Source organism: Eleutherodactylus coqui, chromosome 11 (genome assembly GCF_035609145.1).
Source record: "Eleutherodactylus coqui strain aEleCoq1 chromosome 11, aEleCoq1.hap1, whole genome shotgun sequence".
NCBI lineage: Eukaryota > Metazoa > Chordata > Amphibia > Anura > Eleutherodactylidae > Eleutherodactylus > Eleutherodactylus coqui.
The window spans coordinates 121,756,756-121,900,934 of NC_089847.1; the positions used below are offsets into that span (position 1 = coordinate 121,756,756).

Genomic DNA, 144,179 nt, shown 5'->3' on the forward strand with positions numbered 1-144,179 from the left:
ATATACATGTTAATTGATTGTTTTAATTATTACCTAATCCCATACCTGCTAACATTTGTGTAGCAGCACCAGGTACGTTCTCAGAAGTGATGTATTCCCACGCAGCCAACCAAAGGCATTTGAATGACAAGTAGTACATAGGACCCCCTTCATCATACCACAAAAAGCATATACATATGTGAAAACACTCTAAGAAAATACAGACCCCCTAAATAAATACAGACCCCAGATCGGACCCTCTATATACATACAGACCCAGACCAGACCCTTTAAACACATACACATCCAAGACTAGACCTACTAAATACATACACACCCCAGACCAGACCCACTAAATAGATACAAACCCCTGACCAGACCCACTAAATACATACAGACCCCAGACCAGATCTATAAAATACACACAGACCTCAGATGTGATGTATTCTCACGCTCCCAACCCAAGGCATTTCAGTGACAAGTAGTACATAGGACCCCCCTTATCATACCCCAAAAAGAATATACATATGTGAAAACACTCTAAGAAAATACAGACCCCCTAAATAAATATAGACCTCAGATCGGACCCTCTATATACATACAGACCCAACACCAGACCCACTAAATACATACAGACCCAACACCAGACCCACTAAATACATACAGACCCCAGACCAGACCCACTAAATACATACAGACCCCAGAACAGACCCACTAAATACATACAAACCCCAGACCAGACCCACTAAATACATATACACCCTAGACCAGACCCACAAAATACATACAGACCCACTAAATACATATATATATATATATATATAATCTTTATTTGTATAGCGCCAACTTATTCCGCAGCGCTTAAATACATACATAGACCAGACATACTAAATACATACAGACCAAAGACCAAACCCATTAAATACATACAGAGTCCAGACCAGGCCCACTAAATACATACAGAATCAGACCCAGTAAATACATACAGACCCCAGATCAGACCCACTTTAATACATACAGACCCAGACCAGACCCACTAAATACAAACAGACCCAAAACCAAACCCAATAAATACATACACACCCCAGATCAGACCTACTGAATACATACAGAACTAGACTCTCTAAATACATATAGACCCTCAGATCAGACCCATTAAATACATAAAGAGCCAAGACTAGACCCACTAAATACATACAGACCCCAGATCAGACCCACTTTAATACATACAGACCCAGACCAGACCCACTCAATAAATACAGACCTCAGATCGGACCCTCTAAATACATACAGACCGCAGATCAGAACTATTAAATACATACAGAGCCAGACCCACTAAATATATACAGACCCGAGACCAGACCCACTAAATACATACAGACCCCAGATCAGACCCATTTTAATACATACAGACCCAGACCAGACCCACTAAATAAATACAGACCTCAGATTGGATCCTCTAAATACATACAAACCCAGACCCACTAAATACAAACAGACCCCAAACCAAGTCCACTAAATACATACACACCCCAGATCAGACCTACTAAATACATACACAACTAGACCCTCTAAATACATACAGACCCCAAATCAGACCCATTAAATATATACAGACCCCCAGATCAGACCCAATTTAATACATACAGACCCAGACCAGACCCACTAAATAAATACAGACCTCAGATCGGACCCACTAAATAAATACAGACCTCAGATTGGACCTATTAAATACATACAGAACCAGACCCACTAAATACATACAGACCCCAGATCAGACCCATTAAATATATACAGACCCCAGATCAGACCCAATTTAATACATACAGACCCAGACCAGACCCACAAAATAAATACAGACCTCAGATCGGACCCACTAAATAAATACAGACCTCAGATTGGACCTATTAAATACATACAGAACCAGACCCACTACATACATACAGACCCCAGATCAGACCCATTAAATATATACAGACCCCAGATCAGACCCAATTTAATACATACAGACCCAGACTAGACCCACTAAATAAATACAGACCTCAGATCGGACCCTCTTAATACATACAGACCCCAGATCAGACCTATTAAATACTTACAGAACCAGACCCACTAAATACATACAGACCCCAGATCAGGCCCATTAAATACATACAGACCCAAGACTAGACCTAGTAAATACATACACACCCCAGACCGGACCAACTAAATACATACAGACCACAGATCAGACCCACGTTAATACATACAGCCGGGATACACTGAGGTCGGAGCAGAAGCCATAACTGCAGGCACAGCGGTCATTGAAATCAATGAGAGCTGCACCTGTAATTACGAGCACCGGCTCGAGAATTCCACTGAAAAATCTGCTGGAAAAGACACAAAGTCAAAATACACAGCTGATTTCAGAGGATACTATGCTTCCTCTCACCTCTGAAGTTACCAAACTCTCAGCGCCTCCTTCACCGCACACCTGACGGCCTCTAGTAAGTGCAGCACCGCTGGTTAGGCCAGCAGAGCAGCAATCACTAGAGGCTGCCAGGACCCCGGAAAATTGGAGGTAAATTAATATGTTTGGTAAGCCACGCCCACTAGTCTCACACCATGACCACACCCCCTTTTTGGTAGGGGTGCCTTGCTGTAAAAAAGTTTTCTGAAAACTAAATGGGGAAAATTGGCTTCTATCTCATTGGTTTTTTCCCCCCTCCTTTGGATCAACATTGGGGGGGTAATAGGCTGAACTGGATGGACATGTGTCTTTTTTCAGTCTTACTGACTATATTATGTCAATTCTGATCTTTGCTCATTTTTCTGCTTTGTACTCTGATTGTAAACCCAGTATTTATGTAGATATTGCTGGTTACACATACCATCCCGGAAGCATAATCAGATGCACATCGGCTCACAAATGAATGATGCTCACCATCTCTCGAGTATGTTCCACCAGTATAGGACCTCATGAAGCCCATACAGAGAAGTACTCTGCACACTGATCACTGCCACTCTGCCATCTTACAAATGATATAATACATGTCAGGCCGGGTGAAGTCGTACCTACCCAACCACTGGTCTTCGACTTCCACCAACGTAATCTAGCCAACTAGCATGAGGACGTTGTTCTATGAGGTGCTCTAAAGAGAGTGGCCAACACATGGGTATTGCTCAAGGCCGGCCCTCTGCCACCTGCCCTTGGTTTTGGGGAACTTTATTATTTGATATCGAGCATTAACAATTAGTGAAAGACCTTGTTGTCTTCTCCCTTCGTGATTCAATTCTCACCTGATTGTTGAATTGAGACAAAACAATCTGGTTCCAGCAAAGGTTATGGTTTCTAGACCTCATTTGAAAGAGTTGATAGTGGAGGAACTTTGGACAATCTCAGAAGTATCAGTCATGATATACTGTATGAGGAAGACCTGATTTACCCATAAACCCCATTACTCTTTCCTTACTACAGTATAAGGAAGCTCAATCACGGTTCTGGTCTTCTTTGCAGAAGTGGGAAGTATGATGGCCGGCCACCTTCCACAGATATGGGCAATCCTGGTAGAGCCTACTAAATTGTGCAATCACAATGTCCATCCCTACTACATCTAAACACAACAAAAACAAGGTGGGAAAATAATAGATATTAGGAATTTGAGGCTGAGAGTAGAATTCCCCTTTAGAGTTGGGTGCCAGATATTATAATCAAAGTCGTATCTACCATAGAGACAAAACATGTAGCTGTTTGCAGTTCCACCTAATCTCTGGGGCCTGAGAAGGTCTAGAGCAGAGGTCCCCAACTCCAGTCCTCAGGGACCACCAACAGGTCATGTTTTCAGGATTTCCTCCGTATTGCACAGGTGATGTAATTATTGTCGGTGCCTCAGACATTGCCACAGGTGTTCTTACTATAGGATATCCTGAAAACATGACCTGTTGGTGGTCCCTGAGGACTGGAGTTGGGGACCTCTGGTCTAGAGGAACCCCTGCCACATAAGAAGACACTAGATTGATAAGTGGCCATAGCTGGCCTTAGCTAAATGTGACCCATGTAATCACACAGAGCATCAACCACCAGCTTGTAGGCATGGCACCAGGCGGATGTAGGCTGGGGCAATCGACCCTCCTTAGGTCCATACAGAGGCGTAAATTGAAGCTCCTGGACCCCAATGCAAAACCTGTAACAGGGCCCCCAACTCTAATGCTTTATTCATAGTACTGGGCTCCCTATATGGAGAAGAGAGGCCTTATGGGCCCCCTAAGGCTCCTGGGCCCAGGTGCAACTGCATCCCCTATAGTTACGCCAGTGGGTCCATACAGCCAGACGATCTTCTTCCTCTGTGCTGTAGCATCTTGTGGAGCTCCATGAATCCTCATCCTCTTGGCCCTGGCCCCTCCCTTATCATGTTGTGAAGTGCTGCTGTCAGCCCATTGACGTCTCTGGAAAACATGCTTAGTTCTGCTACTGTATTTATGTCCTGAATTTGGTTCTGTGGCTATATTTATGTGCTGAGCATGATTCTGTGGCTGTATTTATCTACTGAGCTTAGTTCTGCTACTGTAATTATGTGCTGAGCATAGTTCTGTGACTGTAATTATGTTCTGAGCATGATTCTGTGGCTTTATTTATCTACTGAGCTTGATTCTGTGGCTGTAATTATGTGCTGAGCATAGTTCTGTGGCTGGATTTATTTTATGGGCGTGATTCTGTTGCTGTATTTATGTTATGAGCTTAGTTCTGGTGCTGTATATATGAACTAAGCTTGGTTGCTTCATTCTGTTGCTATATTTATGTCATGAGCATAATTTTGGTGCTGTAGTTATGTACGGAGCTTGGTTCTGTTGCTGTATTTATGTTATGAGCTTGGTTCTGGTGCTGTATTCATGTACTGAGCTTGGTTCTGTTGCTGTATTTATATTATGAGCTTGGTTCTAGTGCTGTATTTATGTATTGAGCTTGGTTCTGGTGCTACATTTATGTTACAAGCAAGCTTGGTTCTAGTGTTGTATTTATGTCATGAGTTTGGTTCTGGTACAGTATTTACTCACTGAGATGTGTTAGTGCAGGTATGCTGCTACCTTACTGCTTTCTACAGAATATAGGCCGACTGACGATGAAGTTTTCAGTTATGATGAGGAGTAGAGATGAGCGAGCATTGCCCTTAGCGAGTACCTGCCCAATCGGAAGAAAAGATTTGTCTGCTGGTGGGGGGGCGAGGAGCTGCAGGGGAGAGCGGGGGGGAACGGAGGGGAGATCACCCTTCCCCTCCCCCCCCCGCTCCCTCCTGCTTACTCCCGCAACTCACCACTCCCCGACGTTGGCAGCCGAATCTTTTCTTCCGAGCGGGCAGGTACTCGCTAAGGGCAATGCTCGCTCGAGCAATTGTCCTTAGCGAGTATGCTCGCTCATCTCTAATGAGGAGCACAAAAAATAAAATTGCACATGGCAGGTGGGGTGCCTCATTAGACATTTTGCATTGGGCATCATAAGCAACTCTTCTGTGGTGTGATGACTTTAGCTAGCATTTCGCTAATGCCCAAATGGAATTACCGGGGATGAAGTTTAACCCTTCATGCATCTTCAATCTAAGAACATTCCATTTCATTCTCCGCTTGTTCCGCTATTATCATTCTCCCGAAAAGGAGTTATAGGGTGTGTGGGAACAACTGGCCCTCAGTCAAGTTTTTTTTCTGTAACCGCCCAGAATATTGAGCATGAGCTCTCCTGAGTGTCCTTAAGATTACAGCTCCGGCACATATCAGATTTCATCTGGGAGCAAGCGGGCGTAGGAGGAACATTTATTTACAGAAGAGAAGGCAAATTCCAGCATTGGGACATGTCATTACATGTGCGGCCCCGTGTCCCCTATAGAGCAGCGTCACAAGGCCTAATTGTTTAGCCGTCAGGATGCGTTTATAAGAAATTTACGAAACATCTCAGACATTACATGGGAAGCGTCATAAGAGCCCCGGGGATTGCGCATTCATTAATGGGTTGTATGTATACATGAAGGAGTTTCTCCTAAACGTGGGCCCGCTGTTTATAGTGCATTTATGGGATCCTCTTCAGAACGAGACGCTTGTTGCATTTACTGTAAGCTTGCATTCTATTCACTCCGAAAATGGTAGTGCTCCTCCGGTTTTGGGACAAACTCTTGTGCTAGGACAGGGGAGGCCATTATTTTACCTGCTGTTGGTCTACTGTGCTGATGTCCCTCTGATTGTCACAGCGCCGGCTGCACCGTGACGTCCGGGTGGCGAGCGCTGTCCCGAGGTGGCATCACAATGTCATCCCCTGACTATATGATACACCGGGCAACACATTCCTAGTGTCATTCAGCTCCTGATACCAAGGGAGTAATATCTCCTTTGCTTCCGGTGCTGTCTATCAGTCCAGTCAACCTATCAAGACCCTGGTTATACTGTTTGGTAACTGGCCACGCTGTGACAGACCGCACGTTCAGCGAGAGTTATATTTTCAGATTAATTCATAAGTATAGTTAGTGTGTGTTATTTAGGATTTAAAGCATTTGTCACCAGGTTTATCTCATACTGGTTTCTCCCTTCCATTGTGGGGTTGCCCTTTTCAGGGTGGGTGCTCCGCTTGAGTAATTGGTCTGGTTCAGCCGGTTCGGGTTTGTTGTTCCATTAGTCCTTCATATATTGTTGTTTTGAGTCCGTAAAGGTCTATTGAATCAGCTATCACTTTATTTTTATCTCCGAGTCCAGAACTTTGCACATTTGATTATGCAAACTAGTCGTACAAGACCTGACAGTGCTCTACTGGTTTTGGGTCCTGTTTTCAGCCATCCATGATGGCTAAGGCAGTCTACAGACTACATAATGCCCACAGTGCATGTGTAGTGTTAGACCAATGCTCTATACCTGATCACTGATTTGCCAGCATTGATCACATGCCCGTATGAAGAGGGCTAAGTAGTATACCTACCATTACAACCACAGGGGTTGTCACCCAACTTTCCCACACTTGAAAAGGCAATTATACCTAGCTTTGCCCCACATCGAACCTTATTGTAGACTTAGAACTTCAGGCGTTTTGCAGGGTGACATCTCCTGTTAAACCAGTAATGGCCGCCTTATTGATTGTCACTAATCTTTCCCAGAAACATATATAATTAAAGAAGTTGCCTCATTAGATTGAATGCATGCTGCCAAATGATTTTTCTCTAATGTAGTCTCTCATGGATTGCTCACTAATGAGGGAGCCATTCTTAGAGAGTTCTGGCTCATAGAGGAGGGTCCTGAGTGGGGAGCCTCCCCCCTCTATGACATCCATAAGTTCTAACAGAGCATATGCACAGAGTCTTATCTTCATGAGACAATCCCTTTAAGAAATGGGATTCCTACTTACTAGAGAACTGTTGACTCTTAGGGCTTCTTAACACGAGTGAATGCGTATTTGCATGCACTTGAGCGTAGTGTTTTCGCATGATGAGCAAGTCTTTTTTGCGCAATCATTGGCGCATTTTACTGTACCCTTTGCGCCTGCAAGGCATGTTTACTTGCGAGTGGCAAGAAAGACACACAGACTGAAATGGCTAATTAGTCTTACTGCGTTCCAGATGCGTTTTTTCTCCTGCCCAATAACGCAGTGTTTTATACATGTCTTTGCGTATTGCATGCGCATTTGCCCCCTATCCCCTCCCCCTCCATTGCTATCTATGGGGACTAGAGATGAGCGAACCTACTCGTTTCGAGTAATTACTCGATCGAGCACCGCGATTTTCAAGTACTTCAGTACTCGGGTGAAAAGATTGGGGGGGCGCCGGGGGCGGGGGGAGGCGTGGCAGAGCGGGGGGTAGCAGCGGGGAACAGGGGGGAGCCCTCTCTCTCTCCCTCTCCCCCCCCCACTCCCCGCTGCAACCCCCCACTCACCCACGGCGCCCCCTGAATCTTTTCGCCCGAGTACGGAAGTACTCGAAAATCGCGGTACTCGGGCGAAAAAGGGGCGTGGCTGAGTAGGTTCGCTCATCTCTAATAGGGATCCATTGATTCACAAATATACAGCAAAGTAGAACATGTTCTGAAATGTGCAAACAAAATATGGAAATGTGAGCAAATCCATTGATGGGTTCTATTCTTTGCATGTTGCATGCGCAAATGTTGCGTGAGCAAATACTCCCCGTGTGAAGTCTGCCTTCAGAAATGTAATGGTAAATCTGCTTCTGGGGAGCCGGGTGGTAAAGTTTTATCAGTTTGTGTCGTGTTTGTATATAAGGTCAGTGACGCATCCGAAATGTATCACAAGCTTCTATCCACCTCAGTCTGGTTTAGATTTACTCGTGTTGGAAGGTGCTGCAAGGAGTGTCCCGTGAACAATGGGAGGCGCGTGGGAAACTTCTCAGCCTCTAACGCTTCACTGCCAGTCGGACTGCCACATCGTCTAATTACAGACACCTAAAGAGAAGCTTCCAAACAACATGCAAACTAGAAGTTAATTATGTATCAACTATATAGCAACTATACATTGACAAGTGCAACCAAGATTTATTAAAGGGGTTGTCTACAACTTCCTTCAGAAGTACGGCGCCACTCTGGTGCATAGGCGGTCTCTGGTATTGCAACTGAGCTCCATCCAGTTGAATACCAGACTGCCCAGAGGTAAGATGGGTGCTATTACTTTAATGGAGCTGTCTTCCAAAATGTGATTGTTCTCAGTTTCTTCCACCTAGAAGAGCCTTCTGGCTCTTCTCTCCGGCCCCGGCAGACGTCTTCTGGAGGCTGCGGATTGAAAAATCCCCACCCCCAGAAAGTGCTGGTCTCATTGGCTGAGCGCTTAGCCAATCACAGGCAACGCTCAGCTGTCATTCAATGGCATATGAGCGCTCAGCCAATGACACCACTGCTTTCTGGGGACGGGGATTTTTCAATCCCTGGCCTCCAGAAGAGACAGAAGACGTCGGCCAGGGCCGGACGGCTCTTCCAAGTGAGTATAATTTTTTTTTAAACTTTTTTTTACAGCTAGTGCTGATTTTCAGGGAAGGGCTTATATTTTAAGCCCTTTCCCGAAAATCATTGCTGCCAACCCACTGCTTTCAATGGGGCTGCAGCAGTGCTGACCCCATTAAAAAGCAATAAGATAGCATCACGGATCTCTGCCATAGCTGTCACACCTGTCACAGCTGTGGCAGAAGTCCGCGATGTATTCCCTATGTTTTCAATGGGGCCGGCACTGCTGCTGCCGGCCCCATTGAAAGCACTGAGCAATATCACAGATTTTTCTCTGCGCTGCAAGACTTAGAAGAAAAAAATCACAAATCAGCATGAAACCATTGAAAATTCGGTAGTCACCCAGCTCTTGCAGACTCCTGAATGGCAAAGTGTATATATAAGTAACCGCAGTCATGCGAGAGGCACAAACCTTCAGGCCATATGGATTACCGTAAGCCACTTTCAAAAGGTAAAAAGACGCCACTCGGTATAAGTGGTGCTGAGCTGACAATGGGTAGGTAGGAATCAATTGCTAATGGCTTCTATGATAAATTTTGTAGGCTTCAATGCTTGTGATATGCCACGTTTGCCCCCTGCAGCAATCCCTGGCAGCATATATTCTGCAAACAAACCTGACTGCAGGCGCCATGCATGCCTATGGCTTTTCAGCTGCAGACATGCTCAGGGGTGTAACAATGGGAGGTGCAGAGGGTGTGGTCACACCAGGAACCTGGAGCCTTAGGGGGCCCATAAGGTCCCTTATAGTAAGAGACCAGGACTATGAATAAAGCATTATAGTTGGGGGCCTATTGCAGACTTTGCATTCGGACCCGGCAGCTTCAACAAACTGCCAAACTGTTGTAACCTGAGGGTAGAAATACATTTTACTCCACCGTCAGTTCCAGTAGTGTTATGTGGGCACTGAATGGCTGTATTGTATAGCAACATTAGTCGTATGGCAGTATTCAGGTATTAAACATTTGGACAAAAACAGGGGTACGGCTATAGGGGGTACAGCTGTAGCAGTTGCTTTTGGACCCTGAGCCTGAAGAAGCCAAAGAAACCCTCTACCACATATGAATACCCCATTATTATAAATGACACATGGTATGCTAGGGGCCACGTCACTAACTTTGCCTTATGGTTCAAAGCCTTCAAATTACACCTTTGAGTGAGTATACGGCTTTAGCTGGAATTTCCCTTTAAGTGCCTGCAGATATCAAACCACCATCTCTGTGGCTCAATGAAACAGGGAAAACCTGCTCGGACGTCATACAAGCGGCCTTGTCCCAGCAGAGTGTCAGAAAATTATATAACGTGTATACTTCAGAAACTACCACAAATGAATGGATGGTCGGCGCACAAACTATTGTAACTACTGCACAACTTTCTACAAAGTTTACTCTTGCAGAACTACAAGGCCCCACCTGCTTCCTAAATTTTTTTGCCCTACAAAGCATGCACCATTTGTTATAGGACTACAATTCTCAGCATGCCCTAACACACTTTTGGCACTTCTACTACTCTGGCATACTGGGTGGGCCTCATGATACGGCAAACCTAGGCATGCGGCGGAGCCCACTGAGTCTAAAGGGGCTCACTCGAGGGTGGGATCGATTTAGTCCTTGTTCTTTAAAATCAATTGTATCCACATCTTTAAGACGGTATTGTAGGAAGCCAAGTGGTTCCTGTTTTGCCACTTGGCGCCCTCACTGTTACACAGATGGCACAATGTCATCATTGCATTGCCTGTGTTGATCTGCATGATCCTGGCCATGAGAGGCCAAAACAGAGGATAGAGGATGCCAAGGAAGTGTGATGGAGGTGAGTTAGTTTATGGTTTTATTTTTTTTCTAGGGCATAATGGGGCCTATAAATGACTCAGAATATACGATGGGGCCTATAAGTGACTTAGAGGGTACAATGGGACCTATAAGTGGCTTGGAGGGTACAGCAGGCCCTCTAAGTAACTCAGGGGTCAGAGTGGGGTCTAAAAATGACCCAGGAGCAGAGTGAGGCCTATAAATATCTAACGGGACAGAACGGGGACTATATATCACCAAGGTGGCACAGTGGGGCCTATAAATTACTAAGGGGACAAAATGGGGCCTATAAATTATGAAGGGGGCCCACTGTGGCTCTGTTACCCATGTAAATCTATAGCCCATCCTGGTGACCCAAGTCCCAACACGGCCTGCTCCTATAGGTTCTCCATCTGCAGTGGAGCAGCTAGAGAATGAGGGTGGCACCTACTGTCCCAGCCAGTCTGCCCTGGCCACAGGTCTTTACCCTGGGAAAATGAAAGTCTAGCTGCAATTGTAGTTGGTTGAATACTTCACGCCTCAGCATGCCTTGTAGGTCAAAGACATCTAGTAAAATGATCATGGTTCCTTTCAGCCTCGGTGGAACTACAGGTACCATTAAGCACGCACATTGCACCTTGTAGTTGTCCAGTGCCAGAGAACCAAAGTGGGCTGGCAATGTAACACATGACTGCAGAATCAGACTACACACGGTTTGGTTGTAGTCTGTAACCATGGAGATACATAGGTCTGCATAGGAGCTGTATACACAAAACGTTAGGAGATTTTAATTAACGATTTGCAAAATTATGATTTTTTTTTTTTAATTAAGACTCATTAGAGCAATAGAAAGTAAAACTGGTTGGTTGCAAAAATCGACATACCTTTTCGCTAAAAAATTGCATTAGAAAGGTGACCCGACTATAGAAATTCTTCTCTGCTGGTTATAGTTATTGCAGCCTGGTTCTCATGTGTCAGCATAAAGGTGTATTCACACAGGCAATGTAGGTCAGGGAAAATCTGACCATTTTACAGGCAATTTGCAATAATTTGGCGGTTTGCGATAATAACACAATTTAGGAATCGCATTTACATGCAATTTTCACACGCGCTTTTCATGAGTGTGAAAAAAATTGCATGTGGTTCCAATAGTAAATTACTTGAAAAATACATCGTATTGCATGCAAATCGCATGTTATGTGGTGCAATGTTTGTTTTTTTACACTCCCATAGAAAGTAATCGGTGATTCTTGTATCGCACAGAAATAGGGCATGCTGGGATTGCTTTGAGATAAAAATTGCTCATGTGAATTAAAACACTGAAATGAATGTGTCCCTTTTACATGCGATTTCTGTCCATATCGCAATCGGGTAGAAATTGCGCATGAAAATCGCCTGCATCCATACAGCTTAAGTCACAAGAGTCGACCCCATTACACTCAATGGGACACTTTATGGAAAAATTGTAATTGTCGCAACATTGGATGGTTGCTATGTGTAAACCCGTCCTATGTGATGAGACGGGCGCTTCTCTCCACTGCCTGACTGCAGTTATGAATGAAGCAAGGGTTAGCAGCTGTGGGTGTGCCAGTGCCTGAGTTCAATCCCAGACACTGGAGCAGACCAGTGACTAAGCTCTGGGCGGAACTGCATTCCAAAGTCTGTCACTGGGAAGGATGGGAGGGAGTGGTGTGCAGTGACATAAATTCTAACATAGCTCCTCATTCTTCTCATTCACACTCCCAGCCACAGGCAAAGACAAAGCCTCAAGATCCTGTGCCCAGGAACATCGCCAGTGGCTAAGGAGACCTCTTCACCCATCTCCATTCAGTTCCAAGTAGGACCTGTGCCCACATTGTCTACCAGCCTTCCTACCCACCAGACAATGAAAATGCAGGTCAACACAGACGTAATCATGGAAGGAGAACTGGAGAAAAGAAGTGACAATCTCCTCCAGTTCTGGAGAAAGAAGCAATGCGTCCTGACCAGGGATAGCCTCAACCTATTCAATGATAGCCAGAAGAAGACCAAGTGCAAAGAACTCAAGTTCCAGTCCATCAAGAAGTTGGATTCCGTTGAGCGGACGGGAAAATACATCTACTTCACCATTGTCACCACTGATAATAAGGAGATAGATTTCCGTTGCCCAGATGAAAGCTGTTGGAATGCCGCTATCACCATGGCTTTGATTGATTTCCAGAACAAGAAGGCCATCCAACATTTTAGATCGCGTCAAAATAGCGAGAGGAGGGTGGCCCCGTGTGTATGATCCAGAAACTGGATGCATGCTACAGCACCCCACCATACAGGTGAGAACAGGTCTATGTTACTCTTGCCAAGATCATACCTTCAAGAAGGCAGTCCAACATGCCGGCACATGTCCCTTCAACAAAAAGCCAAAGCATGGGCTTTCTGACTACCAGCTGGCATTGAGAAATATACAATATGGTGCTAGAATAGACAAACATTTATTTCAATCATTTGCTGAATCTTTCTGAGGATGTTCCTGTATTTTTGGCTTCCCATGTCTTTCTCAACATACCTGCTGGTTAAAAAGTACTTTTTTTAACATGTGAAACAAATTAGAGTAACCCTTTAAAGGTTAATGGAGGGATGCACAGATGTAGCAATCATTAACATGACTTGGCGCATCTCGATAACTCGATTTCCAGCATTGTAGTACATTGTAGTTAACTTATCAGAACACATAGAACGTCAAGTTAACGTTTGCTACATGTGTACATAGATAGATCGATATAGTAGGGGGTGTTCATTTTATAAAACTTTATTCGACTGTCCAAGGTGAGAATCCAAGCAATGAGCCAGCTGAAAAATGAGGAGTAATGAGGAAGGAACTTGTGCCATGTGGTTGTGGCAGCAAGCGATTCAGAACGCATTTGGAAGTGCTGTTTTACTGGTTTTTTGATACAGTTTGCAGCACTATACCCCGGCTCTTTAAAACCATATAAAAAAATCTAAAAAATAATTTAAAATATATAATAAAATATCTATAATATATAATTAATACACATAGGTTTCGTACTAAATTAGAGTAATATTAATATTGCAATACAAATTATCTACGTTTTAATCTAGTTTTAATTTATTTTTTTTACATTTATTTAATATTATTTTACAAATTCTCGTGATTTAGCTTACAATCAATTTCAATTAAAATCCTGACAATATTCTTTATGGTTTTCTTATATAAAATAATGTACAGAACAATTCAATGACAAATGATTCAAAATATAAATATAATTACAAACACATTAAATTAACGAAAAAATGTAAAAAAAAGTAACTTTTAACTTTTTTTTTTTTTTTTTTTAAGTCATGCAGCATTTTTTGATACATTTGTTTTTATAACATAAAACCCATTTGCTAAACATTTTCTAGGCACACTGGTACAAAATAATACACGTCAAATTAGAAGAAAATGTAAAAAATTGCATTTTTTTGTGTCCCTACATTCTGAGTCTAGATAGTCGTTAAGTATTATTCTCCTATTAGCGTTCCTAATTATAATTATGTCATTAGATTACTAATTAAATGGGCGAACCCTAGCATGGCTATTGAGTAATGATATGAGCTCCTGGTATAGGAGTATGTGGATCACTATGAGCCGTCTATAGGAGGTTATGTAAGTCTGACCACATAGTGATGTTATACTAACTTTTTGCCCCTTTGTCCCTTGCAGCGCCCATGAATTATGGACCAAATAAGAAAGCAGAGGCTAACGCGCCGGCTCTGAAGACAGGAAGTCACTTCCTCACAAGGACAAAGCAAGCTGAGCAAGATTTTTTTTTTGAGCCTTGCTGGAGCCTAACCAGAGGAGCCGACGATTGAGCAACTATGATGATGATGGAGGATTCTTCACTATTTGCTTAGTGTTATTTATTTATCCGCAGGAAAAGCCTTATGCAATGTCAGACCGGAATGGGCCGGATAATTTATTTGATACTCTCGTCTGTATATGTATCTATTTATTTCCACAGCTTTCCCTCTTAATATATATATATATATATATTGTTTCATTTCAAGGCCGGAAATTCGGAATGAATGTAATTTGAGTTGTTAACTTATTATATTAAAAATGATGTTTTTATATACAAAATGTGTTTGTTGGATATCTCGGATATTGTTTATAGACAAAGCGGGTCCAGAGCACAGGGGAACATGGGACCCTAACTTTATGTAGGGGTATACATATGGGGGCTCCATAGAAAGGATGAAACTGGGCTTTTAATATGGTGCCGGTTTTGCCACTCGGAAGAGAACGGCCATAGCATGGGCCCATATTATGGAACTACGACTTGGGGCTGTGATGGCAAGCTGGGGGTCATAGCTGCAAACACAGGAGAGCCACAGGTTGAAATCCATTGTGTTCAGAGTGACTGTAGTCAGATTCACTTCATAAAGAATTGGACACATTGACTATGGTGTTCGATCAATAGGAGTAAAATGTAGATCAGGAGGAGCTGAGCAGATTGATATATATCATGTATGGGGTAAAGATTCAGTATAACCTGTATTTTATTCATTTATATCCCTGCTGTTTCTATGCTTAAGAGTCCAGTGGGCGGAGCTATCAGTGAGTGACAGCTATGGAGAGTCATATAGGACCTGAGCAGACAAAGAGCGGGGATATAGATGTGTAAAATACAAGTTATACTTAATCTTTCCCTATAAAACTATATATCCATCTGCTCGGCTCCTCCTGCTGTATAATATGCTGCCCTTAGATTAGACATCATGGTTTATGAGACAGGTTCCCTTTAAATGGCAGTTTTGACAAGTATGTGCCCCCATTATCCCTACTTTGAGTCACACATCTGCAGTGTCGAGACCCTCAGGTACATTTACCTCTATATGTGTGATTAAGATCAGCAGCTCGTCTTATAACGCCGCTGCATGACTTAATCTGGACTCATACTTTCCCGGATCCACCCAAAGACTGACCTTTAATTTCTTCTTTGAAGTATAATTTCCTCTAGAACTTTGAGCTTTAATTGATACCTGTAAAAGTTTCCCAATCTCATCTCATCTCATGCCAATTTTAATACTCTTAAGTCGTCTTACGTGGCATAAGGGATTTCAGGTCCTACCAGGCGCCAGTATGACCGCAGTCCCCATGCCTGGTATATCTACTCCACTGCTCTACACCAGGCAATACTTGACTTGAAAACTAGCACCGGTGGGACCCTAAATTAGCCAATTTATCAAATATTCTGGATTATCAGATAGTTATTAAGAAAATATATAACTCACTTGTAACGGTTAAAGGGGCTTTCTGGGTATTTACAGTTGATGACCTGTCCTCGGAATGGGTCAACAATAGTTGATTGACTAGTAATCCGAAGACGAACCTCCACCAATCAGTTGATCCTCGGGCCCACGGTCTGTGTGCAACCAAGCGGGACCTCCAAATTGGAGTCAAAGCTGGAAGTATAATAGAAGGCTTTGATTCTATTGATTTGTGGCTCCGACCTTAATGTGGAAGTCTGGCTTGGCTGCACTGACAGTGGGCAGGAGGATCAGCTGATCGGGGGTGATCCTGAGCAGCGGACGCACGCCAATAAACTATTAATGACCTATCCTGAGGATAGGTCATCAATAATAAATGCCCTGAAAACCTCTTTAGGGTATGGATGACATAGTCTCAGGATGGGTCATGAGTAACAGATCAGTGGGGTCTGCCATTCCAGACCCCCCTGATCATTTGTCTACAGTGTCTGCAGCACTCGGTTGAGGGATAGCAACAGGTGATTAATGAGCAGAAGGTTCCAGAAAAGGGGGAAGGGGTATGACAAATGGCGTCCATGATACTATTGGGTCATGTGAGAGGGCGGCAGGCAGGTATATACTAGGCTTTACGAGAAAAGGCAGCAATCGGCAGCATGACGTCACCGTGCAAAGCTCATTATGGATGAAGGAGGGAAATTCCTTGATTGCATTCCTCACACCCCGAGGCGATAACGAATGCATTTACAGTGTATCATGTACCATGAAATAGATTGTAAATGCTGTATTATACCACTGTCATAAATGCGTGGGCGTAATTGCAGTTATATAATAGCCGTTTAACTGACTACAGTACATTTTACTGTTAGTTTATTTAAAGGGGAACACACACAGAGGAACAGTATGATAGCATTACCTCCCACCATGACCTGGGAAGACCTTCTTCTACTTTACCGCATGGAAGTCTGGTTCATATTTGCATTGAAAGCTCCATTTAGGATTTCCGTTGCAGATGCCATCATTTTGTGCCGGAAAGAATAGCACAATAGGAAACTAATGGAAACCAGATGGAGCGCATTATATGCCAGTAGTTTCCGCTGGGGAAAGTTCGTGATGGGATGGATTGGTGTGTCCATCATTTACGGTTTTCTGTTCCTATGATGGAAGATAAATTCAGATGTGCACCCAGTCGAACATCAGTTGGGACTCCTTACATTGGGGTTTATTTATCACGGTCAGAAGAACTTTTTAGCCATGCACGACTTTTTCAAAAAGTTGGCAAGGCGCTGCATTGGGGGGCGTGGCCAAGTGTGTTCTTCATTTTTACTATAATCTACACCAGAAACTGACGTACATTATATAAAAGCCTTGTCCAGCTCATAGCCGCAGGACGTTTTCATCTGGAGCACAGAGATGCAGTGAGAGCAAACCAAGTATCACTTAAAGTATCACTAAACTTTAAAAAACAAACTTCTGACATGTTATAGTGACATGTCAGAAGTTTGAATCAGTGGAGGTCTGCCTACTGAGACCCCCCACCAATTGCTAAAATGAATGGACAAAAGCCCTCATCTAAGCGCTGTACCTGTTCAGCTGTCATTGTGAGTGGTGTATAGGCTCCATAGACTTTCAATGGAGATCACACGCATATCCTAGCATGTTGCGCATGCATTTGCACACCCCCCATAGACAAATGCGCAGGAGAATAGAGCATACTGCGTTTTTTTGCGCAACCGAAATACGCAGGGGAATACATAGATGCGAATGAACCCATTGCAATCAATAGGTTCTTTTCTCTGTGTATTGCATGCACAAATGCGCCGATATGAAAGGCTGATCTAAGTAAATAACCCCCATTGTACCTGTACCGCTGTAACAAACTACTAGGAGAGGAGAGAGCTTGGTGCTGCTGATGTGTTTAGCTCATAGGGGACTGTCTACACTGGATACATTTGTAACCAACCCTCAGCTGTGAGAATTATTAAGTCAGAAGCGGTGCCATGTCTCCTTAAGGAGAGCACCCAAAAAGTGTGTGGAGACACCTAGAGGGTGAGTGGGTAGGGGAATGACATAGTCTACCCCCAAGGAGAGCACCCAAAGGGATGTGCGGACACCTAGAAGGTGAGTGAGGAGACTTATAAGGCCATGCAAGCTCCTCTGGGTAATTTATGCAAATAAGGAAGATGGAATTACTACCTCTGCAGCACCACCTATTGGATGGCAGCATTCCTTCATATCAAAGTCAGACTCTTTATACAGGTCTTTATAACAATGATGAGGGGCAAACACCCCGAAACAGCTGTCTGTATATGCTTTTCTGGCTGGGTTTCCTATTCCCAATCATTGTTATAAAGACCTGTATAAAGGGTCTGACATTGATGTGAAGGAATGCCGCCATCCAATAGGTGGCGCTGCAGAGGCAGTAATTCCATCTTCCTCTGGATGGAAACAGAAATGTTTCCGTTCACTGACAGCCATAGGAGATTGTGAAAATACTCTAGTGATGCATTAAAAACAAAGTATAGTTGCAAAACGTTTCATTATGTAGGGATTTGAAGGAGGTTATCCCTTCTGCACTATCCCTCCTGATATGCTGTATTAAGGCATATGGATGTCGTAGAAGGGGGTCTCCCACTTGTGACCACCCTTTGTCAGCCAGAGAACTACTATGGACACAAGGCGGCCACCTCTTCACTTGAATGGACACCATGTAATACTACATTTCCTCCGGGTAATGACTGTTAGGACAAGGAATGCTGATACTTGTAGTTCTACAAAAGCCAAAAAATTTAAGATTATTTCTCACCTTTGCAAACGTATTTCCGTATAGTTGGAGTATTGTTTATTGCGGTAAAACGGCTGATCAACAGTGAATATTCTGCGCTGCCTGATATAACCTAGGACTGGAGTAATCGGGAACTAATCAGGATGGTGCGTCACCTGCTGCAGTCCACCTGCGGCCTCACAGATGTGTTACAATACGATAAGGAAATAGAATAAAGCCCTGGATAATTATCTGTAACACTTTGGCCGTGTCTTATAAAGTAATTATGTGAACATGTGTTATGTAATCAGTGATTTTCAGGAACACCCATCGCCACGGCCTGAGGGCTCTTTCACATTGGCGCTGCAATTTTCGTCAGCGAGAATAGCGGCCGAAAATCGCAAGAATGAGAGGCAGCCGCTACCAAGTTGCGGCTGCATCTCCCGTTTTCTCGGCCATTGAAAAAAATCCGGGTGCGGCATATACAGGCTGCAGCCCAGAATATCGTTGGCTGGGGGGAGAGAGTTCGGCTCTGCTAATCTCCCTCCCCCTTCCGCTTGCTGGGAGGGAACTTAGCTTAGCTAGTCGTGCTAAATTCCTCCCCTTCACAGCCTATGGGAGCTGCGGCAAGGGGAGGGAATTTAGCAACGCGAACTGCTGCTAAACTCCCTCCCCCTTCCCTTTCCTAATGGCTCTCATAAGCTCCCATAGGAGTCTATGGGAACGGACGGCGTACTCCGGCAAAAGATAGGACAAGACTTAACTTTTCCAAGCGGCTGGCCAGAGTGCGCACCGTGTGCGCTATCTTTTCTGGCCATCCGATGAAACACACAGGAAAATTGACCAGCTGAGCAAATGTATTGGAATCCATTGCTTTAGATGTTCACTCATACTGAAGTCCTGCATCCGTTTTTAAGCTGCAGCGTGCCCCATTTATGGAGACTGAGTAGCATTTGCTGGTCATTGACATCAGAATAGGGACTTGTTGCAGTGTTCATCCGGTGCCTCCTGCTTCATGAATAGAATTCAATAGCTAAAAAACTGCAATAGTGACACGCAGTTGAGGCAGAGGATAGGAGAGAAGGAGTTGTGGATAATTTAGATTAAGATATTCACAGCAGCTTTACTCAAAATCTTATATATTCTAGTTTATATACTCGGCTTTGCCCGGGATTCCAATCCTACAGCATATTTCAGGAGGCTTTGTTTCTTGGCATGACAATAGCTACATGTTTGGTCTATTCATCCAGTAATAACATGTTGATCATAGCCCTTGTGAGGATCATATTGAAAACCACTGGCATAACTATAGAGGATGCAGGGGATGCGGTTGCACCCGGGCCCTGGAGCCTTAGGGGGCCCATAAGGCCTCTCTTCTCCATATAGGGAGCCCAGTACTATGATTAAAGCATTATAGTTGGCGGCCCTGTCACAGGTTTTGCATTGGGGCCCAGGAGCTTCAAGTTACGCCTCTGTGTTAAGGGGTTAAGAGAAGTTGGGGGGCCCCAAGGTAAACGTTTGCACCCGGGCCCATGAGCCTTTAGCTACACCCCTGTTGAAAACCTTCATAAAATGAATTGGAATGCTTTACCACCTTTGATGTCCTCGCTCTGTCTTTTCTTTTAGAATTTGGGGCTGATGCTGTTTCAGGGTCTTGGCAGCCCTTGATGTAGTGGCTCTTTCCTGCAATACTTGAATTCAGGCCTCTGGCTATATTAGGTATGGCAGACAAGTCTACTGCTCTGCCTTGTCTGTTATCTGAGTTTGTATTTATTTTGCTCCAGCATCTCTGGAGTTAACAGCCTCAGACTCCTGCACCCAGCTGCAGGCCGTTTGCCAACCACTCCGCTATATAGCTCCCTGAGATCTGGTATCCAGTGCTTCTGGGTTGTTGTTCTTCTATGATAGCTCGTGGCTGCTGCTCCTGCAATATCTGATCTTGTCTGCTGTATCTTTGAGCTACTTGTGCTTTATCCTCATCTTCTGTTTCTACTCACATCCTCGGTTCCTGTTTCTGCTTTGTACATCTTATTTCGGTTAGGGGCTGTCCTTATTGGGGCGATTACTCCACTCTGTTAGGCGGGGACTTCATTACCCAATTCCAGCTCAGGGCTAGCTCAATCCCAGACTCTGCCTTGTACCAAGCTACGTGCCGAGAAGTGAACATCCGGTCTGTGGGTCATCTGTCAGTCCTTCCCCGTGGTTCCTCTGCTCAGAGGGACGACACAGTGTTTCCACTTTCAAATACGTAACAGGCTGTTCCATGGTTTCTCACACTCTTGATGCACTGATTCTTCACCTCTCTTTTTGAATTCAAACCTCATGCTATTCCGAAGTCTCTGCAGCCCTTGATGTTGTGGCTCTTATCCCCTCTTTTTGAATTTGCGCCTCATGCTGTTCTGGGGTCTCTGCAGCCCTTGATGCTGTGGCTCTTATCCCCTCTTTTTGAATTTTGCCTCATGCTGTTCTTGGGTTTCTGCAACCCTTGATGTCTTGGCTCTTTCCGATTCATTCTTAAGTCATTGGTCACATTGTTCGCTTGTCTCACGCATGCAGTAAATTTCCTTTTTTGCGTTCTGCTGGACTTGTTTGAGTTTCTATTGATTCTGAGCCATTTCGAATCCCCCACACATCTAAATTGTTCACCACGCTGAATCACAAAGAATCTTATTTTACCATAGATACAATAGGCCTCATTTATTAAAACTGTGTAAAAAAAACCTAACAATATAGCAGCCAATCATCATTCCTTAAGCCACTCTCGTAAAATGAAAGATGTGCTGTGATTGGTTGCTGTGAGCAAAAACAGTTGAACCCCCCTATCCCTAGTATTTGAGGTTGGATCATGAAGAGTATGTGTACCAAGCTTGGTTGAGATCCATCAAGGTGTGTGGGAGCCTATGAAGAATAAAGAAACAAATTGTTATATATATATATATATATATATATATATATAATCTTAAGTCATTTCATATTCTGAGTGCTGATGGATGGATGCAGCTGCAGATCACGGGGGGCCCCCACTGCAGTGGTTCCCAGGGATTATCTGCTCTTGCTAGGAGGACTACAATATAAATGCTCGTTTTCTCTGCAGCACCCCCGCAGGACAAATGAAGTATTGCAAGAGTCATACACCATGTTAACCAAATGAGGGTTCCCCTCTGCGACTCACGATTCTTTCAGTTTTACAATGGATTGTCTATTCCAGAAGCCCCCTTTATTATATTGGGGCAATAAATATACTGCCTTATTACAACAAATCAGGGAGTGAAGGTTGCATTTTGGTGTGTGATTCACTTGTATTACATAGGTAACAAGTTGCATAATTTAGGTTGTCGGTCTTTTATACATGATTTATGGTGTCAGGTAAAGATACGGTTCCTTTTATTGCAGATGAGCAACTGCAGGTTTTACCAACTATAAAACCTATACGACCTCGTAAACTGTCCTCACTGTACAAAATGCCGATGAAGGTAAAGTCTCCTCATTTGGTCTCTTTACACGGGACAACGATCATCTCAACGGTCACACGAAGTAGTTGGTAAAACGTTCGGACGACTGTTGTTTGTGCGCTTTTACACAATGTAATTGTTTTTCATTTGTTGCTCAACTTCACGATTCTTGAACTAATTTTGGGAGCATTTACATGGGCCGAAATGTCGTTCATTGGCTGGTTAGGGGCGTGAGGTTCTTTGGTGGGTGTGTAATAAACGTCACCCCCTGCCCATTGCACGCTTACTGGTTGCTGGGCCCACTGAACGCATATAAATTCCTGCAAGCAGTCTTTGAGTGAACACTCAGGACTCGTTCACACAAGCGGATTTGTGCCGCGTTTAACATTTGAAAATTTTGCGTGCATGACACAAAGTGAATGGAACCCATTGATCTCAATGTGCGATCTCGTGAAAAAATATGCGCCATGACCTAACTTGGTGCGCATTTATGCCCATTAGGGTGCATTCACATGAACGTGTATCGGCTCGGTTTTCACGCGGAGCCGATATACGTTGTCTCTCTCTGCAGGGGGGGGGGGGGAGGATGGAAGAGTCAGAAGCAGGAACTGAGCTCCCGCCCTCTCTCTGCCTCCTCTCAGCCCCTCTGCACTATTTGCAATGAGAGGAGGCGGGACGGGGGTGGGGGCTAAGTTTTTTTAGAATTAGCCCCGCCCCCGTCCCGCCTCTCCCCATTGCAAATAGTGCAGAGGGGCGGAGAGGAGACAGAGAGGGGGCGGGAGCTCAGTTCCTGCTCCTGGCTCTTCCATCCTCCCCCCCCTGCACACGAGGACGACGTATATCGGCTCGGCGTGAAAACCGAGCCAATATACGTTCGTGTGAATCCGCCCTAAAAATCAGTATTCACTGCACATTTACGCACAAAATCAACATGATTTTGCACCTATTATTTTGTGTGCGCAAATACACGCCGATGCAGCAAAATACTCGGGCATAAGCGAATTTCGGTCACGCAAACACGTGGCATATTTGGCTCAAATGCGCTTACGTCCGTGTGAGCAAGCCCTTTCTGTTGCGGTCTCTCCTGCATTCAGCAAAGTATCTTTGAAGACCAAAACCACAGCAGCGAGGGTTCTTTTGAGGACCAGCAGGGACTGTTCAGTCAAGGATCACTCGCACGTATTTGTGTTTTCAGGAAGCAATGAGCGGTAAGTGGGAGGGCAAAATGTTCAGAAGAAGGTGGAGACAATGAGCGTTCGGTGGGAGGCGCACCCTGAACAAGCGCACACCTTCCTGCAAAGTTGTTGGCTAGTTGTTGAAAGCCAACAGTCACCTGTCTTTACCAGATGATAATTAATCAACCAGAGACTATTTTTAGGTGAGCTGCAACAAAGCGACCAGTGAATGTATTCCTGCCCAGCAGCAGTTGGTGGCCGCGCTCACACAGAAGAACTGTTGCTTACATTTGCTCTATTTGACGTTGGTTGTTCTGTGTAACGCCACTTTTTCTTTCCAGAATGTAATGGCAGAGATGTAACTGGGCGATCCTGCGCCCTAATGTAGAATCCACAAGTTGCCCACTAACAATGCGCCATCTATATTACAGGTCTCTTGTTATGTGGCAGAGGGGACTTTACAGCCCCCTCAGATTGGTACCAGTGACTGCTAGGCCTCATGTCCACAGCGGGTCGGATTCTGCGGGCGGGAGCCCGCAACGGAATCCCACCCTGCCCGCGGCAAGAAGACATTACTTACCCGTCCGGATCCTCTGCATGGCTGTGTGGGTCTTTCATCTTCTCCACTGCGGATGTGAGCGAACGTGCTAGTCGGTGTGTCACCAGACATGCGCACAGTTTTTTTTAAAAAAAATCTCCTGCTTTCCCACGGGATCCGCGGCCCATCTGCAGTGACAGTTTTGAGATTTCACTATGCAGAAGCTCTTAAGTAGCTACTTAGCTACTTAAGAGCTTATTAGTGTGTAAATGAAGGCTCCCGCTGTATAAAGAAGACAGCGGGAGTGCTGTCTTCTGTATACAGCTGCTGTGTTCTCGGAGCGCTCAGCTGGTATACAGCTCAGCGCTCTGAGCGGGGTATGCAGAAGACAGCTGGAGCGCTGTCTTCGGTACACAGCTCCTTGGTTCTCGGAGCTTTCAGCTGGTATCTTGCTGGGAAGTCCCAGCAGGATACCAGCTGAAAGAATACCATCAGTGCCACCCGCTGAGAAATTCAGCGTACGGCACTGGTAAGGCTCATCACTAGAGATGAGCGAACACCAAAATGTTCGGGTGCTCGTTATTCGGAACGAACTTCCCGCGATGCTCGAGGGTTCGTTTCGAACAACGAACCCCATTGAAGTCAATGGGCGACCAGAGCATTTTTGTATTTCGCCGATGCTCGCTAAGGTTTTCATGTGTGAAAATCTGGGCAATTCAAGAAAGTGATGGGAATGACACAGAAACGGATAGGGCAGGCGAGGGGCTACATGTTGGGCTGCATCTCAAGTTCACAGGTCCCACTATTAAGCCACAATACCGGCAAGAGTGGGCCCCCCCCCCTCCCAACAACTTTTACTTCTGAAAAGCCCTCATTAGCATGGCATACCTTTGCTAAGCACCACACTAGTTACAACAAAGCACAATCACTGCCTGGATGACACTCCGCTGCCACTTCTCCTGGGTTACATGCTGACCAACCGCCCCCCCTCCCCCCCACAGCGCACACCAAAGTGTCCCTGTGCAGCCTTCAGCTGCCCTCATGCCACACCACCCTCATGTCTATTTAGAAGTGCGTCTGCCATGAGGAGGAACCGCAGGCACACACTGCAGAGGTTGGCATGGCTAGGCAGCGACCCTCTTTAAAAGGGGCGGGGTGATAGCCCACAATGCTGTACAGAAGCAATGAGAAATAGAATCCTGTGCCACCGCCATCAGGAGCTGCACACCTGGGCATAGCAATGGGGAACCTATGTGCCACACACTATTCATTCTGTCAAGGTGTCTGCATGCCCCAGTTAGACCGGGCTTTTTAATTCATAGACACAGGCAGGTACAACTCCCTATTGTGAAGTCCCTGTGGACCGACAGCATGGGTGGGTGCCAGGAAGCCACCGGCGGTACATAGAAATATCCCATTGCATTGCCCAACACAGCTGAGGTAGTAATGTCGTGCGTAATACAGGTGGGCTTCGGCCCACACTGCATGCCCCAGTCAGACTGGGGTTCTTTAGAAGTGGACACATGTAGCTTAAACTCCCTGTGGACCCACTGCCTGGGTGGGTGCCAGGAAGCCACCGGCGGTACATAGAAATATCCCATTGCATTGCCCAACACAGCTGAGGTAGTAATGTCGTGCGTAATGCAGGTGGGCTTCGGCCCACACTGCATGCCCCAGTCAGACTGGGGTTCTTTACAAGTGTACAGATGTATTAAAAACTCCGTGTGCACCTACAGCATGGGTGGCTCCCTGGAACCCACCGGCGGTACACAAAAATATCCCATTGCATTGCCCAACACAGCTGAGGTAGTAATGTCATGCATAATGCAGGTGGGCTTCGGCCCACACTGCATGCCCCAGTCAGACTGGGGTTCTTTAGAAGTGGACACATGTAGGTTATACTCCCTGTGGACCCACTGCCTGGGTGGGTGCCAGGAAGCCACCGGCGGTACATAGAAATATCCCATTGCATTGCCCAACACAGCTGAGGTAGTAATGTTGTGTGTAATACAGGTGGGCTTCGGCCCACACTGCATGCCCCAGTCAGACTGGGGTTCTTTAGAAGTGGACACATGTAGGTTAAACTCCCTGTGGACCCACTGCCTGGGTGGGTGCCAGGAAGCCACCGGCGGTACATAGAAATATCCCATTGCATTGCCCAACACAGCTGAGGTAGTAATGTCGTGCGTAATACAGGTGGGCTTCGGCCCACACTGCATGCCCCAGTCAGACTGGGGTTCTTTACAAGTGTACAGATGTATTAAAAACTCCGTGTGCACCTACAGCATGGGTGGCTCCCTGGAACCCACCGGCGGTACACAAAAATATCCCATTGCATTGCCCAACACAGCTGAGGTAACGTCAGCTGGAATGCAGGTGGGCTAAAAATTAATTTGATTACACTGTAGGCGAGGGCCCACAAAAATTGCTGTATCAACAGTACTAATGTACATCCCAAAAATTGGCCATGGCCAGCCAAGAGGGCAGGTGAAACCCATTAATCGCTTTGGTTAATGTGGCTTAAGTGGTAACTAGGCCTGGAGGCAGCCCAGTGTAACGAAAAATTGGTTCAAGTTAAAGTTTCAACGCTTTTAAGCGCATTGAAACTTATAAAAATTGTTCAGAAAAATTATTTGAGTGAGCCTTGTGGCCCTAAGAAAAATTGCCCGTTCAGCGTGATTACGTGAGGTTTCAGGAGGAGGAGCAGCAGGAGGAGGAGGAGGAATATTAGACACAGATTGATGAAGCAGAAATGTCCCCGTTTTGGATGGTGAGAGAGAACGTAGCTTCCATCCGCGGGTGCAGCCTACGTATTGCTTACGTATCGCTGCTGTCCGCTGGTGGAGAACAGAAGTCTGGCGAAATCCAGCCTTTGTTCATCTTGATGAGTGTTAGCCTGTCGGCACTGTCGGTTGACAAGCGGCTACGCTTATCTGTGATGATTCCCCCAGCCGCACTAAACACCCTCTCCGACAAGACGCTAGCCGCAGGACAAGCAAGCACCTCCAGGGCATACAGCGCTAGTTCAGGCCACGTGTCCAGCTTCGACACCCAGTAGTTGTAGGGGGCAAAGGCGTCACCAAGGATGGTCGTGCGATCCGCTACGTACTCCCTCACCATCCTTTTACAGTGCTCCCGCCGACTCAGCCGTGACTGGGGAGCGGTGACACAGTCTTGGTGGGGAGCCATAAAGCTGGCCAGGCCCTTAAAGACTGTTGCACTGCCTGGGATGTACATGCTGCTCGATCTACGCACATCCCCTGCTACCTTGCCCTCGGTACTGCGCCTTCTGCCACTAGCGCTGTCGGCTGGGAATTTTACCATCAGCTTGTCCGCAAGGGTCCTGTGGTATAGCAACACTCTCGAACCCCTTTCCTCTTCGGGAATGAGAGTGGGCAGGTTCTCCTTATAGCGTGGGTCGAGCAGTGTGTACACCCAGTAATCCGTCGTGGCCAGAATGCGTGCAACGCGAGGGTCACGAGAAAGGCATCCTAACATGAAGTCAGCCATGTGTGCCAGGGTACCTGTACGCAACACATGGCTGTCTTCACTAGGAAGATCACTTTCAGGATCCTCCTCCTCCTCCTCCTCAGGCCATACACGCTGAAAGGATGACAGGCAATCAGCCGGTGTACCGTCAGCAGCGGCCCAAGCTGTCTCTTCCCCCTCCTCCTCATCCTCCTCATGCTCCTCCTCCTCCTCCTGTACGCGCTGAGAAATAGACAGGAGGGTGCCCTGACTATCCAGCGGCATACTGTCTTCCCCCGCCCCCGTTTCCGAGCGCAAAGCAGCTGCCTTTATGGTTTGCAGGGAATTTCTCAAGATGCATAGCAGAGGAATGGTGACGCTAATGATTGTAGCATCGCCGCTCACCACCTGGGTAGACTCCTCAAAATTACCAAGGACATGGCAGATGTCTGCCAACCAGGCCCACTCTTCTGAAAGGAATTGAGGAGGCTGACTCCCACTGCGCCGCCCATGTTGGAGTTGGTATTCGACTATAGCTCTACGTTGTTCATAGAGCCTGGCCAACATGTGGAGCGTAGAGTTCCACCATGTGGGCACGTCGCACAGCAGTCGGTGCACTGGCAGCTTAAAGTGATGTTGCAGGGTGCGCAGGGTGGCAGCGTCCGAGTGGGACTTGCGAAAATGTGCGCAGAGCCGGCGCGCCTTTACGAGCAGGTCTGACAAGCGTGGGTAGCTTTTCAGAAAGCGCTGAACCACCAAATTAAAGACGTGGGCCAGGCATGGCACGTGCGTGAGGCTGCCGAGCTGCAGAGCCGCCACCAGGTTACGGCCGTTGTCACACACGACCATGCCCGGTTGGAGGCTCAGCGGCGCAAGCCAGCGGTCAGTCTGCTGTGTCAGACCCTGCAGCAGTTCGTGGGCCGTGTGCCTCTTATCTCCTAAGCTGAGTAGTTTCAGCACGGCCTGCTGACGCTTGCCCACCGCTGTGCTGCCACACCGCGCGACACCGACTGCTGGCGACATGCTGCTGCTAACACATCTTGATTGCGAGACAGAGGAGCAGGAGGAGGAGGAGGAGGGTGCTTTAGTGGAGGAAGCATACACCTCCGCAGATACCACCACCGAGCTGGGGCCCGCAATTCTGGGGGTGGGTAGGACATGAGCGGTCCCAGGCTCTGACTCTGTCCCAGCCTCCACTAAATTCACCCAATGTGCCGTCAGGGAGATGTAGTGGCCCTGCCCGCCTGTGCTTGTCCACGTGTCCGTAGTTAAGTGGACCGTGGCAGTAACCGCGTTGGTGAGGGCGCGTACAATGTTGCGGGAGACGTGGTCGTGCAGGGCTGGGACGGCACATCGGGAAAAGTAGTGGCGACTGGGAACTGAGTAGCGCGGGGCCGCCGCCTCCATGATACTTTTGAAGGACTCCGTTTCCACAACCCTATACGGCAGCATCTCAAGGCTGATGAATTTTGCTATGCGGACGGTTAACGTTTGAGCGTGCGGGTGCGTGGCGGCGTACTTGCGCTTGCGCTCCAACAGTTGCGCAAGCGACGGCTGGACGGTGCGCTGAACTACACTGCTGGATGGGGCCGAGGACAGCGGAGGTGAGGGTGTGGGTGCAGGCCAGGAGACGGTAGTGCCTGTGTCCTGAGAGGGGGGTTGCATCTCAGTGGCAGGTTGGGGCACAGGGGGAGAGGCAGGGGTGCAAACCGGAGGCGCTGAACGGCCTTCGTCCCACCTTGCGGGGTGCTTGGCCATCATATGTCTGCGCATGGTGGTGGTGGTGAGGCTGTTGGTGTTGGCTCCCCGGCTGAGCTTTGCGTGACAAAGGTTGCACACCACTGTTCGTCGGTCGTCAGGCGTCTCTGTGAAAAACTGCCAGACCTTAGAGCACCTCGGCCTCTGCAGGGTGGCATGGCGCGAGGGGGCGCTTTGGGAAACACTTGGTGGATTATTCGGTCTGGCCCTGCCTCTACCCCTGGCCACCGCACTGCCTCTTGCAACCTGCCCTGCTGATGCCCTTGACTCCCCCTCTGAAGACCTGTCCTCCTGAGTAAGCGTTGCACACCAGGTGGGGTCAGTCACCTCATCGTCCTGCTGCTCTTCCTCCGAATCCTCTGTGCGCTGCTCCCTCGGACTTACTGCCCTTACTACTACCTCACTGCAAGACAACTGTGTCTGATCGTCATCGTCCTCCTCACCCACAGAAAGTTGTTGAGACAGTTGGCGGAAGTCCCCAGCCTCTTCCCCCGGACCCCGGGAACTTTCGAATGGTTGGGCATCAGTGACGATAAACTCCTCTGGTGGGAGAGGAACCGCTGCTGCCCAATCTAAGCAGGGGCCCGAGAACAGTTCCTGGGAGTGTTCCCGCTCCTGAGCAGGTGTTATTGTAGTGGAGTGAGGAGGCTGGGAGGAAGGAGGAGCAGCAGACAGAGGATTCGGATTGGCAGCAGTGGACGGCGCAGAACTGCGGGTAGACGATAGGTTGCTCGAAGCACTTTCTGCCATCCAGGACAGGACCTGCTCACACTGCTCATTTTCTAATAACCGTCTCCCGCGTGGACCCATTAATTGGGCGATGAATGTGGGGACACCAGAAACGTGCCTCTCTCCTAATCGCGCAGCAGTCGGCTGCGACACACCTGGATCAGGAGCTTGGCCTGTGCCCACACCCTGACTTGGCCCTCCGCGTCCTCGGCCGCGTCCACGTCCTCTAGGCCTACCCCTACCCCTCAGCATGCTGTATTACCAGTGATTTGATTTCACAGGCAGCTAATAAATTGGCGCAAGACTGCAGGCCAAATATAATTTTTTCCCTTTTTTGAAAACGAAAGGCCCCACTGCCTCTAGTGAATGAATAATCTAAGTTTAATAACTGTGCTGTTTTCCTGCTAATGTGTCACAGAACGTGAGGGTAGCAGAGTTATTAACTGTGGCAGAGCAGGTATTTTTTTTCCCAATTAAGGAAAGCAAATGGCGAAGCCAGGAGTAAAACGTAGCTGGGTGCGTCTGATTTTTACAGGTTGCACACGCAGCCGACACGTGTCCACCGCCCTTAGGACGGACAGCGGCAGGACAAATAGAATTATTTTCCGTTTTTTTGCACCAAAAGGCAGCACTGCGTATATTCTATGAACATGAGAAGTTTAATAACTGTGCTGTTTTCCTGCCTATGTGTCACAGAACGTGAGGGTAGCAGAGTTATTAACTGTGGCAGAGCAGGTATTTTTTTTCCCAATTAAGGAAAGCAAATGGCGAAGCCAGGAGTAAAACGTAGCTGGGTGCGTCTGATTTTTACAGGTTGCACACGCAGCCGACACGTGTCCACCGCCCTTAGGACAGACAGCGGCAGGACAAATAGAATTATTTTCCGTTTTTTTGCACCAAAAGGCAGCACTGCGTATATTCTATGAATAACAACTGTGTTGTGGCCCTGCCTATACAATTCTTTCCCTGCAGTATCAATGGAGGGTGCAATGGTCTGCAGAGGCGATTTTGAGAAGCAAAAAAAAATGCAGCACAGCTAACAGCAGCCTGGACAGTACTGCACACGGTTAAATATGGCCCTAGAAAGGACCGTTGAGGTTCTTGAAGGCTACACTCACTCCTAACACTCTCCCTGCCTATGCAGCACTTCTGTCCCTAATGCCGGGTGCAACGCTCTGCAGAGCCGATTTTGAGGGAAAAAAAATTGCCACTGCTAACAGCAGCCAACACACAGCTATCAGTGGCCCTAATAAGGACCTTTGGGGGGTCTTGAAGCCTACACTAACTACCAATTCTTTCCCTACAGCAGCTCCGGTACAAACAGCACTGTCCCTCATCTAACTCACACGGCATCTGAGGCGAGCCGCGGGAGGGGCCGACTTTTATGTTCGGGTGACACCTGATCTCCCCAGCCACTCACAGCAGGGGGGTGGTATAGGGCTTGAACGTCACAGGGGGAAGTTGTAATGCCTTCCCTGTCTTTCAATTGGCCAAAAAAAGCGCGCTAACGTCTCAGGGAAGGAAGTGAAAGTAACCAGAACACCGCATGGTGTTCGTTACGAATAACGAACATCCCGAACACCCTAATATTCGCACGAATATCAAGCTCGGAAGAACACGTTCGCTCATCTCTACTCATCACTCATTTCTAGCTTGCTAGAAATGAGTGATGAACGAATAGTGCACGATGCCAGCGCATTTAGACAGATTATCGCTCAAGAGATGGCTTTTGAGCGAATTCTGAGCGATAATCGTTGCGTCTAAATGTGCCTTAAGGCTCAAACTTGTACAATACTGATATATTTCTCAGCTGGTTGTTACAATTGTATCCAGTCAAGACAACACTGTGCTGTAAGCCTAACAACCCACAGACATGTTTTGTTATGTAAACATGTATTATGATAGTAAGGTCATATACAATAATACAACAATTCGACAAAGGACTCCTATAGCCACTGGCCGGTGACTTGGCCGGGTGATTTTGGTAAACTTTTAATGTAGATCTAGATAATTGTCCCCTGTGATGTCAGAGGAGGTCAGTTAAAGGGGTTGTCCCGCGCCGAAACGGGTTTTTTTTTTTTTTCAACCCCCCCCCCGTTCGGCGCGAGACAACCCCGATGCAGGGAGGTAAAGAAAGCTCACCGGAGCGCTTACCTGAATCCCCGCGCTCCGGTGACTTCTCTACTCACCGCTGAAGATGGCCTCTTCCTCCGTGGACCGCAGCTCTTCTGTGCGGTCCACTGCCGATTCCAGCCTCCTGATTGGCTGGAATCGGCACGTGACGGGGCGGAGCTACACGGAGCTACACGGAGCCCCATAGAAGACTGCAGAAGACCCGGACTGCGCAAGCGCGGCTAATTTGGCCATCGGAGGGCGAAAATTAGTCGGCACCATGGAGACGAGGACGCCAGCAACGGAACAGGTAAGTATAAAACTTTTTATAACTTCTGCATGGCTCATAATTAATGCACAATGTACATTACAAAGTGCATTATTATGGCCATGCAGAAGTGTACAGACCCACTTGCTGCCTCGGGACAACCCCTTTAAGCTGTTAGGGAAGTGTCTGACAACAAGTTTGCTGACTATTTCCAAAGACAACCAGCAGAATTGTGGACATACCATCAGCAACAACAGGAAAGGGACTTGGGTTGTGTCCTGTAACCTGTGGCTGCCAAAACATGCTGATAGTCTAGGTTCTGGAATAATTTGAGGGCCACAATTTGAAGACCACTGGTCTGTGGTCATGGATGGCCTGAGCTATTTACAATCTATGTGGTTACACAGGGCACCGGCCACCAGCTTGTATGGAAAGACCAGGCGGATGTAGGCTGGGGGCAACCTTCCGTGGGTCCACCAGATGATCTTCCTCTATGTAGCAGTATCTTGTGAAGCTACATGAATCCTCCTGGCTCTGACTCATCCCCTCTGATGTTCAAGGCATTACTGTCAGTCCATAAGCGCCCCGCAATTCAATCGCTTAGTTCTACCATTGTATGTATGTTATGTGCTTGGTTCTGGTATTGTTTCTATGTACTGAGGTTAGTTTGTGGTGTATTTATGTACTGAGCTCAGTTCTGGTGCTGTATTTAACTTACAAACTTCGTTTTAGTGCTGTATTTATGTATTGACCTTTGTTTTGGTACAGTATTTATAAAACTACATTTATGTACGGAGGTCGGTTCTGGAGTTGTATTTATGTACATACTTGGTGGTTCTGGTATTATATCTATGCACTGAAATTGGTTTGTGTTGTCTTTATATTATGAGCTTGGTTCTGGTACTGCATTTATGTACTGAGCTTGGTTCTGGTGCTGTATTTATGTTCTCAGCTTTGTTCAGGAGCTGTATTTATGTTCTGAGTTTGCTTATGGTATTGTAGCTATGTACTGATTTTGGTTCTGGTACTGTATTTATGTTATGAGCTTGGTTATGGTATTGTATCTATGTACTGAGGTTGGTTCTGGTGTTGTATGTATGTTCTGAGTTTGGTTCTGGTGCTGTATTTATGAACATACTTGGTTCTGGTATTATATCTATGCACTGAAATTGGTTTGTGTTGCTTTTATATTATGAGCCTGGTTCTGGTACTGCATTTATAAACTCAGCTTGGTTCTGGTGCTGTATTTATGTTCTGTGTTTGGTTCTGGTATTGTATCTATGTACTGATTTTGGTTCTGGTGCTGTATTTACATTATGAGCTTGGTTCTGGTACTGTATCTATGTTCTGAGCTTGGTTCTGGTGCTGTATAAATGTACTGAGCTTGGTTCTGGAACAGTATTTATTCACTTAGCTGTTCTTGTGTGAGTATACTCCTATCTTGCTGCTTTCTGCAAAAGCAAAATACACGCAGACTGTCTATAAGTACAATATGCATTATTTTTTTCTTTTGACAGCAGTACTAAAAAAAATATGCTGCACACGGTGCCACCTAACCTAAGGCCAACACTGACTGTGGCTATCAAGGTTTGCTGGGAGTTATAGTCCTCCAAAGGTTGGATAGCTTCAGGTTTCACATCACTGCTCCACCCTGTTCCCTATGGTTGAGCTGCCCAGGTGGAAGCAATAGGCTCATAATATATTGTCGTCTTGTGGGTTCTCTGTATACAGCAATGGAGGCTTCAGAAGGGTCTCCTATAAGATTTATTAGATTTGTAATAATTAATGTAATATATTAAAATATCTACATATAAACGTTCAGTGATTGTTCTAGTCCTTCTTCCCGGCGTTTCGCTTGACTTGTCTATTTACAAGGTACATTAATAACAATACACTAACTATAATGTTAAACAGGCCGAAGGACGGCACCCCATAGTGTCTATAGAGATATCCGGCAATGGTGGGTCCTATGGTCCGTGTGAGGGGCTGGATAGTCGCGCAGATTCCAAGCATCGCTCCTACAAGAGAAAGTACAAAATCATTTGTAGCCACAACACCAGATGGGGGCGCCATATCTGTGGAGATTACCCCACAATCAATGACAAGGGAAGGATAACAGCAGGATAGGGGTGTGCCGATCTTGTAGGGGGCAGTGACCTGTCCCCTCATGCGATGATGATAGTGAGACAGGGGCTGCATGTGGCAGGGGCAGTTTTGGGGAATGGAGATAAGTGGAAGTCACAGACTGACAGCCAGGCGCACTGAGCAGAGAACAGCTGGATGCAGAAGACAAGCGGGGACACCCCGCTTGTCTTCTGCATCCTACGCTTGTAGCACTCGACTGTATAACAGATGGGCACTCAGAGCGGGGAACAGCTAGATGCACAAGACAAGCGGGGCCACCCCACTTGTCTTCTACATTCTCTGCTGGGAGCTCTCAGCTGTATGACAACTGGGCGCTTACAGCAGGGAACAGCTGGATGCAGAGAACAAGTGGCCCCCCGCTTGTCCTCTGCATCCTCCGCTGGGAGCGCAAGGGTATCGCCCCACATTTGAGCGATCACCTTGCACTTAAATGACACAACAATTATCGCTCAAAAGACATCTTTTGAGCGATAATCGTTGTGTCTAAATGGACCTTAAATTAAAAAAAAAAATAAAAAAAAATCACATAGCATATATATACTAGATTCATGCAAGTGTGATGCGATTTTTAACCCCTTAACGCTCCCAATCCCCCTCTATGCAGTTTGTATAGGGGGAATTGGGAGCTGTTTTTTACAGCTGACACCCGCCTGCAACATTTGTGATCAGCACTTCTGCTGATTACAGCTGTTACCCCTTTAAATGCCTCAGTCAATTCTGACAGCGGCATTTAAATGTCCCGATCGGAGTTCAGGGGTCCCAAACGGCACCCTGCAATGAGATTACCTATGGGCATTCAGTTGCCATGGCAGCCTGGGCCTTCTGAAAACCCCCAGGACTGCCATTGCAGATTGACTATCAACCTGTGCCTGTGGCGTGGCTTGGTAGGATGCCTGTGCAATCGCGGTATAATATAATACTACGGTATTACATTATACTAACCGTCGTAAGTTTATGTTCCCTGTGGGGACTAAAAAAAAGAAATGTAAAAATAAGTTTTAAAAAGTTTTATTAGTTATCAAAAAAACAGAGATAAATGTTTTGGGTTTTTTTTAACTCCTTTTCTCATATATAAAAAGTCAAAATAAAAAAAAATCATAAGTCCGATCTATCAAAGTAACGCATTATTTATCCCGCACAGTGAACGTCAGAGAAAAATACAGAATATCAGAATTCCTCTTTTTTTTAGTCACCCTGTCTCCAAGAAAAAATGTAGTAAAAAGCGATCAAAAAGACATATGTATTCCAAGATGGTACCAATAGAAATTACAGGACGTCCCGCAAAAAACGAGCCCTCGCCCGACTGTCAGCAGAGTATTTCAGAAGAGGAATGAGAGGCAGTGACCTGTGGACTCATGAGATGATGAGGACAAGGAAGCGTATGACAGGGGCGGCAGCAGGAGAAGAGGGGGATTGAGAATAAAAGTTTCTCTAAACTTTTATAAACTTTTACACACTGTGAATTTAGTAAAATTCCACTGACATCTGATACTGGATTTATTCTTTTAGACATATTTGAATGTTGGGGAAGGTATGAAGGCCGACACTGATAGTCTATTATTAGCTGCCAGCCTTTGTGTATCTCCTTGCAGGTGCCAGGGGCTTAGTCGCTGCTCCTTGTGTTCTGGGCATGGGAAGGTCTAGAATGCAAAACTCCTACTAAACAGTAATACAAAACTAGACAAACAGGCTTGGAATGTGCGGATTCATTTCTGACACCTGAGTTGCTGTAAGAAGATATCCAAATGAGAGAAGTTACATAACATAGAAAGATCCGGGTGCAAGCAGTAGAGACCAGAAACATTCTGCTAGTCCGAAATCCAAAGTCCAGACAGGTACCAAGCTGGGAGGCGACACAGGATGGGTCTGTGGACGGGTCTTCTGGTCGTGGGTATATAAAGCCTGGCTATTGGACTATGAAAAGTGCTGCAACTTTCATTTACTTCCTTTCTGTATGAGTTTCCAGATCACTATTTGGGCCCTTTTACGCAGGCCGATAAATAGGTGCTGATCATCAAGATCGAGGTTCGTTTAACCAGCTGTTTACACAGGCCGATATGGAGGAGGAACAATTCATCTATGATCGTTCACGTTCCATTCACTACACTTTGGTTTTGGGGGGCGGGGTGGGTGGAGGGGTGGGGCTGACTCCCGCTAAATAGACTTATATCACTTATCCAATGGATAGGTGATAAAAGTTAATTGTGGAACAACCCCTTTAACTTCTTCTTAGCCCAAGATGTAGATTGGAAGTGATTCCCCTGAATGAGCTATCCGCAGAGGGAGCCACCTATGACTGACAGACGAACTTCCTTATTAACAGCGGGACTTGATGTGAACACCGATCCCCGCTGTTAACGCCTTACATGCCTTAACCACTGTTGATTGTGGCATGTAAACAGGTCACAAAGGTTCACCGCAGGGGAACGATGGCTTGATATGGCAAATGGATGTCAGTCAATGCTGTCCGGGTCTGCCACGGATCTGATCACTATGATAAGCAATGAAAAATGTAAAAAAAAAAACAAAAAACACACCACCTTTGTGCAGTTTCCTCTTTTCATTTAACAAAAAAAAAAAAAAGTCAGTTATCATTTCATCCTTAACAACCTATATAATAAATTGAACACACTTTTTATCCTGCATGGCAGACGCTGTAAAAAAAAAAAAACCCTAAAAAACAGCCAAAATGTTTTTCTTGTTAATTTCGCTTCTCAAAAAACCACAATAAGGCTTTATTCACACGAGCGTATATCGGCAGCGCTTTCACGCTCAGCTGATTTACGCTGCACATCTGATACATTGGTTTACAATGCATCAGTTTACATGGGCGTATTAGCGTGGTGTGAAAGTGCCCGGCCAGCCAAGATAGTGCATATGGTTCGTATTTCGGCGGGGCGCTTTCACCTCATCCAAGAAAGATAGTTCAGGAACTACCTTCCTAGTCAGAATATGTAAGTTGCTGCCATAGACTCCTATGGGAGCCTATGACATCTGCCGGAGAAAGGAGGCGGGAGGGAGTTTAGCAGTGTGACTGCTAAACTCCCGGCCCCTTCCCTCCTTCTTTCTGCCCCTTGCTGGCTGTTTGCAATGGGAGGGGGCGGGAGCTTGGCACACTAGCTCCCGCCCTGTCCTGCCCCTTTTTTTATTTTAGTATTGTCATAATTGTGGTAACCCACAGGAAAAATGTATCATTTATGACACATGATTAATGCTGTAAAAAAAAGGGGGGGGGGGCTCATACGGCCATATCGACAAAAGAATAAAAATGTTATGGCTTTTGAAAAATGGAGATGAAAATCCCTGCAAAATCGTTGCACCCTTATGGCTAAAATACACGTGTCACTAAGGGGTTAAGCTTTATTTACGTAAAAAAATGTCCCTTAGGTCCCCAAGGTGAGGGACCGGCATGAAATGTCTGCCTTGCGATGCCAGATACAAGCAGGTCATGACTCCACTTTTGCAATACACATTTGTACCATTCAAGTGGCGCAAGGTTTCAATGATTACGTAAGATTTACCGCAGGAATGTCCCATCGTACATTCAGTGCATTCCTATGGGTGCGAGTCTTCAGGTTTGGGTTCACAATTAGTCCCATGTCTGCTTCTGTCCTTGTATTGCAATCACCGCCTACGGCCATACTGGAGTATAGCCAGTATACAGGTAGTATGTAATGTGGTGGAGACACCTGAAGGTCTACACACCCGGGGGGCCATAACTCACTGTATCATACACAGTACAACCTTAGGAGGTCTACCCAGACCCCGATCTTCAGTGATCTCGCTGTCCATAGTACATACCAGTTTCTGAGGGAGGTACGGCTTTGGTTAAGATGCTGTCTGTAATGACCCCTGAGACGCAGAGGGTGAAGACCATCGGGAGAGCGATGATGCAGAAGTGGAAAACATTTGTCATTATGGTCTAAAGGATGAAATAGAAAATTGTGTCATAAGGAATCAAATGACGGTGCCGGGACTAAGAACTTATTACACCATCTTATAGTACATCATGAAACTTATTTCTTCATGTCCAGTCATGGGGCCACTGTGACCAGTTCTGTTATAGAGCAGCTGGATGGACGTTAAGGGGCACAATACGCTATCCTACCAAAAGTACTTAAACACCTGAGCAGGAATCAAAAGTAGTATAAAGTGGGGCTCCTTTGGCTCTAATGACATTGGATACTCTCTGCGGCATACATTCTACTAACATCTGATGCACTTTAGCTGGTATTTCCCTCCATTCACCTTGCAAACGCCTGGCGAGTTCTCTCAAGATGATTGCTAATCATATTTCCTGACCTGCCGTTCCAGTTCGTCCCAAAGATGTTCAGTAGGGTTCAGGTCGGGAATCTGTGCAGCCAGTCCAATCATGGAACATCCATATCCTCAAACCAACATAAAACGGTGCTGGATGTGTGATAAGGCGCGTTGTCTTGTTGGAAGTATGGCCGACCATTCCCAGAGTATTGTCACATTGTCGGCAGCACATTATGGTCTAGAATGTCAGGGTCACCTCCATGTTCATGGGTCTTGTCACTACAACCAACGGACCAAGACCATGCCATGTAACACATCCCCAGACCATAACAGAACCTCCTCCATACTTAACTGTTGGGGCAACACAATCAGGCAAAAAGTGTTCCCCAGGATCCTCTACACCCGGGTACGTCTATGTGAGTTGAAGATGGAGTGGCAGGATTCATCACTCTTTAGAAGGTTGTTCCATTGCTCAACTGTCCAATGACGATGCTCCTGGAGCAATTGTAGACAGGCATCTTCTTTGAGAGAACTCGACAGACATTTGCTGGATGAATGGAGGGAAATACCAGCTGAAGGGTTTGAGATATTAGTAGACAGTATGCCATGGAGAGTATCTGATGTCATTGGGACCAATGGAGCCCCACTAAGTATTAACATATGGAAATAGATATTAACTTTGATTCTTACTCAGGTGGCCAATTACTTTTGGTAAGACAGTGTATCCGGCACTTTGGCTGACTCTCTGATAAGGGCCCCTGGATGGAACTACTAAGAGGTACTATATCTGGTGCTATAATGGGTTTATAGTTGTTGGCTCAGGTATAAGGGCACCTATAATGAATTGTTATGGAGCAAAATAATTGGCACTGTTATGGGGGCACAAGGAGTCTAATATCTTGGACTGAGGATATATCACACCCTCTTATGGTTAATTTATGTACCATGGTGGTACTTTTATGGGGGCACTATAACTAGTGCTGTTATGGAGACACTGTAGCTGGCTCTATTATGGAGGCACCTGGATGTAACTATTAAGGAGGCACTATATTAGTTGTTGTGGGTACACCATGGCTGGCACTATATTAGTTGTTGTGGGTACACCATGGCTGGCTCGGTTGGGTGATAGTTTAGAAGTGGCTTTTCCAGAAACGAATGTCTGAATACGGTTTTGACAATTCTTACCACGCCCAGTCCAACTACAATAGACACCACTATACTTAGCATGAGCATGGTATCATCTGAGAGACGGCTGGTCAGTTGTCCGACCATGAGCCCCTGGACAACCTAGAACATAAAAAAGGTTATCAATTAGACCCAGCGAGCAAACGAGACAAAGAAAAGTAAAAATAGTGAGGAGTAATAAATGTATGTATACCAGGGATCAGACCAAGGGAGGAACAAATGGGTTAATTCCTGCCCACCCCCTGAGTTTCCATCATCTATGAATTACAATAAGGGTCTTGAGGAAAATGCATTATTCAATAGGATCAACAAGACCTCCATCCATTTCTAAACTCTTGGTGGCCTGTCTACACGATAGTCCATGAATAGTAGATCAGCTGGCATCTGCTATCGTGGGCCCCCTTTTATGAGCTGTCTGAGATTGTGCGGTGAGCTGATTGATGCAGAAAGTAGACAGCTCTGTTCTCACTGCAGTGGCGAGTCCTGGTATTACAAGCAAAGTTCCCATTGATGTGAATGGCTTGCAATACCAGGCATCACCACTGCAGTGAAAACAGAGCTGTCTGCTTCATTCACAAATCAGCTTAGTGCATGAGCACACCAGCCCAGAGGACAGCTGATCAGTAGGGGTTCCAGCCGACGAACCTCGCTGATCTACCAAGAACAGGCCATCACAAGCTTACAACTGGACAACCCTCTTAAGAAGCAACTGAAAGACGCAAAAAAGGGGCCACATAGCAAAAACTACATCACATAGGAATAAGGGCACCTTGGCACTTCCATAATGATTGCTTGTAGGGGAGATGGGTGATGTTCTGCTTTTGCTCTAAGTGCATTGGCTGGAGTCCTGAAGAGGTTGCCACTGCCCATGTGTAAGGGCCTTGGGGTTAACATATGTGGACGTTACCTCCAGAGTCAGACTGGGGTTCCTGAAATCATTTTGAGGTCCCTCTCTCCATCTATACAAAACATGTCAGGTGATTGACTCCAAAGTCACCTCCACATTGGACAATTGTCTACTGGCTCTGTAATATTACAGGGGGTGAATGCATTAGAGTCTGAGCCCACCGGAGGATTGCCTAGTGGTCTAGTGGACCATTCCAATCCTAGCTACTACTATGGTACATAGACTTGTAGATGCCATAGAGAGATCCTAAGAGGATGTGATAGAGAATTCACAGAGGAAGTGTCCATCTCAGGTTGTCCATAGGTAAGTACCTAAACATTATACTATAGCTGTAAGTACAGAGGAAAGGATTTACTCTGGTGAATGAGAGTGAAAGTCAATGTCATTCTCTCTTTCTGTATCTCACTTCTCACCAGAGGCCACCATGAAGTAGAATACCAACTGCCAGAGAAGTAACTTGAAGCTCCTGGGCCCGATGCAAAACCTGTGACAGGGCCCCCAACTATAATGCTTTAATCATAGTACTGGGTTCCCTATATGGAGAAGAGAGGCCTTATAGGCCCCCTAAGGCTCCTGGACCTGGGTGCAACCGCATCCCCTGCATCCTCTATAGTTACGCCCCTGCCAACTGCGATCGCAGTTATCAGCTTCTCTGCTCCTAATATTAAATGTTACTCTTTTCTCAGAGTCTCCAAAGCAAAAGCGTGAGAAAATAAGAAGAGAAACAATGAGCAGCTGGGGAACCCCACCTCAACGACAAGTCCGAGCACATCATAGGAGCTGCGCAATGTAAAAGAGCAACCGTGAGCGCCAGGGACATAAGACCTGCGTAATGCCACCTATACAAGATGACAATAGGCCGCTCCCCTCACATAAAAGCCCGTAGGAAACCTTCCGACTGTAGAAAAAATGCTGCAAGTTAAGATCAGTGCGCAGAACACAGGACCGCATTCCTGTCCAGATGTCTGTGGTCACATACTAGATATCCAGGTCACTAAGGTGGGAGCGGACTAGTCCTGAAAGCCAACAAGCCCATTACAGGCAGACGAGATCTTAATTTTATGGGACCAGTATTATAGTAGTTATATTCTTGTACATAGGAGCAGTATTATAGCAGTTATATTCTTGCACATAGGGGGCAGTATTATAGTAGTTATATTCTTGTACATAGGAGCAGTATTATAGCAGTTATATTCTTGTACATAGGAGCAGTATTATAGCAGTTATATTCTTGCACATAGGGAGCAGTATTATAGTAGTTATATTCTTGTACATAGGAGCAGTATTATAGCAGTTATATTCTTGTACATAGGAGCAGTATTATAGTAGTTATATAGTTGTACATAGGAGCAGTATTATAGCAGTTATATTCTTGTACATAGGGGACAGTATTATAGTAGTTATATTCTTGTACATAGGAGCAGTATTATAGTAGTTATATTCCTGTACATAGAGGGCAGTATTATATTAGTTATATTCTTGTACATAGGAGCAGTATTATAGCAGTTATATTCTTGCACATAGGGAGCAGTATTATAGTAGTTATATTCTTGTACATAGGAGCAGTATTATAGCAGTTATATTCTTGTACATAGGAGCAGTATTATAGTAGTTATATAGTTGTACATAGGAGCAGTATTATAGCAGTTATATTCTTGTACATAGGGGACAGTATTATAGTAGTTATATTCTTGTACATAGGAGCAGTATTATAGTAGTTATATTCCTGTACATAGAGGGCAGTATTATATTAGTTATATTCTTGTACATAGGGGCAGTATTATAGTAGTTTTATTCTTGTACATAGGGGCAGTATTATAGTAGTTATATTCTTGTACATAGGGGGCAGTATTATAGTAGTTATATTCTTGTACATAGGAGGCAGTATTATATTAGTTATATTCTCGTACATAGGGGCAGTATTATAGTAGTTATATTCTTGTACATAGGGGCAGTATTATAGTAGTTATATTCTTGTACATAGGGGGCAGTATTATAGTAGTTATATTCTTGTACATAGGGGGCAGTATTATAGTAGTTATATTCTTGTACATAGGAGGCAGTATTATAGTAGTTATATTCTTGTACATAGGGAGCAGTATTATAGTAGTTATATTCTTTTACATAGGGGGCAGTATTATAGTAGTTATATTCTTGTACATAGGGGGCAGTATTATAGTAGTTATATTCTTGTACATAATGAGCAGTATTATAGTAGCTATATTCTTGTACATAGGGGGCAGTATTATAGTACTTATATTCTTGTACATAGGGAGCAGTATTATAGTAGTTATATTCTTGTACATAGGGGGCAGTATTATAGTAGTTATATTCTTGTACATAGGGGGCAGTATTATAGTAGTTATACTCTTGTACATAGGGGGCAGTATTATAGTAGTTATATTCTTGTACATAGGAGGCAGTATTATAGTAGTTATATTCTTGTACATAGGAAGCAGTATTATAGTAGTTATATTCTTGTACATAGGGGGCAGTATTATAGTAGTTATATTCTTGTACATAGGAGCAGTATTATAGTAGTTATATTCTTGTACATAGGGAGCAGTATTATAGTAGTTATATTCTTGTACATAGGGGCAGTATTATAGTAGTTATATTCTTGTACATAGGAGGCAGTATTATAGTAGTTATATTCTTGTACATAGGGTGCAGTATTATAGTAGTTATATTCTTGCACATAGGAGGCAGTATTACAGTAGTTATATTCTTGTACATAGGGGGCAGTATTATAGTAGTTATATTCTTGTACATAGGAGCAGTATTATAGTAGTTATATTCTTGTACATAGAGGGCAGTATTATAGTAGTTATATTCTTGTATATAGAGGGCAGTATTATACTAGTTATATTCTTGTATATAGGGAGCAGTATTATAGTAGTTATATTCTTGTACATAGGGGGCAGTATTATAGCAGTTATATTCTTGTACATAGGGGGCAGTATTATAGTAGTTATATTCTTGTACATAGAGGGCAGTATTATAGTAGTTATATTCTTGTATATAGAGGGCAGTATTATACTAGTTATATTCTTGTATATAGGGAGCAGTATTATAGTAGTTATATTCTTGTACATAGGGGGCAGTATTATAGTAGTTATATTCTTGCACATAGGAGGCAGTATTATAGTAGTTATATTCTTGTACATAGGTGGCAGTATTATAGTAGTTATATTCTTGCACATAGGAGGCAGTATTATAGTAGTTATATTCTTGTACATAGGGGGCAGTATTATAGTAGTTATATTCTTGTACATAGGTGGCAGTATTATAGTAGTTATATTCTTGCACATAGGAGGCAGTATTACAGTAGTTATATTCTTGTACATAGGGGGCAGTATTATAGTAGCTATATTCTTGTACATAGAGGCAGTATTATAGTAGTTATATTCTTGTACATAGAGGGCAGTATTATAGTAGTTATATTCTAGTACATAGAGGGCAGTATCATACTACCGGTAGGTAAGTGAGTGGCAAATTATTTATTTCGAACAGTTACCTTTTACTGTTGGATTTGTGATTGTTTAGAAAACAATACACACTGCAATGACATTTAAGTCGCTGTTTATGATTTGGGAAAACTAATGTTACAATGTTGATATTTTAAATTTAGGTCACAGAATAGCAATTATTTCTCATGTGTAAGAGCTGGAACAAGCTGGCCCTCTTACAAGCCTACACAAACTGTTGCACAGCGTGTCACGTATAGAAAATCACCCAAAACTCACCCAATGTACACTTCATAGCTCGAGAACAATTAAACAAACAGTGATCACACGCCATAATAAATTGAGATCTTCCTGGAGTGTCTGAGAGCAGATTCTTCTCACTCTTTAGATACATAAGCAGCACAAAGTTTCCTCCTGTCCCCATAATTTGCTATTGTGAGACCAGGTCGTTACGCCGGACCGACGATAATTACATCCCCTGCGCAATACTGAGGAAATCCTGAAAACATGACCTGTTGGGGAGGCATGAGGACTGGAGTTGGGGAACACTGACCTAGACTATGACTAAATTAGGGAACTTGTCATCACTTTTTAGCATATATGTGTTTCTAAAATGTAGGCCTCATTCACACAAGCGTGAAAATCACACTGAAGTTACCCAGGCAAAAAATTGTGGCTAACTGCGTGAAAAATAGCGTGAATGGAACATTTCCCATAATCAAGTCCCGAGCTTAATTAGCCGAGAAGTCACCCATTAACACGATTGGTAGCGGCGTGTTGCAGGAAAAAATACGCTGCTGTTCGGAATTCCCTCGGTCAGTAGGGATCCTCCAGACTTCTAATGTCTAAACTACAGACACGGGTCTTCTTTTCCGAGCGCCAGACGTAGATAAACTCCCTCCCCCATCCCTTTTTGTCCCGCTCCCATAATAGTCTATGGAGACTCCTGTGCATCTGGCTCATAGATTGGTCAGGTCCTATCTATTCATGCAGCAGGGCATTTTAGTTGCGGGTTTCAGTCACGCATGTCCTATTATTTTAGGTACAAGCCCTTAAAATTCTTTTGTCTGAACGTTTCCATAGGATTCCATTGGTTCTAATAGTCACCATTTATACACGCTTGTAACTTACCTGTGATAACTTGCTTAGGGCTTAGGCATGTGAGCGTATATTGGCCGGCATTTTCACGGCCGGCTTATATATGCTACCATGTGATGCATGGATCAGCGTATATACCGTCGGATGGGGAAAGACAGTTTCGCTCTTCTAGGCTGTCTCCCTCTTCCCTCCCCATCGCCGGCTCATCTCCTCTTTCCTCCCCTCTGGCTGTCCGCAGCCAGCAATGGGAGGGGGCTGAGTTTAGCTCCGCCCCCTCCCATTGCAAACAGGATCGAGGGGCGGAGAGGAGAAGAGAAGGGGGAGGGAGTTTAGCAGTCACGCTGCTAAACTCCTTCCCAGCTCCCTTCTCCTGCTGCTCTCATTGGCTCCCATAGGAGTCTATGGCAGTGACCGTAGTCAAGCCAGGAAGATAGTTCCAGGACGGGCGCTTTTACGCAGCGGGAATACGCCCTTGTGATCTGATGCATTGGAATCTAATACATCAGATGGTAGCGTATATCGGGCAGCCATGAAAACGCCGGCCTATATACTCTCGTGTGAATAAGCCCTTAGTCATAGCGGATCGGGTACCATCTCTGCTGACTGGAGGTTTGTCTCACAAGCCCACCCCTCTCTGCTTCGTATTAACATACTAGTCCTTATCCTCAGAGTGTGGCAAATCTTGTGCATACAATGCGAGTTTGCTGACAGGTCCCTAAGGGCTCTTTCACACGAGTGTATAGCGGCTCGCCGTTTTCACGGTCGACCGATATATGCTACGATCTGATGCATTGGATTCCAATGCATCAGATTACATGGCCGTATTCCTGCAACGTAAAAGCGCCCAGCCGGGCCAATATAGCATCGGGCCCAAAAGATAGTCCTGGAACTATCTTTTGGGCTGGATTACGTCGGCCACTGCATGGGCTCCTATGGGAGCCAATGACAGCAGATAGAGAAGGGAGGTGGGAGGGAGTTTAGCAGCGTTTTCACAACCGGATGATATACGCTACGCTCTGAGGGTTAAAAACTCGTGAACGGGTGCACAAATCTAACATTTGTGCGCCCGTTCAGACAGCATGGGCCCCGGCGCATAGGCGCCGAGGCCGCCATGCCGTTGCCCCTTCCCTTCCGCTCGCTGTCTCAACCCCACTCTTCTCCCCTCCAGCTGATTGCAATGGGAGGGTGCGGGACGGGGAGCGGACAAGGGGCGGGGAGGGGGGGCAGGAGCTTAGCTCCACCCCTGTCCCGCCCACTCCCATTGCAAACAGCCAGAAGGGAGGAGAGCGGAGGTAAGCCGGCGAGGGGGCCCATGCTGTCTGAATGAGTGCACAAATGTTGAATTTGTGTGCCCGTTCACGGGTTTAATGCCTCAGATTGTATCGTATATCAGCCGGCTGTGAAAACGGCGGCCGATATACGCTCGTGGGAAAAAGGCCTCAATATGTTAAAAAGTGATGACCGATTCCCTTAAAGGCCCTTTTTCACAGGCCAATTATGAACATGAATGACCCGTCTGAATGATCAGCCGATGAATGAGCAAGCACTCATTCGTTAACGGATTTACTCATTTTTGTGTGCATAAGAATTCTTGTTGATCGGCTTTCCATCTCTCCATGAGAACAGTTAGGCTGGCTTCACACGGCCGTATTTGTGTGCGCAATTTCAATGGGTTCGTTCCCATGCTCGAATTTGCGTGCGCGTTTTCGGGTGCACGAAAAAATCTAAAATATGCTCTATCCTTCTCTGCATTTGCGCACCAAAGGTCCCCATAGAAGTCAATGGGAGTCCGCGAATGCAAGGTGAAACACTGCGTAGAAGAACACATCTGGAACTAATTAGCCAGTTCAATTGGTGCGTTTCCTTGCCGCTCACAAATAAACATGCCCTGCGGGCGGAAAAAGTGCAGTAAAATACGTTGATTGACGCACAAAAAGCCTCGTTCCTAGCTAGATATACAGTAGATTAATGACCCCTAACGATGGCATTAATGATCATTTGTCTCCATTGACCCGATCTTCTGCTATGTCTGAATGGCAGTGAATGAACGCTGATCGTCGCGCTTCGTTGATCAGCGCTCGTTATACAAGTCAGTTTTCAGCCTGGATGAATGGATCTTTACAGCCCCCCCCCCCCCCCCCCGCCATATCTGCCCCATATCCATATAGACCTATATATAGATATATACATTAGCGAGCGCTCTGCCGTCACGCTATAACGAGATCACATGACTGCAATCAGTGGGGTCTTTATGTGGCGGATCTGAACTTTGCTTCACCGTCGTCTTTGAAGATCAGTACAAAGAAAGCTGCGGTTTTGTAGGCATCAGTCCCGCCATTCATAAGTGAGAGAGGAAGGAAATAGCTTGCAGGTGAAATAACAGCCGCCCATATGTGTGTTTATAGGCCGGGGGCAACGAGGTTCCAGGAATAGATGATGCATTGAGAGGAGAGGACACCCACGGCTCAGTGACGGTGCCGCGTGCCTCAGGGGTTCAGCCAGAAGGGGAGGACATTTGGGAAAATTAAAGGAATACTCCACTTTCAGCACATAAATGTATAAGAAACCATTATACGATTTTCCAGCATACTTTCTGCATTCATTTCTCACCGTTTTCAAAACCTCTGCTTGCTGTCATGCAATAGGAACTTTCATTCTTTGCTTCCAAGGGACAAAAGTTTCGTTATAGGATTTGTAGCCTAGTCTGGTAACGAGCCGCAGATCAGCGCGTTCATCACATGACAAGGACGCAGTTTATGGAAGCCAAGATTGAACGCTCCTATTGGATTACAGCAAGCAGAGATCTTGGATCTCTTGGATACCTGATTGTTACCATTTTGTACATTTCCCATGGTGCATTGGTTTCTACTATTGCATTTTAAGCCTTTACAAGCCTGGAAGAAGCTTAGATGTCACATGACTGTATATACCTGGACAGGTAAAGGGAAATAACGGTGGGATCTGATGCGTATTTAATAGTGGAGCACAAGCTGCTACAATGCAGCAACTATACAGTAACAGAGAATGGCCTTACAATAGACCAGAGATGCAAGATCGGACCCCTAGTACCCCCACTGTGGTGGTCATTGGAGTTATATAAGAAGACACAGCACCACTTCCATACATAAGGCTGCCTCTGGTACTGCAACTCCTCAGCCTTATTAAAGGGGCTACACTACAATAGACTTTTTCCACTATCCATAGGAGTCTGATCGGTGGGGGTCTAGTGGTAAAAGTCTATTGTAGTATATAACCCCTGCAGTACAACACTGCTGATTGGTGGGGGTCCGGGGATGTCAGACCCCCCGTGTCATCATTAGGGCCAGTATATGGATAGGCCATCAGTATATATCCCTAGAGGATAAAGGTCCCATCAGACAGATCTGCGTGTTGATGCAGGTGATCATGGCGCTCCCAGCCGCTTCCGCTCCTCGCGGGCTTCAGTGTTTTATGCCCAAACAGGCGCAGGTTTAACGAAAACACCGATTATTGGTCTTCTTCTTCCGACTCGTTATTTAGAGTAATAACAGAAATAAAAAGGAGGAAGATCAAAAGTCCAAATATAGAAGCGCCTGCTTTGGGGAAAAGTTAAAAACAAACAGTGGAAAGATCAAGGACCGTCACTGATCACATACCTGAGACGCCGCTAGGAAAATACAGTATACAACATCCAGTCTGAGCAAGCAGAGCTGCAGTGTAAAGCATGGAGGAGGGACAAAGCAATGATTATTTTTCTCTTCTACATTAGTGAGAGGTCTGCTCATTGTGACCTTTCAGGGCTCCTTCAGACAAGCGTATGCACGAATGTGCTCGCCTCAGCGTAAGGTCGGCTGATTTGCGCATAGTACTGTACGTTTTTGTGGACGCAGCACGTTCACATGCGCGCTCGACAAACCGCCGCCCCGATTTAAAAGGCTACTTAGCTAATGACGTCCAGATGTGTTCTTTTCGCTGCAGTTTTGCGCAGTGATTCACGCATCCTCTTACACTTTCATGGGACCCTTGGTGCACAAATACGCAGGAAATTCGTTTTAGTCCAATTTTTTTGGCGTGCGCACGAAATACGTGCAAAAAAGTGGTTCCTTGGAACAAACCTATTGACATCCATGGATTCCATTCTCTGCGTATCGCGCACGTAAGTCCCTTGGGGCTCCTTCACACGTAAAACAGAGAATAGAACGCATGGATTTCATTGGCTTTATTCACATTCTCTTCTTTTGCGCACTAGAAAAAATTAAATATGCGTTTGCACACCAAAGAGCCCTATGGAAGCCTATGGGGTGCACAAATGCACACGCAATGTGCAAGGAGATGTGCGATTCGCCGCGCAATTCTGTGAGAAAAAACACATCTGGAACTCATTAGGCCAAACAGCCAGTTAAATCGGAGCGCGGTTGTGTCCGTGCGCAAAAAACGTGCCCTGTGAGAGCAAAAATCAGCGCAGAAAAGAAAAACGGATTACACTCGGATGATGTTGCAGGTTGAAAACGCAAGAAACACGGATGTAAAAAGCACATAGACTCGCAATGAAATCAGTCACAGCGATGTCTGCCATCTGATGACTTACCAGCTGAAGAATCCCAAAATATGACATTAAGTATCCGGCCGAAGCCGCGTTAAGGCCAAAGAAGTCGACAGAAATGATGGGAAACATGATCATGAAAAAACCTGGAGAGACACAAAGCGCAGTGAGCAGATTATCCTGCAGGGGGCCTCTGTCATAATGCAGTGCACAATGCCAGCCAGCTGCTAGGAAAGCCAGCAGAATATTTAGGAGGGCTAGAATTAAAGGGATTTTCTCATTACAGACTAATTAGAGATGTTATAAGTGTCCCACGCTTCGGGAGAGGCACTCGTGCATTTATGGTCATCCTTCCTGCAAACCCTTAAAAGGGGTTTTCCAGGCATTGACTATCCCCAGGATGGGTCATCAATTCTGATTGGTGGAGATCGGCTGTTCAGGATCCCCTGTTAGTGCAGCGGGCTGGATGTCCGCATCGGTGGTCGGGGCTGAATTGTAGTAGACAGCTTCACTCCTATTGAAATCAATGGCAGCAATGCCTTCTATTACACTTCCGGATCCTCTTCGCGGCCCCACAGGGTATCAGCCCCCAGCAGATTTAGAGTGGGGGCAGTAGCCCCCCTTAGATCCACCTGGCCAAATGATCTCCTTCCTCCATGCGGCATTCAGCAGCACCTTGTGGAGCACAGAGAGGGCACTCTTACCTTATGGAGGCACTAAAGGGGCCTTATTATCGGATGAGGGCACAAAAAGAGCACAACTACCTTGTGGAAGCGCTATAACTGGGGGGCACAGAAGGGCTTTAAAGGGGCATAGTAGACTTTATTATTCCATAGAAAGAATCTCCTATATGTAAGGAATAGCATCTTAAAGGTTAGACAAACGGGGGCTCCTTCTCTAAGCCCATTAGGTGCACTTGTAACATGATCATTTAGTTCTGCTACTGTATAAATGTAATGAGGTTGGTTCTGCTGCTGTATTTATGTTCTGAGCTTGATTCTGGTATTGTATCTATGTATTAAGATTAGTTCTGATACTGAATTTATGTTATGAGCTTGATTTTGGTGCTGTATTGATGTTATGAACTTGGTTCTGGTTCTGTATTTATGTCATGAGCTTGATTTTGGTGCTGTACTGATGTTATGAACTTGGTTCTGGTGCTGTATTTGTTATGAGCTTGGTTCTAGTGCTGTATTTATGTTATGAGCGTGATTATGGTACAGTATGTATCAACTAAGCTGTTCTGGTGTATACAGGCAGATTGCTCATCAGTGCAATATAGTTGATTGCATCCCAGGAAGGGGAACACCCCAAAAAATTCCACACGGCATGCCTTCTAACCTAAAGTCGGAACTGGAATCAAAGCCTGATATATATTTCCTTACATAGAGGGTCTGTTCTACCTTACACTAGTGACATCACATTTTGGTAGCAAAGTCGCACAATGGTTCAGGTGGACACATATGACCCCAAGAGATGATGCAGCTGAGCTGGAGTCACTGATCATAGCTGAGCCTAATGAAGAGCATCTTCTAGTTGTTCGGATGGTCAGAGATGGACCCCAATTCTGGTCTTACAATAATGATGGCTGCCTGTTACCTGACCGCAGTATTCCCGACACCCCATATACACACAGGGCACCTCTTAAAGAATCATTATTACCTATTGGGAACCCGGACAGAACTTTAATGATAAAAATCGCCATGACGCCCGGGAACTGTAAGAGCCGGACGAGTTCTCCAAAGTTGAAGACGCTGGGTTTACCTGGAAGACAATCATGTTGAGATGTTGGTACGTGACATTACACATTCAGGCCTGCAGCAAGTACCGTGGGACCGGCCTTACTTCGCTGAGGGACTCGTCCTTCTTGCTTTGCTTTGGTTTGCGCCGGAATGTAGAACATAACGATGACACAGCTAACGAGGCTGGCAGCCAGCGCGATCAGGGTGGGGGTGTAAAGTCTGCCAACACAAGAAGCGGGCATCAGTGCCAAGTGTCAATATTATTAGTAATAATATCACGTAACATAAACACAAGTCATCAGAAAAGAACTTACAGGACAGCAGCGCTGCTTGTGCACAGCAGCCAATCTGAAATAAAGCAGTGCTGCAGTGTAAAGCATGGAGAAAGGACAGGGCAACACATTAGTAAGCGAAAGAGATCAACAAGCAAAGCTTCAGTGTAAAACAACGGGGCAACAAAGGAATGAACCGAAGAAATCGAAATAACTGACTTCACGCTGAGGTTGTGCTTATACAATCTAAACAAGCAGAGCTGCAGTGTAAAGCATGTAGGAGGGAGACAATAACAAATGAATGGGCCAAGGAAATCAAGATGACTGACTTCATGTTTGCATTGTATTTATTTACAGTAGCCAAACCTTCTAAGCAAAGCTTCAGTGTAAAGTACGGAGAAGGGACAGGGCACCACATTAATAAGCCAAAGAAGTCAACAAGCAAACCTTCAGTTTAAAGCAGGGAGAAGGAACAGGGCAACAAAGGAATAAACATAAGAAATCAACAAGCAAAGCTTCAGTATAAAGCATGGAGAAGGGACAGGGCACCACATTAATAAGCCAAAGAAATCAACAAGCAAAGCTTCAGTGTAAAGCATGGAGAAGGAACAGGGTAGCAAAATGAATCAACCCAAGAAATCAGACTGACTGACTTTACGCTGAGATTGTGCTTATACTCAGCAGCCAAGCTAAACAAGCAGAGCTGCAGTGTAAAGCATGGAGGAGTGAGACAATAACGAATAAGCCAAAGAAATCAAGATAACTGACTTCATGTTTGAATTGTCTTTATTTACAGTAGCCAAACCTACTAAGCAAAGCTTCAGTGTAAAGCATGGAGAAGGGACAGGGCACCACATTAATAAGCCAAAGAACTCAACAAGCAAAGCTTCAGTGTAAAGCATGGAGAAGAGACAGGGCAACAAAGGAATAAACATAAGAAATCGAAATTTACCGGTGAGATTGTGCTTATACTCAGCAGCCAATCAAAACAAGCAGAGCTGTAGTGTAAAGCACGGAGAAGGGACAGGGCAACACATTAATAAGCCATTAGAATAAGTAAGTCATTATAAAGAACTTACAGGATAGCAGTTTTAGTTGTACATAGCAGCCAGTATGAAAGCAGTGATGCAGTGTAAAGCATGGAGAAGGGACAGGGCAACACATTAATAAGCCAAAGAAATCAACATGACTGACATCATGCTGGGTTTGTGCTTATACACAACCGCCAATCTGAAAAAGTAGAGCTGCAGTGTAAAGCAAGGAGGAGAGAGAGAAACCAACAAATCCATGAGCCAAAGAAATCAAAGTGACTGATCATGTTTGCTTTGTTCTTATAGACAGCAGCCAACCTCAAGAAGCAAAGCTTCAGTTTAAAGCATGAAAAACGGACAGGGCAACACATGAATCAATCCAAGAAAACGTAATGCCTGACTTCACGCTGAAGTTCTGCCTATACTCAGCAGCCAAACTAAACAAGCAGAGCTGTAATGTAAAGCATGGAGAACGGAGAGAGCAACAAATGCTCCTGAGATCCTGAGATCTTGATTGTACACAGCAGCCAATCTGAGCAAGCAGAGCTGCAGTGTAAGGCATGGGGGAAAGCAGGAATTGGAGCTCTGATGGAAGAGCATGTAAGACCACTTCAGGCTCCGATAACAGTGCAGCTACACTGAGCATATCTGTGTATGAATGGTGTAGAGAAAAAAAATAGTCAACATTAAAGGGGTGTTCTTAAAGGCACATATGCCTACAACACTGGACTGAACAAGGTTCATATAGTGGAAGCGGGATCATGGGATTGCGGACAGCGGGTCACCGGAGCACGAGAGAGAATTAAAAATGGCATTGCCGCCTCCTGCGGTGCCAGAACTAAGACTTCATTATACAGTAGCCCCATGCCAGGATCTCAGCGCTCTCAGCCCTCGGGCCAAACCGGCTACTGAGACGGAAGTTATCTATTTCAGTGTTGCAATTATTGCCGATCCCTGCAGAGCTTTAATCCCATGGAGGGCTTCCCCTGACTGGGACACAAGCCTCCCCCGCCGGGTGCCACTGACATCTTGGCATGGAGTAGGTTCACCCCGCAAACTATTCTGCCGGGTACAAAGGACCGATTGTTCTAGATATTTGTGACAGACAAGCAGAAGCTTTGATTCCGGGAGTCAGAATGAGAACTCTGTGTCCTCCTGACGGGTAATAAGACCCTTACTGTAAGGAGAGAGAAGGGCCGCGTTATAACTGCGGGGTCTGCGAAATATCAGAAACTGCAGGCATGGAGGAAATATGTATACTGAATGTCACCGAAAGGAAGGAGGTGACACGTCACCATATAGGTAGTAATACCAGAGGTTATGTATCATATAGGAGTTATATTCCTGTATATAGGGGCAGTATTATAGTAGTTATATTCTTGTACATAGGGGACAGTATTATAGTAGATATATTCTTGTACATAGGGGGCAGTATTATAGTAGTTATATTCTTGTACATAGGGGGCAGTATTATAGTAGATATATTCTTGTACATAGGGGGCAGTATTATAGTAGTTATATTCTTGTACATAGGGGGCAGTATTATAGTAGTTATATTCTTGTACATCGGAGGCAGTATTATAGTAGTTATATTCTTATACATAGGGGGCAGTATTATAGTAGTTATATTCTTGTACATAGGGGACAGTATTATAGTAGTTATATTCTTGTACATAGGGGACAGTATTATAGTAGATATATTCTTGTACATAGGGGGCAGTATTATAGTAGTTATATTCTTGTACATAGGGGGCAGTATTATAGTAGATATATTCTTGTACATAGGGGGCAGTATTATAGTAGTTATATTCTTGTACATAGGGGGCAGTATTATAGTAGTTATATTCTTGTACATCGGAGGCAGTATTATAGTAGTTATATTCTTGTCCATAGGAGCAGTATTATAGTAGTTATATTCTTGTACATAGGGAGCAGTATTATAGTAGTTATATTCTTGTACATAGGGGGCAGTATTATAGTAGTTATATTCTTGTACATAGGGGGCAGTATTATAGTAGTTATATTCTTGTACATAGGAGGCAGTATTATAGTAGTTATATTCTTGTACACAGGGGGCAGTATTATAGTAGTTATATTCTTGTACATAGGAGGCAGTATTATAGCAGTTATACTCTTGTACATAGGGGGCAGTATTATAGTAGTTATATTCTTGTACATAGGGGCAGTATTATAGTAGTTATATTCTTGTACGTAGGGGCAGTATTATAGTAGTTATATTCTTGTACGTAGGGGCAGTATTATAGTAGTTATATTCTTGTACATGGGGCAGTATTATAGTAGTTATATTCTTGTACATAGGGGGCAGTATTATAGTAGTTATATTCTTGTACATAGGGGGCAGTATTATAGTAGTTATATTCTTGTACATAGGGGGCAGTATTATAGTAGTTATATTCTTGTACATAGGGGGCAGTATTATAGTAGTTATATTCTTGTACATAGGAGGCAGTATTATAGTAGTTATATTCCTGTACATAGGGGGGCAGTATTATAGTAGGTATATTCTTGTACATAGGGGGCAGTATTATAGTAGTTATATCCTTGTACATAGGGGCAGTATTATAGTAATATATTCTTGTACATAGGAGGCAGTATTATAGTAGTTATATTCTTGTACATAGGGGGCAGTATTATAGTAGTTATATTCTTGTACATAGGGGGCAGTATTATAGTAGTTATATTCCTGTACATAGAGGGTAGTATTATAGTAGTTATATTCCTGTACATAGAGGGTAGTATTATAGTAGTTATATTCTTGTACATAAGGGGCAGTATTATAGTAGTTATATTCTTGTACATAGGGGGCAGTATTATAGTAGTCATATTCTTGTACATAGGGGCAGTATTATAGTAGTTATATTCTTGTAAATAGCAGTATTATAGTAGTTATATTCTTGTACATAGGGGCAGTATTATAGTAGTTATATTCTTGTACATAGGGGGCAGTATTATAGTAGCTATATTCTTGTACATAGGGGGCAGTATTATAGTAGTTATATTCTTGTACATAGGGGGCTGTATTATAGTAGTTGTATTCTAGTACATAGGGGGCAGTATTATAGTAGTTATATTCTTGTACATAGGGGGCAGTATTATAGTAGTTATATTCTTGTACATAGGGAGCAGTATTATAGTAGTTATATTCTTGTACATAGGGGCAGTATTATAGTAGTTCTATTCTTGTACATAGGGAGCAGTATTATAGTAGTTATATTGTTGTACATAGGGGGCAGTATTATAGTAGTTATATTCTTGTACATAGGAGGCAGTATTATAGTAGTTATATTGTTGTACATAGGGGGCAGTATTATAGTAGTTATATTCTTGTACATAGGGGGGCAGTATTATAGTAGTTATATTCTTGTACATACTGGGCAGTATAATAGTAGTTATATTCTTGTACATAGGGGGCAGTATTATAGTAGTTATATTCTTGTACATAGGGAGCAGTATTATAGTAGTTATATTCTTGTACATAGGAGGCAGTATAATAGTAGTTATATTCTTGTACATAGGGGGCAGTATTATAGTAGTTATATTCTTGTACATAGGGGGCAGTATTATAGTAGTTATGTTCTTGTACATAGGGAGCAGTATTATAGTAGTTATATTCTTGTACTCAGGGGGCAGTATTATAGTAGTTATATTCTTGTACATAGGGGGCAGTATTATAGTATTTATATTCTTGTACATAGGGGGGCAGTATTAGAGTAGCTATATTCTTGTACATAGGGGGCAGTATTATAGTAGTTATATTCTTGTACATACTGGGCAGTATAATAGTAGTTATATTCTTGTACATAGGGGGCAGTATTATAGTAGTTATATTCTTGTACATAGGGGGCAGTATTATAGCAGTTATATTCTTGTACATAGGGAGCAGTATTATAGTAGTTATATTCTTGTACATAGTTGGCAGTATTATAGTAGTTATATTCTTGTACATAGGAGGCAGTATTATAGTAGTTATATTCTTGTACATAGGAGGCAGTATTATAGTAGTTATATTCTTGTACTCAGGGGGCAGTATTATAGTAGTTATATTCTTGTACATAGGGGGCAGTATTATAGTATTTATATTCTTGTACATAGGGGGGCAGTATTAGAGTAGCTATATTCTTGTACATAGGGGGCAGTATTATAGTAGTTATATTCTTGTACATAGCGGGCAGTATTATAGTAGTTATATTCTTGTACATAGGGGGCAGTATTATAGTAGTTATATTCTTGTACATAGGGGGCAGTATTATAGTAGTTATATTCCTGTACATAGGGGGCAGTATTATAGTAGTTATATTCTTGTACATAGGAGCGCAGTATTATAGTAGTTATATTCTTGTATATAGGGGCAGTATTATAGCAGTTATACTCTTGTACATAGGGGACAGTATTATAGTAGTTATATTCTTGTACATAGGGGGCAGTATTATAGTAGTTATATTCTTGTACATAGGGGGCAGTATTATAGTAGTTATATTCTTCTACATAGGAGGCAGTATTATAGTAGTTATATTTTTGTACTCAGGGGGCAGTATTATAGTAGTTATATTTTTGTACATAGCAGACAGTATTATAGTAGTTATGTTCTTGTACATACGGGGCAGTATTATAGTAGTTATATTCTCCTCCGTGAAATATATATGATGTAATCTGAATTCTTGCCTTAATGCAATGTAAAAAATGCAGCTATCCGGAGCCCCCAATTCTTCTCAGTATGGGTGGGAGGTCGGCCTTGAACTCGAGGTCAGAGCTCGTCTAATCTCAGGGCTGCATTTATAACTAAAATCTGTTGCGGGGTAAAGCTGTTATGCAGATCAAAAGAAAGGACTTGTGGAGGGGTGAGCAATGTGACCCTCATGAATAAGTAGGGTCAGAGTAGCAGCAGTGTGGGGGCGGAGACCCCTCTCCCCCGGGATAATTTTCAGGAAGTCACCCTCAATAATTGAGGAGATGTTGTCACCAAATTCTGCTTCTCTGGCCAGGAGCTGGTTGTCCGGTACTAATTATCTCAGCATGTGGACAACAGCAGAGCCTGAGCTCACGTTATTGTGGTTAATTGTGATTATTTGCAGTTAATTTGTATGGGGGCATTGAAGCTGGGACCCCCCACGGCCTAAACAAAGGGGTCTAAAGAACTGAATCTCTATGTAGAGGTGTAACTTAAATTTCCTGGTCCCAATGCAAAGTATGTACCCGCGCCACCTGCCATTTATAATATTGGGGTCTTTTTATGTGGCAGAGGGGTATTTGGATGCCCTCGGGCACCGAGGCACCTGACTGGCACTATTACGGGGGAGGTTTCTGACTATCGCCGATATATAGAGGACTTTATAGAGGACTTGTAGTCTGTGACTGACCTGCATCTAATGGTCCATTTACACAGGATGATTATCATGAGCTTAATTCTTAAATGGAGCGAATTTGAACAATAAGGCCAATTATCACTTGAGTTTACAACCGAAAGGACTCTGAGACCACACGGACCCATAGTAGTTACAGGGGTTGTCCAGAGTTAGAAAAAAAACATGGCTGCTTTCTTCAAAACACAGCGCCACCTTTGTCCATAGGTTTGTGTTTGGTATTACAGCTCAGCTCCATTGAAGTGAATGGGAGCTGAGCTGCAATACCAGAAGCAACCAACGGATAAGGGTGGCAGTGCATTTGGAAAAAAACAGCCATGTCTTTTTAAACCCAGACAACACTTTTAATGTGCCAACATCAGTTTTTTCACATGGACACACAGATTGCGTAAAAAAAACATAGAATGCGCTATTCTGATCCGATTTGTGGACAGGACTCACTCATGCAAGTTAAGGGACACACAAAAAAAGGGATAGCACACAGATTGCCTCCGTATGCCGTCCGTATTCCATGGATCTTTTATACGGTTTAGTAAATTCAGCTTTAGGTTAGGGCAATACTTGCCCGAGAAGTTCGGACGCAACTCGTATCAGACCTCACACGGACACCTGTGCGTATGCTTCCCTATGCAAATGAGTTAGATGGAACAATACCTCTGCAGCGCCCCCTATCGCTTTCCTTTACACAGACAGGCAGCACATTCACATGCATTTGTGGGTCCTAATTCTCGTCTGTGATACATTGACTTCTATGGAGACTTTCTGTGTGCAAATTCACAGGAAAATAGAGCATGCTGCTTTGATTTTTGGGTTCTCCCCTCTGTGTATAGCGCATGCAAATACTCCCATGTGAAGGGGGCCTTAGGCTATATTCACATGGGTCAGTGAGATTTTGGTTAATTTTCATGCAGTTTTTTATGACACATTTTTTCTCTGCGCTGCACTGTCTGCTTCTTCTTCATGCGGCCCCATAGTTACCTGTGATAAAAACCAATCGCACTTGTATAGAAATGACATGATATGCGAGTGCGATGCCTTTTATAAACGCTTCCATAGGAAATAACGGATGATTCCTGAAGAAGAATCACACAAAAATACAACATGCAACGATTTTTCGAACTTGGACTGTCAGTCCAAGAGAAAAATTGCCTGCGTGAATTGGCCCATTCAAATCAATGGGTTCGTTTCCTGGGTGAGATCTGTCCGTCTCGGAATTGGACAGGAGAAAAAAAAACAGAAAAAAAAATTATTCGTGTGAATACGGCCTTGGTCATAAGATGGAAAGAGAATGACATGAACGCTGGCGAGTTAGACAATAGTTTATGCAAGCACTATGCTAGAAACAAGACAAATCCCTACTGTAAAAGCATCATCATACATCAATCTCTGTCATCCAGCTTTTCCAGGGACCTGAATGTTAAATCCCTGCTGGGGGTATGCTACATGCAAATGAGTGTGTTTGATATTCAAGAGCCTGGGAAAGCTGTAAACTGCAGGATAGATAGATATGAGATGAGATAAATAGATATGAGAGATAGATAGATAGATAGATAGATAGATAGATAGATAGATAGATAGATAGATAGATAGATAGATATGAGATAGATATGAGATAGATAGATAGATAGATAGATAGATAGATAGATAGATAGATAGATAGATAGATAGATAGATATGAGATAGATATGAGATAGATAGATAGAGAGATAGATAGATAGATATGAGATAGATAGATAGATAGATATGAGATAGATAGATAGATAGATAGATAGATATGAGATATGAGATAGATAGATAGATATGAGATAGATAGATAGGAGATAGATATGAGATAGATAGATAGATATGAGATAGCTAGATATGAGATAGCTAGATAGATAGGAGATAGATAGATAGATAGATAGATAGATAGATAGATAGATAGATAGATAGATAGATAGATAGATAGATAGATAGATAGGAGATAGATAGATAGATAGATATGAGATAGATAGATAGATAGATAGATAGATAGATAGATAGATAGATAGATATGAGATAGATAGATAGATGAGATAGATAGATATGAGATAGATAGATAGATATGAGATAGATATGAGATAGATAGATAGATATGAGATAGATATTAGATAGATAGATACATAGATATGAGATAGATAGATAGATAGATAGATAGATAGATAGATAGATAGATAGATAGATAGATATGAGATAGATAGATGGATAGATAGATAGATAGGAGATAGATAGGTAGATAGATAGATAGATATGAGATAGATAGATAGATAGATAGATAGATAGATAGATAGATAGATAGATAGATAGATAGATAGGAGATAGATAGATAGATAGATAGGAGATAGATAGATAGATAGATAGATAGATAGATAGATAGATAGATAGGAGATAGATAGATAGATAGATAGATAGATAGATAGATGGATAGATATGAGATAGATAGATGTAAGGGCTCCTATAATCTATACAGACTGAGTAAACACGATGTCCCCGGCTGTTTATTGGTCCATAACCCAGCTCGGCCAATAATGCAGCGTGGGTCGGCTAGTGGAGTTACATTTTTCTTGCATGACATCAGGAAATAATCTTTTCATTCTATGCAGAAATCAGGAGAAAATGCGATTGTGTTGGCCGCAGAATAATACGCCTTCTCATGTGAATAAGATACCACCAACAATAGTGGACTGTTGCAGCTAAATAAAGTATCACAACAAGTCAGGGACCGGTGGCCAACCACAATCATGGGCATAGCAACCCGCTGACCTATGAACTGGGCATCACAGAACACTTCCAATAATCTGGCATGCTTATGACATAGATAGATGGGGGTGCAGCGACCTTTTGGAATTCCCTGGATTTCTGCATTGATAACAATTAGAATGTGGTCACAATTATAGACCAACACAGTGTAACCAATAACACACACAGCTGTACCAGTCATGTCTTTTATCGAGCACATTGAGTAACCAACCATTCACAGCACAGGGGAAAAAATAAGTGAACCCTTGAATTTAATAAGCAGTAATCACCTCCACCAAACATTTCCTGTAGCTGCGAATTGAGGAGAAATTTTGGACTGTTTTTCCCTGCAAATGTGTTTTAGTTCAATATTTCTGGGATGCCCTGTGTGAACAGCCCTCTTCAGGTTTACCACAGTATCTCCATGAGGCTAAGGTCAGGACTCTGACTTGGCCATTCCTAAACTTTTTCAACCATTCTTTAGCTGAATACTTGTGTGCTTTGACTCTTTGTCTTGTTGTAGTACCCAATGTGTCTCCAGCTTGAGGTTCAGGATAGCGGCCCCTACATTCTCCAGTAAGACATTTTGATCACCTTACAATTCATTGTCCCTCAAAGATCACAAGGTCTCCAGGCCCTGAGACACCCCCAAACCATAATGTCCCCAAAGCATGATGACCCTCCACCAGGCTTCACAGTTGGGTTGAGGTTTTGGCGTTGGTGAACTTTCAGATATAGCATTGTGTACTTGTGCTATAAAGTTCCACTCTTGGCTCATCCACCCATAAAACATTTTCCATGCATTGTGGGACATCCAGGTGGTCTTGGGAAATTTTTTTTGGACAGCTGAGACCTCTTTCATGGCGTTCTTCAATTTCTACTAATGAACACATGAGCAGAGGTTCTCCTTGAATACTTTCTCATCTCATTCAGGATTCTCCATTGCGCTCGGAGTGATATAACAGGACGCTCCTATGTGAAGCAACAATCCTTAATTTTCTCCATCTGTATAAAGTTTGTCTAACCATGAATTGATATACACCAGGGTCTTTAGCTTTTGTTGGCTTCTCTACCTTCATTGGTCTCTACTGTATAACATGTCTTCTGAAAGTTGTTTCCGTCGAGGCATGGTTCACACTAACCATTGTTCCTTAAGAACAGATTTGTCAGTAACCAGGCGCCGTGTGCCTTTATGTAATGGGTAAAGCACCTGTTAATCCCACACTTCCAATCTCATGTTGTTAACTGAAGCACATTTTGCTATTTAGCCCTCGGAGAAGTCACTACAGAGGTTATCTAGGCAGTGCTTGCAATTACAATTGCGTACCACTACACAGGTGTCAGAGCAGTGCAACCACTCTAGCCCTGATGTATTCCGGCAGTCATTCCTGGGTAACCACTTTAATACAGAGGTTCACTTACTTTTTCTCGCTGCAATGTGGATGATTACACAATGTGCTCAATAAAAGACATAAAAGATACAACTGTGCTTTATTTGTTACATTGTTTTTGTCTATGATTGCAACTTGAATAACAATCAGATCCCATTTTATTAGTAATCAGTGCAGAAATCCAGGGAATTCCAAAGGGTTCACTTACTTTTTTTTGCAAAGATAGATATGTGAGAGATAGATAAATAGATAGATATGAGATAGATGATAGATAGATAGATATGAGATAGATAGATAGATAGATAGATATGAGATATATAGATAGAGAGATAGATATGAGATAGAGAGATAGATATGAGATAGATATGAGATAGATAGATAGATAGATATGAGATAGATAGATAGATATGAGATAGATAGATAGATATGAGATAGATAGATAGATAGATAGATAGATAGATAGATATGAGAGAGAGATAGATAGATAGATAGATAGATAGATAGATAGATAGATAGATAGATAGATATGAGAGAGATAGGAGATAGATAGATAGATAGATAGATAGATAGATAATGAGATAGATAGATAGATATGAAATAGATATGAGATAGATAGATAGATAGATAGATAGATAGATATGAGATAGATAAATAGATATGAGATAGATAGATAGATAGATAGATAGATATGAGATAGATAGATATGAGATAGAGAGAGAGATATTAGATAGATATGAGATAGATAGATAGATAGATAGATAGATAGGAGATAGATAGATAGATAGATAGATAGATTGATATGAGAGAGATAGGAGATAGATAGATAGATAATGAGATAGATAGATATCAGATAGATAGATAGATATGAGAGAGATAGGAGATAGATAGATAGATAGATAGATAGATAGATAGATAGATAGATAGATAGATAGATAGATATGAGAGAGATAGGAGATAGATAGATAGATAGATAGATAGATAGATAATGAGATAGATAGATAGGAGATAGATATGAGATAGATAGATAGATAGATATGAGATAGATAGATAGATATGAGATAGAGAGAGAGATATTAGATAGATATGAGATAGATAGATAAATAGATAGATATGAGATAGACAGATAGATAGGATATAGATAGATAGATAGATAGATAGATTGATTGATATGAGAGAGATAGGAGATAGATAGATAGATAGATAGATAGATAGATAGATAGATAGATAGATAGATAGATATGAGATAGATAGATAGATAGATATGAGAGAGATAGGAGATAGATAGATAGATATGAGAGAGATAGGAGATAGATAGATAGATAGATAGATAGATAGATAGATAGATAATGAGATAGATAGATAGATAGATAGATAGATAGATAGATAGATAGATAGATAGATAGATATGAGATAGATAGATATGAGAGAGATAGATAGATATGAGAGAGATAGATATGAGAGAGATATGAGATAGATAGATAGATAGATAGATAGGAGATATATAGATAGATAGATAGATAGATAGATAGATAGATAGATAGGAGATATATAGATAGATAGATATGAGATAGATAGATAGATATGAGATACATAGATAGATAGATAGATAGATAGATAGATAGATATGAGAGAGATAGGAGATAGATAGATAGATAGATATGAGATAGATAGATAGATATGAGATAGATAGATAGATATGAGATAGATAGATAGATAGATAGATATGAGAGAGATAGGAGATAGATAGATAGATAGATAATGAGATAGATAGATAGATATGAGAGAGATAGGAGATAGATAGATAGATAGATAGATAGATATGAGAGAGATAGGAGATAGATAGATAGATAGATAGATAGATAGATAGATAGATAGATAGATAGATAATGAGATAGATAGATAGGAGATAGATATGAGATAGATAGATAGATAGATATGAGATAGATAGATATGAGATAGATAGATAGATAGATAGATATGAGATAGAGAGAGAGATATTAGATAGATATGAGATAGATAGATAAATAGATAGATATGAGATAGACAGATAGATAGGCTATAGATAGATAGATAGATTGATTGATATGAGAGAGATAGGAGATAGATAGATAGATAGATAGATAGATAGATAGATAGATAGATAGATAGATAGATATGAGATAGATAGATAGATATGAGATAGATAGATAGATAGATAGATAGATATGAGAGAGATAGGAGATAGATAGATAGATATGAGAGAGATAGGAGATAGATAGATAGATAGATAGATAATGAGATAGATAGATAGATAGATAGATAGATAGATAGATAGATAGATAGATAGATAGATAGATAGATATGAGATAGATAGATATGAGAGAGATAGATATGAGAGAGATAGATAGATATGAGAGAGATAGATATGAGAGAGATATGAGATAGATAGATAGATAGATAGATAGATAGATAGATAGATAGATAGATAGGAGATATATAGATAGATAGATAGATAGATAGATAGATAGATAGATAGATAGGAGATATATAGATAGATAGATAGATATGAGATAGAGAGAGAGATATTAGATAGATATGAGATAGATAGATAGATATGAGATACATAGATAGATAGATAGATAGATATGAGATAGATAGTTGGATTGATAGATATGAGATAGATAGATATGAGATAGATAGATAGATATGAGATAGATAGTTGGATTGATAGATATGAGATAGATAGATAGGAGATAGATAGATAGATATGAGATAGATAGTTGGATAGATAGATAGATATAGATATTAGATAGATAGATATGAAATAGAGAGATAGATATGAGATAGATAATGTTTTGGAATTTAGCACTGCGGAGATCTACACTACAATCCACGTGCTCAAACGCAGATTCTGACGCGGATTGTCAGGCTACATAAAGCCATTTTCAATTGGCTGACGCGCTACTTTTGATGCATAATCTTCCGCATGGACATGCTGCAGCGCATCCGTCCGGTGTGAACATAGCCTAATTACGGAATTACCTCTCCTGTATGCTAGAAATTTGCAACAACGACCCTAATGAGACGGACTCGTCACTCAGGACTCAGAGGACAGCTGGGGGATAGTAACGAGAGACTTCAGGGACTTTTCACACGGGATTGAATTCCTCCGCAGGACGCAGCCAAATCCGCAGCCGTGTGATTCTACACTAAATCCACAGATCGAACTACGGATTTTGATGCGGAATCGCAGGCGGGTTTTCAAGCCATTTTCAGTTCTGCATCAGAATCCACAGCGGCTCGCGGTGCGCCGTGCGGCCTGTTCCTTCACGTGTGAAAGCTCCCTCAGACTGACGCCCGTGTAGATTACGTATACAGGCGGTGTCTGTCTGCTGCACAGTAAATCAAGTCACCCAAACAAAAGGGCGTTCCACAAAAATAGCAACAATCATGCGAAATAAATTAACATAAAACAAGAACACTGTGTAATATATGTAGGTCACGATGTATGCGGCTCGTGTGCAGCAGATACACGGAGTGCAGGGGACAGTCACTGGAAGGCGGCCCTCGAGAAATGCAGGTAATATGATGAATTACGTTAGGAAACATTGGCGCACCTTACATAGGGGAAGACTGTGATAAGGACCATGGTGGGAGGGGGCCGCAGGGAAAGGCAACGCCTGCTTCAAAAAAACGGAAAGGCTTCCGTTCGCTTCCATTCCGCCAGGTTTCCGTTTTTAGGCCGGAAAAATAAGGCTGCGCTATTTTTTTCGTCCAAAAGAACAGAAACCCGCAGGAATGGAAGAAAAACGGAAGCCTTTTTGATTTTTTTATAGCGCATTGAAATAAACAGATTTTTGCAGTTTTAGGGTGGTTTTACACGGTTTAGAAAATTGCGCGATGTTCACCTGTGTAAACGAGCTCTTAGGCTTCTTCCACATTGGCGATTTTGCCGCGAGATAATCGCGGCAAAATGGCGACTTAGTTCCCGCAATTTTTGGGTGTCAGCAATCCTTTTTTTTAGAATAATCTTGCATCGCATTGTTGCCGCCCGCTTATTAAAAAGCGTAGATTTTTATCGCAAATGTCAACAGGACTTTGTAATGTGAAAAAAGTTACATCATCAAATCGGCCACCATTTTTCGCGCTGCGTCCTACGACAGGTCTTCACCGATTTTTGGACAAAAAACGCTGGAGGCTCCCATAGACTCCTATAGGAGCTGAAAGAAAGAGAGGGGGAGGGAGTTCACCAGCGTCCGGCGCTTGGGAAAGAGGACAGCTGCCGCTATTTAAGCATTAGAAGTAGAGATGAGCAAGCGTACTCGGTAAGGACAGATATTCGAGCGAGTATCATCCTTACTGAGTACCTGCCTGCTCGCCCGCAAAAATTCGGGTGCCGGCGGGGGGGAAGGGGAGCGGCAGGGGGGAATGGGAGGGAGATCTCCCTCTCTCTCCCCCCTGCTCCCTCCTGCTCACTCCCGCAACACAGCGCTCACCCCCACCGGAACCCGAATCTTTGTGGGCGAGCAGGCAGGTACTCGGTAAAGACGATACTCGCTCATCTCTAATTAGAAGTCATTCTGAGGATTTCTGCTGACCGCTGTATTCCGCGCTGTAGCATATTTTTCCTGTGATACATCCGTGTGAATGGATGAGAAAACGCTAATTAATCCCGGGACTCGATCATTGCTGCGATTTTCGGCCACAATGCGTCCTGGATAAAGACGCATCGCCCATGTGAATGAGACCTAACACAGGTGTGGAAGCAGCTTAAGTAGCACAAACCACTCTCCTCTCATGATAGTTTGCTACAATGTATCAGCGCAGGCAATATGTAACAGGCTGGAGTCTAGGCTCAAAGAGGTTTGACTAGACTGACTACAGTACAATAGTAGTAAAGCCACTGACAGCAAGCAGAGATCTAAGAAGCTGAAACACAGAAAGTATATTAGTAAGTTGTAGAACGTTTCTCATACAATGAATCTTCCTTTAATGTTAGATATATCTTATGATCACATTAAAGGGGATGGAGTACAATTACAAGTTCTCCCCTAGGGATAACTTGCTGGTCAGTGGGGGGCTCACCATTGAGACCCCCATCGATCTTGAGAACTGGACTCCCGTGTCCCACTCTGCCTGTCACTGTGAATGAAGCAATGGCTGATGGAAATGGCCAAGTGGGTGCCGCTCTGGTGTCTCCGCAGTCCCATTGAAAAGGAATGGAGCGCTAATGCTCTTGTGTGACCAGCGCTTCCCTCATTCCCCTCCTTGTACAGTTACCCCACGGGGAGGATGACAGACAGGGGAGCTCCATTCTTGGGATGGGTGGGAGTCGCAATGGTGAGACCCCCACTGATCAGCAAGTTATACCCAATCCTGTGGATATGGGACAACTTGTAATTGTGCTACAGTCCCTTTAACTAGTTCTCACCCAAATCTTGTAGCCAAGTATCCCCCAAGTGAAGATCCAACAATGATTCCTACTCCAAAGCAGAGGCCGAGCTTTCCTAGCGCTCCAGCGCGTTCCTGGGCCGTCGTCAGGTCAGTTACAATCATCTGGGCTCCTGCGGAGCGGAGAAGAATCGTCATTACTGAGAGCTGAAAGTGAAAAGTTAGACAATTTTCCAACGTAGTTTAGTAAATGTTCCTGTTTTTCAACATCTCTGCTTGCTGTCATTCAATAAAAATTGTTTACTTTCAATGGATGCCAATCTGCCCAGGTCATATGATGGACACTCTGCTGCTTGGCTTGTTACAAGGCACAGCTCTGATAATCGTAACAAACCGCGCCAGTCACATGATCATGACTGATTGTTATCCTGCGGAAGTAAACCATAAGGCTGGGTTCACACAGGCTGATTTACCACAGAATTGTGCTGTGGCAAACCTGGCTGCGGCCGCTAATCCCTGGGTTAGCCCGTCATGTGGACGAGATTTTTGACATATTGGGCGGACAAGCCATCGCGGCTGTGGCACGGATGTGGCGCGAATTCCCGTTTGTCAATTCTTTTTTGTTTTCCCATTACGGCCTCACTCCTCTCAATGGGAAAGCCGGCTGCAACGGAAAAGCATGCGGCAAAGCCACTCCAAAGCCGCAGCTGATCGCGGAAATCTTACGGTTTTCCGCTGCGAGAAGATTTCCACTGGGAAAGCGTCCCATGGGAACCCAGCCTAAAGATTGCTATTGGATGACAGCAAGCAGAGATCTCCACCCCTTATAGTCCTGATAGATTGTCTGTCTGAATGCGTTATAATGTAATGCTACTGTATTACATTATACTCTATGAGCGATCAAGTGATCACAAGTTCAAGACCCCCATAGGGACTAAAAAAAATGTAAAAATAAGTTTTAAAAAAGTTTTATAAACTATTAAATAAAAAAAAAAATAATAATAAAAGCTTAAAAAATCCTTGCACCGTATTTATTAAAAAAATCAAATAAAAAAAAAAGCATAATTTGGTATCGCTAGGTCCTTAAAATGGGAACAAAAAGTACCGCATCATTAAGGAGTTAAAACTGTTAGAATTGGATGTTCTTCAAACCTCTCAGTAGACACAGGATAAATTCTTTTGTAGTAAGCAAAATAATGGTACAATGTCTCCATCTAGTGGCCATAACTAACATTGCACATTCCACTTAGGCCTTTTTCACATGGTAGAGAAACTTGCGCGAGATTTGTGCATTTCGAGATGCGACTATATACATGAACGATGTGGAAAAATATTGCGGCATGTCCTATCTGCGCATTCCTCGGAACGCGTTGCGCATTGTTTTCAATGGGACAGAAAACACATCAGATGCCGCGTGATGTAATGTTTCCCATGGAAAATAATGGGAAACACTTGGCAATCCACTAATGCGGCTGAACGGGGATCGCTACTTCTAGGCTTGAACACATAATTTTGACATATTTTGCAGGCGTGATTTTCAAAACCGTGACGATATTAGACCTTTGATTGCAATTGTTTCATTGTGACTGGCGTGATTCTCGCACGATATTACCATGCGTTAGAAGAAAGGGGGCGGGACCTATCTCCTGTCATTTATTTATTTTTTTACTGTGCAATAGCACAAAATTTAAACGGTACAAAAAAAATTTTTTTGGTTTTCTCATTTGGTTAATACGCTTTGTAGCGGTTAGCGTATTTGCATATGTGCTCATCTGTTTAAGCCCTCACAGAAGTGATGGGAGGCGTTATTGCCAGAAAAACGCCTCCCATCGGCATGAAAACGCACGCTGGCAATATCGCGCTCGCCCGTGTGTAGGAAGCCGTAAGTAAAAATAACACGTTTTTTCCCATAGTTTAGTGGTGCGATTTCCTGTGTCTGCAGCACTATTCTGTGATGTGCTCTGCTGCCACCTAGTGCCGGTTCCCCAGCACTACACCTCCTATCCTAGGACAGTAGAGTTATAAGCCTCCATTCCTTGTAAATGCAAAGCAGTGGACTCCCCTTTCTTGATTGTTCCCATTCTAGCATTGCATTTGTCGACTCCCCTAAATTGGCCTTTAACCCTTTAAGGACGCAGCCTTTTTTTTTCTCAATTTTTCTTAATCGTGACTCTGATTTATCCATCGACGTAGATGTCTGAAGGCTTGTTTTTTGCAGGACGAGTTGTATATTTCAATGGTGCTATGTAATGTACGACTTTTAAAACATTTTAAAAACAGCGCTCATTTGTATGAGTTCATTTAAAAGAATTGGCGGTGTGTCCTATCTTGGCACGTACAGCACACATACACCGAGGATAGTGTATGGGGATTGGCGGCATGCAACAAATACACATATGGCATCCTTGCTGCGTGCTCGACCGCAATAAATGTGCGAGCAAACTGCAGGTAAACGCGGTCGTGTGAGCCTTGCCTGATGAGGGGTCTCTGCACGGACGTTAGGGTGCTTTCCCATCTGCAGGGATTCCACTTTCCTGCACCTTTCGGTGAGGATCCATCTCTATATAGAGACAAATAGCGATGGATAAACCCCATTGACTATAATGGTGCCCGCCCGCTTTCCACCCAGCTGTTCGACTTTTGGAGGAAAGAAAAAGCGCTCCGCGACAGAAGCTCTGGTGGGGGTTCCATCACAAATGTGAAACCGGCTTTACTGAATAAAAGTATCATTTGTGTAACAACTTTGTGTATTTTCATACATTATCTCTTTCCATAGAAGTTTATTGATCATTTATCTCCTCCCATAGAAGTTTATTGATACATTTATTTCCTCCCATAGAAGTTTATTGATATATTTATCTCCTCCCACAGAAGTTTATTGATACATTTATTTCCTCCCATAGAAGTTTATTGATATATTTATCTCCTCCCACAGAAGTTTATTGATACATTTATCTCCTCCCACAGAAGTTTATTGATACATTTATCTCCTCCCACAGAAGTTTATTAATAGATTTATCTCCGCTTATAGAAGTTTATTGATACATTTATCTCCTCTTATAGAAGTTTATTGATACATTTATCTCCTCCCACAGAAGTTTATTGATACATTTATCTCCTCTGATAGAAGTTTATTGATACATTTATCTCCTCTGATAGAAGTTTATTGATACATTTATCTCTTTCCATAGAAGTTCATTGATACATTTATCTCCTCCCACAGAAGTTCATTGATACATTTATCTCCTCCCATAGAAGTTTATTGATACATTTATCTCCTCCCATAGAAGTTTATTGATACATTTATTTCCTCCTATAGAAGTTTATTGATACATTTATCTCCTCCCATAGAAGTTTATTGATACATTTATCTCCTCCCATAGAAGTTTATTGATACATTTATCTCCTCCCATAGAAGTTTATTGATACATTTATCTCCTCCCATAGAAGTTTATTGATACATTTATCTCCTCCCACAGAAGTTTATTGATACATTTATCTCCTCCCATAGAAGTTTATTGATGCATTTATCTCCTCCCATAGAAGTTTATTGATACATTTATCTCCTCCCACAGATGTTTATTGATACATTTATCTCCTCCCACAGAAGTTTATTGATACATTTATCTCCTCCAATAGAAGTTTATTGATGCATTTATCTCCTCCCACAGAAGTTTATTGATACATTTATTTCCTCCCACAGATGTTTATTGATACATTTATCTCCTCCCATAGAAGTTTATTGATACATTTATCTCCTTCCACAGAAGTTTATTGATACATTTATCTCCTCCCATAGAAGTTTATTGATACATTTATCTCCTCCCACAGAAGTTTATTGATACATTTATCTCCTCCCACAGATGTTTATTGATACAGTTATCTCCTTCCACAGATGTTTATTGATACAGTTATCTCCTTCCACAGAAGTTAATTGATACATTTATCTCCTCCCATAGAAGTTTATTGATACATTTATCTCCTCCCACAGACGTTTATTGATACATTTATCTCCTCCCACAGAAGTTTATTGATACATTTATCTCCTCCCATAGAAGTTTATTGATACATTTACCTCCTCCCATAGATGTTTAGTACCTGGAAGACTGTGCATGAAGAAGGTTGGAAGCCGTGACAGGAACAAGAAGGGGATGCTGGTGGTAAATGTAAGGATCAGGTAAAACATGGACGCAGCTAGGAAGGAAAGTGTAAGAGCTGCACGAGGACCGTACTGATCGGAGAACCTGGAAGAAAGTAGCAGCGTTAGCAAATACTAAAGACTACAACGAAGAACAACTGCTGGTCCTCCTATGGAAAAACCATGCAAGACCCAGATCCAGGAGCGACTACTAGGTGGGTATTGCAGGGTGCTTTTGTTCTGTGCGGTAATCTCTGCACTAATTGTAATACCTGAGGAACCGCCGCGACCTTTTTCGTCAATGACATCCCATAAACTATACTTCCTCAATTACTGTATTTCCCTACAACTAAGACCCTGTCTTATATAAATTTTAGTCCCAAAAGAGGCACTAGGTCATATTCTGCTGCTCTCGAGAGCTCCAACGAGTTTCCCGCAGTCCTCTGCTACTCATGATTGGTGATTGGTTCTTCGACTGCTGCTCAGCCAATCAATGCATCGCTGGATGAACCAATGCGATGGCTGTGATTGACAGCCATCCAGCACTGCATTGAATAGCTGAGCAGCGGTCGAAGAACCAGTCACAGCCATCGCTTCCTGGAGGTGGGATTTATGAATCCTGTAACCAGGAAGTGATCTTGTTCGAGCGGCTGAGGACTGCGGGAACCACGGCGAACCTCTAAAGAGCAGTGAGAGGGACCTGGACCAAGTCTGCTAGGTAATGTTTTTGGTTTTTTTAATGTAGTGTAACTACGGATTATTTTAGTGGTAGGTTTTATTTTGGGGGAAACAGGGTAGTCCCTCCTGTCAGAGTGCTGTACGGTGTTGGGTCTGCTTGGTTTTCTCTTGCTCCACCCAATAGGAAGCAGCTAATATAATGGTTTTACAGCGTTTTAGTCATACAGCACACGCTCATTTTTTCTGCAGGTCGGTACGATTGCAATGATACCAAAATTTTCCATTTTTGCCCAATAAAACCCCTTTTCTTTTTGCATCGCTGCATTCAAAGCTCCATAATCCTTTTAGGCCTCATGTCCACGGGGAAAATCAGATCCGCTGCAGATTCTCCATGTAGAATCTACCTATCCGTAGCGGCCGGCGAAGATCAGCTGTTCCTCACGGCCGGATCTTCATTTTCGGCCGGCGGATGAATTCCTGACGCCGGCAGCACGTCGCCGGCACGCCGCGCGCATGCGCCGGGCACATCCGCCGAGCCGAAGCAAGAAATATCCGGCCGTGAGGAAGAGAAGACCTTCAGCGCCCGCTCCGGGTGAGTAAATGCTTTTAATTCCTATTTTAGGTCTCCCGCGGATCCGGACGGCTTCCATAGGCTTCAATAGAAGCCCGCGGGAGCCGTCCCCGCGGGAGACCCGCATGAAAATGGAGCATGGTCCAGATTTTTTCATGCTCCATTTTTTTTTAAATGCCTTTTATTGACGATCCGCGGGTATTTATCTACCCGCGGGTGGTCAATGCATCCCTATGGGGTGCGGATCCGCGCGCGGGAGATCCGCTGCGGATCTTAAATCATATTTTGCCCGTGGACATGAGCCCTTATTCTTCCACGCACAGAGCTCTGAGGCTCATCTTCTGTGTGACAAGCTGTAGTTTTTACTGCTACCATATTGGGGCTCATATAGTTTTTTGATCACTTTTATTGCATTTTTTGTTAGGCGAAATGAAAAATAAGCATTTTGGGTCATTTGTTTTAGGTTTTTTTAACAGTTTTTGCAGTGTGTTTAATTTATTGTACATGTCATTACAGATACGATTATACTAAATATGTGGGGGAAGGGTATATGCTTAGTTTTTTATAGAAAGAGAGGAAAGTGTGCAAAAAAGACGGCTTCTTGTTACTATTTTTTACGGGTTTTTTTCTTTGTTTTTTTTTTTACGTTTCTTACATTTTTATGTCCCTGAAGGGGACATTAACCAGAAAAGCTGTGATCAGTAAGATAATACATTAGTGTTAACAAAAGCTATCACAGGCCATGGCAGGCTAGGATGCCATTTTCTGGCATCTGGTTGACATGAAAGCCATCGGCCCTCTAAAATGACATAGCGGAGGGCCGATGACGTCACGGAAGGAACGTACTCCATTGGTCAACCATTTACATGCCATAATGTTGCATTAAGTAGCATCCAGGCAGGACATAAACTTACATCCTGCAACTTTAAGGGGTTAAAAAGGAGTGTAAACAGAACAAACTGATAGAAATGGTCACTTTTTCTTTACATGTCTGCCTATCAGATCCGCTACAAATGATAAAACTACGGATTCTGTTCGTTTCTATGTTAATTCCGTTATGCAATTTAATGAAAACGGATCTGTTAAAAAATGGAGAGCAGAATACTGATGTGAACGCGCCGCCATCCGCAAGGATCCAATGAATTGGCTTGTTGATACAAACTTTCCTTTTTTTATGCCTGTAACAAGTGGAAACATTGTTGCACACGACACTCTGAATGATTCACCCGCCGGGGTCACTGACAACTTACACAAGAATCACAATAATGTTAATGATTCCGGGAAGGTGCTTTGTATCCTCATAAACGGGTGAGCCAGATACGGCCGAGCGCTGGCAGAGACCCCTTTAAATGTCCCGATAGTATAATTTAGCGCACTCATGTCAAACACAAGCCTGCCGGTGGCAGTGCAGAGTCTGACTGCTGACCTCTTATCCCCGTGGCCTGTTTATATGTCATGAGGGAAGAGGTCAGCGGTCAGACTCTGCACTGCTGCCGGACCGGAGCTGCAGCCTAGGCAAGTCTAATGCTTGTAGGGATGCTGCCCGGCCAGAGGCCAATAGGAGGGTTGGTATTACTATTGGGAATACTATGAAGGTGATTAGTTACTACTGAGGCCAATATAGGGGCACTATTATTACTAGGGGCCACTATGAGGGTTCACTATTACTACTGGGGCCACTATGGCTGTCACTATTGCTACTGCAGTCACTATTACTACTGGGGCCACTATGGCTGTCAGTCTTATTACTGAGGTCACTCTTACTACTTGGGTCATTATGGGGGTCATTGTTACTACTGGGGTCAGTATACACATCACCCACTACTGGGGCCACTATGGAGGACCCTATTACTACTGGAGCCACTATGGGGGTCACTATTACTACTGAGGCCACTATGGGGAATTAGTATTACTATTGGAGCCACTATGGGGTCACTATTACTACTAAGGTCATTATTACTACTAGTGCCACTATGGGGGTGTCACTACTCATACTACAGTCACTATTACTGCTAGGGCCACTATGGTTGTCACTCTTATTACTGAGGTCACTCTTACTACTGGGTCACTGTGGGGGTCATTATTACTACTGGGGTCAGTATAGACATCACTTAATACTGGGGCCACTATAGAGGACCCTATTACTACTGAAGCCACTATGGGGGGCACTATTACTACTGGGGCCACTGTAGGGGGGGGTCACTATTACTACTGGGGCCTCTATGGGGATTCACTATTACTACTGGAGCCACTATGGGGGCCACTATTACTACTGGAGCCACTATGGGGGCCACTATTACTACTGGGGTCACTATGAGGATCACTATTACTACTGGGGCCACTATGAGGATCACTATTACTACTGGGGCCACTATGAGGATCACTATTACTATACAATCTTACAATTACAATCGGACCTTTGAAGGCAACCAGAGGGCTTATGCGGCCCTCGATGAAAATGAGTTTGACCTCCCTGATTTAGCGGATGACCTTGTACTCCTAAAGGTAAATTCACACTGGCGGTTTTTTATAAGCTGAAAAATTAAACTGACTTTTTTCACATGATTTTTAGATTTTTCTGCAAACTTTTTGAGATATTGATCCATTTTTCATCCAAGTTTTACATTTTACTGCACACTTTATTTAAGGTTGCCATGGTTACATGCAAAACAATCAGATTGCAATTGCATTCTTTTTTTTGCACCACTAAATTGCGCACGCCAGATTTAACATGCACGAATACACGTGCAAAAACTCTAAGGTTGGGTTCGCACAGGGCGGATTTGCTGCGGTTTTGCCGCAGAAGAACTGCTTCTGCGGTAAATCCGCTTCAAATGTTAATTTTTGTCTTGCGGATTTTCCTGCGGATTTTATTACGGAAAACTCCGCAAGCGTTTTTTTCTGCAGCGCTTTTTTACTTTTTGCAGCGTATTTTGGTGCGGATTTTGCTGCGTCCATAGAGGTCTATGAACAAAAAAGCGCTGCGGAAAAGACAATGGTATGGACATGCTGCGTCTTTGAAAACCGCGCCACAGTTGCATTTCCACACTGCGGCTGTGTGGAAAAAATCCGCCCTGTGAAAACAGCTTTTTTCCAAAACTCATTTGTGCTGCATTGCACTGCAAACGCAGCGGTTTTGGCGCAGTGCGGATATGCAACGGCAATCCGTAGCAAAACCGCGGCAAATCCGCCCTGTGTGAACCCAGGCTAAGGGCGACTCCATCCGCAGTGTATTCGCTGCAGGTATTCAGCAGCCAAAAACCCCGCAACAAACACGTAAAAAATCCACTGCGCCAAATTTCCAGCTGTTACCGATGATCGGCAGCGGATTTTAACCCTTCTATTTCAAGGTTTGAAACTTGCAGCACGACAAAGCTAAATGCGCGCGTGGATCCACGGCGAAAGACACGGATTCTGCCATGGCGTTTGGAGGTGGAATTCAAGTGGAAAATTGCGCTGTGATCTCCACGCTGTGAACATACCTGAAGTACCCCTTCACACGGGCGTATTAGCGCTCGCAATATGCAGAAAATAGGACCCATTGATTTCAATGGGGTCGTTCACATGAATTTGCCGCGCAGAAAGGGGTTTTCTGTGACTTTACTACTGATGACCTACTCTGAGGATTGATTGGTTGGCGGGATCCCCGCCGATCAGCTGATTGGCAGGCTCCCTGTCACTGCGGATAGAGCAGCAGCAGATAGCGCTGTCAACATCGCGCTAGCCTTGGTTGGTAATGCAGGCACAGCTCTCATTAAAATCAATTAGGACTATGCCTGCAATTACAAGCGCCGGCCACTACAAATGGGTCGGAGCTAATGGCTTCCACTCCGTACCCCTGTATCTTGTGACGCTGGCCGAGGGCGCCTGATCAGCTGATTGTTCGAGGTCTTGTGTGACGGACCCCGGCCGATCAGCTGCTGACGACCTACCCTGAGGGAAGGTCATACATAGCATTTGCACAGAAAACCCCTTTCGGGCGCCTTCAGACTTGCGATCGCGATATTACAGCGTTTTTTTTTTACGCAAATGTCAATAGGACTTTCTAATGTTAAAAACGCATTGCACAACAATCGCAAAGCACAAACGCAGCGACATCGCGATCGCAAGTGTGAAGGCGCCTTAAGCAAAAAAAGAGGGTATAGACAATGCTTTACCTGCCAAAAATAGGACCTCCAAGAAGCTGAAGAATCCCGAAGAGCGTCTGCAGGTAGCCGAACCCCACCGCATCCAAGCCGAGACTCCGGGCCAGATACTGAGCGAGAGAAAGAATGTATCACATAGAGGAAGCAGATAATATATAATAACACCTGCGGGGGAAGAGAGGGGTCAGCTGCAGGCGAGAGGAGGACACTGAGGCCGGGGCACGGGGGGATATGAAGACTTGAGGAATTGCATGAGCAGGTGCGTGTTTTATGAAAGTATGGTCCCGTTTATTAAAATGGGCAATCAAGTTAATTGGTTCAGATTGTGCTATTTTCAGGGGCAAATGCGTAGGGAAGTAGAGCAAACAAAATGCGAGCCCAAAATATACGCATGTGAAACAGGTTTGATTTACTGCGTATTGTACACGCAAATTGCTGCACAAATACTTTCATGTGAATCCAGGCCAAGGCCTTATTTACCAGGCGTATTCAACCAGCAGAATAGTGAGTGCAGCTCTGGAGTATAATGCAGGATGTAACTCAGGATCAGTACAGAATAAGTAATGTATGTACACAGTGACTCCACCAGCAGAATAGTGAGTGCAGCTCTGGGGTATAATACAGGATGTAACTCAGGATCAGTACAGAATAAGTAATGTATGTACACAGTGACTCCACCAGCAGAATAGTGAATGCAGCTCTGCAGTATAATACAGGATGTAACTCAGGGTCAGTACAGGATAAGTAATGTATGTACACAGTGACTCCACCAGCAGAATAGTGAGTGCAGCTCTGGAGTATAATACAGGATGTAACTCAGGGTCAGTACAGGATAAGTAATGTATGTGCACAGTGACTCCACCAGCAGAATAGTGAATGCAGCTCTGGAGTATAATACAGGATGTAACTCAGGATCAGAACAGGATAAGTAATGTATGTACACAGTGACTCCACCAGCAGAATAGTGAGTGCAGCTCTGGGGTATAATACAGGATGTCACTCAGGATCAGTACAGGATAAGTAATGTATGTACACAGTGATCCACCAGCAGAATAGTGAGTGCAGCTCTAAAGTATAATAAAAGATGTAACCCAGGTTTAGTACAGGATAAGTAATGTATGTACACAGTGACTCCACCAGCAGAATAGTGAGTGCAGCTCTGGAGTATAAAACAGGATATACCTCAGGATCAGTACAGGATAAGTAATGTATGTATACAGTGACTCCACCAGCAGAATAGTGAGTGCAGCTCTGGAGTATAATACAGGATGGAACTCAGGATCAGTACAGGATAAGTCATGTATGTACACAGTGACTCCACCAGCAGAATAGTGAGTGCAGCTCTGGAGTATAATACAGGATGTAACTCAGGATCAGTACAGGATAAGTAATGTATGTACACAGTGACTCCACCAGCAGAATAGTGAGTTCAGCTCTGGGGTATAATACAGGATGTAACCCAGGAGCAGTACAGGATAAGTAATGTATGTACACAGTGACTCCACCAGCAGAATAGTGAGTGCAGCTCTGGAGTATAATACAAGATGGAACTTGGGATCAGTACAGGATAAGTCATGTATGTACACAGTGACTCCACCAGCAGAATAGTGAGTGCAGCTCTGGAGTATAATACAGGATGGAACTCAGGATCAGTACAGGATAAGTAATGTATGTACACTGTGACTTCTCCAGCAGAGAAGTGATTGCAGCTCTGGGGAATAATACAATATATAACTCAGGATGGATGCAGGATAAGTAATGTATGTACACAGTGACTCCACCAGCAGAATAGTGAGTGCAGCTCTAAAGTATAATAAAAGATGTAACCCAGGTTTAGTACAGGATAAGTAATGTATGTACACAGTGACTCCACCAGCAGAATAGTGAGTGCAGCTCTGGAGTATAAAACAGGATATACCTCAGGATCAGTACAGGATAAGTAATGTATGTATACAGTGACTCCACCAGCAGAATAGTGAGTGCAGCTCTGGAGTATAATACAGGATGGAACTCAGGATCAGTACAGGATAAGGAATGTATGTACACAGTGACTCCACCAGCAGAATAGTGAGTGCAGCTCTGGAGTATAATACAAGATGGAACTTGGGATAAGTACAGGATAAGTCATGTATGTACACAGTGACTCCACCAGCAGAATAGTGAGTGCAGCTCTGGAGTATAATACAGGATGTAACTCTGGATCAGTACAGGATAAGTAATGTATGTACACAGTGACTCCACCAGCAGAATAGTGAGTTCAGCTCTGGGGTATAATACAGGATGTAACCCAGGAGCAGTACAGGATAAGTAATGTATGTACACAGTGACTCCACCAGCAGAATAGTGAGTGCAGCTCTGGAGTATAATACAAGATGGAACTTGGGATCAGTACAGGATAAGTCATGTATGTACACAGTGACTCCACCAGCAGAATAGTGAGTGCAGCTCTGGAGTATAATACAGGATGGAACTCAGGATCAGTACAGGATAAGTAATGTATGTACACTGTGACTTCTCCAGCAGAGTAGTGATTGCAGCTCTGGGGAATAATACAATATATAACTCAGGATGGATGCAGGATAAGTAATGTATGTACACAGTGACTCCACCAGCAGAATAGTGAGTGCAGCTCTGGAGTATAATACAGGATGGAACTCAGGATGGATGCAGGATAAGTAATTTATTACGCAGTGACTCAGCCATAGAACTCACACTGTGTGTATTTTCCAGCTATATATGTAGATGCCCCCAGCAGTTTTGCCCCAGGTACACGGCACACACCACAATCATACCACCACTTACTGGTGTCACTGCAAACTGCATGAACAGACAGAAGACATCGATGACGGTCAGTAGGTAGGTGACCGCAATAACCTGCCCTCGTAACTTAGAAGTCCCTGGATCAGCCGCCATTGTGGGCTTGTACAGTGCAGCTGGTACACCGGGCTACAGCAGATTCCCACTGTTCTTACAATTCCTGCAGATCATGTACAAAGTTCAGAGCCGACTCCTCCCCAGTGACGGGATCACAGTGCACCGCTTTAACCCTTCCTTCCTGCTGCGCTTCTTTACTGTAATGACTGTGATAGTATATATTAGAGTATATATGAGTGGACAGTAGATTTAAAGGGTTTGTCTACTTTTGCAGCCCTATTTATACTGCTCTACTGCATCTAAGATTACAACATCAGGCAGCTTTGCTAACAGTCTTATGGAAAAGGGTTCAACCAGAATTTATTATCAGTGCAGCTTGTGGAAGCCCATCCTAGACTGGAGGAGGAAGGGGCGGGGCTGTGGGTGGGGGCGGGGCCTGACTACACACCATTCCAATCACTCTTGTTAGACTAAATGACAACCCTGGCAGGAGCAACCAATATGGTTTAGGCTCTGACCTCTTCCCCCTCCTGTCTAGAGATGCATCATAGGATGAGTTTCCACAGGTTGTACAGATGGCGGCTATTTTGTTGAATTTCTGGAAACCCATTAATAATCTATTACCGTTTTTTGTATACAGCTCCTATGTATTTACAATGACCAAAGCAGGACAAAGGGGTGTTGTCAGGGGCGGGGCTTATCATAATATATGATTTTACCTCCGTTGTTCTAAAATGTACAGGGCTGTTTCAAAAAAGACAGAGCAAATACCACAGCATTTCTGCATCCAAAAAGTGTTGAAATCTGTACAATTTCTGCGGATTTTGACTGGGAATCAGCCGCATACCTGCAGCTGATTTCATACTATGACCACAGTAACTCCAGTAGTAATATTGACCCTCACAGTAGCTCCAGTAGTAATAGTGACCCCCACAGTAGCTCCAGTAGTAATAGTGACCCCCCAACAGTGGCTTCAGTAGTAATAGTGACCCCCACAGTAGCTCCAGTAGTAATAGTGACCCCCCAACAGTGGCTTCAGTAGTAATAGTGACCCCCCCAACAGTGGCTTCAGTAGTAATAGTGACCACCACAGTTGCTCCAGTAGCAATAGTGACCCCCACAGGGACCCTCAACAGTAATAGTGTACCCCACAGGAGCCTCAATAGTAATAGTGTCCCTCACAGTAGCCTTAATAGTAAAGGTGACCCCCCAGTGGTCTCAGTAGTAATAGTGACCCCCACAGTGTCCCCAGTAGTAATAGTGACCCCCACAGTGTCCCCAGTAGTAATAGTGACCCCCACAGTGTCCCCAGTAGTAATAGTGACCCCCACAGTGTCCCCAGTAGTAATAGTGACCCCCACAGTGTCCCCAGTAGTAATAGTGACCCCCACAGTGGCCTCAGTAGTAATAGTGACCCCCACAGTGTCCCCAGTAGTAATAGTGACCCCCACAGCGGCCTCAGTAGTAATAGTGACCCCCACAGTGTCCCCAGTAGTAAGTGACCCCCACAGTGTCCCCAGTAGTAATAGTGACCCCCACAGTGTCCCCAGTAGTAATAGTGACCCCCACAGTGTCCCCAGTAGTAATAGTGACCTCCACAGTGGCTCCAATAGTAATAGTGACCCCCACAGTGGCCTCAGTAGTAATAGTGACCCCCACAGTGTCCCCAGTAGTAATAGTTTTTCAGTATATTATATGGTACATTAAATAGTACCATTGAAAAATACGAGTCGACCAGCGGAAAACTAGTCCTCAGACAGCTACAGCAGTGGTCATGGAGAATTCCGCAGAGGTTAATCCCAGTTGTTTTGTTACCATCCTCATACTTAAAAGTCAGCACACAAGATTATGTATGATCCGTGTGAGAATAAACACATGATGTCTGTTTGTGCTGAACATACAAACATAGCGTGTGACATGAATATGTACCGGACATGTGATGTATCACTGGCGCTCTGCTAGAACTCTAGTCGGTGTCACACGGCCGGAAGCGCATTTATGCTGAATATTTGCACGATGGGCTTGCATTTTGGTGCACAGCTGTACATGTTTTACTATATTTTTTGCGCGTGCAAGTTGTGCAGATTTGCGCTCACAAAAAACACACAAACATGCTCCAATTAAACGCAATGGGCAAGTTTATTAGTTCAATGTGTACTATTATTGTGCGCAAATGCACAGGAAAATGGCGAATGCTGCATATTTGTTTGCAAAAACAAAATGCGCGTAAAATACGCTTATGTGAACACATTTTGGGCATGTGCGCATGAGTGTAGCATTTTTGCGGAACAAACTATGTTTTTTTGCACATGCAGTGGCATATATTACTGTACCTTTTGTGCTTTAATTAGTTGCAGATGTTTTCTAGCAGAATTACGCAGTGTTTCACGCCTTTTCTTGCATTTTGTGCGTGCATTTTCACTCCCCATTGACTTCTATGGGGACTTCTGGTACATAAAAACACATAAAAATAAAGCATGCTGCTTTTTGTTCGCGCAACTGAAATGTGCATTAAAAATACGCGCGTGAACAAACCTATTGAGGTCAATGGGTTCTATTCTTTGTGTATTGCATGCGCAAATATGTCCCTGTGTGACTAGCCTTAGGCCTCTTTCACACAAGCGTCATTTAGGCGCTCCGTTAGCCGCACTAGAAAATTGGAGCGCTAAATCGTGTGAACGAAGAATAGCCGCGATCAAGTCATGGCTATTCTCCACAAGTTTACAAGCTGGCTGCGGCATCTCGCAGTGCACTGACACAGCAGCCCTGAAGCCCCTCGGCCGCCAGAAGAATGAAAGGCATCCCCACATGGATGAAGGGAATCCCCACGGAGATGTAGGGAGTCCCTGCGGGATAAAGGGAATCCCAACCGCAACGCATAAATCTCATGCGAGGGGCTTGGCCGTGTGTCATTCCAGCAATAATCGCTCATGTGCTCTCACTCTATTTTTCAAGCTTGACAAAAACCCTGAGCAGGGTCGAAACGTCGCAGGAATGGAGGAATAAAGAAGTATTGAATATATGCACCTGGTATGCTGTCACTCCTCCCAGATACAGATGCAGGCAGCAGTGAAGCATGATGGAGAGCAGTACAATAATGACTGTCTGCAGGCAGTAGTGAAGCATAGTGGAGAGCGGTACAATAATGAGTGTCTGCAGGCAGCAGTGAAGCATGGGGAGAGCGGTACAATAATGACTGTCTGCAGGCAGTAGTGAAGCATAGTGGAGAGCGGTACAATAATGAGTGTCTGCAGGCAGCAGTGAAGCACGGGGAGAGCAGTACAATAATGACTGTCTGCAGGCAGTAGTGAAGCATAGTGGAGAGCGGTACAATAATGAGTGTCTGCGGGCAGCAGTGAAGTATGGGGAAAGCGGTACAATAATGAGTGTCTGCAGGCAGCAGTGAAGCATGGGGAAAGCGGTACAATAATGAGTGTCTGCAGACAGCATTGAAGCAAGGTGGAGAGCTGTACAATAATGAGTGTCTGCAGGCAGCACTGAAGCATGGTGGAGAGCGGTACAATGATGAGTGTCTGCAGGCAGCACTGAAGCATGGTGGAGAGCGGTACAATAATGAGTGTCTGCAGACAGCATTGAAGCAAGGTGGAGAGCAGTACAATAATGAGTGTCTGCAGACAGCATTGAAGCATGGTGAAGAGGGGGACAATAATGAGTGTCTGAAGGTAGCAGTGAAGCATGGTGGAGAGCGGTACAATAATGAGTGTCTGCAGACAGCATTGAAGCATGGTGGAGAGTAGTACAATAATGAGTGTCTGCAGGCAGCAGTGAAGCATGGTGAAAGGCAGTACAATAATGAGTGTCTGCAGACAGCATTGAAGCATGGTGGAGAGCAGTACAATAATAAGTGTCTGCAGACAGCATTGAAGCATGGTGAAGAGGGGGACAATAATGAGTGTCTGCAGGCATCAGTGAAGCATGGTGGAGAGCGGTACAATAATGAGTGTCTGTAGGTAGTGAAGCATGGTGGAGAGCGGTACAATAATGAGTATCTGCAGACAGCATTGAAGCATGATTGAGAGCAATACAATAATGAGTGTCTGCAGGCAGCAGTGAAGCATGGTGGAGAGCCGTACAATAATGAGTGTCTGCAGACAGCAGTGAAGCATGGTGGAGAGCCGTACAATAATGAGTGTCTGCAGACAGCATTGAAGCACGGTGGAGAGCAGTACAATAATGAGTGTCTGCAGGCAGCAGTGAAGCATGGTGGAGGTTTATTGCCAGTTTGGGGCTGCATTTTAGCAAATGGAGTTGGGGATTAATGGTCTCCTCAATGCTGAGAAATACAGGCAGATACTTATCCATCATGTACTACCATCAGGGAGGCGTCTGTTTGCCTCCACATTTATTCTGCAGCAGGACAACAACCCCCAACATCCAGCCAATGTTATTAAGAACTATCTTCAGTGTAAAGAAGAACAAGGAGTCCTGGAAGTGCTGATTTGGCACCATTGAGCCCTGATCTCACATCATCTAGTCTGTCTAGGATTACCTGAAGAGACAGAAGGATTGGAGCGACCCGGCATCTACAGAAGATCTGTGCTTAGTTCTCCAAGATGTCTGGAACAACCTCCCTGCTGAGTTCCTTCAAAAATTGTGTGCATGTGTGCCTACAAGAACCAATACTGTTTTGAAGGCACAGGGCAGTCACACCAAATACTGATGTGAGTCAGGGGTCCTTCACACGAGCCTATGCACAAATGCACGCGCTTCAGCGCAACATATCTGTGTTATCAACTAGGATAATCTGTGTGCGTGTGTCGGCGCATTGTACTGTACTTTTTGCACACACAGGGCATGTTCTTATGTGCGCACTACACCCCCCGCCCTGATTTAAAAGGCTAATAAGCCTAATGAGGTCCAGATGTGTTCTTTTGCATACAGTTTTTGGCATCCCCTTGCATATTTGCACCCCCGCCCTCTCCTATAGATTTATATGGGGTCCTTTGGTGCAAAAATGCACGCAGAATAGAGCGATGTGAATGAGCCCATTGAAGTCAATGAGTTCTATTCTCTATTATACGCGCAAATTCTGCATGTGCAAAGACGCCCTCGTGAAGGAGCCCTGAGATTTCTCTTTTGCTCGGTCACTTTGCATTTGGTTATTTGACAAATTTAAAACTATTAACACTTTTTTTTTAAGCGGTCTTACTTTTTTTCTACAAGGGCTCCTTCACACGGGCATGGAATTCACACAGAAGATAGCCACACAAAAAAATTGCGGCTAACTGCGCTATAAATTGTGTGAATCGGCGATTTCCCGCTATCAAGTCCCGAGCTTAATGAGCGGTGAAATTACCCATTCACACGATTGGGAGCAGCGTGTTGCTTTAAAAAAAGCGCTGCTGCTCCAGCAGGAGAGAGAGATGAGGGAAAGCCCTGAGGAAACCCCCTTTACTGCGGGGCTTCCCTTCATCTCAGCAGGGCTGCAGGGAAATCTCTGCTGTAGGGAGAGAGAGGTTCACCTGCATGGGAGAAGAAGGAATCCCCCAACAGGAGCGCAATTCCGGGCTTCCCCTGCAGGGAAGAATAGAGGATTCCACTGCTGCTGGGGATTTCCTTATTCTCCCCTGCAGGGGAAGCCTAGCATCACAGAGAAGAACGGTGTTACACCAGGGACTCCCTTCATTGCTCTCTCTCTCCCCACTGTGGGGAAATCCCTCCATCCCCGCAGAGAGAGGGGAACCTCCGGGGAGTCCTCTCATCCCTGCAGGGACTAACAGGAGTGTACAGCGGGACATTTAAAAACATTCTTCTGGGTTTAGCGGCGTGGCAGCGCTCCCTCTCCCCTCCCTTTTTGTCCAGCTCCCATAGGAGCCTATGGAGACTCCTGTGCATTGCGCACCATAGTTGGGTCAGGCCTTATCTTTTTAGGTGCTTGTTTTTTACATGCCTGAAATTCCTTCATTTGTACATTTCCATAGGAAACCATTGGTTCTAATAGGCACGTCTAATAGGACCCGTGTGAGAGAGGCCTAAGGCTAGTGATTGCAGCTGTCACGTGTGTATGTGGAATGACACCGCTGCAACATATATAAACAAAGATCAGCACTGTTAAGAGTGGCAGCGCTGGAATAGCGTGGGATCGGGCGGTGAGTAAAGCTTTCTTTTTTTTTAACCATTTCTTGCCCTCTGTACGTTTTTTCTGTAAGTCGGAAAACTCCATTAATTGCCAGAAGCCACTTGCCTGTGTTATGTATTTTTGCCACTAGAGGTCACTGCAGGACTGACATCAGTATGATTGTGCTGCACTAAGAGTTCATACAAGGTCTGGATTTACACCTCCATTCTTTTGGAAGCCACTTTTTTCTTTTCCTACAACATATTTATCAAATAACAAAAATCTCTTGAAGTAGCCATTATCTCATTAATCGAAGACAGAGTGAACACAGAATGCTAACTTAATTACTAAGTGCCAAAGACATGAAAAAATTGGATTGGCAATTAATGGTGTAGGATTCTTAATAGTACGTTCATCACTGGCTGCCCTGGGGCTTGGATCCACAGGGATGAGCTGTAATCTGTGTGGGAACCTAGCATTAAGTGTTTAATTTCCCTGCAGCTCCTCCACAGGAGAAATAAGGTATCACACTGTTCCTTGGTTAATAGAGGAGCATCTAGGATGGAGGACCCCCATCCACTATTATCTCAACATTCAATAATAGGGGGTTTGCAAAATACTAAGTAACATAAATCCTCTCTCCCTCGCATTCTCTTTTGGGTTGCACAGTTTAAGAACCCGAGGCAAGCTCCGACTATCCTGCTGCTAAAATCATACACAGTAATTCATACCAGATTGACGTGCTCATATGACTCACATTATTATTACAGGCTGCTTTATATAAAGTCCGATTTAAAGGAGAAGTGTTTCTTTTTTTACGGCTTGTCCTTCTGTCTGTGAACACATAATGACTACTGCAAAATTAGCAAGGAAATCATTGACTGTGAGACACCTGGGCCCACAAGAGAGATCCATAAAAGCGTACAACAATGGAGCAACTATTGCTAGGAAACCCCAGGGGTAATAAAGCTTATCTGCATTCACCACCCTGAGATCACAGCAAAAGGGAATCCATAGAATTTAATCTTTGGGTCTGGCAGCTTTTCAGATATGACCTTCCTTCATCAACCAGGAGGGAGAAAGGGGGACAAGTGTTCTCCTTTGTCTGAATCATTGCCAAACATTAATACATTCTGTGGCTTGCGTATGTCACCGTTCATCATATGTAAAATAACCGATACCTTCATCCGGGAAATAAAAATACAGATTGTGAGTTTTGTTTTCATTTTGTTTGATTTAATTTTTTCTTGCAAATAAAGAATTAAAATTATATGTACTCCACTGTTCTTTTACGTAATTCATAAATTAGAATACAGGGATTAAAAGAGAAAAATAGAATGCTTCATTCTCTAGATTTTCTAATCACTCATATAACACTCCTATATACTAGAATATAACTATTATAATACTGCCCCCTATGTACAAGAATATAACTACTATAATACTGCCTCCTATGTACAAGAATATAACTACTATAATACTGCCCATTATGTACAAGAATATAACTACTATAATACTGCCCCCGATGTACAAGAATATAACTACTATAATACTGCTATGTACAAGAATATAACTACTATAATACTGCCTCCTATGTACAAGAATATAACTACTATAATACTCCTCCTATGTACAAGAATGTAACTACTATAATACTGCCTCCTATGTACAAGAATATAACTACTATAATACTGCCTCCTATGTACAAGAATGTAACTACTATAATACTGCCCCCTATGTACAAGAATATAACTACTATAATACTACTCCTATGTACAAGAATAAAACTACTATAATACTGCCCCCTATGTACAAGAATAAAACTACTATAATAATGCTCCTATGTATAACAATATAACTACTAAAATACTGCTCCTATGTACAAGAATATAACTACTATAATACTGCCTCCTATGTACAAGAATATAACTACTATAATACTGCCTCCTATGTACAAGAATATAACTACTATAATACTGCCTCCTATGTACAAGAATATAACTACTATAATACTGCCTCCTATGTACAAGAATATAACTACTATAATACTGCCTCCTATGTACAAGAATATAACTACTATAATACTGCCTCCTATATACTAGAATATAACTATTATAATACTGCCCCCTATGTACAAGAATATAACTACTATAATACTGCCTCCTATGTACAAGAATATAACTACTATAATACTGCCTCCTATGTACAAGAATATAACTACTATAATACTGCCTCCTATGTACAAGAATATAACTACTATAATACTGCCTCCTATATACTAGAATATAACTATTATAATACTGCCCCCTATGTACAAGAATATAACTACTATAATACTGCCTCCTATGTACAAGAATATAACTACTATAATACTGCCCATTATGTACAAGAATATAACTACTATAATACTGCCCCCGATGTACAAGAATATAACTACTATAATACTGCTATGTACAAGAATATAACTACTATAATACTGCCTCCTATGTACAAGAATATAACTACTATAATACTCCTCCTATGTACAAGAATGTAACTACTATAATACTGCCTCCTATGTACAAGAATATAACTACTATAATACTGCCTCCTATGTACAAGAATGTAACTACTATAATACTGCCCCCTATGTACAAGAATATAACTACTATAATACTACTCCTATGTACAAGAATAAAACTACTATAATACTGCCCCCTATGTACAAGAATAAAACTACTATAATAATGCTCCTATGTATAACAATATAACTACTAAAATACTGCTCCTATGTACAAGAATATAACTACTATAATACTGCCTCCTATGTACAAGAATATAACTACTATAATACTGCCTCCTATGTACAAGAATATAACTACTATAATACTGCCTCCTATGTACAAGAATATAACTACTATAATACTGCTCCTATGTACAGGAATATAACTACTATAATAATGCTCCTATGTATAACAATATAACTACTATAATACTGCTCCTATGTACAAGAATATAACTACTATAATAATGCTCCTATGTATAACAATATAACTACTATAATACTACTCCCTATGTACAAGAATATAACTACTATAATACTGCCTCCTATGTACAAGAATATAACTACTATAATACTGCCTCCTATGTGCAAGAATATAACTACTATAATACTGCCCCCTATGTACAAGAATATAACTACTATAATACTGCTCCTATGTACAAGAATATAACTACTATAATACTGCCCCCTATGTACAAGAATATAACTACTATAATACTGCCCCCTATGTACAATAATATAACTACTATAATACTGCCTCTATGTGCAAGAATATAACTACTATAATACTGCCTCCTATGTACAAGAATATAACTACTATAATACTGCCTCCTATGTACAAGAATATAACTACAATAATACTGCCCCCTATGTACAAGAATATAACTACTATAATACTGCTCCTATGTACAAGAATATAACTACTATAATACTGCTCCTATGTACAAGAATATAACTACTATAATACTGCCCCCTATGTACAAGAATATAACTACTATAATACTGCTCCCTATATACAAGAATATAACTCCTATAATACTGCCTCCTATGTACAAGAATAAAACTACTATAATACTGCCCCCCTATGTACAAGAATATAACTACTATAATACTGCCTCCAATGTATAAGAATATAACTACTATAATACTGCCTCCTATATACAAGAATATAACTACTATAATACTGCCTCCTATATACAAGAATATAACTACTATAATACTGCCCCCATACACAAGAATATAACTACAATAATACTGCCCTCTATGTACAAGAATATAACTACTGTAATACTGCCCCGCATGTACAAGAATATAACTACTATAATACTGCCCCCATATACAAGAATATAACTACTATAATACTACCCTCTATGTACAAGAATATAACTACTATAATACTGCCTCCTATGTACAAGAATATAACTACTATAATACTGCTCCTATGTACAAGAATATAACTACTATAATACTGCCCCCATATAGAAGAATATAACTACTATAATACTGCCCCCATACACAAGAATATAACTACTATAATACTGCCCTCTATGTACAAGAATATAACTACTGTAATACTGCCCCGCATGTACAAGAATATAACTACTATAATACTGCCTCCTATGTACAAGAATATAACTACTATAATTCTGCTTCCTATGTACAAGAATATAATTACTATAATACTGCCCCCTACGTACAAGAATATAACTACTATAATACTGCCTCCTATGTACAAGAATATAACTACTATAATACTGCCTCCTATGTACAAGAATATAACTACTATAATACTGCCTCCTATGTACAAGAATATAACTACTATAATACTGCCTCCTATGTACAAGAATATAACTACTATAATACTGCCTCCTATGTACAAGAATATAACTACTATAATACTGCCCCCTATGTACAAGAATATAACTACTATAATACAGCTGCCTATGTACAAGAATATAACTACTATAATACTGCCCCCTATGTACACGAATATAACTACTATAATACTGCTCCCTATGTACACGAATATAACTACTATAATACTGCTCCCTATGTACAAGAATATAACTACTATAATACTGCTCCTATGTACAAGAATATAACTACTATAATAATGCTCCTATGTATAACAATATAACTACTATAATACTGCTCCTATGTACAAGAATATAACTACTATAATACTGCCTCCTATGTACAAGAATATAACTACTATAATACTGCCCCCATATACAAGAATATAACTACTATAATACTGCCCCCTATGTACAAGAATATAACTACTATAATACTGCCCTCTATGTACAAGAATATAACTACTGTAATACTGCCCCGCATGTACAAGAATATAACTACTATAATACTGCCCTCTATGTACAAGAATATAACTACTGTAATACTGCCCCGCATGTACAAGAATATAACTACTATAATACTGCTCCCTATGTACAAGAATATAACTACTATAATACTGCCCCGCATGTACAAGAATATAACTACTATAATACTGCCTCCTATGTACAAGATTATAACTACTATAATACTGCCCCCTATGTACAAGAATATAACTACTATAATACTGCTCCCTATGTACAAGAATATAACTACTATAATACTGCCCTCTATGTACAAGAATATAACTACTGTAATACTGCCCCGCATGTACAAGAATATAACTACTATAATACTGCTCCCTATGTACAAGAATATAACTACTATAATACTGCCCCGCATGTACAAGAATATAACTACTATAATACTGCTCCCTATGTACAAGAATGCAACTACTATAATACTGCCTCCTATGTACAAGAATATAACTACTATAATACTGCCTCTTATGTACAAGAATATAACTACTATAATACTGCCCCTATGTACAAGAATATAACTACTATAATACTGCCCCCTGTGTACAAGAATATAACTACTATAATACTGCCCCCTATGTACAAGAATATAACTACTATAATACTGCCCCCTATGTACAAGACTATAGCTACTATAATACTGCCCCCTATGTACAAGAATATAACTACTATAATACTGCCCCCTATGTACAAGAATATAACTACTATAATACTGCCCCCTATGTACAAGAATATAACTACTATAATACTGCCCCCTATATACAAGAATATAACTACTATAATACTGCCCCCTGTGTACAAGAATATAACTACTATAATACTGCCCGCTATGTACAAGAATATAACTACTATAATACTGCCCCCTATGTACAAGACTATAGCTACTATAATACTGCCCCTATGTGCAAGAATATACCTACTATAATACTGCCCCCTATGTACAAGAATATACCTACTATAATACTGCCCCCCATGTACAAGAATATAACTACTATAATACTGTCCCCTATGTACAAGAATATAACTGCTATAATACTGCCCCCTATGTACAAGAATATAACTACTATAATACTGCCCCCTATGTACAAGAATATAAGAACTATAATACTGCCTCCTATGTACAAGAATATAACTACTATAATACTGCCCCCATGAACACGAATATAACTACTATAATACTGCCCCCTATGTACAAGACTATAACTACTATAATACTGCCTCCTATATACAAGAATATAACTACTATAATACTGCCCCCTATGTACAAGAATATAACTACTATAATACTGCCCCCTATGTACAAGACTATAACTACTATAATACTGCCCCCCTATGTACAAGAATATAACTACTACAATACTGCCCCCTATGTACAAGAATATAACTACTATAATACTGCCCCCTATGTACAAGAATATAACTACTACAATACTGCCCCCTATGTACAAGAATATAACTACTATAATACTGCCCCCTATGTACAAGAATATAACTACTATAATACTGCCCCCTATGTACAAGAATATAACTACTATAATACTGCCCCTATGTACAAGAATATAACTACTATAATACTGCCCCCTGTGTACAAGAATATAACTACTATAATACTGCCTTCTATGTACAAGAATATAACTACTATAATACTGCCCCCTATGTACAAGAATATAACTACTATAATACAGCCCCCTATGTACAAGAATATAACTACTATAATACTGCCCCCTATGTACAAGAATATAACTACTATAATACTGCCTCCTATGTACAAGAATATAACTACTATAATACTGCCCCCTATATACAAGAATATAACTACTATAATACTGCTCCTATGTACAAGAATATAACTACTATAATACTGCCCCCTATGTACAAGAATATAACTACTATAATACTGCCTCCTATTTACAAGAATATAACTACTATAATACTGCCACCTGTGTACAAGAATATAACTACTATAATACTGCCCCCCTATGTACAGGAATATAACTACTATAATACTGCCCACTATGTACAAGAATATAACTACTATAATACTGCCCCCTATATACAAGAATATAACTACTATAATACTGCTCCTATGTACAAGAATATAACTACTATAATACTGCCTCCTATGTACAAGAATATAACTACTATAATACTGCCCCCTATGTACAAGAATATAACTACTAGAATACTGCCTCCTTATGTACAAGAATATAACTACTATAATACTGCCTCCTATATACAAGAATATAACTACTATAATACTGTGTGAATATATATATATCTTTATTCCATGGGTATAGCCTTGGGGTGTAATCTTCCTGAGCTTCCACCGTGATCCATGCCCGGTATAGGCGGCTGCCTGTAGACACGATTGCTGGAGGCTTTGTGGTCGGCTGGCATTATTGGTACACATTTTGGTTGGCTCATGGGGCTCTGGGATGCTTTAATTTGCTGACAAAGGCTCTTTTGCAGGTCAAGGAGATGGCACACTCGTCTCTCGGCTCCTCCAGATCCGCCTTTGTCAGGCTCTTACCCCTGATGCCAGATGGCCAAAAAAATGCTAATTTCCCTCTTTTTTTTCTAATTGAATTGATGTGTCTGAGCCGGGACTGCGGAGCGAGGGGCATTGAAATAAGAGGCCAGGACACCTTTGTCAATGACAGGCACGCTGTGCAATGGATGGCTCTTCCTGTCTGGGCAAACACTGGTGAAAACTCACTTTACCTTAAATGATCTTCTATAGAATCCCTGGAGGAAGGACCGCTCATTACTGCATTTACATCTGATCATCCAGAAATTCTGGCAGTCTGGCAGAGAGCTGAATGACAATGTGGAAGCAGAATAGAGAACCAAATAGTAGACTTGCCTAATGGCAAATTTTGGGCTGAGATTCTCACCAGTTCCAAGAATGGGGAACCCAAGACTCCCAGTCCTCCCTAACTCATGCAGCTCCATTTCATCTATATTGGGCTGATGGAAACACTCAAATGCTATACACACCTGCCTCCATCAGTCCTATACAGTTATAGGTTACATGGCACCCTCTAAGAAATTTGGGGGGGGCACCCCCTTTCCCTGTCGTAAGAATTTTTTTAATATATATTGCACAGGAAGCAGCAAGATAGCAGCATACCAACACCAGAAGAGTTCAGTGAATGAATACTGTACCAGAACCAACCTCATAACATAAATACAGCACCAGAATCAATCTCGGTATGTAGATACAATTCCAGAACCAAGTTCATCACTAAAATACAGCACCAGAGCCAAGCTAATAACATAAATACAGTACCACAACCAAGCTCAGTACATAGATACAACACCAGAACCAAGTACAGTACATATATACAGTACCAGAACCAAGCTCAGTACATAGAGCGCCAGAACCAAGCTCAGTGCATATATATGGCACAAGAACCAAGCTTAGTACATAAATACAGAACCAGAACCGAACTTGTAATATAAATAAGCAGCAGAACTAAACAATTGTGTTGCAGGGGCACCAATGGACTGATAGCGGAGCCTCAGAACATCTGAAGGAAGGAAATAGAACCAGCAACAGGATGATTCATGTATTCTACAAGATGTTGCCGTACAAAGGAAGAAGATCATCTGGCTAAGAGAACTTAAGGGGGGCAATCTAACCCAGTCTACATCGCCTGGTGCCCAAACCCCTACCACATGGGTCACACTTAACTAAGGCCAGCCATGGTCCCATAGACTGTGAATGGAGTAGCACCGCGCATGCTTGACCTCCATTTATACTCCTCCTCAGTGCAGACCTACAGTGAGGAGGAATGAACCTCTGGGGACCCCGATTCTGGTGACCAGCGGGGGCACTCAGCAGTCAGAAACTAATCACCTATCCTGTCCATACATAATCACCATGGAGAAGATACAGATTCCCAAGACAAGTCAGGATGACAAGACTCCAGGCACCAAATGTGCTGCACAAAAGGGGTTTTAATGATGACCCATCTTCAAGATAGATCGGTAATAAACAAATGGCGGGCTCCGGCACCCTAGGACCTCTGCTGTTTAACTGCTCATACATTGCTTAGTGGCAAGGATTGGTATTACAGACTTTCTCTCATTGAAGTGCAGGGAACAGTGTCTGCAATACCATCTCAGGCCACAGTACTATGTACAGCACTGTGCTAGGTCTGGCATGTCTTGGCTCTGGTCAACAGCTGAACAGGGATGATATCTCATTAATGAAAAAAAATTCTGTAAAACCCCTTTATTTACAAATGTCCTACGGGGGTCTCTATATAGGAGAAACAGGGTAGAAGCTTACAATGAGAATGAACTAGCACCTCACAAATTAAAGGGCACATCTACCAAATCCCAGATATGGAGATACTACCGTAGGAGTCTGTACAACTTATTGACAACCAGAGACCCCTGGGATCAGGAGGGAATGTGTTGCATGAAATCAGGTCATTCAGCATCACTTGGACTGGCCATACAGTTGGCATATAGATCGACTAGTGAGTCTGTTCGCACAAACAATCCCAGCAGCTCCAGTAGAGATCAGAACCATTTCCGAATGTATGGCCAGCTTAATATGAAGAAATAAGCCTATACTCACCCCCAATCCACTCCTGGAGCCCAATCACCACCACTCCAAACTCAGAAGAAGTTGGTAGAGGTCACGTGCCCAACGAATGGCATGTAAGGGTTACTGGGTTCTTCAGGGGTGGCTGGGGTAGGGCCGGTAGAGCTGTGCCACCACCTGTCAGTTGCTGAACAGTGATGTGTGGAGGTCCATTGCCTATGCTGGTGCTGCCCCCTGTGGGGAAACCGGTGAACTGATCCGGACCTCATCGCCAGCCCCATAAAATGACTTAGCGGGCCGGATTAAGCTTGTGGGCCTTGAGGCCGCCTGCATATGGTAGAGATGGATCCTGAATGCGGTTTCCCGCAGCTGGCGACCCCATGTACCTGTATTTTCTCTTATTTCTCTGTACAGCGGATGATCGCAGCGAGCCGCCATCGGACATGCGCAGTACAGACATTTTGTTTCAAATGTTTATCTTTCCGACGCCATCACTAGGGGATGACGTGGAATCCGGGACCTTTCTGCAATGTTAATTGCGGATGGGCCGCAGGTCGGACAGCTTCCATTGACTTCAATGGAAGCCGTCCGCGTAGAATCTGTGCAAAATTGGCGCATACTGCATTTTTTTCTGCGCGAGCAGAAATCTCAATTGATTTTCGCTAGTGTTTGGGAAAAATCTATTTCCCATAGCATGCTACGGACGGTATTTGCTGCAGATTTCAGTTTCTGCCATCGGACGTTGTGAAGGATTTGCATTCATTTTGCAGGTTTGGGTCAAAAAGGCGAATAGCGGCCAATGCGAGGGACCATGTGACCAGCATTAACCCTTTGCAATCCAATTTTAGATTTAGCGTTTTCTAGGGGGTTTTCTCTTTCTGCCATGATACAATGGTGCCACCTGCTGGCTAGAGCCAGTACTGCGGTATTGGACATGCTGGAGAGGCCCCCCGACCACAGAGGGGCCAGTAATATACAGTAAGAATACCCTGTCGGATGTCTTCCGACAATGGAAGCTGTGCAGCCTTCAATCAGAATGTCTTTAGACATCAGACAGTGGATTGGAAAGGGTTAAGGAATGTGCCCCACCAGACACCACGGGCTGCAAAAACACAGACAGATCTCAATCAGAGCCCAATAGAACTTTCACACTCCTTATCTACAAACCTCTAATTTACTACAATTTCCTTCCCTCCTTATGCTGACGGTTCTGCTTTCCATCACTGTCTTATGTATTCCTTCCTCCTTCTGGGTAGAAGGGTGACTCGACACGGGCGTATTTAGGCAAAAAGCAGATAATAGAGCCCACTCATTTTAATGGGTTCATTCACATTTCCTTTGATTTCGTACGCATAAAAAATTAGAATCTGCTCTACTTTCGTGAATTTGTGCACCGAGGGCCCCCATAGAAGTCTACGGGGTGGGGTGAAAATGTGTGCGCAATACGCCAGAGGATGCGTGAAACACTGTGCAATTCTGTGGAAAAAAGAACACATCTGGAACTCATTAGGCTAATTTACTATTTAAATTGGCGCACGTTTGTCTGTACAATAAAATAAGCGCAAAAAGCCTCGTACCTAATGCAAATATGCTGCACTGTGGCATACCCAAAAATGCATATCCCTGGAAAGCCAGCCTAAGAGCAGCTTCACACGAGCTGGTGCGCAAAAATGCTCGCTTCAGCGCAACGCATTTGTGCATGGTCGAAGTTGGATAAGAGAGATTTGCGCGTGTCTCTGTGCATAGTACTGTACTTTTTCCGCAGGCAGGGCAGATCACATTCACGCGTGACACCCCCGTTTCCGTAGATTTAAAGGCTATTTAGCATAATGAGCTCCAGATTTTTTTTTTCGTAGTGGAGTTGGAAGGAACCTCCAGGGTCATCTGGTCCAACCTCCTGCTCAGTGCAGGATCACTAAATCATCCCAGACAGATATTTGTCCAGCCTTTGTTTGAACACTTCCTATGAAGGAGAACTCACCACCTCCTCTGGCAACCTGTTCCACTCATTGATCCCCCTCGCTGTGTAACATGCAGAAAGATAGGCAGGAATTGCGCACGAGAAACACACTCATCAGAATGAACCTATTCAAATCAATGGCTTTGATTTGTTACATTTTACGGGCGTGAATTCCACATGCGCCAAACCCTGCACAAACATTTTGTCTCTTTAAGCCCTGACAGATAAGACTCGCTCAGAAGAGACCTTTTACACGGGATGGAATCACACCGCAGGTCTAGGAACTCCTTCACACGGCGGTAATTGCACTCGCAAAATTTGTGTGCACCATACTCAGAGAATAGAACCGTTGATTGCAATGGGTTCATTCACTTTTCCGTATTTTGTGCACGTTTCAGGATGGCTTCCCAGGAGCATATGTGCAAAATGCAGGCGATAGAACAACGATTTTGCGCTGTGAATGTCACGCTATGCACTTTTCGCGATGACCGGGACCATTCACAAGCAGGTCTCTTATAGCGTCCTTGGTGCGCAAATGCGCACTTAAGTAACGAATGCTGCGGGTTTTTTTTGGACATGTGAAATGCACGCGCAAAAGCAAAAATGAGAACGGACCCATTGAAAACACTGGGTTCTATTCTCTGTGCGTGCGCATGCAGATTTTCTGCGCACAAATACGCCCGTGTGAAGCCACCCTCCAGAGCCCTGCAGACGAGCGTAGGTGAAGATACACCAGTGATAGTGTGACATGATTGTACTGTGAAGCGAACGCTATTGTGCACGTATCCGCGCATTTTACTGTACTTTTCTGCACTGCCGCGTCCATTCACAGCGGCGCGGGACACACCCACGCCATAATTGAATTCGTCTAATTAGTCCCAGGTGTTATTGATTAACACAAGAAAATCGATAACGCCGTAGTCCAGCGCATTATTTCGTGCGGACAGAGTATGTCGCGTGCACAAATGCGCGCGCAATACGCTAGGAGGTACGTGAAGCCTTGCGTGATTTCCCTGGAAAAAGAACATATCTGGAACTAATTAGACTAAATTAGCCATTTCAAGCGGTGCGCCTTGTTTGCCCAAGTTCTGCGGGCGGAAAAAGTACAGTAAAGTACACCGATAAAGCCACGATCAGTGTGCAAAAAAGTTGCGCTGAGGCATGCGCTCATGTGATGGGGCCCATGTTGCGCTCATGTGATGGGGCCCATGTTGCGCTCATGTGATGAGGCCCATGTTGTGCTCATGTGATGAGGCCCATGTTGTGCTCATGTGATGGGGCCCATGTTGCGCTCATGTGATGGGGCCCATGTTGCGCTCATGTGCAGGGGCCCATGTTGCGCTCATTTGATGGGGCCCATGTTGTGCTCATGTGATGGGGCCCATGTTGCGCTCATGTGATGGGGCCCATGTTGCGCTCATGTGATGGGGCCCATGTTGCGCTCATGTGCAGGGGCCCATGTTGCGCTCATGTGATGGGGCCCATGTTGTGCTCATGTGATGGGGCCCTTACTGCAGATTTCTGCCAGTTTCACAGGTAGCCTGCAGGTTTTGGTGCAGAATTTACCGCGGCTTGCGCTACGTTGTGCAGCCTATTCCGGCCCATGTGAAAGGTCTCTCAAAGTCAATGGGGGCAGAAAAAAGGGAAACTCAGATGCCAGAATTGGGTCTCTTTCAGTTTTTTGAGGGTGGATGTAAAAAACAAAAATGGCAGACAAAATTGCAGGCGTATGAAAAAATATGACAATTTTGCACCTAGCTTCATTGTGTGAGAGTTTACTTGGCTGTAAAGTGCCATCTGGATAGTCTCACTATCTCTGCCGCTGATCCCCACCATTTATGACCGGCTTTGATGTCTTTGATACACATAACACCAAAACCGGAGATCATGGGGGCCGGAGGTCTCTACACCAATCAAGCATCATAAATCTCTCACACTCCTATCTACGTAGCCTTTTAAATCACGGTCCCCAACAAAGCAAAATGCGCAGATACACGTGCAATAGTGTGCCGTTGATGCCGCAAAAAGGTTGTGCTATAACGTGAATTTTGGCGCTTATGTATAAGCTTGATGAGGTCTAGCTATCTTCTTTTCCCTGTGTTTTGCGCAGTATCACACCCTTCCCCTTGCGTATTTCTGCAGCTTACATAGACTTCTATGGGAGTTTTACTCCGAAAACATAGGAAAATAGAGCAGGTCCTACTTTTACCCGTGCGCGTGAAATGTACACGCCAAACGCGCTTATGAGAACAAGTCCATTGAAATCAATGGGTTCTATTTGCTGCATATTGCGCGCACAAAACTTGGCCATGCAAATATGCCTGTGTGCAAGAGCCCTTGGGGGAGGATAAAAATGCTTGCTGGTTGACTACACATGTTCCCATGGAAATGGGCAGATATCCAACTAATCAATAGTTATGGGTGACAGAACAGCGAATACAAAAATATGTTTTTTACACAGTAAATGGGAAACCACTGGGGAGCACCAACATGGAAAAGGACTTGGAGGTTTTAGTTATCTGTAAGCTTAACTGGAGCAACCAGTGTCAGGCAGCTGCTGCCAAGGCAAATAGGATCGTGGGGTGCATCAAAAGAGGTCTAGGGGTGCATGGTTGGACCACACATAAAAAAATAAATAATCTTGTTATTTGTATAGCGCCAACTTATTCCACAGCGCTTTCAGGTAATAATTACTTATTACCCCCACCAAGTTGGGTTCTCATTTTACTGACCTTGGAAGGATGGAAGGCTGAGTCACAATCTTGAGCCAGCTACCTGACGCATGCAGGGATCAAACTTGCAACCTTCAGGTTGTAGGCGAGAGCTTACACTCTGCACCACACAAGGCTACACATGGAATATTGTGGAGTTTTGGGCAGTGGTACTCAAGGAGGACATATCAGAGGGGCTGCACCACTGGATTGGCGCATTGCCAATGTGGTTCCAATATACAAATAGGGGTCAAGAACAGAACCTGGTAACTACAGGCCGGTAAGTCTCACTTCACTAATTGGAAAAATATTCGAGGGGTTTCTGAGAGACACCATCGTATAATACCTCAAGGAGAACAACGGAATAACTCCTCACCAGCATGGGCTCATGAGGGGTCCATCATGTCAGACCAATCTGATCAGCTTCTACGATGAAGTAAGCTCTAGGCTGGACCTGGGAGAGTCTATTGATCTCATATATCTGGATTTCTCTAAAGCATTTGACACCGTGCTGCATAATAGGCTGATATATAAAATGAGACAGCTGGGATTGGGGCGAAAATGTGTGTAATTGGGTAAAGAACTGGCTCAGAGATAGAAAGCAGAGGGTGGTAATAAATGATTCATACTCTGATTGGGCCACAGTCACTAGTGGGGGGGGGGGGGGGGGCACAGGGTTCAGTACTAGGCCCCATTCATTTCAATATATTTATCAACAATCTGATAGAGGGGCTGCACAGTACAATATCAATATTTGCAGATGATACGAAATTAACATAACGGAGGACAAGGTACGGCTACAAACGGACCTAAATAAGTTTGGGGCTTTGGCAGAAAAATGGCAAATGAAGTTCAATACTGATATATGTAAGGTTATGCACATGGGCAGGAGAAACGGATGTCACCAATATACACTAAATGGGGTACTGCTAGGGAAAAGTAAAATGGAAAAAGATCTGGGGTACTAGTGGACTGTAGATTTAACTGGAACAACCAATGCCAGTCAGCTGCTGCAAAGCAAAGAAAGTCTTGGGGTGCATTAAAAGAGGCATAGGGGCGAGAACATTATCCTCCCACTATATAAGGCACTTGTCAGGCCCCACATGGAGTACTGTGTACAGTTCTGGACACCGGGGCTCAGGAAAGATGTTGCAGTGCTTAAGGGGGTTCAAAGAATGGCAACTAAATTAATAAATGGAATGATGGGACTGGAATACCCAGAGAGGCTATCAAAATTAGGATTATTTACCCTGGAAAAAAGATAGTTAAGGGGCGACCAAATAACTCTGTATAAATACATGAGGGGACGATACAAGGATCTCTCCCAGGATCTGTTTATACCCAGGACTACGACGGTAACAAGAGGGCATCCGCTACGTCTAGAGGAACAAAGGTTTCATCACCAACACAGAAGGGGGTTCTTTACTGTAAGAGCAGTGAAACGTTTGAACTCTCTGCCTGAGGATGTGGTGATGGCAAAATCCATAGAGGAGTTTAAGAGGGGATTACATGTCTTTCTAGAGCACTATGATATAGACATTAAATACCAGCAGGGTTGTTGATCCGGGTCTTGGATTCGGATAGGAACTATCAAATGTTAATCCACGGATTATTCTGACTGCCATTATGGAGTTGGGAAGGACTTTTTTCCCCCAAATGGGTAAATTGGCTTCTGCTACATTGTGAGAGTTTTGCCTTTCTCTGGATCAACAAGGGGGGGGGGGGGGGTTGGAAACAGGCTGAACTAGAGAGACATTGTCTTCATTCAGCGTAGCATACTATGTTACTATGTAAATAAAGTAATAAATGAAATGGGTGGACTACAATACCCAGAGAGTTTATCAAAATTGGGGTAATTTCGTTTCTATGGGGCGACCTGATAACTATGTATAATATATCAGGGGACAATAGAAGGATCTCTCCCATCATCTATTTGTTCCGAGGTCTGTGACTGTAACAAGTCGAGAGGAAAGAACGTTTCTACACCGACATAGAAGGGGGTTCTTTACTGTTAGAGAAGTGAGACTATGGAACTCTCTGCCTAAGGACGTGGTGATGGTGGACTTGATAAAACAGTACAAGAGGGGTTTGGACACCTTTCTGGAGTGATACAATATTATATGTTATAATCATTAATAATTTCAGAAGGGTCGGTGATCCGGGGATTATTCCGATTGCCAGATTAGAGTCAGGAGGAATTTATTTCTCTTAAATGGGAAAAATTGGCTTCTACCTCATTGGAATTTGTTGTCTTCTTCTAGATCAACATTGGGGGTTAAGAGGTTGAAATGAATGGACATGGGTAATTTTTCAGCTTTACATACTATGTTAATAAGTAGTGTAACATAAAAAAAAAACTATATATATTTAGTTCTGACATACAGAATAAAGTTTCATTTCATTTTTACCACACGGTGAACACTGTATAAAAAACCCGTGGCCGACCCTATAGTTTTCCGTGGCCGACCCTGTAGATGCTATAGTGATGATGAGTGAGTGTGAGGCATAGCGCGTAGTTGTATAATGCATATACAAGGGCGATAGATAGATAGATAGATAGATAGATAGATAGATAGATAGATAGATATGTAAATGATGAGAGTTGTGGTGATTAGATGAACGGTCTTGTCACCTGAGGCCCTAAAAGTGGTTCCCCCTTGGCCTATAAAAGGCTCTCGGAGGCTCCTTGGGTGTAGTGACCTCTTCTTCCCCTTGTGTAGAGCTTGTTGACCACTAGAAGCCTCTACGACGCAGAGAAGAGATTTCATCCCGTTACCAGAGTCTGAGAGGGGCACGTTATTGGGATGTGAGAAGCTGGATGGTCGTATCGATGGATTGTCCCCCACCGGCCGTTCTGACCAGATTGTTAGGAGGTGTTGGGATCAGTTGATTTGTGAGAACACACAAGGTGACCGGGCTCAGGACGCCCCCTACAGACCACCAGTAGAGAGGAGCTTCTGACCAGACTGTTAAGAGGTGTTGGGATCAGTGGATGGGGGCACACAAGGTGACCGGGCTCAGGACCCCCGACAGACCACCAGTAGAGTGGAGCATCTGACCAGACTTTTAGGAAGTGTTGGGACCAGTGGATGTGTGAGGGCACACAAGGTGACTGGGTTCAGGACCCCCTACAGACTACCAGTAGAGAGGAGCATCTGACCATACCGTTAGGAGGTGTTGGGACCAGTGGATGGGGGCACACAAGGTGACCGGGCTCAGGGCGCCCCAACAGACCGCCAGTAAAGAGGGCCGTCTGATCGTCCGACAAGCACTAGCAGCTCCAATGATTTCTATTCAGAGACAATTGGTGCCATTGTTACACTCCTTTGTCTGTCTGAACCATTTCCAGGCGTTTGGCTGAATGATATTTGGTCTCATGCCGTCCATTACATGTACGGCCTCTGACACCCACCATTGCCTCCGTCTGCAGTGGTGTTGTGAAGGATTAAACTGGACGATACGTAATGGAACTGGGTTGTCTTCAGCGATAAATCCAGGTTTAGTTTGGCCACTAATGACGTCTGTGTTCATGTCTGGAGACCTCAGGGTGAGTGACTCAATCCTGCCTTTGCTGTGGAGCGGCATACTGCCCCCAGCTGGTGTGATGGTTTGGGGTGGTCATCTCATACGACAGTAAGATTTATTTCCAAGAGAACATGCATTGAACCTTCTGGGACGCCAACCTCCACAGCCTACAAGTTTGCACGATTTAGAGGCTCAGTTACAGAAAATGGGGAGTGATGTGCCGCAGGATACCATAAGGAAGCAGTATGCCTCCATGCCCCACGTATCACATCTTGTATCCAAGCTAGAGGCAGTACAACAGGGTACTAGAGCCTCCATGCCCGCCTGTATCACATCTTGTATCCAAGCTAGAGGCGGTACAACAGGGTACCAGAGCCTCCATGCCTACCTGTATCACATCTTGTATCCAAGCTAGAGGTGGTACAACAGGGTACTAGAGCCTCCCTACAAGGGGTCAGTTCTCCACAATTAATTCTCCTTTTGCTCTGATAGTGTAATCACTTCCTTATATACGATCACACAGAGAAAGTTTCATCCCATCTGACACCTTCTAGGGGAGGAATGTTAATATATGTATATATATACTTCTTCTTGGCGGAGGGATTGGTCTGACAATGACTGTAGATACAATCCCTTCCTCCTCCTGTTCTTGTAACGTTCTACTCAGGGGTCCAAGAAAGCTGAGTAATCGAATTTTGTCTGGTTTTTCAGCTTGGAAGGAGAAGAATAGGATTTCCATTCTTCCGGATGTAATGCATTTGCAGCTGATCAATAATTCTGCGAGTTGATTGATCAGCCACATTCAGGGCTCTTCCTTCCTTGGGGCTGGCAGATGGCACCAGAGCCGCCCTGTGCTATTGTCCTTTCCCCTGGATCAATACCCAGTGAATGGGTGGCAGCCATTATCCCGGTGTTGGTGTATCGACTCTATCAGTCTCTGTCCCCATTCTATAGCTGACAGGTTAATGATAGCTCAGGGGGGTCAGTGGCAGGAGACCAGGAGCGTCCGCAAGACAATGGGTGGACAGATTAACACTGGAAAGTCTAGTTCAGGGGATATCATACATCACCGACTTGCAGCTGTCCAGCTGTAGTGCAGCTACCTCTCCCTGTCAGGGCATGCTGGGAATTGTAGTTGAACAGGAACTGGAGAGCTACATGCTATATAGCTAAATGTTCAGCTACAGTAGGATAATGAGTTCTGACCATGAGGTCCATGGCAGAAGTGAATAGAGTGATGGTCATACCTGCACAGTACTGCTCCATACAAATGGGGTGGTCAGAGTATGACAGTCTCAGACTCACTGGGGGCCAGCGTCGGACTGGAGTGCCCTGGACCCACCAGTAAAATTAATTCTGGGGTCCCACTGCACAGCTCCATACAAATATTACCTGGTCCTTGTTCAAATCCCTCGCTACTACATTCTCCATATACTTCAATAGAAAGACGGCTGCATTTGTGTGAGGCCCTGTTTCCACTTAAAGGAGTTTTCCTGGGAGAATACTATTGATGAGATATCCTAAGGATAGGTCATCAATATTTGATCGGTTGGGGTTCATCATTTGGGACCCCGACCAATCAGCTGAGCGGGTGCATGCTGTCAACTCCGCAAATACACAGAGGTTGGAGCAGAAGCAGCGGAAGTCTATGAGAGCTGGGGGCCCAGCTTGGTTCAGGGCCTATTGGATGATTCACCTGTTCCCCTGTGGGCCATTCCGAGCCTGCTAGGGGCCCATCAGTCAAACCCTTACCAGTCAGACATGTATCCTCTATCCTGTGTAGGTGATAAATGTCTTTAGTGGGCAACTCCTTTAGGTTGCCTTCTCACAGGGCAAAATCACTGCGGGTATTCTGCAACAATCCTTTTTGTAAAAATGACCAACTATGGGATTGACAAGGCAACTGTTAGATGGATTCACAACTGGCTGAGTGATCGTACTCAAAGAGTGGTCATAAATGGCTGCACATCCAACTGAAAGAATGTATCAAGTGGGGTACCACAAGGACTGTCCTAGGCCCAGTGGTGGTCAACATTTTTATAAATGATCTGGAGGAGGGAATTGATGGGAAACTTATCAAATGTTCCGATGACAAGTAGGGATAGCTAACACTAGAGAAGAGAGAACTTGGCCATCTGATGTAGAAAGAGTTCATCAATATCTTCTGCTTGTCCAAGCGGCCTATAGAAAATGCCCACAATGGTGTTCTCTCTGTTGTTCTCTCCTTGCATTCTTACCCAAAGAGTTTCTACAGAACTCCCAGCTCTGAAGCTTGAATCTCTGTGGAGATTACTGTTTTTTAGGTCTGTTTCTTATAAATAAGTTGTATCCCTCAAGCCTTGTGTTCCAATCATGTGTATCATTCCACCAAGTTTCCGTGATGCCTATGACATCATATTTCTCTTCCTGCGTTAGGAGCTCCAATTCCCCTTGTCTGTTCCCCATACTCTGTGCATTTGTGTAGAAAGATTTTAGTTTGTGATCGGTGTCTCTTGCTCCTCTACTTTCCTTCTCAACATATCGTCCATAGAGGGGATCTCGACGCAAATTTGTTTGCAAATTGTTCATGACTGCGACTTCACACCAGATGGCCAGTGACCATTTTTTAATAAGCTAAAACGAAACAACTAGAGGCTTATCACCCTGTCGGTGGCCGTGTTTACACTGAATGACTATTGTTTGAATTTGCTGTTTTGAGCAATTGTTCGGCTGATAGTCACCCCATGTAAGGGTACATTCACACTTAGCGGAATGGGTGTGGTTATAATTATGCCACCATCAGTAATAATGCCTCTTTTCTGCCCCTATCAGTAATAATCCCAAATCTACCTTTTGCCCTGTGGTTAAAGTGGTCCTGGTACTGAGCAAGGGACCCTTTTCCATTAACTTAGGATTTCCTTATAGGATGTATGAAAATGGTTTGCATATATATTTATTTTAATTAAAAAATAGTCATTAATTTTCTGGGACAAAATCCGACATGGGTGCAATTACAGTTCCCACTGGAACTATTACCCAGCTTTCCTGGGTTCCTGAATGGCACATCTGATTAGATTTGCAGTGAAACATCCCTTGCTTCAAATTCTCAGCATGCTCAACTAAACTTAGCGGCTGCTACCGGTATAAAGTGTAGGAAAGCTGAGTGATGGCCATTGTTGGTGCTATAATGGCTTTATATGCACATACTGTAGTAAATGTGTCTATTATAACTCTTCTAGTTACAACGAGGCACAAGATATTGGTGAGCTCAGACGACTTGTAAACTCCACCAAGTTGACTTCTTCTGTAGGGGATGGTGGGAGTTGAAGTTGGGCATCAGTTGGAGGGTTGAGTTCTTTCCAGCCCTGGCATACAGTTTGCAGTTGGCTTTGTCCTAGATAAACCTGATGGCGAAGCTTCCGATAATAATCCCACAGTCATTTACAGAGGGGATTTGCCTGTGTCCACATGGAGCTCAGGGAGCCTGGGTGGTACAATGGGTAGGAATTACAAGGACTAGTTTAATATTTAATGGTCTTTACATCCTGTCCCCCCTTAGCTGAGTGCTATCAGGACATCTGCCCAGAGCCGGAGCCATCATATGAACCACTAGGACGACGAGTAGACATATGGCTGCAGCAGGACACATAGAGCTCCCACTTAATGATTCCTGCAGCCTATTTGCATCAATAATAGATGCCAAACACAGTTCCAATTGTTCCTGACTGTGAGACATGTTGTGAGTGAATAAAATGGATGTTGGCTCTGCCATATGGCTGCACCAGAAGAATGGAGCGACGCGTTTTATGACAGCGACACCAATCAAAGTTCTACTTATCTTCAAAAACGTCATAAGTTGCCTTGGAGGTGTAACAAAATGGAACAACCATGTATGAATGCACCCATAGATCTAAGTACATCACCCCTGAGGGAGGGGAGGGGGTGGGAGACTGGTGGTATCACTGAATGGTGGTGGACAGATAAAGTGCAGCGACAAAGGGTCTTCTTCATAGGATGTCAGGGAAATGGAAAGGACAAAAAATCTAGTCTAGGTCAGAGATTAATATTATTGGGAAGTTTGTAGATAGATAGATAAGATAGGATAGAATTTAGAACAATGTCTCTCAACCCATAGTGTTCAAGAACAACCAACAGATCGTGATTTGAAGATATTGGGGCAGTTTATGAGACACCTATATCACCTGTGCAATATTAAGGAGATCCTGAAAACATGAACTGTTGGTGGTAGTTCAGAAACACTGAGATAGATAGAGAAGAAAAAAAACATAGATAAAGAAAGGTTAGATAGATGCAAAGAAAAGATAGAGAGAGAGAGAATTCAAGAAAAAAAAAAACAAGAGACAGAAAGTAAGAAATAGAAAAAAATAGAAAAGGTTAGATAGAGATATATGAGCTAGATAGAAAAGCTAGAAAAAAAGGATAGATAAACAAATAAATAATATAGATATGAGAAAGATAGATAAATAGATAGATAAATAGATAGATATGAGATAGATATGAGATAGATAGATAGATAGATAGATATGAGATAGATAGATAGATAGATAGATATGAGATAGATAGATAGATAGATAGATAGATATGAGATAGATAGATAGATAGATAGATAGATATGAGATAGATAGATAGATAAATAGATAGATAGATAGATAGATAGATAGGAGATAGATAGATAGATAGATAGATAGATATGAGATAGATAGGAGATAGATAGATAGATAGATAGGAGATAGATAGATAGATAGATAGATAGATAGATAGATAGATAGATAGATAGATAGATAGATATGAGATAGATAGATAGATAGATAGATATGAGGTAGATAGATAGATAATGAGATAAATAGATATGAGATAGATAGATATGATATAGATAGATAGATATGATATAGATAGATATGGGATAGATATGAGAGAGATAGATAGATAGATAATGAGATAGATAGATATGAGAGAGATAGATAGATATGAGATAGATAGATAGATATGTAGTGTCCCAGTACCACGGGGCTCCTCCCGAACGCTGTGTATGCTCAGTATTGTGTTGTCAGTGTCTTTCATGTTGCAAGAATGGTGTGCATTGCATAGCTGCTGCACTGAAAGGGTTAAGTGTCTGGTATGTGGATGACTGTCTGGTTTTGTAGCTTTTTGTCCATCAGGTGATGAAGCTTGATATATGTGTTTGCAAGTGGTGAGAGAGAAGAGAGTCTGTTCTGAGAGAGGAGTGCAGGGCAGCTGTCTGTGGGTACCTTCAACCCACAGACACAGAATGGAGGAGGCCGAGAGCATGGCCTAGTGAATGTTGGGGACTACTACTCCCCAGAAGTTCTGCAGCGAGTTTCCTGTCCGTGAATGTTAGCCGGTAGAGACAGAGAAAGAGAGAGAGAGGTGTGGTACCGGGCCAGGACCTATAGATAACTGTGACTGTGGTTTCTCCTGACGTCCCATGAGTCCTCCCGGTTACATTACTTGTCAAGAAGCTGCTGAACTGTTGCTGTTTTCTGAAGTAAGTAAAATGACCAGTTGCCCATCTGTTTCCAGAGGCTGCGTCTTAAACAGTACCTGTGTGTGGATATACTCCGTCACCTAGGAATCCCCCCATGGAAGCTACACGGAAGAGGATTTACTTATCATCCAGGAATCCCCCGCTGTGGAAGAAATGGTGGCGTCACGAGACAAAACAGGACTAAAGGTAATCCATTATCTGGGTTCCCCTTGATTAACCTGCCCTTGGCGCTTGGACGTATCACCGGTTACCCTCTGGGTGGGAGACGGTAGACCCGCCGTGACAAGGCCGATAGATAGATGGATGGATGGATAGATAGATAGATATGAGATAGATAGATATGAGATAGATAGATAGATATGAGATAGATAGATAGATAGATAGATATGAGATAGATAGATAGATATGAGATAGATAGATAGATATGAGATAGATAGATAGATATGAGATAGATAGATAGATAGATAGATAGATAGATAGATAGATAGATAGATAGATACACGGGAAAGAAGATAGATAGATGGATGGATGGATAGATAGATAGATAGATATGAGATAGATAGATATGAGATAGATAGATAGATAGATAGATAGATAGATAGATAGATAGATAGATAGATATGAGATAGATAGATATGAGATAGATAGATAGAGAGATATGAGATAGATAGATATGAGATAGATACATAGATAGATAGATAGATAGATATGAGATAGATAGATAGATAGATAGATAGATACACGGGAAAGAAGATAGATAAGCTAGAAAGAAGGAATGAAAGAATAGGTAGATAGCTATAAAAAGAAGAGTAGATAGATATGTATGAGCTAGATAGATAAGAAAGAAAAGATAGATAAAAGAAATAAATCTGATAGATAATATAAGGAGTCGCCTGCAGATGGAGCACAGTGTTACAGTCTGTAATAAGAATCAGTGAGAAATCTGTCCTGGGTGGAGGGCGATGAATCTGACATCAGCTACAATAGAAACCCGCTGCCACCTGCTTCCATTAAAGATCAGAAAATCTAATATAAGTGCAGAGAGCAGCTGAGCCCGACTAAGGCGCTGTGTGCAGGACGCGGCTCCCCGGCCTATGCTGTGAATATCCTAATGAATTTATTGCATATTTCCATTGCCCCGTCGTGTGTAAATTCCGGGCTGAGGGATCAGCATTTTCATTGTCTTCTTCCCTATAAGAATGTCTGATTGTCCTTCGGGTTCCACGTCACTGTATACGGAGACGTTATGTCTTGGCATATATTTGCATACATTTTGTGGTTTCGCGATTCATTGTGCCCACACTGTATAATATAATCTCCAGCCTTTGTATAGGGGCCACTTATACAAAGTTTACATCCTCCACTATGACTGGGGGGGGCAGAGCCAAATTTCATTAAAGGCACACAATATGGCCTTTCAGTTGACGTGTTTTAAGGTGGTCTGATACTCATGGAAATATATCTGCCCCTTAGTTTTAGAGTTCTGATCCAACGTTGAACGTCATCTCCATTTTGGGGGGCCTAAGATCCTGTGTTGATTAATTTCTTAATTTTCAATGAATGGTCCCTTTATTAAGGCACCTATACAATAAGCAACTATTGTTCAGTTAGTCAGAAGAAGTTGTTGAAGCGTACGAATGACAGTTATTTGTTTTACACAGAGTGATGATTGTTCATTAGTTGTTTGCAGAGACATCATTCAAAGACGGATCTCCATGCAAATTCATTCGCAAGTCGTTCAAACATGAACAACTAGGACTTTACACCAGACTACTTTTGATTGACCAGTGACTATCGTTATGGTAAGCCGCAATGAAACAACTAGTAACTTATTCCTCGTCACCCTGTCGGTGGCCATGGTTACACTGAACGACTATTGTTTGAATTCACTGTTTTGAGCTACCTGTTTCCCTGAAAATAAGACATACCCTGAAAATAAGACATAACATGATTTTCCAGAATTTCTGAGGATGCAAAATGATTTTTCAGGCTTTTTGAAGATGCTTGAAATATAAGCCCTACTCCAAAATTAAGCCCTACTAACAGTTAATTAAAAAAGTCAATTTAAATCGTGTCCAGGCAGCTATACATGTAAAAAAGTTAAACCTTTTTGAACAAAAATTAATATAAGACACTGTCTTATTTTCGGGGAAACAGGTACTATTTGGCCGATAGTTAACCCTTGTGAAGATACCTTTGTAGAACCAAACCCTCTCATGATTGGCGCTTCTCTGTATGGAAATTAAAATCACGCAGGTGAGAAAAAATGCTCAAAGACATAACTCACAGACAAAGAAGCCAGATACAGGATATATACTACATGAAAGGCTTGATCAACGTTTAACCTGGTAGCATGATTTTATGTAGTTATTTGTGAGATAGCGTAGGATTTTATCAGTGTGTGGTTGGAAATAACTCATTGCCGAAAGGGGTCAGAGGAGGATGTCAAGAATCGGAAATAACTCATTGCCGAAAGGGGTCAGAGGAGGATGTCAAGAATCGTTCTGCACAGTCAAACACAGTGCAGATGAATACAACGCTGGTGCTCCATGCCCAAATGCACAACTCACCATTCCTTAGCACGGAGAGGCTATAACGGCAGATGACCAGTCCCAGCGCCATTGTGTCGTTGGAGTTGAGCCAATGGCGAACGAGGGTCTTTGCTTTTCGCTCGTCATTCATTTAGTACAGGCATGAAATTCATCGTTGGCTCATTCACTTATCGTTCCATTTTAACACTTATATACCGAATGTGAAAGACTGAATGATAGCGAACAATTCTCGTTTGAATGAGGCAACCATGCCTCTGCCTGTCTGAACAGGCTGCATGAGATCGAACGAGTTAGCGGTGACGTCACTCGCTCGCTCCTTCAAATGAGAATCTGCTCATCTAAAAGGACCCTTAGAGAAACAGAAAAACGAGACTCCAGGGGGCAAAAGAGCACAAAAATTGTATCACCGAGCAGCAGAAAAACATCCCTATGTCAGATGGATCCGGATTTCTGTTGCACTGTGCTGATGGGAGGTCAAAATTTGGCGCAAGCATCATGAAGCAATGATTTCTTGGCACACCCTGGGTCCTCTGATAGCTATGCATGACGCCATGACAAATTGCTGCGGTTCTGAAGTCCAAAGGAGGTCCAACACCCTAGTAGATGGGGGTCTCTTATATAGAGTGGCCATTCAGCGTGTCTTTATAGCAGCCAGAATTCTGCTTTTGCAATACAGAACTCCACATCCCCTCCCCATAGACACAAAACGATAAGAGGTTTTTTAATCAGGACTACTTCAGAATTTGCTGCATTATGTATTTTAGAGCAATTAAAACAGTTAAAAAGTCTACACACCCTAAGGTCCAGGACTACCTAAGGGTGTTTGCCCATCTACATTGGGGATTCCGCTTTCCTGCTCCGTTCAGGGAGCAGGAAGGGAGAATCCCTACGCCCGAATGGCTTCATCTGTGAATGGAACCGAGCAGCAGCAGGCGGACTCCATTGAGTTTCAGCCCAGCTGCCTGGCTTTTGGACGGAAGACAAAGCAGAGGTTCTGATGCAGATCTGAGACACCTTCACATTGTGAATACCAGTGTAATGCATGAACCGGAGCACTGGCTCTTCTCCAGCCTCAGAGTCGGGAAGACATGGGGGGCAGTGGGGTTGGGGTGGAGGCTCGGTGGATCTTCAGCCAAAACTGAATAGTTACATTTTATTAAAAAACAAGTCTAGAAGTGAACCGAAAGCCTAAAACAACACGCCAAACCTCATTCATCCCCTCAGAATTTATTTACCGTCAAATCTCTGTGAATTCCTGCTGACAGCGCCCGTATATCACAGCCATCCAGCGATCTGTTTCCAATTGATTTGGGGGGAAGGAGGCAAATCCCGACACCTGCTGCCACTTAGCGCTAATTTACAGCAGCCCTGGATGAGATTTCATACTGTACATCAGCCACGCTACACAAGTAGGTAGGAGTGTGCAACGTTCGCAGCACACAGTCAGTACTGAAGGGGCGGCAGCGCTCACCCAAGTACTGAGCCCCTACAGCTGTCATCGTTGCTTGTCGGCTCCTGAAGACGGATGCATTGATGGCTTTAGAAGTCTATGCATCCGTCTTCAGCTGCCTAGAGGAGCCGATAGGCAACAATGACAACCAAAATGGCAAAGCGCTTGGGTGAGAGCTGCAGCCCCTTCATTTCAGCGATCAGTAGGGGGTTTCAGTACCCAGACCTTCAGTGATCAAAACTTTTGACATGTTGCTCTTACATATCAAGTTTTTTTTGTTTTTTTTTAAAGAGCAGTAACTCTTTAAATAAGGTTCCCCTTATGGTGACTTCCAGGCTGCCATAAATTGGGCATGGCATTGAATTCATGTGGTCAGGTCCAGACTGGCAATCTGCCCATCCAGGTAGATTCCCAGTGGGATGCACTGCAGTGGGGTACTGTTAATTGTATTGGCATCCGTAGGACACTAATATAATTGAGAGAGGTGCAGAGAGCCATAGGCTTGCCGTTCTAACAGACTCTGCACTGTAGGACGCAGCCTGCACTCAGAATGTCAGCGACCCGGCGTGATGATGTCACTGCATCGCATTGCCTGCGCAGGGAAGCATACGGTGGAGGAAGAGAGATGCTCATGGCCAGGAATGGACTGCAATAAGTTGATTTTTTTCCCCCTGGGGCACTGATGTGTCACCTTTAATATTTAAGGGGGCACTGAGAGAGCACCATTAATGTTTAAGGGGCACTGAGAGGCTGCTATTAATTTTAAGGGGGCACTCTTATAATTCAAGGAGGCACTGAGGGATTATTATTATGGTTCAACAGGTCACTGAAGAGTCACTGTTGCTGGTTAATGGGACACATTTACTATTTAAACGGGCACTGAGGGGAGCTATTACTGTGTAAGAGGGCACTGCGGGGCACATTTACTGCTTATGAGGGCAATGAGGGGAAAGTTTAATGTTTAAAAGAGCACTATTACTGTTTAAATGGGCATGTTTAGTTTTTAAGGGGGCACTATTACTTTGTAAGGGGTGCTCGGGGGGATTATTACTTTTTAAGGGGGCATCTATGTTTTTGTGTAAATTAGTTAAAGGCTGATGAGGTGGTCGAAAAGCAAGGAACAAAGTAGGTCTGTGTTGCAAACTTTGCAGACACCCATTGTGACCAGGAGAAGCCATCATGACGGTGTGGGCTGGATGGGACAGATAAAGTGAATGATTCCAGTCTGAGAGCCTGTTACCTGTGAGTCACTAAATATTACTGTATTGTAATCACCTATAGAGCATGCTGAGCACCTGTGTAGAGCTGCAGAGAAAACATGCTCTGCAACCGCAAAATGTACAGTAACATATACAGCTACAAGCCCAAAAAAGACTCATTCATAATGCAAATATGTTGCACTGAGTCGCTCGCAAAAATGCATACACCCGTGTTGTAAGGGCCGAGACCAAGTAAAGTAGGCTTTGTTATATGAGGTGGGGTTTTGCGTGCCAACCCTGCATATGGTATACATTTTTTTTTTGGGTGGGGAGTTGCCTGGCAATCTATGGGCGATGTATGCCACTCTATGTCTATTAAGTGGCATATACTGGAGCCTTGCATCAAGGGTACAAGCTGGACAATACTCCCAGCCTATACATCTAACACAAGGCTCTAACATTCTGTGAACAGAGCGTTATATTCACCTTAATAGGAATATTTCCAATCAGTGGCAGCAAGCGGAGATCCTGAAAGTAGCGAAGAATTGATGCCTAAAGTATATTAGAAAGTTGTAAATAATTAAGCATTATTTACATAAAGCTGAAAAACTCACAATTCCTATGAAAGATGGCAGGAAATTACAGAGCAGCTGCTATCTGTCGGCCAATTCATCCCCTTATTTAATGTAATTACTATATAGGGGGATGGGGCCTCGATGTCTGAATAGATCAATTAGATGATTCTCCTAATTAAATTTGGTCACCAGCATCTCACGTATGAGCAAAAAGTAAGAGTGCTTCTAGATTAAATGAATGGGGTCAAAAAAAAAATCGTTTAAATGAGCGAATGTGAACAATAATCATTCGGTCTAAATACGAGGACTGAATGACGAATGAGAATCGTTCGCTTTTTGTTCATCGCTCATTTTATACAGGCATAAAAACCATCGTTAGCTCGTTCGGTTTATACAGCAGTCATTCAGTCGTTCTCATATGCAGCAAATGTGAAAGACTGAACGATTCTCATTTGAACGAGCCAATAATGTGTCTGCTTGTGTAAACAGGCTGCGTGAGCGCGAACGAGCCAGGGGTGATGTCACTCGTTGCTCAAATGAGAATCGGCTTGTCTAAAAAGACCCATTCCAGTAGATGAGGTAGAAGGGGTAGTGTATGGATAAGCCATCATACATGAGGTCAGTGGTGTGTATGACCCTATTATGATTTCCAGCATAGTCGGCCGTTATAACTGGATCAAGAAAGCTCATTGAGATATTTCCTATGAGCCAAAAGTGTAAAAGTGCCCATTAGGGCCTCCTGATATTCAGTGTTTATGGGTACCTTTAAGAGTATGACCTTTTTTCAGTTTGAAAAGTTGTGTTCCATATGGCCGTGGGTAATAAAACACCCATTATTAATATAGTCATTGATATAATGCATAATATGTTTTTGGCACTCAATGTATTACACACTATCCTACCAAAAGTAACTGGCTACCTGAGTAAAGGCCCATTTACACAGGACGAGTGTCAGGTAAACGAGGCCCGACAGTCGTCCCTGTGTCTATGCGCTCCTGTGCTCCTGCACGGGAGCTAGCAGAGCTGGCTGGGTCATGGAGCGGCCAGCAGGCGGTGGGGCAGTGTAGGAGATTTCTATCCTCTCGCTCCCCTGCCCCTCTCCCCCGCCCCTCTCTCAATGGAGAGGGGCCGGGGAGCGAGAGGAAAGAAACCTCCTGCACTGCCCCGTCCCCTGCTGGCCACTCTGTGTGCGGCCAGCTCTGCTAGCTCCCGTGCAGGAGCATGGGAGCGCGGAGACACAGGGAAGAGTGTTGGGCATTGTTTGCCTGACACTCGTCCTGTGTAAAAGGGTCTTAAGAGTCAAAAGGAGTAATTATTTCCATATGTTAATACTTAGTGAGGCTGCTTTGGCTCTGCTAACATTGCATACTCTCCATGGCATACTTTCTAGTAACGTCTCATACACTTCAGCTGGTATTTCCCTCCATTCATCCTGCAAACATCTGGTAAGTTCTCTCAAAGATGGACGCTGTTCCTATTTCCTGACCTGATGTTCCAGTTCATCCAAAGATGTCCAGTAGGTTCAGGTCGGGACTCTGTGCAGCCGGTCCAATCGTGGCACATCCATATGCCTAAACCAACATGAAACAGCATTGGAAAAGTCATCATGCTTGAAAAAGACTGAGACAAACAGTCGAAACGTGGCAGGAAATGCAGTGGCTGTGTTTTTACTAATAAAGGATACTTCACTTGAAGATGGTGATGTGAGTAGTCATCTTTGCTGCAAGTGTCCCTTAGTTGCTACTCTATGACTTTTCTGGGATGATTTAGTTGTGGATTATGCAGTCTATATCCACATTTGGAGCATGCAACTGACTGTATTGTGTGGCTCTCCAAGGGGGATTATCTGCTGTGACACACTAGAGAAAGGATGAAACAGCATTGGATTCAGTCACTTTGGGTAGGTGTCTATCGGCATGGCACATCTTGATTTAGCAATCTTTGCCCACTCTTCCCTGCAAAAGTGCTCTAAATCTGTCAGATTGTGGAGACATCTTGTGTGTAGCGCCCTCTTCAGGTCAACCCACAGATCTTCAATGGGTTCAGGTCTGGGCTCTGGCTGGGCCATTCCAAAACTTCTTCCGTTGAAGCCATTTTCTTGGTGATTTAGAAGTCTGCTTTGGATCGTTGTCCTGCTGAAAGGCGAGATTGCTCTTCATCTTCAGCTTTTTAGCCGAGGCCTGAAGGTTTTGTTCCAAAATGGACTGATGTTTGGAACTGTTCATAATTCCCTCCACCTTGACTAAAGCCGCAGTTTCAGCAGCAGAACAACAGCCTTAAAGCATAATGCTGCCTCCACCATCTTCACTGAGGGTTGTGGGTCTTCTGGTGATGCCCAGTGCTGGCTTTGCACCAACCATACCGTTTGGAATTATGGCCAAAAAGTTCCCCCTTGGTCTTATCAGTTCTTTCACATACTCCGGGCAGACTTGTTTTAGTTTTTGGCAAAACATAGCCGGCTTGGATGTTTTTCTTTGTTAGAAAAGTCTTCCGTCTTGCCCCTCTACCCCACAGCCCAGACATATGAAGAATACGGGAGATGATTGTCACATGACTACGCAACCAGTACTGTCCAGAAACTCCTGCAGCTCCTTTAGCGTGGCTGTCGGTCTCTTGTCAACCTCCTGGACCAATGTTCTTCTGGACTTTTAATAAATTGAGGTACGTCCAGTTCTTGATAATGTCCCTATTGTGATAAATGTAATCCCTTCTGGCTGAAGTCTTCACTGTGCCCCATGGTATATGTAATGTCTTGGAAATGTCTTGGAGATGTCTTGGTCTCTTTCTCCTGACTGATCTCTTCCAACAATCGGACCCCTTTCATGTGCTGGAAGATCTTTATGGACCAACTAAGAAAATGTCAGTAAACTCCTCTGAGAAGGCCCAAACTTTATATGGAGTAAATCAGTATCCCTGTATATATCAGCAGCGGAGTGCTGACTACTATCTTACATGGGTTTAATTGTGATTGGCTAATTCTCAACACAACCCCATCCTCAAGTATAAGAGGGTGTGAACACTTATGCAACCACATTATTTGAGTTTTGTTATTTTTATATTTCCACCCTAAAGAGTTTTGTTTTTCAATGGAATTGTACAGATCGGGTCACATGGTGGGAAGGGTGGGGGGTGAATAAACCTGAAATGATTCACCTTTGTCAGATATTTTAACATGACAAAACCCTGGCATTGTAACAGGGTGTGTGGACTTTTTGTATGCTCTGTATGTAAACGTTCTTGCTGATCCAGAATTGTTTAATTCCCACTAAACTGGCATCAAACAAAAATATTCCCAATTCCAGACTAACAGGGAAGTGCCCAGCAGCGGGACGCATTATGCTACGTTCACACTGCAAAATTTGATGCGGATTTCAGTAGGAATCCACAGCAGAAATCCACCCTCCGGCTGTTTTCGCACGGGACGGAGATGCTGAGGAATCGCCGGCGTGGGATTCAGAGCATTTTAAAATCCAAGTTCGATTAATGAGTTTTAGCGATTTTTTTTTTTTTTAGTCTACACCGAGCAGAAAATATCTGCTGCGTAATTGTGCGTGCGGGGCGGATTTTCATTTTGCGGAAAAGCAGTGTATTTCCACATCAGAATCTAACAGAGGTAATGTAAAAGCCTCAAGTGTTTCTGCACATTCTTTTTCTCTCCCTTGAATTAAATACGGTAATTCATTATTTAAAAAGAATAAGCATTTTATGCCGCAAAAAATCCACATAAACGGACAAAAATCTACAACAAACAGCAACTTTATATCTTGCAGACTTCCGGATGGTTTAACAACTGCCCTGCAGCCATTCGCAGAGTATCCTTTCCATGTGAACATGGCCTTAGAGGGGCGGTGCGGTGTAAATATGAAGGCTTTTAAGGGTTGGGCATGAGTAAAAAAAAATAACAAAATAATACATACTCACTTGTGTCTGGTCCTCCGGGGTACAGCTAACTGGCTCCTGCTGCTCTGTCTGCAGAAATCAGGTGACTGCTACAGCCAATCAGAGGTCTCACTGTCACCTTCCAAACTCTTGGCATCAATGCTCACATCCTGGGCGGCATGATGTCAGGAGTTCACTTCGGCTTCTGATTGGCCACACCAGTCACCTGACTTCCGGTGGCGGCGCACGGAGTAGTGGGAACCAATTAGCTGTACTCCGTGGAACCAAATCAATGGCGTTTGCAAAATTTTGTTATTTAAACTTATCCCAACCCAAAGTTTTTCTATTGAAACCACTCAGGAGTTGTCAAGCAACTTTTCTAATGTTCTACTGTGTTGGTGATCAACCAACTTTCTCAGGCACAGATATCATCAAGTACACAAATGTAAAAGTCTGGAAGAGAAGAATGACACAAGGAATTATAATTTATACATGAGTTGTGAAAATCTCCATATTCCATATTGACAAGTCCCTTTGTTACGTTCTGTAGATCGGACTCGGACTGTACTGATCCTGCACACTCAGCAGATGCACGGACGTCATGTATGCGAATTGAATCGCTCCTTTGTCTTCTTTACAGCTCAGCTGGGTCATTTACATTCCTTCTTACACATGAAGGTTAATGTAATAACATGGAAGCGGTTATCACAGTCAGCATTGCTCTTAGAAGTAGAGGAGCAGCAATGGTAAAAAAAAGTGAGGTCAAGAATGGTGCCATCAGCTACTACTGATAGCTATATAAACACCTAGGCCCTCTGCCTACGAGATCTATCTATCCACATATAGGTATTTTACACAAAGATCCCCGCATTAGGATAGGAACCTTTCAGGTGGTCATAGCATTCGGACATCAGAAAGTTCAACAAGTTGGCGAACATCCTCCATTCTCAACTTGGCCCATGCCCACTTCAGCCGCTCCGCCAGTTGGTGCACATTTTGCGGATAAGTGGGAGCAGATCTCCCAGTCCTTTCCAGCATATCCCAAAAATGTTCCATAGGGTTACAGTCCGGGAAAGCTGTGGCCAAGGCCCTATGTGGAATTCATTGTCATGTTCCTCCAACGACTCCCTAGTGACCCAAGCTCAATGACATGGAGCGTTGTCCTGGTGGAAGACAACATTGTTCATGGAAGACTTGCTGAACATATGGGTGCAGATAGTCAGCTAACAGGTCCTTGTACCATTCAAAGATTTTGGTATGGTGACTGACCAGACTTTGACACCAGCAGCCTGTTGAACCCTAATGGCGCATCCATGGGATATAGCTTTCTGCTATTTACACTAGATGTGGACTTGGCCAATCATATGGTTCAGCACTAAATGGGACTCGTCACTTTCTGCCATGTGTCCAAGATCCATCTTTTCGAGCCCCACACGAGACATTGTTAGCGATAATGCTGGGTCATGAAAGACGCCCTTATCAGTCTATTGAACCCTAGTCAATGCAAGCTACGCTACAAGGTCATTGTGGAAGTTTGTCTAACAAACTGTTTTCTGACACATTTTGCCTTCTTTCTCAAATATATGACATAGAAATCAGGAGCAGCTACTCTGCAAAGAAAACCTGCTTATAGGTGTGATAAATTAGAGCCCAAACTGGATTTGTGAGGAGGTTCACCAGTGGCCACAAACCCCTCAATCAAGTAAGTAAAACTTTACATATTCTCTACAGCAGTGTTCCCCACCTCCAGTCCTCAGGGACCGCCCACAGGTCAGGTTTTCAGGATTTCCCTAATGTTGCACAGGTGATGTAGTTATTGTCAGTGCCTCAGACATTGCCACAGGTGTTCTTACTATAGGATATCCTGAAAACATGACCTGTTGGTGGTCCTTGAGGACTGGAGTTGGGGACCCCTGCTCTACAGAATTACCCGCTTACAGGGTTGGCAGCACAGAGTTTTGGCTGTGGAGCGGCACACTGCCCCCTGCTGCTGTGATTGTCTGGAGGGCCACCGCATATGACAGTCAGTCACCCCTAGCAGTGGTATAAGGGACAATGACAGGTCAGCAATATGTTCAGGTGATCCTGCAGCCACATGTGTCCCTCTCATGGTGGCTTCCAAGAAGCAGCAGGATAATGCTCGGCCGCACACACAAGGGAGTACAGGAAGCCCCCCCAACACTGGCACCAGATTTATCACCAATACATGTATGGGGCCATTTGGGACACCAACTTCCGCAGCCTACAAGTTTGCACAATCTAGAGGCTCAGTTAAAGCAAATGAAGAGTGATATAATGTAGGATACTATATAGAACCTGTATGCCTGCCTGTATCACATCTTGTATCCAAGCTAGAGGCAGTACAACAGGGTACCAGAGTCTTCATTCAAGTGGTCAGTTTTCTAAAAGACATTATCCTTCTGCTCTGATACTGTAATCACTTCCTTATATGAACATTATAATCCCAATACAAAAGTTTAATTTGATTCTGACAACTCTTTCTAGGGAATGGCTTTTTAGGACATAGGCATCCTATTTACACACTGCCACCGAGCGAAAAATTGCTTAATTGTCAGAGCCACTTGGTTTTTAGCTTACCTAAATACCAAGCAGCTATTAACCCGGGTGAGCTGGCAGTGGTTCAGCCATTAACAACTGCCTGCTTTCAGCTATCTCTGGTGCGCAGTGACTTCATGCTCTGAATGGCATCACTTCTGTGTGAACGCACGGGTGCCGTAGTCTGCGGAACAGGTACCTTTAGCAACCACAGGGTTTGGTTTTTTTTACCCAAGACATTGTCCGGCAGCAGGCTCGTAGTAGCTAGATTTTTCAAGAAGTACATAAACGGCTTTATAACGAAGAGAATTTGTTGGGAATGAGGAGAAATGGCAACCTAGATCCACAGGACATTAATGTACCTCCGATACCCACAGAGGAGGCATTCATGGCTCAGTAAACGAGGGACGAGTCACAAAACACCTCATTGTTTTTACCAGTTTCCAAGAAACGGAGGCGGAATTGACGCAAGCCACTGCTGGTGGAGGCGACGGGTGCAGAGTCATATCGGCAGTCCTGGGTCGTTATAAACCACCAATTCAGGATCAGATTCTATACCGCTGACTTTTCTTATAGCTTTGCCCTATGTTTTAAGCTAAAGGACAGTAAACTGAAGCTTCAAAGTATATTACCCATAGGGTAGTACTAATAGAGGAATCTATGTTCAGTCACAAAAGAAAAAGTGAAGAGAGAACTTGTTATTTGGCACGAAATTTTTTTTGATACACATTTAGAAGTGGCACTCAAATAAAAAAAAATTTATAAACTTTGTATCACCATAGCTGTACTGATCCACAGAATAATGTGCACATGTCTTATAGTGCGCAATGCATGCTGTAAAAACAAAAAAAGTCAACTGCATAATTGCATTTTTCACCATTTCAGTCCACTTAGACAATTTTTAAAACTTATACAATATATTTTATTGTACAATAAAAGGTACCATTGAAAAAAAATAAATAAGCCCTCATCGCTATGTTGATGGACAAATAAAGTTATAGTTCTTGAAAGGCAGGAAGGGATAAAAAAAAAAGCTGGCTTTCAAGGGGTTAAATTTTTTTTTTTTTTTTAAATAGGTAGCAGCACAGACTCCTACAATAGCTGCTGATAAAGTCCTTCATCCAGTAGCTCTTATCTGTAGTTGCCCCCCCTCTGTGAAGCTACAGGGTGCCACCTGAGGCAACAGACTCAAGTTGCCTCATGATCGTGTCCCAGGCACTATTCATGCATGTACCATAGATCCAGGCCATACAGCTACTCTCGGGCACTTGGATAGAGGCGGCCCAACTTGAGTGGTCCTATCCTTTTTTGTGATGAGAACTTGTGCAGGATTCCCCTTTACATGAAAACTGCTTTATTACTTGCCATGTTTTAAAAGTTTAGTAAGTCACTTTGCACCTGATTTGCTAGAGATGGCAATCACCAGCCCCTTGCACCCTCCTCCTCCCCCCCCAAAGCCTGAAATGAACCCCAGCTGAAAACATCAGCAAGAACTCCTTGTTGGACAGGGAATACAGAGACCCCTACAGGCTGCATTAGCTCATCACAATGCACTTTTGATTAAAAGGGGGGGGGGGGGGGGGGAAACAAAAAAAACCAAAAAATGTTCATTGAAGCCAATTATAAATAAATGCACAACAGTGTTTGTAGATACAAGAGTTCAATGTTCTCACAAAACAAAGCCAAACTTTTGCAAACAAGTGAATATAGTGCCTTTCCCGTACAGGAGAGAAATATAACGGCTCATTCACGCTTATATAAATAGATAAGTTAGTAAACGTCTCAAAACAAACAAAAATAGAAATACAGTAACATTAACCTTGTAGATCACACACCGGGGGGTGCAGAGGACACTCCCAGGCACAGCACACATGAAGCATAGAATCGCCCCCAACCATAACTTTACACCTTACCAAGAAGTTGAGACACTTTGTACAAACATTGCTTGTCTTCACCAAGTTGGAGCCCTTTTACGCAGATTTGCGCATCCAGGAGGAATCTGCGTGATTACCGCTCAGTGTAAATGCCTCGACTGAACGGCGAATGAGAGTTTGTTTGCTTCTCGTTAGTCGTTCAGATTCTGTAGGCGTTTAATAGGGCACAGCGAAGGAACGGCAGGGAAGTATTACACAAATCGCCAGATTCAGCATGTCAGCTCCTATGAGCCATTAGGTTTATTTTATGGGGCTCATAGAAGCTGACAGACTCCCTTTAACTCTGCTGATTGCTACTGGAAACAGTCAGTAAGCTTGAGGACAGATATGGCCTTACCAGCAAGATTCCCATAAAGCAGGGAGTTTTTCCTGCATTAGATACTGTACAGTGCCACACTGGAAGACACTACAACAAGCTCTACGCAGATGGGAGGGGGATCTACGGAGACTGGCGAGGCGGGCACTGGGTGGTTATGAAGGGACTAATAAAGTAGGTAATGCTGAAAAGACAGTTTTTTAGGCTGGGTTCACATGGGGCGGATTTGCCGCGGAAATTCCGTCTGGAATTTCGCCAAGGCGAATCCGCCTGCGGCCGCTAATCCCAGGGTAAGCCAGCCATGTGGACGAGATCTCTCAGAAATGTCGTCCACACGGGACGGCAAATCCGCCGCTGCAGCGCAGATTCGCCTGCTGCAGCATATTTTTTTTTCTTCATCCGCTGCGGCCGCACTCTCCTCTATGGGAGCGCCAGCCGCATTGGAGAAGCAAGCAGCTGGGCCGCTTCAAAACCCGTGGCTAAGTGCTGCAGGTTTTGAAGCATCGCTTCTCCCGGCGGAAATCTCGCGTTTTTCTGCTGCGGCCAAACCGCAAGATTTCTGCCGGGAATCCGGCATGCGAGAACCCAGCCTTAGGCCTCCTTCCCACGAGCGTGACGGGCTCCGCAGCGTAATATTCCGCTGTGAAGCCCGTCACGGCGCCCCCCAGAGCCCCTATACTTACCTGCGGGAGATAGCGTGAAATCGCTTCCCCGCCCACCGCCGCGCGTCACCGCCCGTCACCGCCCACCGCCCTCGCGTCACCAGCCGTGTCACGTGCACGGCCGGCCGTGTCACGTGACGCGGCCGGACCGCGTCATTTGGCGTCATATGACGCTCGGCGGTGGGCGGGAAAGCGTTTTTTCACGCTATCTCCCGCTGGTTACAGCGGGAGATAGCGTGAATGGACGGCTTCCATTGACTGCAATGGAAGCCGTCAGTGCGTACAGCCCGTCCTCACCCGCAGAAAATAGAGCATGCTGCGGGTGAGGACGGGAGAAATCGCGGTGCGTAATTCCGCGGTGGAATTCCGCATCGTGAGCATTGTGCTATTAGGTTCAATAGAACCTAATAGCTGCGGGCAACGCAGCGGATTTTCGCCGCGAATTACGCGGCGGAAATCCGTTCGTGGGAAGGAGGCCTTAAGATTAGGGCTATATTGCAACTTTTGGTCACAACATGAATCATGTAAACAAAAATTGCTGTGTATCCTTGCAAGTTCGCACTCCCTAAAGTCAACGGGGTCATGGTGTGACTCGCAAAAAAAAAAACAAAAAAAAACAAAGTTGGTTTCTTTGTAGACGGCTGGTCTTGCTAGCTTGATTCACATCAGGACCCGTTCAAGGAGTACGAGATGGCAGGGATGCACCGTAATCTTTGGCCAAAGTCACTGTGTAGCCCTGAATATTAGGAAAGTGAAAACTGAACTAAGCCTCTGCAGATACTGAACAAGCAGGGGATGCTCTGCAGAGCTATGGATGAAAACGCACCATAAAACCTTCCATATGACAGTATATTTCTGCAGGTCTAAATGCGGGTTTTGACATTGAATTGCTGGCAGAATCTAGCCATTTTTAAGTCTGTGTCAAAATCTACATGTTTCGCACACAGAATATTCTGTCCCATGTGAAAGCTATGAGAAAAGAAAAAGAGCAAATAATGCACAATGACGACTCAACTTTTTGGGTAATTTGCAAGCAGTAAAATGTCGGTAAGAAGCAGAAAACTGAACATTAAAATAAACAGCAATAATTAAAAAGATCAACCAAATAAAACACGGTTTAGTTAACATTATGAGCCACGACTGCTGGAGAAGTGGCCGCTCATTAAAAGTCTTTTTTTTTTCTTTTCAGTCCTTAATTTCACGGCTCAGTGGAAGTTCTCGGCTGTCCTCGTCTCCTCACTTGCGCTGAGGTTTTTGGGCAACTCTGTAAGTGCAAATCTGCATAAATCAGAGAAGGAAATTACTGGTCAGCGCTGGAAAGATGAGATCACACAGGCATCAAACAGGCTCATCTGCCATGGAAAATGTGAGGTTACATGCCCAAGCAGCAATCTGTACAACGTTGTCACACCCGTAATTTGGCTCAGAGGGCGGGGTGTATAATGCCAGCATAGGCAGATGATGTGTTCAAAGCCCTCAAGTTAAAAAGGGTTTTTGTAGGATTAGTAAAACACGGCTGCTTTCTTCCAAAAAGAAAAAAAAAAAAAAAAAAAAGGAGCAGCGCCACACCTGTCCATAGGCTGTGTGCAGTACTGCAGATCAGCTCCAATGAAGTGAAGCTGTAATACCAGACAACTCATGGACAGGTTTGGCAAGAAAGCAGCCATGTTGTACTAATATTAGACAACCCTTTAACATTTAAGAGGTTGTCCAATTGTAAACCACTGATGGCTTAGCTTCAAGACCGGTCATCAACAGTAGACTGGTGGGGGTCTTGGGTGGCAAACCCACGCCAATACATTACTTTCAATGGAAACGTAGCCTGCAATACCATGCCTGGCCACGGCAGTGGGAACAGAGCTGTCTGCTCCCTGCAGAAACCAGCTAACTGTACTGGGTCAGAAAGCAGCTGACTAGAATGGACTACCACCAATCTACTACTGATGACAGACCCCGAGGGTGGGATACCAATAGTTCTCAACTGGACAACCCCATTAATTGTTGAGCAGCAGACAATCATCTGAAATGGAGCAGTGCCAGCATTTCACTCAATGTGACGTTACAGCAATTAGGAGAAGCAATTCTGCCACAAGAAATCGGGGCGAGGGGGGCGGGGGTGGGAAACAAACTGGCACAGAAAGTTCTAACACCTTGAAAGTTGTCACATTTTGCTACATCTGTAGATTTGGGAATCACTATTGAGCAATTTTCTAATATATTAGTGTAATAAAATGCAAGTATATTTTGACCTTCATCTTACAATTGTGCAAATCAAGGATGATCCTACAAGCTTTTCCCCTGGAGGCACAATGGGGCCCATTTATTATGGATGCTGCAGCAGAAGTCTAGGACAAGTTGCACAAATCAATTTAGACAAGTTTACTGTTGCTTTGTGCCAAAAACAATTGAAGTGTGGAGGGCGAGGCGTAACATCTAAAGTGTTTAAAAACGGGTGGGGTTTAAGTGCAGGGAGACCCCCATTTGATCTTCAGAACGGGACCCCCATGTCCCGCTCTACTGTGATCACTCCCGCCCCCTTCCATCGCACCGACCATTGTCCTCAACGGGGCCGGCGGCAGCAGCAGTTGAAAGCAATGGGAAAAACTCTGCGATCCTCTGCTGCGGCTGTGACAGCCGTGCCGGAGGATCCCTGCAAGTGATGCAAGGCCGTGTTCACATGAACATGCCTCACCTCAATGGGGGCTTTTACATGGATGGCGAGTGCAATATGGGGGTGGGATTCATGGCCTGATATTGCGCTCGCCCATGTGAAGTTAGCCAAAGGGTAGTTTTGCACAGGTGATAAAATCACGCAATGCGAGTGTTAGGAAAAACGCAGAATTATGAATCCAATGGTTTCCTTCACATTAGCGAGGTTTTTACTGATGTGATGTTGCGGGAGAGAAAAAAAAAAAAAGGTGCAACCTGCCCCATCTTTCTGCGTTTTTTTTTTTTATCGCCCAGGTTTCTCTATGGAGCCTCCTTTTTATCATATAGCAAAAACTTGCAATTTTACCATTGGAAAGTCCTATTGACTTTCATGAAAAAAAAACAAAAAAAAACAAAAACGCAAAAGCGACTGCGATGTTTGTGAAAAACGAAAAATTAAAAATTGTGGGTACAAATATGCAATTTTTTCCGCGGCGATATCACGTTAACCTGCGTGTAACAACCCTTTCATTCCGCAAAAGCATGCACAAATATGCTTATGTGAAGCGGGCATTAGGGCCCATTCAGGTCAATGTATTTTTATGGACAGCATAAAATACCATCGATTTGCAATGAAGAAAAAAAAATTTTAAAAAGTGCCTCTGCATCAAAAACTCACGCAACACGCAGAGATAACGCCGCGTTTTTCACGGACTGTGTGAACGCGCTCTTAGTTGCACGTCGTTTCAAGCAGGATTACAGGTAAACCCGCCTCAATCTCCTAAGTAAAACCACAAACGATACATCAGTGTGTTGTGTCACATGACAAACTCGGGTCTACTACATCTGGCAAACTCTACGGTATCCCATCTGCAGTGACTCATTCGTTGCTTCTTATCTTCTCATCATTAAGCAAACATGTATTATAATTCATGAAGTGGGGCCCGGCCTCGGCCAGCCGATAAAGCCATTTAAACCTCCGGCCATTGTACATGACATCACCCCCTGTAATAGCTCAGACTGGGGATCACACTCATCTCCGGAGGAGATTTATCTGCTCTGTGGACGCTGCACAAGTCAAAGTCAACAAGACGGGAAAGACAATACAATGAAAAGAGGGAAGGGGGATTCAGGCGCGGGGTCAACGGGACCACAATAACCAGTGCGGTGGAATGAATGGCGGGTTTCCCTGGGGTGCATGTTACTTTATACATGGGAGAACATTACTGGAGTCTAACGATGCCCAATGACCCCTCTACATATCCGTCCCAAAGCAATGTAAGTTTGTACAAAGCCCTCTAAAGATCTTTCTGTAGGGTTTGGTTTTTATATAGAACTTGCCTATATAAATACAGCCACAATCTGTTCCTGGGAAAGCTGGGCAACAACCGGTACAGATCTCATACCCAGCTTTCCTCAAACCCTGAATGACAAACAGATCTAACTGCTGCATATAAAGACAGACTTGCCTTTCAGACTCTGGGAAAGCTGGGAAAATACCAGAGTCAGATGGGAAACTGAAATAGAATGTATTACAGTTTGATACAAGATTTGGCAACGTATCCAGATGGCCACCAACCTGCACAGTCTGAGGTCATTCAAGTACAAGGAGCTCTCGCTGGTAGCCTCAAATAACCCCAGGTCTTCAAGAGAGCACTGTGTACAGGGCCGTCTGAGGGGGGAGGCAGGAGGGGTCTGGGGAGGGAGGGGGTCCGTGCAATGTCTGGCCACAGACACGAGATAATTATCGGCTGAAATCATGCAAGTCTATGATTATCGGATTTTATCAGTCACCCGTCTGGTCCGAGCAACAGTACAGGCAGATCCTAATCTGTGCAACAGAAGGGCCAACGGTGGGCACATCCAGCTGCAGCTGGCAAGACAGGTATCCGGGCAGCACAGGGCTGAGGGGAGAGGATGCAGCTGGTTACAAAGGAGGTACTACTGCAATATTTGGCACTTCATAAGTACATAGTGGCGGCTGGTCTAGAATCAGTTAGCAGACCTACGTAGCAACATCTGCTGCTGCCCTACAGCCCAATAGTGAAGAGTTCTGCCGTATGATATGTATAACACTGGAACCAATGGTGAATGCAGAAACATAGGAGTCCCATCATCCTTACCTCCATCATCGGATCATCTTGCGCGGCGTGTGCTCTGTGGGGATGGGAGAGGCTGAGCGCAGCTTGTCACAAAGCACTGCAACCACTTTTGTCTTTTTTCGTACTGGGAAAAAGTCTGGACAAAAGAAAAAATATATATATATCATTCATGAAAACCTCAAAACAGACGATCAGGCTGCAGAAATCATCTACACAGCAGTTTACGAAACTTAATTAGTCTATTGCAACGAGATCACATGATTAGAATGAAAGCTCTGCTGGCTAGGCATCCACAATTACTAAACCATTACGTGTTTTGTTCCCCCATTGCACTGGCTACATTACTGGCCTTGTATAATTAGATATCCGTTTGCTCTGGGTCAGGCATACAGTGTCTTAGACTGGGGCCTCGGACCACACACTTAGGACAGATTTGAATTGGATTGGCATCCGAATGGAATATCCGCGGGCATTGAAAGGCATGCAGTTTTGAATTTTCATTCACACTCACGGGTACGAATTGTGCATTCCATGAGCAAAATATTTCACAGAGGATGGCCTCCATAGAGGTCAATGGATGTGTGAGACCCACGCAGCCCATATACAATTAACACTGCGTATGGGCTGCGAGTATGTGTCATCGCTAGGCAGCAGAGTGAGAAATCTAAATGGTCATACGTAATACAGTGCATATGCAGAGCCACCGGACGGAATCCGACCCGATCGTGAGGGCCTGGCCCTAATGTGCTTTTTTGGGAACTGACTATAATACGCATCAAAGTGTGGGCAAACTACTGAAGTTAATAATGGCTACCTCATTTAATCGCTGAACATTTATGAAACTGCGCAATTTATATTCCTCACCAATAAACAAGATGTATCCATCCGGCAGCAAGACTTTATCTTGCACCCCGTAATGTCACTTCTAAATAGGCCCAAAATCATGTGTCAACCTACTATTGATAAACTGTTCTGAGGAAAGGTTGTCAATAGTTTACAACTAAAACTATTGGGGCCAAATACAGAACCATGCCAGCTGGGACATCAAGCTCTAGTGCCAAAATGCCAAGCGTGAACTAAAGTAATTGGACAATGTATGGGGCAAGTAACAAAGATCACAAGTCTTCAATACACAATGTCTCATGGGAATAGGAAGGATGAGTGTGAAGACAAGTGGAGGTCTCATCAACCATCAGTGAGAAATTGTTGACTAAGGAACTCCGATACAACAGAATTATTCTCCTAGCTCTAGGGTTGTAATTTTATTGCATCCATCTGTTGTGATTTGTATTTTTGCCAAATAACCCTACAACAATGTAGGATCATTTGACCAAAGTAATAACTGAGACAATTTCCCTGTAATACCCACCGCTGGTTTAGTGTACGGGGTTGATGTGGAACGGCTCTGTATTGCTAGCCTTAGAGATGTCCATTTGTAAAACTTGGTCTACCTGCAGGAGAGGGCATCAATAGTTCTAAAAAGGTCTGGTTCCCAGGACCACCACTGATCAGCTGTTTGCCACCCAGTGTGTTCATGTCCTGAGCCGATTTCTGCAGGAAGTGGTGGCCAATATTGGTATTACAAGTAAAGTTCCCAACAGAGCAAATTAAAATTTTGGATGTAATACCAAGCTTGGCCACTGTGATGGGAACGGGGCTGTCTACTCCCTGCAGAAATCAGCTCAGATCAACGGGGGTTGAGACATCAGACTCCCACTAGCCTACTATTGATGGCCTATCTTAAAGTTAGAACCCATGAATGAAAAGGGCATCAGTCTCCCCTCGACATGTATAACCTAGTTGAACATGACAGACCTATAATTAAGTGGGCAGTCTACCCAAAAAAATACTCATAAGTCAGCTCCCAACACTGAACTTAATGTAGGGTCTGACTGTTGGAACCACCAGCTTTTCTCATCGCTGCTGCATTCACTCTTTGCACCAGTGATAGGTGCAAGTACAGATCAGCAGCACTACCACAATTTGGTCCTAGCATGGTGCAGAAGCCCAAGGTCATACCATCACAAGATTCAGAAGTAACCAAAAGTCAATAGACTACTGGACAATACTGGTGGGCTGCGAGGACCAAAGGATGCTGTTGGAGTCCCTTTTCACAGCCCACCAGTTCTGGAATAGTCCTCTAGTCACTCTACGCCCGACTGATATTGTCACTCTTTGCTTGATAAATGGCTATACTGCCCGAAACATTGCTTGGATTCACTGTGAGCATCTCAAATCTGTGATTAAAGCATCTGCAAAGTCAAGAAGTGTGCGCAATTGTCTTTTGGCTACTTTTTGCACCAGTGACTAGGAACCAGTTGCCACCTTGCTGCTGGGATTTGTCTTATTTTGTCAAGTTCGTTGGAGAGAAAAAAAAAAACAAAACCTTGCATCCATGGTAAGACGCAGGTTGCTGAGCGAAATATCTGAGATTCTCAGCCCAATATGGCGGTCACTGTCAATGTCAGAATTTCACATGCGGATTTCGGCCACTGAGAGGGCGACGTCCACTTTCATATCTGTGCCAGAAAGCTGCGGATTGTGATGTGATTTTTAGCGGCGGAATTTGTTGCGTAAAATACTTAGGCGCGTTCACACGTTGCTGATTTGCTGCTAATTTTGTTACAGATTTTGGCCGCCTGCAGACGAGCGGGTCGGATCCGGCAGCGAGAATTCTCGCCGCGGGACCTGACCCGGAGCGCCTGCAGAGACGAGTGCATACTCACCCGCGCCCGGCGGCGCCGGCTCTTTCATGTGCCGGCGCATGCGCAGCCCGAAGCCGGTGGCCGGGTGAGTGACGTTCCTGTGCGAGGCTCTGCGAGCCCCGCACAGAAATAGGACATGCTGCTGTTTGTTTGCCGCGTGAGATTTCGCGCGGCCGTCTGCATAGGAGTGCGTATTGTAATGCACTCCTATGCAGGCTTTCAGTGGCGGAAATCCTGCAGAAAATCCCGCCGCGGGATTTCCGCCCGTGTGCAGGCGGCTTTTGGTGCAGATCTGCAGCAGATTCCCGCCCCCCACCCCCTTCAGTTACTCTGCAGCAAGTCAGCGATTGAAAAAGAAAAAAAAAAAAAATTAATAACACACTAATTACTGGCTGTAGAAGAATAATCAGTGCAGTCTATGGTGGTTTGCGCTGTGTTTGCAGATGTCACCATTCGCCATTTTCCCTGCAGGAAGGCGGATAATTAAATGTAATTTTATTTCTCGCTGTGGATCCACTAAATCTTCCTCAGCCGGTGACTACAGCTCCTCACAGCATTGAAATGCTTCATGCTCAGCTGAGATCAGCAGCACAAATTGCTGTGCTTGCACTTCTATTGTACTAGTGGAAAGGCAGCCAGAGGGGGGAGAATGGAGGGGTGAGGAGGGGCGCAGGCTGCCCTGAGCCAGAGGACAAGCTAAGGATCTCAAGACTAAAGCCAGTAAGTACATAGCACAGCACAAAGCAACACCCCCACATCCAATATAAAGCGTGCCAATGCATGATGTACAGTAAATGATATCTACTATATAAAGAAAAAAAAAAGTTAATTTAACCCCTTCACCACTTTGGGAGGAAAATCCTGAAAATGGGTCAAAGCCTTCCAAGAAATAAAAAGCATTAAGAAAGCGTTAAAAGCAGTAAGACTACGAGTGCCAAGAAAGTGAATAATGAAGGCCGGGCCTAAGAGAGCAGGTGATGCAACAGGCGGCCAGAAAGTGCAATCCGGGTAACCAGACAAGTGGAGAAATCCTGATGACGACAGCGACAAATCAGTGAGAACTGTAGTGACTGGTCAGTGTGGTAACACAACCACAGCTGTGCTGGGGCAACAAATCAGTGAGGACATCAGTGTAGCAATCCAGGACGAACGTGGTGACAGCAGTAATGTAGGTAATCAGTGTGACCGCCGATGGCAACAAAAGGAGGAACAATGAACTGAGGACCAATCAAGATACAATGTAACCAGAGGGAGAGGATACAGTATATAACACTAGAGTATAGAGGGGATCTATGGAGAGGAAAGGGTTACTATATCAGACTAGAACTACAAGACCTGAAGGATACAATGTAACAATGGAGATACACCACACTGTTATCACAACCAGGATAAGATGAAACCAGAGGGGAGAGGATACAGTGTAACACCAGGGTGTACAGGGGCGCTATGGGAAGGGAAGGGTTAAGGTAATTTTTAGACGTTGGCGAGATTTTGCCACACGATTTTCATTAGTTTTGCATCCAGTTTTACGTACAAGAAAAAAAATAAAATAAACGCATGATTGGTTATGCATATTTTTGTTTAAGGTTACTTACGATAAAACAGCGCAATTCTTTTTTACTCAAACTATACAGATATATTTATCTGGGCGTTTTTTACCCTCTCGTGCAATAACTTTAAAATAAAAATGGCACATATAAAAATGTGATTGGGCCATGTTAGTCTGAAAATCGCAAGAAAAAAAAAACCTGCGCAAATGCGACTATATACTTTAATTCCATAAGATTTTGGTCTAATTTATGTCGTTCCTGTGAATTTACCCCTAATATATCAGAATGGAACTATTATATGTGAAAGATACGATGTAACATCAAAGACAGGATACACTAACACTGGGGCATTATGGGCAGGAAAGGGTTACACCACCACCTGTGAGACACTGGGGCATTATGGGCAGGAAAGGGTTACACCACCACCTGGGAGCCACACTAACACTGGGGCATTATGGGCAGGAAAGGGTTACACCACCACCTGGGAGCTACACTGTAACACTGGGGCATTATGGGCAGGAAAGGGTTACACCACCACCTGGGAGCTACACTGTAACACTGGGGCATTATGGGCAGGAAAGGGTTACACCACCACCTGGGAGCTACACTGTAACACTGGGGCATTATGGGCAGGAAAGGGTTACACCACCACCTGGGAGCTACACTGTAACACTGGGGCATTATGGGCAGGAAAGGGTTACACCACCACCTGGGAGCTACACTGTAACACTGGGGCATTATGGGCAGGAAAGGGTTACACCACCACCTGGGAGCTACACTGTAACACTGGGGCATTATGGGCAGGAAAGGGTTACACCACCACCTGGGAGCTACACTGTAACACTGGGGCATTATGGGCAGGAAAGGGTTACACCACCACCTGGGAGCTACACTGTAACACTGGGGCATTATGGGCAGGAAAGGGTTACACCACCACCTGGGAGACACACTGTAACACTGGGGCATTATGGGCAGGAAAGGGTTACACCACCACCTGTGAGACACTGGGGCATTATGGGCAGGAAAGGGTTACACCACCACCTGGGAGCTACACTGTAACACTGGGGCATTATGGGCAGGAAAGGGTTACACCACCACCTGGGAGCTACACTGTAACACTGGGGCATTATGGGCAGGAAAGGGTTACACCACCACCTGGGAGCTACACTGTAACACTGGGGCATTATGGGCAGGAAAGGGTTACACCACCACCTGGGAGCTACACTGTAACACTGGGGCATTATGGGCAGGAAAGGGTTACACCACCACCTGGGAGCTACACTGTAACACTGGGGCATTATGGGCAGGAAAGGGTTACACCACCACCTGGGAGCTACACTGTAACACTGGGGCATTATGGGCAGGAAAGGGTTACACCACCACCTGGGAGCTACACTGTAACACTGGGGCATTATGGGCAGGAAAGGGTTACACCACCACCTGGGAGCTACACTGTAACACTGGGGCATTATGGGCAGGAAAGGGTTACACCACCACCTGGGAGCTACACTGTAACACTGGGGCATTATGGGCAGGAAAGGGTTACACCACCACCTGGGAGACACACTGTAACACTGGGGCATTATGGGCAGGAAAGGGTTACACCACCACCTGGGAGACACACTGTAACACTGGGGCATTATGGGGAGGAAAGGGTTACACCACCACCTGGGAGATACAATGTAACACTGGGGCATTACGGGGAGGAAAGGGTTACACCACCACCTGGGAGATACAATGTAACACTGGGGCATTACGGGCAGGAAAGGGTTACACCACCACCTGGGAGATACAATGTAACACTGGGGCATTATGGGGAGGAAAGGGTTACACCACCACCTGGGAGATACAATGTAACACTGGGGCATTACAGGGAGGAAAGGGTTACACCACCACCTGGGAGACACACTAACACTGGGGCATTACAGGGAGGAAAGGGTTACACCACCACCTGGGAGACACACTAACACTGGGGCATTACAGGGAGGAAAGGGTTACACCACCACCTGGGAGACACACTAACACTGGGGCATTACAGGGAGGAAAGGGTTACACCACCACCTGGGAGACACACTAACACTGGGGCATTATGGGGAGGAAAGGGTTACACCACCACCTGGGAGATACAATGTAACACTGGGGCATTATGGGGAGGAAAGGGTTACACCACCACCTGGGAGATAAAATGTAACACTGGGGCATTACGGGGAGGAAAGGGTTACACCACCACCTGGGAGATACAATGTAACACTGGGGCATTACGGGCAGGAAAGGGTTACACCACCACCTGGGAGATACAATGTAACACTGGGGCATTACGGGCAGGAAAGGGTTACACCACCACCTGGGAGATACAATGTAACACTGGGGCATTATGGGCAGGAAAGGGTTACACCACCACCTGGGAGACACACTAACACTGGGGCATTATGGGGAGGAAAGGGTTACACCACCACCTGGGAGATACAATGTAACACTGGGGCATTATGGGGAGGAAAGGGTTACACCACCACCTGGGAGACAATGTAACACTGGGGCATTACGGGCAGGAAAGGGTTACACCACCACCTGGGAGATACAATGTAACACTGGGGCATTATGGGGAGGAAAGGGTTACACCACCACCTGGGAGACACACTAACACTGGGGCATTATGGGGAGGAAAGGGTTACACCACCACCTGGGAGATACAATGTAACACTGGGGCATTATGGGCAGGAAAGGGTTACACCACCACCTGGGAGACACACTAACACTGGGGCATTATGGGCAGGAAAGGGTTACACCACCACCTGGGAGATACAATGTAACACTGGAGATGTAAACAGTATAGAATACTAAGTCGCCCACATAATGGGGAGCCGCTCTACAGGCAGGATGCTGAGAATCCACAGGTCACCTGACACACTGTAACGGAACCGCACTAGAATGGTGCAGGGACCCTGTGGCACTACGACCCCCAGCAGCCGAGCCTGCGGAGCACTACGACCCCCAGCAGCCGAGCCTGCGGAGCACTACGACCCCCAGCGTGCCCGACCCCTCGTACCTGTGATGGCAGCTGCGGGCTGCGCCCTCTTGTTGGCCCCCGACCTTGCAGTGGGTGCTGGCGGGGTGCAGTCAGGTGTGGCCGGGGTCCGCGGCGTCCGGTAGAAGTGGGGCACGGTCTCCTCGCCGCTCTCCTCCCACACATAGCGGCTGCTGGGCAGCGGGACTCCCCGCTCGAAGTCAAAGTCCCACCGACGGCTGCCCTCCTCCTGCATCTCCCGCAGCCGGGCGTGCAGCTCTCCACTCAACTCGCCGTGGTCCACCGGCCCGAAAAGGTTCCTGCAGGCCCTGGAGCCCGGCCTGGGGGCGACCTCCGCCCGCTGTACATTGCACATGATCCCGGGGCTCCGGTCAATGACAGTCAGAGCGACAGAGGAGCCAAGTGCCCGCTACTAGGCGATGTTTTCTACACACGTCTAAGCTCCGCCCACAACATTACAGGCCCCGCCCTCAGCCCGTCCATAGGTCCCGCCTACTTTACATTGTGAGTTGTGATTGGTTGCAGGCTCTGTCCATCACTTTGTGTTTACGCTGAGGTTGTGAGGTGAAGAGACGAACGTAGTAAACAGACCTACAACTTGTGTACAGCGTGTGTATACAGAGTACAGAGTGTATATACAGAGTACAGAGTGTATATACGGAGTACAGAGTGTATATACGGAGTACAGAGGATATATACAGAGTACAGAGGATATATACAGAGTGCAGAGGATATATATAGTGTACAGAGGATATATACAGAGTACAGAGTGTATATACGGAGTACAGCGTGTGTATACAGAGTACAGAGTGTATATACGGAGTACAGAGTATATATACAGAGTGCAGAGGATATATACAGTGTACAGCGTGTGTATACAGAGTACAGAGGATATATACAGAGTACAGAGGATATATACAGTGTACAGCGTGTGTATACAGAGTACAGAGTGTATATACAGAGTACATAGGATATATACAGTGTACAGCGTGTGTATACAGAGTACAGAGTGTATATACGGAGTACAGAGGATATATACAGAGTACAGAGGATATATACAGAGTACAGAGTGTATATACGGAGTACAGAGTGTATATACGGAGTACAGCGTGTGTATACAGAGTACAGAGGATATATACAGAGTACAGAGTGTATATACGGAGTACAGAGGATATATACAGAGTACAGAGGATATATACAGAGTACAGAGTGTATATACGGAGTACAGAGTGTATATACGGAGTACAGAGTATATATACAGAGTACAGAGTATATATACAGTGTACAGGGGATATATACAGTGTACAGCGTGTGTATACAGAGTACAGAGTGTATATACGGAGTACAGCGTGTGTATACAGAGTACAGAGTGTATATACAGAGTACAGAGGATATATACAGTGTACAGAGTATATATACAGAGTGTATATACGGAGTACAGAGTATATATACAGAGTACAGAGTATATATACAGAGTGTAGAGTGTATATACAGTGTACAGCGTGTGTATACAGAGTACAGAGTGTATATACGGAGTACAGAGTGTATATACAGAGTACAGAGTATATATACAGAGTGCAGAGTATATATACAGAGTACAGAGGATATATACAGAGTGCAGAGTATATATACAGTGTACAGCGTGTGTATACAGAGTGCAGAGTATATATACAGAGTACAGAGGATATATACAGAGTGCAGAGTATATATACAGTGTACAGCGTGTGTATACAGAGTACAGAGGATATATACAGAGTGCAGAGTATATATACAGTGTACAGAGGATATATACACTGTACAGAGGATATATACAGAGTGCAGAGTATATATACAGTGTACAGAGGATATATACAGAGTGCAGAGTATATATACAGTGTACAGCGTGTGTATACAGAGTACAAAGTATATATACAGAGTGCAGCGTATATATACAGTGTACAGAGGATATATACAGTGTACAGCGTGTGTATACAGAGTACAGAGGATACATACAGAGTGCAGAGTATATATACAGTGTACAGAGGATATATACAGAGTGCAGAGGATATATACAGAGTGCAGAGGATATATACAGAGTGCAGAGGATATATACAGTATAAAGAGTATATATACAGAGTGCAGAGGATATATACAGAGTGCAGAGGATATATACAGTATAAAGAGTATATATACAGAGTGCAGAGGATATATACAGTGTACAGAGTGTATATACAGAGTGCAGAGGATGTATACAGTGTAGATAGTATATATACAGAGTACAGCATCTACATACAGTATAGAGAGTATATATACAGAGTACAGAGTGTATATACAGAGTACAGAGGATATATACAGTATACAGAGTGTGTATACAGAGTGCAGAGTATATATACAGAGTGTATATACAGAGTACAGAGGATATATACAGTATACAGAGTGTATATACAGAGTACAGAATCTATATACAGTATAGAAAGTATATATACAGAGTACAGAGGATATATACAGTGTAGAGTATATATACAGAGTGTATATACAGAGTACAGAGTCTATATACAGCTTACAGCGTCTATATATTGTATGCAGCGTGTATATGTATAGTATAGAGAGTATATATGCAGAGTCTATATAGAGGATACAGAGTGTTTATACAGCATACAGAGTGTATATACAGTATAGAGCATGTATATACAGCATACAGAGTCTATATACAGTATAGATAGTAACCGTGGTTTTGTTTCTGTTCCCCCTGTTTTGTAAGCACTGCGGAATATGTTGGCGCTATATAAATAAAGATTATTATATATACAGCATACAGTGTGTATCTATAGTGTGCAACTATTAAAAACGGCACCAACCCAGAGATATATACTAGATATACTACAGAGATACAGTATACAGTGTGCATTTACAACAGAGTATGTATACTGTATACACTATGTAGAGCTATACACCCCCAGAGATATATACTACAGATATATACCCCGCCCAGAAATATATAACAGGTACACTATAGAGATATATACTACATACCTATAACCTCAGTTACATACTGCAGATATACACCCCGCCAAGTGATATATACTACTGATATACCAGAGATACAGCATATACTACACATATACAACCAAAGATAGAGTTATATACTGCAGATATACAAGCTGCTCAGAGACACAGTATATACTACTGATATACAACCCATCCAGAGATACGCTATATACGACACATATACAACACTCTCAGAGAGGCAGTGTATATTAGTTATACAACTCTCCCCAAGATACAGTATATAATACAGATATCCAATCCACAAAGAGATATGGTTATATACTATAGATATACAACCCACTCCAAGATACAGTATACACTACACAAATACAACCTGCCATGAGATACAATATATGCTACAGATACGGGTTGTGTAAATCCCCTATAATAACATCCCCAAAATACACCATATTATTGTCCTAATCATATATATCGCATAATATCCTAATAGTATATACCCCAAAGAAATGTCCTATTCATAGCTACCTCCATAATGCCCCGTATATATATACCCTATAATAATGTCCGAATCATACGTGCTCCATAATAATGTCTTGGTCATAGATGCCCTGCCTCCATAACAGTGTGTCATTCAAAGACGCCCCCAGAACTACATGCCTGCAGTTGTTGAACTATGGAATGCAATCTACTGCTTTCTGTTATCAACCATTCAGTCTAGAAGGAGGCTGACTGTAGTATGCTTTAATAGGATGAGTGGCAGGAAATCCAGAAAACATCCGCATATGTCAGATATTTCCAGTGCCAAGATACAGTTGACTCCTTAATGCTGGTGTACATTTACAACCTGCTGACTTACTGGGGCTGCTGGCCCTTTAATTCAGTACTACTTCTCTGAAATACTACTAGGAAGCTTCCCCCAGGACCCAGCCCTGTATACTTATAGTAGGGTGGCCCCACCCCAGTGTCATGATGTGTGATATATGGGAGGGCCTTGGCCTTCCCTGAATGTTATTGAGCAGTGGGGTGTCAGCCCTGCAACCCCCAAGGAGACACCCACTTCCTTTGTTTGCTGTGTAGTACGTTGCTGTCAGCTGTGTGTAGTGACGGTGGCCATGGGGGCCGAGCAGGAAGCAGAAGCTGACAGTAGTCGTATCCAGCACGTAGCATGCCGTCACATAACACCACACGTATGTGCAGTAGCACTACTGTCAGTATAACGTAACACGACTCACATCCAAAGTATCCAATTTTTCCGAAAAATGTTATTTTTACATTTTCTGCTGATTTATTTTTGACTTTTTATTCAATTGCATTCATTCGCTTTAAACTAGAGTCCATCATTTAAAGGGGAAAGTCCACTTCAGACAATCCCTTTTAGTGGAATAGGTCCTTAGTGACTTGATAGTTCTGTGCCATCCCACTGATATTCACATAAGTGAGATAAGGAGAAATCTACTGCTACATAATGATATGCCGTTCAGGGTCTGTGGAAAGCAGAGTGACATCCCATGTCTCATGATGGGCATTATAATGCCTTCCTTCAGAGATAGTCACAGGCCCTCTTTAACTATAGGGCAATTAGTGCACTTGCATTGGACTCCCTGGTAGTGGGGCCTCCGGTGAGCTGAGGGAATCCTAAAACATCGCTTCTCACTGGTTCAGCCGATTGGGTGAGAAGCAGTGAGGCTCTTTTCTGTTTGCAGGTGAGCAAGAAAGAAAGACCCCTAGACTGCATCTGATTACTTCTAGGTGGACCGTATGTCTGTGTGAATGTACCCTCAGACTCTAAGACCAGGGGTTGGCCCGCACCGTCCACCCGGAAATAAGAGGTGCAGTCCGGAGCTACGTGGATTATTTTCCATTAGCGCAAATGATAGAGGTAGCATATTTATAGAGCCAGTAAAGGCGGCATTATTTCTCATAGGGTCAGAAAAAAGCCTTATTACTGATGGGGGCAGAAAAGGGGGCACTTTTACTGTGTGGAGGGCACTAAAATCAGTAGTTACTGTGTGGGACCTAATTACTATGTGGGGCACTATGTGTAGTGGCGTGGAAAACGTAGGTGAAGAGCAAGGAGCCAACGATGTTTGCTAAATTCTGCAGAGACAAGTTGTGGCTAGGAGAAGTCATCCTGGTGGTCTGAGCCTGGGTAGAGAAGAAAAGGGAAAGAGAATGACACCAATCAGAGATAACGTCACCTGTGATCACTGGAGGTAACTCAACTGTAATCACTATCACTGTGTAGAGCTGGTAACTGATTATCATGTAGAAGCATACTAGAACTGTGAAGTGATCACTGAGTGGCACTATTACTGTGATGGGTACAAGGATGTGGCCTAAGAAGTTGGGAAGTATGACCTCACTCGCATGCCTTACTGACCCTAACTCTCACCCACCCTCTGTGTCGAGGACCTTACTCGTTTCACCCACCTCCCTCTGCATCACGGAAGATGATGACTTCACACAAGATGAGGGGGCTTATAGTAATTACTTTAAAGGGCTTTTCTGATAAAAGACATCTGAAAGTGGTGGTTGTAGAGGGTGAGTCACTGACCGCTAGAGTGGAAACCCCTTTAAATCTAGCCATCTGTATGGATGTAATGTGTCTGTGGTCTTGCAGATATTGCGCCGAACTGCACCGTCATCACAGTTCTCATCTTCTGAGGCTTTTCTGGAAATGTTCTCTTTACTTCCTCTTTCGCTTTATGTTGCATTCAGTTCTTCCCAGAAAATTCTGCGCCCAATTTCACATGCCTAAATGCAAACTTTGATGTAAAATTGTCAGCAAAATTAAAAACTTTGCAAGATCCACATTATTTAACAAAATCGTATTGCATCTTGTGGACAATTCCCGTACATGTAAAAGAGCCTTTGGGAAACCTATTGCGCATCTGCTCTATTAGAGCGCAGAATTATTACCTTAGTCCATATTGGCCGTCACAGTCCTTCTAACTGTCCATACATGTTCAATGACACGGGGTGATGGGCGAAAGAGCTTTCTGGATATGATCTCCCTAAGCCAGGCTCACACAACCAGATTTGTATTGTGGATTCCGCGCTCACCGTTCGCATGGAAGATCCGTGGTTAAAGGCGGGCATTGAAAGGCATGTATTTTTGAATTTTTCTTCACACTCGCGGGTACGAATTCCGTGAGTCGAAGAAAAACCACAGCATGATCTATTTTAGCGCGGAATCTGCACGGACGGCCTCAATAGATATCTATGAACGAGCGGTCTGCAGCCTATACGCAATTGACATTGCCTATTAGTGGCGGAAAATGGATAAAAAAGCTGGAATGCCAGCGGGAGAGAGAGATCTTTCTTCCACGCAGACGAAACACTGTGCATACACGGACATCCGCACGGAAAACTGCAGCCATCCACGTTCTTCCGCGATCATTCGAAATTATTTTCCATGAATGATTGCAGGTCCTCCGCTGTAGAAATGCAAAATCCAACCACTTTGTGTAGCCCGACCTAAGACTGCATTCGCATCGGCGAGTGCGATATTTTTTGTCCCAATGTCGCACTTGCCAAAGTGCGTTTTTCATGTCGATGTGAGGTCTTTTTTTTTTTCGAAACCGCCTCGCATCACTTCTGTGAAATTGCGATCCTCAGGCGCGTGCTTCATACTTGTTAAAGGATTGAAAGTGTTGCCCATTGGTTTCAATGGGGGATGTCACATCACACGGTCATACGAGTGCCATGCGATGTCTTTAAAGGTCCCATTACAAAACAACGGATTAGTAGTTTTGAGGGATCGCCAAAAGATAGAACATGCTGCGATTTTCCGCTGCAGTAACCTCTTCCCCTGCTGAAAAAATACGTATGAAGAAAAGATGTGCGCATTTGAAATGATGCGGATTTCAAGCTTCATAGGATAACATGGGGCTGTATAATTGTCCATGCGAACCAATGTCAGTACATGCCAAAGAGCCCTAATGGTTCTCACTCTCACTCCTCCGCTTTCCACAGCTGTTTTTTTACTTACATATGTGCATTTTCCTGAACCTACAATTCTTAATTTTTCAGCCTTCTGAGAATTTTTAGCGAATTTTTGGAAAATTAAAAACATGTTAAATATTTCACATTCATCTCAGTTATATTCTTACAGTGCAGAATCAAGAGACCATCGGGGTGCGTTCACACGGGGCAGACCAACGGGGGGCGTTCACACGGGGCAGACCATCGGGGTGCGTTTACACGGGGCAGACCATCGGGGTGCGTTCACACGGGGCAGACCATCGGGGTGCGTTCACATGGGGCAGACCATCGGGGTGTGTTCACATAGGGCAGACCATCGGGGTGCGTTCACACGGGGCAGACCATCGGGGTGCGTTCATACGGGGCAGACCATCGGGGTGCATTCACACGGGGCAGACCATCGGGGTGCGTTCACATGGGGCAGACCATTGGAGTGCGTTCATACAGGGCAGACCATCGGGGTACGTTCACACGGGGCAGACCATCGGGGTGCGTTCACACGGGGCAGACCATCGGGGTGCGTTCACACGGGGCAGACCATCGGGGTGTGTTCACACGGGGCAGACCATCGGGGTGCGTTCACACGGGGCAATTTGGTTGCAATAAAATCTCCATCAAAACCACATTGGAAAAAAAGTGCGTTTTT

At 43.9% G+C, this 144,179-nt stretch overlaps 2 protein-coding genes across 2 annotated transcripts; one reads left to right on the top strand and one right to left on the bottom strand.

Annotated features, from left to right (window-relative positions):
• The first annotated feature begins 12,441 nt into the window (after positions 1-12,441).
• On the top strand, positions 12,442-14,835 carry PHLDA2 (pleckstrin homology like domain family A member 2). The gene is made up of 2 exons (XM_066583458.1): positions 12,442-13,027; positions 14,419-14,835. The coding sequence occupies exon 1, from the start codon at positions 12,604-12,606 to the stop codon at positions 12,985-12,987; it is 384 nt and encodes a 127-aa protein (XP_066439555.1). The 5' UTR covers positions 12,442-12,603; the 3' UTR covers positions 12,988-13,027; positions 14,419-14,835.
• Positions 14,836-33,977: 19,142 nt separating this feature from the next.
• Positions 33,978-80,326, bottom strand: SLC22A18 (solute carrier family 22 member 18). Its single transcript, XM_066583459.1, has 10 exons — positions 80,089-80,326; positions 77,299-77,396; positions 71,853-71,998; positions 67,795-67,927; positions 51,656-51,771; positions 51,473-51,574; positions 49,856-49,956; positions 39,817-39,918; positions 38,173-38,293; positions 33,978-34,244 (listed from the first exon to the last, which is right to left on the bottom strand). Exons 1-10 carry the CDS (start codon positions 80,197-80,199, stop codon positions 34,057-34,059), a joined length of 1,218 nt encoding a protein of 405 aa, XP_066439556.1. The 5' UTR covers positions 80,200-80,326; the 3' UTR covers positions 33,978-34,056.
• Positions 80,327-144,179: the final 63,853 nt, after the last annotated feature.

Bases quoted from the DNA above. Each gene is read 5' to 3' on its own strand.
- SLC22A18 (XM_066583459.1), bottom strand. From the start codon at position 80,199: ATGGCGGCTGATCCAGGGACTTCTAAGTTACGAGGGCAGGTTATTGCG. The intron at 77,397-80,088 runs GTAAGTGGTGGT...TCTCTCGCTCAG, and splicing joins TGCAGTTTGCAGTGACACCA to TATCTGGCCCGGAGTCTCGG. The intron at 39,919-49,855 runs GTAAGTCATCAG...TTTATGTTCTAG, and splicing joins ATTTTGGGATTCTTCAGCTG to GTTGTCCAGGGGCTCATGGT.
- PHLDA2 (XM_066583458.1), top strand. From the start codon at position 12,604: ATGAAAATGCAGGTCAACACAGACGTAATCATGGAAGGAGAACTGGAG.